General features: G+C 36.2%; 7 protein-coding genes and 2 long non-coding RNA genes across 10 annotated transcripts in view; 4 read left to right on the top strand and 5 right to left on the bottom strand.

The window, feature by feature from the left end:
* Positions 1 to 12121: 12121 nt before the first annotated feature.
* On the bottom strand, positions 12122 to 15304 carry LOC129746159 (zinc finger protein 37-like). Its single transcript, XM_055739671.1, has 3 exons — positions 15032 to 15304; positions 13819 to 14964; positions 12122 to 12440 (listed from the first exon to the last, which is right to left on the bottom strand). The coding sequence occupies exons 1-3, from the start codon at positions 15161 to 15163 to the stop codon at positions 12162 to 12164; spliced, it is 1557 nt and encodes a 518-aa protein (XP_055595646.1). The 5' UTR covers positions 15164 to 15304; the 3' UTR covers positions 12122 to 12161.
* A 318-nt stretch (positions 15305 to 15622) lies between these two features.
* Positions 15623 to 18097, top strand: LOC129748142 (uncharacterized). The gene is made up of 4 exons (XM_055742644.1): positions 15623 to 15958; positions 16013 to 16705; positions 16764 to 17096; positions 17154 to 18097. The coding sequence occupies exons 2-4, from the start codon at positions 16654 to 16656 to the stop codon at positions 17192 to 17194; spliced, it is 426 nt and encodes a 141-aa protein (XP_055598619.1). The 5' UTR covers positions 15623 to 15958; positions 16013 to 16653; the 3' UTR covers positions 17195 to 18097.
* Positions 18098 to 22883: 4786 nt separating this feature from the next.
* On the bottom strand, positions 22884 to 23480 carry LOC129744461 (uncharacterized). Its single transcript, XR_008736921.1, has 3 exons — positions 23347 to 23480; positions 23176 to 23288; positions 22884 to 23113 (listed from the first exon to the last, which is right to left on the bottom strand). It is a non-coding gene; the product is annotated as an uncharacterized LOC129744461 (long non-coding RNA).
* Positions 23481 to 24433: 953 nt separating this feature from the next.
* Positions 24434 to 26233, bottom strand: LOC129741639 (uncharacterized). Its single transcript, XM_055733385.1, has one exon. It carries the CDS (start codon positions 26231 to 26233, stop codon positions 24434 to 24436), a length of 1800 nt encoding a protein of 599 aa, XP_055589360.1.
* Positions 26234 to 29713: 3480 nt separating this feature from the next.
* On the bottom strand, positions 29714 to 31069 carry LOC129743197 (uncharacterized). The gene is made up of 3 exons (XR_008736592.1): positions 30892 to 31069; positions 29873 to 29963; positions 29714 to 29817 (listed from the first exon to the last, which is right to left on the bottom strand). It is a non-coding gene; the product is annotated as an uncharacterized LOC129743197 (long non-coding RNA).
* Positions 31070 to 31720: 651 nt separating this feature from the next.
* Positions 31721 to 36413, top strand: LOC129747556 (ribonuclease 3-like). Its single transcript, XM_055741834.1, has 3 exons — positions 31721 to 32451; positions 32510 to 33090; positions 33426 to 36413. The coding sequence occupies exons 1-3, from the start codon at positions 31807 to 31809 to the stop codon at positions 36304 to 36306; spliced, it is 4107 nt and encodes a 1368-aa protein (XP_055597809.1). The 5' UTR covers positions 31721 to 31806; the 3' UTR covers positions 36307 to 36413.
* LOC129747557 (ribonuclease H1-like) lies at positions 36345 to 37755 on the bottom strand. Its single transcript, XM_055741836.1, has 4 exons — positions 37563 to 37755; positions 37255 to 37480; positions 36889 to 37193; positions 36345 to 36827 (listed from the first exon to the last, which is right to left on the bottom strand). Exons 1-4 carry the CDS (start codon positions 37646 to 37648, stop codon positions 36452 to 36454), a joined length of 993 nt encoding a protein of 330 aa, XP_055597811.1. The 5' UTR covers positions 37649 to 37755; the 3' UTR covers positions 36345 to 36451.
* Positions 37756 to 38178: 423 nt separating this feature from the next.
* On the top strand, positions 38179 to 93455 carry LOC129743955 (bridge-like lipid transfer protein family member 3B). The gene is given in 15 exon segments (XM_055736204.1): positions 38179 to 38637; positions 68887 to 69088; positions 69220 to 70091; positions 70155 to 70274; positions 70334 to 70575; positions 78604 to 78696; positions 78762 to 79930; positions 79993 to 80152; positions 80243 to 80375; positions 80435 to 80980; positions 81044 to 81158; positions 82468 to 82488; positions 90834 to 90976; positions 91061 to 91483; positions 91546 to 93455. Coding segments are annotated over 15 exon segments (4506 nt in total). The 5' UTR covers positions 38179 to 38593; the 3' UTR covers positions 91769 to 93455.
* Positions 93456 to 112479: 19024 nt separating this feature from the next.
* Positions 112480 to 117616, top strand: part of LOC129743693 (TBC1 domain family member 19-like) — a 12287-nt gene continuing 7150 nt past the window's right edge. For both annotated transcript variants that reach the window (XM_055735792.1, XM_055735791.1), the window contains exons 1-2: positions 112480 to 112879; positions 112940 to 113215. In XM_055735792.1, coding sequence (XP_055591767.1) covers positions 112844 to 112879; positions 112940 to 113215 — 312 coding nt within the window. In that variant the 5' untranslated portion in view covers positions 112480 to 112843. The remainder of the gene's footprint in view (positions 112880 to 112939; positions 113216 to 117616) is intronic.

Here is a 117616-nt window from a genome sequence, read left to right as displayed (position 1 = left end):
TTCTACGTTCTGTAGTTAGTTTCAGTTCCTTCAGAAGAAAAGATTGAGCAAATGTAAGTTCATAGTCCGGCGAGAGTTCAACGTTCATCTTTCTCCGGTTTAAAGAAAAGTTTAATGATCATCTTTAGAATTCAATTAGCTGAAATGCCAAATACCTGCGCTGCAACCCGAAAAATAATCGGTATGCTCATAAAAAACCAACAATCAGGGTGGCCTCATCAAATTATACGACAAGCGTGGAGGGAAAAAAACAGTTAGCAGAACCATCCCGTCGCATCGGGATTGGTTTTCAACTTTTCCAATTTAGCTACACACTTCCTGTGCTGCTGCTTCTGCACACTATTTTCTCGCTTTTATTTCACCTCTTGAGTTTGTTGAAATTGGTATGGCGGTGGCAGCACCTGGTGGATAATTTTAATTTCATTTGAAGTAACTGCATAAAGTCTCGCAGCTGCCGAGATATTAGAAGATATTATAGATGTGGGACTTTATTGGGTCGGGTTGAGTACCAATAGCAGCGTGGATTAGATGACTTTGTTTTCGCTACGCATATGCTGGTATTCTTCTGAGGGTATGTATTTTTCTACTAGGTATTTAAATTTTTTGTGTTTTTTTTTTAGTTTAGACGTATTATTCCAAAATAAAAATGTGTTTCAATATGTTCCAGAAATGTTTTTTTTTTTAACTTACCATCAAACATTCAACCGGGTTATCAAAGATGCTATACCCGATTTTCGAATAACATAAAAAAAATGAAAATTTTTATGACCAAATAAGAATTAAAAAAAAAATTGTGCATTTTGTTAATTTAAATGCTGTTTGAGAAATCATCAAGTTTAAATGCTCTATGATTGTGTGTGCTTTTTTTGTTAAAAAAAATCCTTTTTATCACACAAGTTTTGTAAACCAGACAGAACTGTATATCGATTATCATAAAAAGAGTCAAGAGTCATCCCAGAATCATAATCTTGCACCAGAAATTTATTCTTTAACTTATGTTTGGAAAATAAAATCAAAATTCTAAGCTCAGCAACTCAATAAATTAAATACAATAAAAGAAATGAGTCCCAACAATATCTGAACTTATATTGAGAATTCAAAATAAAATCCAAATGTCATGATTCATAACAATAGACCAAATCTTCAATTATTAGACATAACATTTTTTGGTAACGTAGTTCCAAATTCCTTTAAATATGCACTCAGTGAACGTTTAATGTTATCATTTGAAGCTTTATTTTCGCAAACAATATGTTTTTTAAAGTGTGTTGGTGTTCCTAATTTGGCACTTATTGTTACTAAATATTAACATAGGGGGAAGCGCATATTGGGTAATATGCGCATACAGCCGATTGACGATATGGCTTCATATTCAACATATCTAATCAGAGTAGATTGAGGTTAATACGCTTTTAACACATGGCATGACAAAATTAAATTGTTATATAAAGTTAAAAAAATTTAAAAATTCGAACAAGATTTTTGTCAGTTTTGTTATAATTTATCGAACTTTAATTATTGTGCGTACAGATTCTGTGAACAAAAAATTTAATGGTTTTTCTTTCTTATTCATCTGGAAATCGGAAATTCAACAAATTGAAGCTTTTGGCAAAGTTGTAAATGATAAGATATTGGAATGAGAGACAGGTTCTGAATGCCCATATCAAGGCAGGTAAAATGCCTATATCAAGAAAAATATATTAGTCTAATATTTTTTTTTTTTACTTTTTATCATTTAAACATTAAATCTACGCTCAAATCATGATCTTACAGCGAAAAAAGAAGAACTTCATACTGATCCGATAAAAATACGATATGACCAAAATATTGCCATGAAATATGGCCATACCTAACTATGTTTCATGCAAAGGAACGAGTGATAACTAAAATTTCGACAAAATTTCAACCTTGACGTCTGCTTAACATCCGTTTCTACCATTTTCAATTCATTAATATCAAAATATTGCAAGCGTAAATGAAATATGGCTAAAAGCATAAATATGCGCATTTAGCCCGCCGTTTTCGGAAATCGGCTATTTTGACTTCTTTCATTATAAAATTATTTTCACAAAAACTGTAAGAGATTTTAACAGAAAAATTGCTCTAACGTGTGTAAAACAGATATCCGCTCATGTGTATATAGTTTTCAGACTTCTATCTATTGGGATATGGGAGAAAATGAGTGCATTGCTTAATATGCGCATTAGGGTGTCCCAAAATTGCATAATTTCTGGAAATCTGGGGGCTCACCCTCCAAATGGTAGATTAGGATGTGCAGAACAAACTTTTGTATGGGCCCGACTAAAAAAAATCAGTTCCGCAAGCGCGATTTTTGAAAAAAGTCCACTTTCAAAAGATGTGATTTTAAATAAATTCTGGGTCCAAAAATTTTCATAAAATTTATATATTTTATATTTTTTTAAATTTTGTTTGAGTTAAATACTACACGTAAAAAATAAAAAATTCACCAAATTTGTATCAAAACGTAAAACAAGCAAGCTATTTCCAAGAAAAAAAATTTTTTTTTTGGTCCAAAAATTTTGTATTCAACTGACCAAAATGTGTACCAAGCGTAAAATATTTTTGATACCAATGCCATCAAAAGATGCGGATTTTTGTGCACTTAAGCTTTGCTGAACAAAATATGTTGTTTGTATCATCGTGTGAAGAGCTATTCACGGTTTAATCCGTAATAAAAATCACAATTTAGGATATTTTTTATTTAATTTATCAAATTTGTCTTAATAAATCCCTACTTTAAAATCAAAATACTTGCAGAAGGCTATATGCCAAATTTGAGCGGAATCGGACAACAGGAAAGGGTTGCACTGAATCTCAAGTGTGAAAGGGATTCTGAAACATAGTGTTCTAAGAAGCATAAAAAACTGGTTTTTCATCATAAATTTTTTTCTTTACCAATCGATTGCTTGATTATTTAAATTTTATTAAAATTTCAATTAAGACTAACATTTCATCCGAAGACTGCAACTCGACTCTACTTATAACAAAAAAGTTATGGCTGTTCAAAGATTGTAATTTTGTGGCAAATTGTCCAGTAAAATGCAATGAGTAAAATGCACTATAATAATGAATAATGATATTTCAATAAGTAGAAAATTCAAAGTAATGGTCACAAATAAGTATGTAACGTATTTTATTCAGATTTTTTTTCAATGTTTCACTTCGATTCTGTTCTCGTTGAGAAGCTCTCTGTAACTTGATGGGCTGTTCTTATTTTGTTTTGAATCTTTCTTCAATTCTTTGTTTTTCCCCTTTAAAACTCTTTGTTTTACATCCTTTGCTTTTGTGATATCGTCTATGCGGGTCTCAGCTGTTAGAACAAGAATATTTTTTTTCTGCTGTTTCTTTTTTTTTTTTTTTTGGTGATGTCGAAGGTAACTTCGACTGTTTTGCAAGTTTGTTACTATTTAATGATTTAACAAAATGTTTTTAAAATGCGGAATAAGATATTTTGTTTTTGGATAAAAGAATTACCTTTGAGTGGTTTTCTATCGCGTGGAGGTTTTAAATTGCTTTTCGATTTGATGACGAGTTGAGGAGCTTTGGACTATCATCGCTCATTACATGTAACGAATTTTTATTTCCCTAGTTTGTGGCAGACTCCAAGAAATTTTCCTGTGGTTATGCAATTAAGGTCGTATGCAAGTTTGTTGTATGCAAGCTTTTGTTTAATTTGTTTCAATTTATTGAAAGTTTGTATAATTTTTTATTATCAAAGCCCGCAAAATCTTTGTTTTTTATAATATTATAGAAACATATTAAAAATTATAGAAAAATACAAAATAAACCTGTCCATTTGAAAAAACTTAATCAAATCTGTTTTGAGGTATTTAAGTCGCTTTCAGGCGCGGTCCTATGGGGGGGGGTGATCGGGGTGATCACCCCCCCCCCCCCCCCCCCCCAAGCGGCCACAATCCGTTACAAAATACCCGCAAAAGCTCGAATTTCTATAAAAAGTTGGAACTTTTCTTAGTAGATGTGCTTTCAATTTTAAAAATTTTCCACTCCGTGGGGGTGATTATTCAACAAAAAAGTTAATTTATCACTTAAATGGCTCAATATTGAAAAAAGTCGGTCCATCAAACTCAAGCAGCTGTAACTTAGGATTCCCTGGACTCAATTATACCAAATAACTTTTGTTGATAAGTTACTCAACAAAAGTGTATTGTTAAGTGTTGATTTGGAATTAGCCATTAATAAAATGTAGGGTCAACTTTTTTTTTTTAAATTGTCACTAATTTCCCTCATATGCCTCAATTAACACGAGCAAATCGCAAAAAATTTTAGTATTTGCTTCAAATTTAGAGCTTCTGAATTCTTGATTTTGTTTTGATTTTTAATGAAATGAAAAATTTGGAAAAGTCATATAGGGGGGTGAAAATGGTTATAACACTGAAATACTTGAAATATTTGTTCTGCTTTCATCATACATTTATTGCCTTCAATTGCAAAATAAAAAATCAGGATCTGAATCACAGTAAAGATTCTCTTTCGCGAGAATTTTTCACCTTCAATCAATCCACCATTTAAATATGAATTATAAACTTAAAATTAATAATCTATGTTATGAAATTCAAAAACAAAAGTTTAAATTTTAAATCTGATTTTATTTAATTCTGTTTGAAATGTATCACATCAAACATTTATATTATGGATGACTGTGAAAAAAAATACAAGTACTGCCAAACAGAAATCGAATATAAAATATTCATAGTAAGAGTTTAAATTTAAAAATATCCTCTCAAGAGATTTCAGCAACAATAAATCGAAGAAAGAGATCACGTTTTATGACTTTTGCGTTTCCTATGAGTTTTAAGTGCCAAAAAGGAAAAAAAAGTATGTATATCAGCTGTTTCAGGAATTGGTGTTGGAGATAGAGATTCAAATTCATCTCTAGAACCCAAAATCTGCATTCAAAACTATAACACAAGAAAACAAAATTCACATTTTCCGAAGTGCAAAGAATGTGAAAACTGTTTTCAACTAATTTAGGAGCTGCAAATTTGTATTATTTTATCAGCTCTTTTTCCGGTAAAAATTTTGAAAATACAAGGTTCATTGGAGAAATTTGTGCACTTTTTAGCGAAAGTGTAAAATATCAAAAAAAATTAGAAAAAAAGGTATCAACTTAAGGATCAATTTTCATAAAGGCTGTGAGTAATTTACCATGAGAAAAAATTATAGAAGTAAGTATCTTTCCCCATTTTGTAAAATACGAAGATTATCTAGACTAAATCTGTATTGTATTTTTCGGGAATTTGTTGCTTTTTAGCATTCTTCCCTCTGACCTGCATCGTTGAATGAATAAAGGATAATGAAAAGATTTAACATATTTTTGTTGTTCAGGTTAGTTACTTCATCAATTATCATTGATCGATTTCACTCTGAACTGCTAAGTTTTAAAATTACTCAATGCCAGAAAATAAGAAGGGAAAAAACAGACAAAAAAATCGAGTTTGAGACGCAAAATGCTTCCAAAATCAGTTTGCCACGGTTTTAATTTTTCCCTTGTGAATTAAAACTATCCCCTTAGCATTCCACTATTTTTTCGGCAACAAGGCATTCTATCATGCAAAACAGTCAGAAGATCTTTTAGTGATTTTTAACCAACAATCCTCTAGATCTACTGCAATTATGTCACCGATACTGCTTTCAGCTCATCTACACAATAATATTGAAATTTTAATTTAAAATTTAGCTTAAGGTTTGATATTCTTAAGCTGAAAGCTTGGCTATTTCAATTGCAAATGATTGAGAATGTTCACTAAAGAAAAGTTTAACATTCAGAATTAACCCTTCATTTCATAATTTTCATTATAATTCAAAATTATTTAAAAAATTGGTTATTATGTGAAGGTGAAAAAAGATTGATCACTTTTCTTGTTGTAATACAATTAAAATTGAAAATTTTGAATGAAAACTTTAAATTCAAGAGCAAATCAAATAAAATTCGGTTCCAGAATGTAGATACTAATTTTGATAATCGGGTTTTTCTACCTAATTTATATTTAAAGTGTTAATTTTATATATTGAAATTTGAAAATTATAATACTAAATTTCCAAATCACGATTCAGTAAAATACCCCAATGAAGAATTCAATGCCCGTTAGTTATGTTTGTTAATTTGTTTATCGGGCTTATCGGTGGAAAGTAAAATACTTCCGATAAATTATAAAGTACCAGAGCGCTAATATTTAGAAACTAAGGGAAAAAATGAAGATAACTTGAGTTTTTTTTTTTCTACGTGTTCATCTCTCAACAACGTGGGTATTATTTTCTTTAAAAAATTACATTTATAACGAGAAATTCTTGAAAGAGCTTTTAAAGTGACAATTCTAAAACCTACAAATAGAAAAAAATCAACATTTTTTCGCAGTGTTTATTATAGATTCGCTGGTTGTTTTATAAAAGGTGTGTTCAACAGAACTCAATCGAAATCAATTGAAATGGATTGACAGCTGATCATCTGTTTTTCCAATTGACTTCGATCGATTTCTATCAGGCTGTTGAATGAACAGCCACCCACTAATACTAACGCACTGTGTTTGTTGTCAGTTTTTATTCAGCTGTGCACTTTTCATAATCATAATCGTAGCTAGGTGAAGTTTACCTGAATTGAGCTCAATGAAAGGTACATTCGTGGTGCGGTTTTTTTTCTTTAATTCAGTTGCCTACGTTGCAAGCAAGGTTTGATCTGCAGCTGGAATTGTTTTCATTTATCCCATGACCCGCGGTCAGCACGGATACTTTTGGTCACTTTTCCATTATAATTTTTCCGGAGGATGTGACCGAGACCAAGAGGAAATAGGGTATCATCGAGACGCATCGTCACAAGGAAATTTGACCGGAGATAGAATGATCCGCGAATTAATAAAAATCAGTATTTGCATGAATTAAGTATTTTTATTTATGATTTGATATTATTCCATTGATAGAACTAAGCAAACATTAAATATGAACATTTATTTACATTACCTTTTTTTATAATTTACCTCGAATAAGGGGTGAAAAAAATTACCCCAGTTACTCGGTAAATTTTACCTTTTTTTATACTCCAGCACTACTGCTGGCACTGCAACACCGACTCAGCATGACTGGCACAGCACCACAGACCCAGCACCACCGACCAGCACGACTAGCACAGCACCACCGACTCGAAGTACCTGGCACAGCAATACCGATTCAGTATGACTGGCACAGCACCACCGACCAAGCACCACCGACCCAGCACCACCGACCAGCACCACTGACTCCGCACGACTAGCACTGCACCACCGACTCAGCACACGACAGAAAACACCGCACCGAATGACACCGCTTTCATTTCTTCTAATATTTTTTCACAGCAAACCAAATCAGCTGTTTTTGACAGAAAACAACTGCATTTGTGTTAGTGTAATAGAAACCGATAGAAACGAATCCTGCTCTCGAGCTTGATCGATTTCGATTGGTTTCGATCGACTTCGATTGGCTTCATTGAACGTCAATTGGATTAGTTTCGATCACAACATTGGCTGAGTGAACAACAATTTACCAATCGAAATCGATTGAAACCGATTTCAATTGGCTGTTGAACGGGCTTAAAGGAAAAACCCCACCCCGCAACCCATCCCTTCTCCTTTCGCTCACTATAATGATTGTTGTTTTTCACCAGGTATGACCGTTCCTTTATATTGACTGATTTTTGAAAATTCGAAAATCACCCCCCCCCCCCCAAGAGCCGACTCTAGGACCGCCCCTGGTCGCTTTTGAGATTTAGATTCAAAGTTTAAATGATAAATCTATTCAAAAATATGTTTATTCAAAAACATGGTATTTTGCTGGCAACATTGCCAAGCATACATCGTTTATCTCGAGTCGGTTCCGCAATTTTACTTATTTCTGGTGAAATACGTATAGTTAAATCTTTTAAAGTAGTTGTTCGGTCGCACGGTGATTTGTTGTCGATGGGGCAAGTGCAATTTCTAATTGAATTTTGTGATTCGATGGTTTTTCTGCGCTTTAAATGTTTGTGTTGTGCCGGAAGAAAAGTGCATATTGGAAATGGCGTCGAAAAGAAGAACCGGTTATACAGGCTTTTGTTCAAAAGCTTGTGAAAAAAAGCTCATAAAGTTTGTAACGGGTGTAACTGGCGTTACTTGAAGAGCGTTGTGTTCTAATTGTTGAATGCAACATTGCACGTGATATGGGGTCAGAATGATGACAGGAGCTTTTCCAATAGGATTTTTGTACGAAGTAAATGCTGGTGACAGATTGGAAAACGGCACCGTGGATTTCAGCTAAGTGGTTTTGTTTTTTGTTTTTATTTAGAGGATAATGTAGAGGTTGTGTGTGTGTGTGTGTGTGTGTGTGTGATGGGGGGAGGGGGGCGGGGCGAATAGGATAGTGAGTCTGGTCGGCAAATTTTCAATATCACTACAGCAAAAAAAAGAGTTTTTTGTTTTATTGTCGCCATTTTCCCAATTTCGGATTTTTGAAGCATTTATGTTAACTAAATTTTTCTAGACAGTGAATTTTGAATTTGACAGGCACTATTTACCTCCTATTACGGAAATGAATAACACTAAATCGCTTTAGTTCTGAATCTCAATGTAGTGATTTTTTTTCTATACTACACAGATATTTCGAAAATATCAGAGCTTTTGTTGGGGTGTTCATTGAAAGTTTAGCTATAAAATAGTTTCGTGTTTCTTTTGACGTTCATCGATGAATATGAAAAATCGTAAAAAAAAATTCTAAATCTAAGGATTTTTAAATCCAGAAAAAGAAACATCAATGTAATGTTAGTTTTCGTGTTACAAACAAATGGTAGCTTTGTAAAGCTTTTATTCTGAGTTTTTGCAAGAGTTAATTTGCGTTTTCATTTTTTTTTAAGTCTCCGGTCAAATCAAAGGCTTGTGCAGTGTTTGGTAATGGATAATTTTTTCGTCAGTAGGGTCGGTTCGTTGTGTGTGTATGTGTGTGTGTGTTTGTAATTGACGTGATCGGTTGGTTCGGTGTTCGTGTTTTGCTCGCTAGGTCGTTCTTGCTCTTCTCGTTTTAAACTTTAAACGCGTGATAAAATTCGGAGAGTTGCATCGTTGCCAAGTGCATTGTACGTGTATGGAAGTGCCACGTTAGGGCGTTTTGCCCTTTTCGTCTTAAGCGCGCGGTAAAATTCGGAGAGTTACGCCGGTGCTAAGTACTGAGTTAGTTAGGACGTATAAAAACGCGATGTACTCGATAGTGTGCGACGCGACGATTTTTAACTTTGCTTTGATCACATCCCTTCCCAAAGGGAATCCAGATCTTATTTACCTTACTCACTAACAAACCACCCTTCCTGTGACGACCGTGGAGATTTAGAGGTGTATTCGGTCTCTAGTAGCAACGGAAGTCGAACTAACAATCCTTCCCTTTCCCCGATGAACCGTAAGGACGTGGCCGGCGCCGTTATTGACCATATAAGATGAGGAACCTTCGAAACGTGCACACAGAAAATGGTAAGCTAATCCCAAGCCCCATTTATTTGGATCTATGTGCAATTTTGATGGTTCTTGTCAATCACGGAGTAGCAACTACTGAAATGTACGGTTCATCCAAGCTCAAGCTCAAGCTCAAGCTCAAGCTCAAGCTCAAAAATATGTTTATTCAAAAACATGATACAACTTTGATACAGTGTCGTGTCCTGTAATACGTCGTGTGTTATTTGTGTAGTTAAAAGTTCTTACGTTGGCACAACCCACTAAAATGAGTGATCAGGTATCAGGTATCAGAAAAGGGTTAGGCTTAAAAGCGGCACGTTATCCAAACAAACGGGAAGATTGTAGATTGCATCATATACTTGAGATATCTGAAAACCTATAAAAAGGATAAGAAAATTAATTCAATGTATTAAACATGAATGATTAAAAAAAAATTAAGTTTACATAGTCAGATTGTTTATTTCGGCCAAACGATTTATATATGAAGTAAAAATTTCTATAATTTTTGTATATGTTGAACATTTGCACTTGCTCTAATGTACCAACTCAACTCCCAAAATGTCGCGAATTAAAAAAGAAGTTAAAATTCGTGTGTTGGACACTTGGATGCGAAAAAAGAGCATCTCGAAGAACGAAGTGGCGAAACGTTTTGGCATTCATCCGGCGAGCGTGAAATCTATCATCCAAAAGTTCGGGGAACCGGAATTCAACCGGAATCGATCGATGTCCATACGGGATTTGGCGGAAAAAGCTGGGACATCGATCGGAATGGTACAGCGGATCAAGAAGCGGAACAACCTGAAGACATACAAGAAGTAGAAAGTGTCCAAACAAACGGCTGAACAAAAATCACGAGCTAAAACAAGAGCCCGGAAGCTGTATCATCGGATTTTGCAGAAGCCAGATGCGTGCATACTCATGGACGATGAAACTTATGTAAAAGAGGATTCCAGTACTCTTCCGTGACCACAATTCTACACTGCAGCTATTGGGGAGGATGTGAGTGACCACGAGAAGTCGATTGAGTTGGAAAAATTTGGCCAGAAAGTGCTTGTGTGGCAGCAAAGATATTATATTAAATTGGCAGGCAATCTTCTCCTGAGGATTGAAGTCGACGAGTTTCTTTACAAAAGGAACAATAAATGCCGATATCTACCAAAAGTAGTGTTTGCAGAAAAGGTTGCTACTATTATATGAGAAACATACGACTCCACCATTGTTCAGGCCGGATTTGGCGTCAGCTCACTACGCTAAATCCACTCTTAGATGGTTTGAGGATAACGATGTAGATTTCGTTGAAAAAGATATTAACCCACCAAACTGCCCCCAGCTTCGCCCCGTAGAACGAAACTGGGCTATTGTCAAGAGAGTTTTCAAGAAGGATGGTAAGGCCAACAGGACCATGGCGGTTTTCAAGAAAAATTGGAATGCTGCAACCAAGAAGTATGATCAATCAGCCGTACAAAACCTAATGAAACGCGTCAAGTCGAAAGTCCGAGAATATTACCAATAATTACTTTTTTACTTGTATTTCTTTATAAACTGTAAGAATAAGCTTTTTAAAACAATTCCGAACTGTTTCTTTGTTTGAATCATCGATAAAATCAATACAATAAAAAAAAATGTGTTTATAACTTATTATTAATGCTTTTTTTTTATTTTCATCATATGTGATGTAATTTTACAAAATTTTTTCGAAGTGTGTAGAGGATAACGTTCGTGTCTTTTAAGCCAACGGTCATGATATCGAAAATGGTCACAGTGGACTCTCTCCCCAACAGTAAAAAAGTGCTCTCTAGAGCCACCATTTATCATTTGTTTACTACTTGGAAGAATCATGAAGTCGAAGGTTTGAAAAAGGAATAAGTCGATAAATACCATTTTATTATCTTAGTTTTTCACTAGGTATGTCTTATACAGTGAGCGGCAGGTTGCTTCAGTCGTGCGATATTTAACCGAGGCGGGCGTCGGTTTCGTATGTTGTTCACTACGGAGAGTATTGGGCACATCTTCACCATCGCCAGATAGTGGTCTGACTCGATGTTGGCGCCTCGACTTGATCTGACGTCGATTATGTCCGAGAAGTGCCGGCTGTCTATCAAAACGTGGTAGATCTGTGATTGCGTTTGGTACGGTAATCTCCAGGTGTACTTGTGTGGGAGGCGGTGCTGGAAAAAGGTTCTACGTACGGCTATTCGTTTAGAGGCGGCGAAATCTATGAGTCTTGGAGACACTGATTGTGGCCAGTTCAAAGCATCATTGAAATTCTCTTCTGCTTACTTTTGAATTTCTTTCTTTCACCCGAAAGGGATGAATCATCCGCGAGGATGAAAATCCCGGAAAAAAGAAAAAAAAGAAAACAATTCTTTCACCCGAGCAGTGAATAATGGATTCACTTTCATTCTAGTAATGATAGTAAACTCTTCAAAAGTGAAATTTGTTGACTTGAGACGAATAAAACGAAATTTCCTTTTAATTCATTCCTTTCGACGATTCCATTGTTCGAGTGCGTTCGTAGGAATTGCATCGCAAACCTCGGGAGAAATAAAGCGTTTTGAGATTCGAGACTCCCCATCGATTTCGGACTCAATAAATTATATCTATTTAATCGAGAACAATTTATATTTGTGTTCCTAATCTAAACGTTAGAAGAAATGCATATCTGTCATCAACGGTCTAGCCCGAGTTTTTCCTACTACAGACATCCTTTTCGTGCCGGCGCAAAGAACTCTGATCCTGGAAGACCCGGCCACAGTGACAGGTAAAGGTTCGCCCGAAATGCCCGGCCGCCATGTGCCGGCTGAGTCCGGACGAGTATTTGAACGATTTGTCACAGAGATTACACTTGAAGGGTACCAGCGTGGTGTTCGGATTGTGTTCCTTCTCGATGTGCAGCTTTAGCGCGTTTTTCTGCCCGAACCGGCGATTGCAGTGCTCGCAGGGAAACGGTTTGTACTGTAAGACAGTTTTGTTATTACTATAGTTTTTTGGAAAACCGAAAGGTGTGAAAAGTGAGTCCGGATTTAGAGGGGAAGGGAATGGGAGGGTGAGAGAGGGTCCTGGAGGAAAACACGCTAAGATGTTAGAGCAAATCAAAACCAAAAATTCTGAATCAAAATTGAACTGTTCAGTTCAGGGAGGTTGCACAAGTCAACAAAGATAACATTTATTTTTCACTAGGTGTCAAGATTCTAATTATTTTTTAAAGGCGTTGAAAAGAAGGGAAAAAATCATTTTTTTCGGCATCACTATAAACAATTACTAAAATATTAAAAATGTTGGTAAGTATAAAGTCAATGATCAACTTTTAAGACTAGTGAGAAAAAAAATTGTTTTATTTTTTTGTCAATATTTCCCTATGCTATAAAAAACGAAATTTTGATAAAATATGAAATGAATTTAAAAAAAAAATGGATCTTTGTTATTTTTCAAAGAATTAATCAAAACGTTAAAAATTGTCAAAAGATGTTAAACAAAAAAAATTAAAGTCTTAAAAACCTTCCTTCTCGGTCCCTAACTGCACCTTTTAGATACGATATTCCAGAAAAGATAAAAGCATAACTATTTACACTTTTCCTGAAATGAGAAACTCTACAATCCTTTATTTTTCTATTTTTGAATAAGGTTTCTAGAGTCACTTAGCATGAAAAGAATAATCATCCGGTTATGGTCAATTAGACCAGGATTACTATATAGGTTTTGAAATCAAAACAAATCAACCAATGAATAAAAAAAGTAACAAATTTACAGGGAGCTTTTATTATTTTTGTACAAATTCAAAAAGATTGATTTATTTTGAAAATTTGTCATTTTTTGCTAAGTAATTTTGGGCATAAATCGATGTTTTTATAAGTCTGTTAGTTATTTTTGCATTTATAATACACGAGAGTTTGACTAACGAATAGTAACAAAAATTGTAAGAGCTTACAATACATGAAAACCATTATTGAACGGTTATAACTGAAAATATCATTGATTAGGATTAACAAGATATTTTGATGTAAGATCAAAAGAAAGCCCTATTAGACAAGGATATTTTTAAATGCTTAGCCAACTCATAACTTTTCGTTTAATTTATTTCTATTCAAAACTTCAAAAACATTTAAAGTTAACAACTTGAGTTTTCAATAAAATATAAATTGAAAATGTTTTCACCAATAATTCAACGATTTTTGTTACAGTATGAAAGTTTACATATAATGGGTTAATGAGGTCTTTAAATTTAGGATTCTGTTAGTAGAATTTTGGATCAACTAACTTACTGATCACCGGTTACGCTCTGTTTCAATAAATTAATTCAAAACATAACAACAGGAAATTTTCAAGAGCTTACCCCAGTATGAATCATCATGTGTCGTTTGAGAACCTCCTTTTGGATAAAACCTCGGCCGCACTCTCCACAGAGGAACGGTTTTTCTCCGGTGTGAATCCTATAGTGGCGATCGATAGAGCTCTTGGTGGGGCACCATTTTCCGCATATATTGCAGATATGTCCACTAACCGGATGAGTGCTAGCGTGAGTCTTCAGCTGTTCGATAGTCTCGAAAACCTGCTCACAGTGTCGGCATCGGAAGGTTCCATCAGCTTTGAGGGCTGCCATAGATTCACGGCGTTTATTGGTACTTTCAGTGTTAAACTCCATACAAATGATGGACCCATCCATGCCCTGAACTTCAACCTTCGTTCGGTCCCTATCTTTTTCCACCTTCATGACACATTTGTCATCGATGTCAAATCCCGGTTGCTCAGCCAATTCTGCTTTAACTGCATTAGTAACTGCCTCTAGCACATCGTCGGAATCGTCGGATTGTCCGTACAGGTGCTGCTCTTCTAGATCTAACTCTTCATCCATTCCGTACGCATCTGGATCCGAAACCTCAGATATGATGTACTGATTGCTGTGATCTGGCTGGGACGTGTTGTATTTATTTTCCTCGTCTTCGTCCACTTCTAACATTTCCTCATCGTAATCGGGATATTCGGATCCTTCAGTCGCTTCTATTGTGAAAGAAGTGGAAGACTGACTGGACAAATGATTGGGAGGTTCAGAAATGAATTCTACAGAAATCAGTGATTTGCTTCCAGCAGCACTGTGCTGTTCGTTGAAATCATCTATATCATGTGTATTAGTTGCAACATTTCTGAGATTACGTTTGCGGTAAATTTCATTTCTTACTGAAGCTTCCAGGTTTCTCATTTCATCTTTAAGGGTTACAATTTTCTGCTCCCAAGGTTCTTGATTACGTTTCTGCTCGATTGCATCGATCTTACGAATGTAGCTGAGACTGGCTTCGTAATCATCATCGTCATCTTCCAGTTCGTCCAGAACTGAACTATTTTTCCCGGCTGCCAAAAGTTTAACGTGTCGTTTTAACCTGGATTCATTAACCCGACATCGATTACGGAAGACGTACGTTTTCTCCAGCTGGTAGTGACATGCTTGACACACTTTCTTGGGCAGATTATCCGAACGGTGAATCTGCACGGGCAAAAGAACATTCCAGTTAAAAGTCTTAACATTTAACATTTTGAAAAAAAAAACTTACCTCGAGCGATACGCTGGCCATAATCCGCATCACCAGCGAATTATCTTCGGAGGAATCGAAGATTTCATCGAGCACATCGGAGCTTTTCAGACACAACCGACAAAGATTCGAACAGCTCTCCTGCTTTATCATGTTGGCTGAATGTTTCTGGTTACCTGGATCAATAAGTTTTAACTTGAAAAACCGATGAAAATGAGAAATTCAAAAAATCCAAAAATTTTCTCGAAAGCAACAGCGAAATGCGATTTTTGTTTTGGTTTTGCTACACGCTAAAAATGTTATACCAATTATACCAAATAAAATTCAACGTAGATTTTCAAAAAGTCCTAAATAGGGAAACAAAATGAAAATTTAATGAATATTTTAAAAATATTGAAATTTGATTTAATTTGTAATTTGTAATTTATTGATTATCAACTTCAACGGAGCCTGTTAGTTACAATTAACTTGATAGTCAGGTTAAGGAAAACAATTCTTGAAAACATTCTACTTATTGAGTGTTAATAATAAAATTATATCATTTTGGTAAATTTCGATTATGGATTTAAATCGCATACTACGCACATACTACGCACTCCCCGCATAATCAAATACCGTACACATAATCGTCTGAATTATTTGATTCTGATTACATTAATAGTCACGAATATTTTCGCGTCTTCGCTTATTGCGTCTTTGCTTGGGATGATAAAAAAGGATTTCCGAAAGATACGATTAATGATCTAGAAAAATTAACTTTTCGCGTATCTGAGTGTAATGTGTCTTCGCTGCTGCTGTCGTCACGTCACGAAAAAAAAAACACGAGGCATTCGGACCCGCACGATTCTGAAAAAAAAACCTTCGTAATTAAGCCAGAAAACCCATAATTGGTAAGAAAGGGAATTAAAAATAATCTCACCAAGGCCGACAACAACTTAAGCGGTGAAGGTGAGTCAAAAATTGTTTGGTTTGGCAAAATTTGAAATTTTTTTCTCCGTACAGCTCGACGAAGTATCAAAAACAAATTCTTTATTCGACCGGACATACACGGGAACAGTTCCAGCGCTAAACCGCTGGGCCGGGACCCAACACAACTTCGTCAACAGCAGCAGCGGTAAACATAATTCTGGTGAGAAAAATACTTGTTCAGTTCCTCCCCACGATTGCGAGCAGCTACCGATCATATCGCCATCACCACCGTCTCAGTGGCAACAGCAGCACCACCAAATACAACATTCGTCGGAAGCGTTCCTTCGCACCACAACCCGTTTTCCGGTGGAAGATAAATGAACTTCCGGCATACCATCGTGGCCAGTGCAAACAGCCGGACGAAATTGTGCGGCTGAAACGGCTCTAACTGGAACGAAAAGCAGGCAGGCAGTAGATAATAACTTTGGCAAAATGAAAACACCACTCGTCCATCTTCCACCACCATCACCAGAGACAGAAACCATCAGCAGAGCAGTAGCTACAATTTCTATCATCACTGCAAAAAAGCGAACGCAGTTTACCGCACCAGGCGTGGAAGTGGCTAAGGCAGCGGTCACGATGGCTGGTTTGTTGACCAAAACGGTTACGAACTTCGGTTACAAATCACGATTTGGCGAGGAAGTTAGCGGTTACGCAGTTTATTTCTACGGCTAATGGTCGGAATCCAGCTAGCATCAAAAATCACAGGGCCACGCAGCTATGAAGGTAAGATCCAACATCCCTTATCGGTTGAATGGTCTTTATATTTTTCTTTGTTTTGCAGGTTTAGCCATAAACATAATGTCAACAGGCGTAGCCACAACAATCACCAACAGTAGCGGCAATGTGTGGTGGAAATATCATCATATTACTTGTCCAGTTCTTCCTATTGCGACTACAGGCAAAGCCGTCACTGATTGTATCACCATCACCACCACCAGCGGCAACAGCAGCACCACCAAATCCAACAGTAGACATCCGCCGAAAGCGTTTCTCGCCTCACCCCGGCAGTCTTTTTTTTTTCTTCTCAAACGGCGGAAGAGCTCCAGGCGGCGGAAATGGCTCAGTTTTCGAACTGGATGCGAAAGACAAAAAAAAGGTTCATTAAATCGGCAAGGTATGTTTCCAGTTTTTTTTGTCAGAATACAATAATAATTTTTCGTTTCGAACATAGGAATCCAGAGCAGCTCAAAAATTAGGAAACCGACACCTTGAAAAACTCAACGAACACATGGTTCCGGTAATGTTTCAAACATCAATTACTTCGATTGAGCTCGATCTTGTCCAAGGCTATCCACCGTTGGATGCCGTAATTGAAGCAACGAGGTGTTGCTGAAGAAAATGGAATGACTGAATCGAGCATTACTTCAACCAGAATGGCGATAACGAACCTTGCCTAGATAAGGTCATGGGATTTTTCTATATAGGACTGTTATTGTTACTACAGTAGTGCCCGAACGTGAAGAAAGTCATATCTAGTCTTAATTCTGCACATTTCAGAAGATTTTTTTTTTTCATATTTATAATTATTAAGGTATTTTACTTTGAAAGCTTCATTTTGCCGAAAGTATCCATTTCATTATACTATGTTAGTAAAAGCACAAAGAACAGACGTACAAGCTCGAACAAAAAATCTTAAAAAAAGTGTGTAAAATTTCAAATGAAGACATCCAAAAAATATGTTGAAAATTGAGTTTAAACAGTGGCACCTATTGCGCCGTTCAAAAGTTACAAATCAAATGTTCAATTGTACAGTTTTCGAAAAGGCGTAACCGTGTATATGAACTCATAATTAAACTAATGCCGCTGGAAATTTTACACAAGTTTCGTGGGCTAGCTTGTACGTCTGTTCTCTGTGGTAAAAGGGAGGAGCCATTATAGTCTTGGTAAACAACTTTTAGGAAAGGAAAAGGGAATCCAAGATCTGTTTTCCATCAGGGTTTCAGAAGATCTAAATCAATATAGTTTTATAATAATAATACCATTATTACCTTAAAATTCAAGAAATGTAGCTACAAAGATATGCTTGTTAGTAAAATTGCAAAATGTGCCGAATTTGAACCAGTAAAGAGTTAGGACCTGGTAACGGTAAAATAATGTAACTATCAAATGCCATAGTTTAACAAATAGAATAAAATAAAATAACACGAATCGTTTTCTTTTACTCCATAAATCGTGAAATAAAATAACACGAATCGTTTTCTTTTACTCCATAAATCGTGAAAAGATCTTTCAAAGATACATAGTATCGTTTTAAAAAGTTGAAATGGATGATATAACAACGATTACATCTATCGTTTTGCTTAATTTCCTAGAAAAATCTCTCTAGAAAAAAGCAAAAAAATGAATCGTTTATTTACTTAACAACCCGTTCCCTGTATCGTTATTTGTGTCTAAACGATTCCATTTGATGAAAAAACGATTAGTCTAATCGTTCATTAATAATCCAAAAACTATAAGGGGAATCTTTTGGGTGTCTTGGGTAGAAGATAGTGGGGATCGTTTTTGTATGATACTGCTCCATGCGGGTCATCTTTGAAAAATATTAAAATGGCTTGGTTTAGCGTTTTAAATGCAAAAGAAACGCACTATACGTTGATAACGATTAAATTTAATATCTTTGTAGGGGAGATGAGGGCATAATGGGCACCTTAAGGAAAATGCTTATTTAACCATAGAGAACAGCTGTAATATGTGAATTACATCATTGATTCGTGTTCCGACACTCAAATAGCCTATTGTCTAATTGGATGAAACTTGAAAAAGTAGATAAAAACGTTTAAAGATGCATTTTAAAAAATTTTGCCGAAAGCTGAGCAGTCACTGTAGAGGCATAATGAGAAACCCCCCGAGGCAGTATGAGCACCATTAGAGCAAACGCACCAATGAGTGAGTATACGCGGCCCGGTTTTGCTCATTTCAGCGGCCCGGTTTTAGGATACACACTCTTTCGCGCACCAGTTGGGTGAGCATCGCGGGCCAGTCTTAACTGTTACACTGAAAAAGGGAATTAAAAAATCATTCATATTAATAAATTCAAAGCGGCAGTTATTTATTCATTCGAAAATAAATTATTTTTTTCAATTGTATTCAAATATTGCACTGTGTTATGGTTAAAAGATACATTGAATGCTATGCATTGAATTTTTTTCATAGTTTAAAAAAAATTTTAAACAGTTGCCTGATAAATTTTTAAATTAGATTCTTACGAACTCGTTCTGTTTAGGGACGTTGGTTCCATACGATTATCCCTAAGGTTCCGACGAAGGCATGGTTTAAGCATTTTAACATGAGTCGCGATTTCATTCGCGTGGTTTCTCGGCTCATGTCAAATCACTGCCGGCTTGACGCGCATTTGTTTCGTATACAACTAGTTACAAGCAATGTTTGTGTTTGTGGGGATGGCTACCACGACATTGATCATGTTGTGTGGACGTGTGAACGGTTTGATCGATCGAGGGCTTGGCTACTGGATACCCTTAGGGCCCGAAGTAAACTACCTGGTGTTCCAATTCGAGACATCTTGGCAAACTTAGATCTTGAATATTTGTACCCTATATACAAATATCTTAAAATGTCTGACTTGGTCGTTTAGTCCTCTTCCCCTCTGTCTTTACTCTATCTAATGCTCTTTTCGTCTATTCATTAGAACAACCTCTCGTCCGACCGGTTCGATAACACCGGAAAGAAGGCTGGCCAGGAAGACAATACCTGAGGTAGCTAACGAAACCACGCTACAGGAAGCCACCACCAACCCAAGACGGAAATCTGTACTCGAGAGTGACCCTACACAATCCTCTTTCCTTTCCTCTAGTTAAATTAATTAACAGTTGAGTAGCCGCGACGATTACGGCCCCCCTCTTACTAACATCACACAAAAGTGAAATCAATACTCGGCACAAAAAAACTTTATGAGTTAAATGCCTTAATAAAACTACTTGTTAAAAAAAAAAAAAAAAACTCGTTCTGTTTATTTTTAAGAAATTGTACAATATCGTACGTGGAATAATCATGAAATTCAACCTTATATCGATACTCCCTTCGGGCCCTAGAAAAAACCACCCTATGTTTCAGTGAGAGATGTGCTGGCCGTGACTTGGGCCCCATTTTCGAAATATACCTTTTCCTCTTCTAAAAAAAGTGATGAATAAAGAAGTTCCAAAAAACCTTATATCGATATACGTTCACAAATGGTTATAGTATTTTATAAACTGTTTAGGAAATCTTAACTGTTCTTAACTGTTAAGAGATCTTTTAAAAAATAATTCGCATATGGTGCCACCCAGACAGTCATCAAAAATCCCAAAGCACATTTCCAGTTAAGTTACCATGCGATCATTACTATTTTGTTATTTTAAATTGAATTTATCATGCATTTTATTCAACATTATGTAAAATAAAGAATATCATCAATAAGCATTTAGTAGTCTATAATTTTTCAGTGCATGTTTGCTCTCGCCCCTTTCTTGTGAGCAAATTTGGTGACTTTGTCGGTCCCGACGGCAACGGCCCTATTTTGCTCACCCATATACTAACCCCCGGTGCGGTATAAAAGTGATTAAACTCGTGAGCATTTTCACTTTGCTCGCGATTGCTGCGGATGCTCTTAATGAAGGCATAATGAGCATTTTCTGCAGGGAATCTAGCAGCGAATTCGACTCGATGAAGTCAATTGAGCAATAGAGCTACAGCTCAACTTGTATCGTCTGACGATTTGGCCTATTGGTTAGATGTCGGAGAGATAATCAGTAGGCTCGAGTTCGATTCCTGGTGGAGGTGTTTTTTTTTCTTCTTTTATCATTTATGATCATGATTGCACTAAACGGTGAGGCGTAGATTCATCAAACAAAGCAAAAACAAAATAATCTAGGTCTGTTTGTAGAATTCAAAGAATTAACACATGTTCATACATTATGTTTCTGGTGTTTTGTTTGACGGATGATGCTTGGATGCTATTAGCCGTATAATGTAACAATAAAAAAAATCAATCATGAATGGTATGTGCAAAAAAAAATCCCCTCGAACAGGAATCGAACTCGAGTCTACTGATTACCTCTCCGACATCTTACCAATAGGCCAAATCGTCAGACGATACAAGTTAAGCTGTAGCTCTATTACTCAATTGACTTCATCGAGTCGAATTCGCTGCTAGATTCCCCGGCAGAAAATGCTCAATATGCCTTCATTGAAAGTGCTCTGTTCGCCTCTAGTGAACAAATTAAAGTAAAAACGCGTTTTACAATTGATTAAAGTGAAAAATCAAAAATTTTATGATGCTGAAAATTGAAAAACAATGTGTAGATCATGTTGCAGTGCGTACATTTCAGATCAAGATGATTTAAAGGTCATAAAAGCTTATTTGGTGGTGCTCAAAAATTATAATATTTTCGTCACTTGAGAACCTTGCTGGTTATTATCCCGAATAGAAAAGTAAGGTGAAAAAACCATGAAGTTCATTTTCACTCTATCGTGGATTTTATTGTTGATAATATGAATAACATGGTATTGAAACCTTGAATGCACTGTCAAATTCATTGTTTTTTAGTATGATATTCATGGTTTTGGTACAAATTACCATGAAAAAGAGGGGTTGTTAAGCAACTTAACCATGAAAAAATCAACTTTTTTCCATACATTTGAAAACACAAAACTCTAAAGTTGATGGTTATTTCAGCATCCAGTTTTTCTAATAGGAACTGTGGAATTTATCGTCCTCCAATGAATTTTCATCGGTTTTTGAATATGTTTTGACCGTAGAATTTCATGGTTGACATTTATTTATATTTTGATATAGGGGGTTTTCGGATAATTTTAACAAATCAAAATTTTTAATTTTCATTAATTTTATTAAAACAAACTTACTTACATTTTGATATCGTTCACTTCTCCTCTTCCTGGATAGAGAATTGCTTTTTCCAAGCATGTTTGGATGCCTGGGCGTAAAAATCGAATCCATTCTCATCCGACCGTCGCAATATTCTCGTACGATGGACCCTGCAGAACAGACTTTGTATATCAGCTCCTAAATTTAAAAAAAAAAAAATGTTGTGAATAAAAAAGACAAAATTATTTAGTCTTGAAAAGTACTTACCGTATGAATTTTCGTTTGAAAATTGTCGAAAACAAAAAATTACTGTCCGGATAAATGGCGCGTAAACAAAATCTACACACGAACAATTTATTTTATCCCTCAGACCGAAAAACGTTTACACTGTTACACGATTGCAACTGTGAAGCGTCATGAATTGACAGTAGATTTTACGGTTACTTTGAATACCATGGTGGTTTCAAATTTTTTGAAGGTTGATAAAGATTTTGAAATTAGGATGAAGTTTATTGTTAAGTTGAATATTGCTGTTTGGTTATATTATAAACCATGGTCTTTGCTATTCGGGATTTAATATTTCTGTAAATATGAAAAGGATATTTCTTTTTTGGTGAAAAATTAATACTATAGGTAGTACGAAACAAGTCCTCATGAAAATTTGTTTAAGAAAATACGTACTTATGTAGAAAAATGGACTTCTCATTATGCCTCGGCTGCTCGTTATGCCCTCATCTCCCCTACATTGAAAATAAACTTCAACTCTGTGACACATCCTAACCCTTTGACGGAAAAGAGTAGTAGGACCACTAGAAAGATTAGTAGGAATTCTACTAGCCACCTACTAGCCGTCCCATTGTTTTCTAGTGGAAAATGGCCCAACCGATACAGTAGAAATGACATTCCCGATTCAGAATGACAGTTCTCGTTGACATCTGCTACGGTTTGATAGTATTGGTGTGTTAGATAAATGCTTATGTGTGTGTGTTAAAGAAGTATGATTGCATATGTATGAGTGCGTATTAGGAAGAAACCACATTGAGGGAAATTTCTCATTTTCAATGAAATGTTTTATCCTTCATATTTTCATTTTATTTGAAAAAAAAATTTAACACTATTACACTTTAAAAGGCACAATTTTTAATATCTGGACGCTGCAACCGTTCGGCACCAGAAGACCATCTCGTCCTTGTCCTTCAGTTGGGGTACTGGAGTTCCACCCGGCCCAGTGCTTTGGTGATCTGGGGCTCGAAGCTATCAATGGAGCACCTACATGGAAAGCTGGCTAAGTGGAATGATTACACCAAAGGCTGCAAAAAAGGAAAAAATCGAATTGAGCAATCAATCGAATTATTGAAATTTTTCAACTTACCTATTCCAATGAAAACCAGACTCCCGCGAAGAACGCTGTTGGCGGAAGCGCTTTGGTACCGTTCCTGGCCCATATCTGGAAAAGACCGCCAGCACCTTCATATCCGTGACGAGCTGTGACAAGAAAAAACATTGTAAACATTTTAATTGCACTTATTTCTAGACATCTTACCATTTTTCAATCCGGCTCCGGCTTCTTCGGTATGGCGGCAAAATGACCGTTGAGAAAACTAAAAAAAATTCAGGCCTACTTTGATCACCTACACCAACAAACAAAAAGTCGTTAAAACGATCAATCACTGTTGTACAGGCAAAGGATGTTATTGGTATGCAGGGTTGCCAACATATATTTTCAAAAATCAGGGAACTGGTGAAATAAAAATCAGGCAAAATCAGGCTACATAAGTAACGGAAATTCCTCTAAAAGTGATGACCTTTTTTTTTTTTTTTGGTCATCACTTCATTTTTCCTGTGTTGTGGGCCTACTTGGTTGCATAATTCTACTGAATCAAAGCCGAAAGATTCCTTTTCATTCCCTTTTTAAGATATGAATTAATGGGAATCTTTCGATTGGTTTCATTCAGCCACATTTTCGCTTTTTAACTTCAGCAATGGTACCTAATTTAGTTCCTTACTACCCATTTTTCATCACATTCGCAAAAATCAGGCAAAATCAGGCATTTTTTGAAAAATCAGGGAAATTCAATGGCTTTTCAGGTTGTCAGGCAGAACCTCGAAAAATCAGGCAATCCCTGAAAAATCAGGCATATTGGCATCTCTGTTGGTATGTTCATAATTGCATTTGTATACGTGCAATCGGTACAATCAGCTGACTGGGCTGATGCACGTTTAGAACTAAAATCAGAATTTATGGCATTGAACGCAACCCTACGCGCGGAATTTTTCTCTCAACAATGATCCGCATTGATTGGGAAGGATTTTGCTTTTTCTATACACACAAAACTTTCGAGGCCGGAATTTAGCAAAATTTTGCTCAAATTTGACCAGCTAGAAACTTAGCAATCAATTTAGCAATATTTTTTATATTTCTAGCAAACGAGAAAAAAAGTTAGCCGCCGCAATGTTTACTCAAATTTTTAGCAAAAACCGGAGTTTTTTTTTTTTTTTGTTTGTTTTGCTAGGATTTTAACACTCTCGTGTTATTCATCCCTTTTCCTCCGTGGCTTGTCAAAATTTTGAATGGTGTTCGTCGTGTGTACTCATTTTAGTTGTTGGATGTACTCATTTTTGATGTTGTATTATATTTGGTCCATTAAATTACTTTTTTGAAGAAACAGTATAATTTTCTTCTCTTCGATGGGACAGTTGGATAGGATCTGTCTAAGACTGTTCCCAAGACCGGACTCGATCCTAGCTTGCTGGTAGCAAGGGCAGTTTAGAAGAATATGTTTTATGCTGAGTTGGACCTGGCAGGCAAAACACATAGGAGGGTCATCCATGGCCATCAGGTATCCGTGGGTCAACCGGGTGTGACCTATACGAAGCCGTGTCAGTATTCGCCTTTCTCGAATAGACGCTCGGTCGATCCATGCTTCAGTAGTATTTTTTACTTCTCTCAATTTATTCTGGGCTATAATGTTCCAGGTCTGGGACCATGCTAATGTGATGTGTCGTTTTACCCATTTCAGAGCGTCAGGGGAGGGAATCGTTTGGTTTTGGGGATCGAGTTGACTACCAGCTGCCGCAAGGTGGTCCGCTCGTTCATTTCCGGCAATGTTTGAGTGTCCGGGAATCCAGCACAGCGTTATACCTTTCTGGATGGCGACTTCTGACAGAGTAACTATCCATGGATGTTTGATGTTTCCCACAGAAACCCCTTTCAAGACACTGGCTGAATCCGAGAAGATCACGGATTGTGTAGTTGGGCAATAATTTTGGGCAGCTGACAGTAGAGCGAATGCTTCAGAGCTAAAGACCGAGCAGATCGATGGCAGAGGAAGTGAGACATTTATGTTCTCGCTCGTAATACCACAACCTACTCTCCCATCGAGCGTTTTTGATCCATCGGTGTACAATTTTGGGACGTCTTTGTATTTCCGTTCGACAAGATGGTAGAAATGAGGCAGTACATAGGACGGATTTGTGCCAGCCTTTATTTTGGAAAGCAGAGACAGGTCTACTTTGGGAGTGGACGCATTCCATTTTTGCAACCTTGGGTCGTATCGAGGACAGATGGCAGGTATTGAGGCTTGGATTCTGTTTAAAAACATTTGTGCACGATGAACCATAGGAACTTCCTGATTCCGATTCAACGATAACCATCTGATAGTCTTGATAGAAAGAGCTTTTGTAAGGATGTATTTAAACGGTAACTGCCCACTTTCCACCATCAGTGATGGAATAGGGCTACTTTTGAAACAACCGCTTATGTAACGGATTGCCTGGTTGTACAACGGTTCCAGTTTTTCCAGTACTTTTTCGGGTCCTCGGCTAAAAAATCCGACTCCATGGAGAATTGTTGGTAGCAACCATCCGTGGACAAAAAGATGTAATGATGAGCGAGATCCCGCCCAGTTCGAGCAGCAGAGTTTTTTGAGAATATTCAGCTTTCTTTTGGCGGCGTTACGGACGCAGTTGATGTGTTTGGTGAAACGAAGTTGGTCGTCTATCCAGACCCCAAGAATTCGGGCTGACCGAACCAGGGGAATGTTCTTGTTCTGCATTTTCAGCGGAGGGATCTTACGCAATCTTTTTCTATGAGGACCTAGGTGCATCAGTTTGGATTTTTCCGGTGCAAAGGTGAATCCAACTGTAGGGGCCCAGGTGGAAATCTTGTCGACGGCTAGTTGAAGCTTTTTCCGAGCAATGCGGGAGTATGGAGAGGATGATATTAAGATGAGGTCGTCAGCGTAGGCCAATATTTCGGTATCTTCAGGCACGATCCTAAAAACGGATTGTAAGCCGATCAGGAAAAGCGTTGGAGCTATCACCGAACCTTGAGGTACTCCGTCATGTATGACTTGGGGTGCCGAGTATTTACCGTCTATGAATACTCTCGCTGTTCTGTTTGTTAGGAAGCTTTGTATGTAATTTCCCATTCTACCCACAATCCCCCATTCTCTGATCGAGGAGAGAATTCTGTAGCGGCTTACTCGATCGAAGGCTTTCGACAGATCGAGGGATAAACATTCTACGTGTCGGTTATTTGATAGGGCATTTTCCAATATGCTTTCCAATGTTGTTAAGTGATCGTCGGTGGCGAGACCAGGACGAAAACCAAATTGTCGATAATCAAAGCGGTTATCTTTCTCGAGGATAGAAACTAATCTCCGTTTAACCATACGCTCAAGGATTTTGCCCATACAGTCAAGGAGTGTAATGGGACGATAGCTGTTCAGCTGGTGTAAGTCCTGGTTTGGTTTGGGAATGGGAATTACAAGTCCTTGTTTCCATTGGTTGGGAATATCTCCACTGTGCCAGATCTCATTTAGGATGTTGAGGAAAATAGCTCTCCCTATTGGTGGAAGATTTCTAAGCAAAGGATACCCGATTTCATCCATTCCAGCAGAGTTTCCATTTCCTTTTTCAAGGGCTTTATCCAGTTCTTTTTTGCTGAAATCAGTGTTATAGTCGAGGTGTAGGTTGGTGGAGAAATCTATTGTAGTATGTTGGGAGTTGTGATCCGGGGAGGAGATGGAAGAGAAAAAATTGCAAAAAGAGTCCGCAAGTATTGCAGGATCATTGGTGAATTGTTGGTTGAGAAGAAGATGGAATTGACTGGTCCTATTGACACCATTGAGACGTTTGATTTTTTCCCATAGTTTGGAAGAGGGGGTTGATGGGTTGATTTCTTCCAAAAACTGTTTCCAGCAATCCTGTTTGGCCTTTTTGACAACGGAGCAAAAACCGGAGGAAAAGATTGCCCGGATCTGAAATTTCAAAATTTATTGTTTTTTCTCTGGAGAATCAGGGAGAATGATTGCTTATGAAATAGAATACACAAATTACCTTAACTTTCAATTTATTTTACACATTTTTTTTTATTTTCATTTCACACTTTTCGTTCGAGAAGTTTCGATCCTGAGAACGCATCTTCCAGCGAGCGAAATGCCAAGCCATCTTCATCAACGAATGCGCCGGAGTGTGCCGGCTAGCAGATCGTTCAAATTCCAGTTGTGGTTCCCTTCATTTCCGGTCTGTTGCGGGTTTCTCGTTTCAGTTGTAACCTGGTAGGAAGAAAAACAAACAAACAATTTCGAATTTAAAAATCGATAAATCTGTACAATTTATAATTGGCCCTTACCTGTCCACTAGAACGACGAGTATCGAACTTTCGGAAACGCGCGCAATCGTGTCAGTTTATTTTTTCTCCAACCGGCGCGGCGGCTGCTGTCTGTGCACAGAGCGGCTAGAAAACCTTCATTTTACTAAAATCAAGCAAAATGAACTTTCTTATTGCTAAAATCAAGTAAATTTAGCTTTTTGCTAACTCAACAGCAAAAAAATATTTTTGCTCACGGAAAGTAACAGCGAAATTTTGCTAAGTGGAGCCCCGAAAGTTTTGTGTGTACACACAAAACTTTCGAGGCCGGAATTTAGCAAAATTTTGCTCAAATTTGACCAGCTAGAAACTTAGCAATCAATTTAGCAATATTTTTTAACTATATTTTTAGCAAACGAGGAAAAAAGTTAGCCGCCGCAATTTTTACTCAAATTTTTAGCAAAAACCGGAGGAAAAGATTGCCCGGATCTGAAATTTTAAAATTTATAGTTTTTTTCTCTGGAGAATCAGTGAGAATGATTGCTTATGAAATAGAATACACAAATTTTCCTTTACTTTCAATTTATTTCACACATTTTTTTGAATTTCATTTCACACTTTTCGTACAACGGAAGTTTTGATCCTGAAAACGCATCTTTCGGCGAGCGAAATGCCACACACAAAACCTTCGGGGCTCCACTTAGCAAAATTTCGCTGTTACTTTCCGTTAGCAAAAATATTTTTTTACTGTTGAGTTAGCAAAAAGCTAAATTTACTTGATTTTAGCAATTAGAAAGTTCATTTTGCTTGACTTTAGCAAAACAAAGGTTTTCTAGCCGCTTTGTGCACAGACAACAGCCGCCGCGGGTTTTAAGAAAAATAACAAACAGACATGATTGTGCGCGGTTCCGAAAGTTCGATGCTAGTGGTTCTAGTGGTGGCTAAGTCAACAACAAAATACTAACCAAATCGACACCGGATGCGTACAGGTAAGGGCGAATTATAAATTGTACAAATTTTCCGATTTTTAAATCCAAAATTGTTTGTTTTTCTTTCAGGTTACAACTGCAACACAAAACCCCCATCAGACCAGAAATAAAGGGGACCACAGCTGGAATTTCAACGAGCTGCATCCGGCACACACTCTGGTGCATTCGTCGATGAAGATGGCTTGAAGTTTCGCCCGCTGGAACCGGAATTTCCGTTGATCGAACGTGAAATTAAATTTAAAAAAATTTAAAAATAAATTGAAAGTGAAGTAAATTTGTGAGTTCTATTTCATAATCAAACGTTCTCCCTGATTCTCCAGAGAAAAAACAATAAATTTTGAAATTTCAGATCCGGGCGATCTTTTTTTCCGGTTTTTGCTAAAAAATTGAGTAAAAATTGCGGCGGCTATCTTTTTTTCTCGTTTGCTAAAATTATAGTTCAAAAATATTGCTAATTTTTTTGCTAAGTTTCTAGCTGGTCAAATTTGAGCAAATTTTTGCTAAATTCTGACCTCGAAAATTTTGTGTGCAAGCCATCTTCATCAACGAATGCGCCGGAGTGTGCCGGCTAGCAGCTCGTTCAAATTTCAGTTGTGGTTCCCTTCATTTCCGGTCTTTTGCGGGTTTCTTGTTTCAGTTTTAACCTGGTAGAAAGAAAAACAAACAAACAATTTTGAATTTAAAAATTGATAAATCTGTACAATTCATAATCGGCCCTTACCTGTACGCATCCGGTGTAGATTTGGCTAGTATTTTGTTTTTAACTTAGTCACCACTCTAGAACGACTAGCATCGAACTTTCGGAAGCGCGCGCAATCGTGTCAGTTAGTTATTTTTCCTCCAACCGGCGCGACGGCTGCTGACTGTGCACAAAGCGGCTATAAAAACTTCATTTTACTAAAATCAAGCAAAATGCACTATTTTATTGCTAAAATCAAGTAAATTTAGCTTTCTGCTAACTCAACAGTAAAAAAATATTTTTGCTAACGGAAAGTAACAGCGAAATTTTGCTAAGTGGAGCCCCGAAAGTTTTGTGTGTACACACAAAACTTTCGAGGCCGGAAATTAGCAAAATTTTGCTCAAATTTGACCAGCTAAAAAGTTAGCAATGAAATTAGCAATTTTTTTTTACTAAAATTTTAGCAAAATAGTCGAAAAGTGTCCGGACTAAATTTTTACTAATATTTTAGTAAATGGAATAACTTTGCTGGAATATTAGTAATTTTTTTTTCTTCATAATTGCTAGAATTCGAGTAAAATTTAAGATTTCATTATATTAAATTTATGGGTTTTCTTTTTTCAAATAATAAGATTTTGAGAATTGGCTCCTATTTTTTGTTTTATTTTAATCACGGAGGATTTTTTTCACTTCAGAAACTTCTTTGCCGTCAATGATTTCGAGATGTCGAGATGATCGTTTGTAAACAAATTTCTGAAAAAAAAGTTTATCAGTTTATGAAATAAAAATGTGTTGAAAAAGCCATTACCATAAAGTCCAACTTTGAAAGTTACAACTTCTTTCTCATCGCTTTACCGAGCTTATCAGGAGCCAGGAGGACTCAGGACCATCACCAAAATCTGAAAAAAAAAATAAATAAATAAAACATAAGTGATCAAGTTTCTTTCAAATCCTTTTATTTTATGTTATGGTGGAAATTGTAATGGGCAGTCTAATCCAGTTCAAACTTAACAACGATTGTTATTACCTACTTAATAATTACTATTTTTCATCTATAAAATTAAGCACTGCTTTAAAAATTTGGAATAATAATGATGGAAATTTGTTGATTATAGAATTAATTACCTTTCGAAGTCACGAAGTTCGGTCGTAAAAGGCATTTTCAATTTCTCGTTTCCACTTTAAAATTAAGAAGTCCATCCTCAAAGAACGCACCAGTCTTTGTTCCCAAGGTGGGATAATGTTGCACAAAGCTCATCAGCGCGCAATTTAAAAAAAAATCTTCGGTCTATGAATTTCATTCGGCAAGGTGGCTAAATTGCCAAGAGGCTAAAATGTTTCTTCCGGATCCCTTCTCTCGATCTTCGATTAAGTTACAGAGAAGTATGAAATTGAGCCAACTAACAAAGGTAGCAGCATTCCAGCCTGGAAATTAAAAAAAAATAGTTTTTTCTTATTCAATAGGTTTTTTTTTGTTTAGGCAAATAAGAATTCATGTATATTTTTCACTACCGTCTTCGGAAGTTTTGTTTGTAGTATTTTGACATTTTTTTAAACTGACTCACCGAAGCAAAACATTTGGTTAAGCACACAATATTAAACTTTAATTCCGAAATTTAGGCAACAGCAATCAATTAAAGAAATGTAAAAAAACGTTTAAGTAGATTCTTTCAAATTCAATCTAACTACTATCCCCACTATTTAATTGTTCGAAAATATTAGATGTGGCTGCCTAACAGCTGCAGAAAATTTCAATTGCCAGAAGGTATCTGATCTGGTTTCCGATTTTGAATCAGGGGAAACTATTTTAGAATAAAATACACTTACCGAGAAAAATGCTTATTTTATTTTTACGCCTGAATGAGGTTCGATGCCAACCCTTGGGCAGCAGGAATAATGAGACGACTTCCATTTGATGCAATTTTTTGCTAATAATTTCTAAAAAACAGTTGATGGAAAAATTAAATTATCATCAATTACAACTTCTTTTCTCATTTTTTTCCATTTTGCGGTGTTCCGTTCTCCCAAGCGGCATGATATTCAATAGACGCCTTCGTAAATCAGCTCGTTTAAACCGGGGATGTGGAAAATGCCTTGCCGAGTCCTGTTTGGGCATTGAACTTTCAAATCTGGCGGAACAGTACATCTGGCACTGCTGGTTGACCAGGAAGTGAAACCACTTGCGGTTGTTGATGGCTACATCCATCGATTTTTTCCGGTCCCTTTCCTCAACCGTTGAGAATTACAAATCATCAAACCGGACACAATTTGAACTGTAACCGTAATACCACGAATTTCGTTCCGGAATCACAAAACCAAACTACTTTTCAGCTCCGAAATCCCGACCGACAAAATAAACTGGAGGGCCTGAAACGAAAACAAAACAAAAAAACGACCGCGGTTCGAGCTCTGACTAAATGTACCTAAAAGTTTGAGTCCATGCTACTGTAAATAACTAAAAGTAGTAGCAATTGGGTTCTTTTTACTCATATTGAGCAAATCACACAATCCGATGAGAAAGTGCTAAGTCTACAGTAAAAAAAAATTTTGCTAACGGAAAGTAATGACCAATTTTTGCTAAGTTGAGGCTCAGAAATTTTGTGTGTAGGTTTAAAAAGACAAAGCAACTGTTTTTTTTATCCTCAGCGTGTAAAACTTTCAAAATATTTTGGATTGTGTTGTTCCGTTCCGTTCTTCGATGCTTTTTTATATACGTAGTTTTCCGGTTCCAAGTGAATAAAAATGAGCTATCCAAGACCCAATACCGGTTACAGCAATCCGAATTATCGTCCCCGACCAATGTTTCCAGCCAACAGTCAGCGAGCGCCGTACTCTGATCCACTTCCGCCGGGAACGGAACCACCCGGAGTAGGTGAATACTATCCTGCTCCCGATTGGCAGGGAACTAGGCCACCGCATCCTGCTCCCACGATTAATCTATATCCTATGTCACCTGTCCCCTACGATGGCTATGGTTATCCCCGCTATCCACCTGTACCTTACGGAGGTGACCCGTACTATACACATTCCAGTTATTCTTCCGCGCCCTCGCGGTACTACGATTATCCCAGCAGAAACCCGGTTTCGAACGATCGTCGGGACATGAGGTATGGCTCGGAAGCTCGATACACCGAGAGTAATCGTAGAGACCCAACATATCGCAGTCGTTCTTCGCCACCGCCTGGGGAACGTGTTCCAAGTCATGGTGGCCGGGGATATTCGGTTCCAAGGCCTCGCAGTCGCGAAAAAGAACGCACCCGGGAACCAGATCGTGATCGTTCTGTGCGATCGTCTTCGGTTCGATCGGAATCTCGAAAACCGGATTCCACGAACACCGGAACCGAATCTCAAAAGGAGCGATTGCCCAGAAGTTCGCGATTCAAACCGGTAAGGATTTTTGGTCTTAGTTTTATAAAGAAAAAAATTCATTTGATTGCCCTTTTAGGATTCCGAGCGTGAGGCAATTCTGTCCAACTGGAGAAAGAATTACTGCGAAACCCCGGAAGACATCAGCAGGAAATTGGCTGAGCTTATGAACTCGGAGGAAAAAATAAGCTGGGTCAGATCATCACCGGCTGATCTGTACTATCGGCGTGTATCGGATAAAGTTGTAGAGGCCACTCCACGTTCCGAGGCTTTATGCACCCTCTTCGAGAGTGAATTAATCAATCGGGCGGAAAAGGTTCGCGCCACCCAACCACCCTATCAGCCACCGCCCAGAAAGCACAAAGTTCGCGTCTGTCGGCACAAGAACGACAAGTGTTCTTCGTCCGATTCCTCAGACGATGAACCGAACTTCGAAGAGGAGTGCAGCATGGAGGAGTTGACGGCCAAAATTAAGCATCCCTACCGGCTGCATGTGGATCTGTGGTTCAACGACCCCGGGGAGATGAACGATGGGCCGCTCTGTCGATGTTCGGCACGGTCCAGACGCACCGGAATCCGGCATGGTAAATACCCTGGGGAAACAGGTTTCACCCGGTGCTTACCCAGTAGCAACAATGCCGACAAACTGTACCATTACCGGTGAGTTGATTGTTGCTGTTGCATTTTAGAGTTGGGACCTTAGAAACGGGGAGAATTGAAAAGAAGTGGCTCGAAATTCTAGTCGAATAAAAGATAAGAAAAAAAATGACAGGTTGCTCAAAAGCCACCAGAATTGAAATTTTGAGTTTTCAATCCCTTATCTGTTCTTGTTTATATGTACATATAAATCAGAATTGCCCTTTAGTATTTCTAATCGCAATTCTGAACTGTACTTAGGCCTGTTTAACGATAATTGATGTTGAAGTTTTTATAAAACGTGCTATGTACCTCCCCGCACAGTTCTTCATAAAATTAACTTAATCTATTCGTTTCAGCATAACGATTTCACCGCCGACAAACTTCCTTACGAAAACTCCAACAATCATTAAGCACGATCAGCACGAGTTTTTGTTCGAGGGTTTCTCGCTGCTGTCGCATCAGCCCATTGGGGAGCTGCCCACCTGTAAGGTGATCCGGTTTAACATCGAGTACACCATTCTGTACATCGAGGAGCAGCTGCCGGAGAATTTCACCATCAGGGAGCTGGATTTGTTCGAGCGGTTTTTGTTCCGAGAACTGCTGGAACTGGTGGATTTTAGCGTGTATCCATCGGGTGCCAGCATCGAGGACAGCTGTCAGTGCTACCATTTTTTGCCTCGGTTTGTGAGGGATTTGCCGGACAATGGAAAAGAGGTACTGGCGATGTGTGAGGTGTTGCGATATTTGTTGGATAATTCTGGTCCACTGGTGGCACCGGATATTTTGGCGGAAATGCCTGATATGAGTCAGATCGAGTGGCAGGACTACGTGGATTACGTGAAGGGAATGGTCGTGACAAATCCCGGTATGAAACCTTGCTCGGTGCGGGTTGATCAGTTGGATAGGAATGTGGGCGATGTTCCAACGGCTAACTTGAAGGACGATGACGGGCTGGTTCATCCAGTTATAGTACATTTTGGGATAAGACCACCTCAGTTGAGCTATGCAGGAAATCCGGAATATCAGAAGGCTTGGCGAGAGTACGTCAAGTTTCGACACTTGATTGCCAACATGTCGAAGCCTTCGTTTGACGATAAGCGAAAATTGGAGGTAAAGGAGAATCGATTGTTGGAAATGCGCACCCAGGGAAGAATGAAGCGAAACGTAACGGTGGCTGTCAGTGCGAAAGGTTTCCATCGAACCGGGATCATGTGCGATATGGTTCAGCACGCTATGGTTATTCCGGTGTTGACCGGGCATTTGCGATTCCACCGGTCTTTGGATGTTTTGGAAAGTTTTATCGAGTACAAGTTTACTAACCGTTACACACTGCAGCTGGCATTGACTCACCCTTCGTATAAGGAAAATTTTGGAACCAATCCGGATCACGCTCGAAACAGTTTGACCAATTGTGGCATTCGGCAGCCGGAATACGGAGATAGGAAGATACATTTTATGAACACTCGCAAGCGGGGTATTAATACTTTGATCAGTATTATGTCTCGTTTTGGCAAAGAACATGAAACAGACAGTAAAATAACTCACAACGAACGTTTGGAATTTCTGGGGGATGCAGTGGTTGAGTTCATCACGTCGATTCATTTGTTTCACATGTTTCCGGACTTGGAAGAAGGTGGTCTCGCAACATATCGTGCAGCGATTGTTCAGAATCAACATTTGGCGGTGCTGGCAAAGACTTTGCATTTAGAAGAGTTCATGTTGTATGCTCACGGATCTGATTTGTGCCACGAGCTGGAGTTGCGACACGCATTGGCCAATTGTTTCGAAGCTTTGATGGGAGCTTTACTTTTAGACGGTGCCATTGAAACTGCTGATCGAGTCTTTGCCTATGCTCTGTTCCATGAGGATTTAAATTTGCGCAATATCTGGGTAAACTATCCACCACACCCACTGCAGGAACAGGAACCAACCGGTGATAGGCACCACATTGACTCGTACGAAATGCTGAAGACTTTAACCAAATTTGAGGAATCGATCGGAGTTACATTCAATCACATACGGCTGCTAGCGAGAGCATTTACCGATAGATCGATTGGATTCACCAACCTTACCTTGGGATCTAACCAAAGGTTGGAATTTCTTGGTGATACAGTTCTCCAGCTGATATGTTCCGAATATCTCTATCGGCATTTTCCAGAACATCATGAAGGTCATTTGTCTCTGCTGAGAAGTTCCCTAGTCAACAATCGAACTCAAGCGGTGGTTTGTGATGATTTGGGTATGACAGGTTATGCTGTATATTCAAATCCGAAAGCAGATTTGAAAACCAAGGACCGTGCTGATCTGCTGGAAGCTTTCCTTGGAGCGCTTTACGTCGACAAAGGTCTCGAGCATTGCGAAATGTTCTGTCATGTATGCCTATTCCCAAGGTTGCAGGACTTTATCATGAATCAAGACTGGAACGATCCGAAATCGAAACTTCAACAGTGCTGTTTGACCCTTCGTACAATGGATGGTGGTGAACCGGACATTCCGATCTACAAAGTGATTGAATGCAATGGACCGACCAATACTCGAGTTTATACGGTGGCCGTCTATTTCCGCGGGAAGCGATTGGCTTGTTCTAGTGGACATAGCATTCAGCAGGCCGAAATGAACGCAGCTAAAAAGGCGCTAGAAAATTCCAAAGATCTGTTCCCTCAGTTAGATCATCAGAAGCGAGTCATAGCCCAAAGTTTGAAGAGACAAAAAGTGCGTCGATCTTCTGCAGATCCTGGAGACGATCAGTCACGTTATGGCCATTCCAGCGATTCTGAATCTTCCTCTAACAATGATTCCTCAAATCGTCGTCGGCGAAGGTGCGTTCCTGAATCGCCTAAACTCCCGAAACAATACCAGCAAGTGAAAAATGATTCCGATGACGAAGTTGAGTCAGTGAAATCATCGCGGACAAAAAAACTTGTCAAGAAGGAAAATACTGAAAAGTCAAAACCCGTTACCAGTTTGGTGGCTCAGTATGACTCTCTGTCGGATGAAGATGGTGATGATGACGATGTCGAAACTGGCGGCGACAATAAATTGCAGCTGGAAACCATCTCAGAATCCGAAGAAGATTTCAACGATAAACCAGTAGAAATCAAAACTGAAGCTGATAACCTTATGTCTGATGTGAGTGATGAAGAAAGTACCTTAGCTTCAATCAATGTTTCAAATGCCATCAAAATTGAAGGTGCCGATGATTTCTCTTCGGACCTGGAATCTGGCGAGACAGAGTAATCTTAAGGAATTGTGAAAAGTTCTTGAAAGTAAATTTGTTTAGTGAGTTATCAGAAAAGTATATTAAAACTAAGGCTTAGTAAAGAATGTTTTGTCAACACATTAACAAATCACATACCACTGTTAATTTGAATTTAAAAACTTACTATCGACGAGAGTTTTTCTGTTCACGATACATCGCGGAGCCTTCCCGTGCCAAAGCATCGGCCCTCTCGTTTCCTAGAATGCCACAATGTGCGTCGACGTGGTTCCACTTAACCTCTATCTTATTGTCTGCCAGCTCCCGGTCTAGTTCCTTGAAGTCAATCTCATTTTTCACCGGCTTTCCCGTGGCCAGTTTCCAGTTGTTCCTCTTCCAGCCTTTGACCCATTTGGTGATGGAATCGATCAGAAATTTGGAATCGGTATTGATCATCAGTCTTTTAACACCGTTTTCTTTGGCCAAACGAACTGCAAGCGACGCGGCTTGAATTTCACCACAATTATTGGTTGGTCTCCCGCTAACCGGTTTTGAAACGTTTCTGAAAAGTCAGAAGAGAAAAACTGTTTTTTGTGAAAGCTTTTAATTTAGTGGTCACTTACAGAGCATGTCCTTCGCCGAAGTAAACTCCCAAACCGGCACAAGCTGCTGCCGTTCCGTTTCCCTCACATGAACCGTCTGTATAGACATGAACGTATCCTTCATCGTCCTCCAGGAAGCTGTACCTACCGTATTTCTGCATTTTGGTGACTGGTTTTGGAAGACTTTCCCCCTTTAATCTTTTCGCCGGTCTAGGGCCGCTATTGCTTGTACCAGCCGCTACCGAAGATCCTCGTAGCTCGTCTAGTTCCCGCTTTAAACTTTCAATTCTGGAGCATGCTGCATTTATTTCGTCGTAATTGTCAATCTGGAAAAAGTTTGAAATGATTAAATAATTTAAATAACCGTTCGAGTCAGGCATTTCTCACCAACACCCTAACGGAATCTACGGGCGGAATCGAGGGATGTGAGTCCTGTGAATCAACCGATGAGTTGCTGGCACTGTCAGAGGATGCGGAAGTTAAACTGCTGCTGCTACTTCCGTCTTCCGAATCCCCATTATGAGTTCGTATAAAACCCTCGGCCTGCTGTCTGGTAGCAAATTTCTTAAACTTTGCACCATGAAATCCATTTACCTGTCGTTGGCATTCGGGCCTACGAAATAACAAATAATCAATATTTGGAAGTATTTTTACAGGATTAAATTTTGTTTGGGATCAAGTTTTGTTTTGCTTACCATGTTAGGAAAACACCAACCGTTCTACCTTTGGCAACGGCATAGAAAGGCATATTTCGGAATAGCTGACGGAAAGCTGAGATCATGAGCGATCAACCGACCACGAAATGGAAACCAACCGACGAAATTAGAAAGCACAAAAATGAAATTCTTTCTGATCGAACTTTTATTCGATTCTGCACCCAGCTGATGTAAACACTTTCTGAGATATTTTGAACAATGTTAAACGATGACATAAGAAAACTCAAATTTAAAAAGCTTTTTAAACACGTTGAAAAAGAAATTTAAAAGTATTCAGCGAGCTCTGCAATCAAAATGACTATTTAAAACCCATCGATTGGGTAAAGAGCCATCATAAAAAAAAATGATGGGCAACTGCCTGGGGTTTTTGAGAGACATAGAAAAAATTTCTTTATGACTAATTATAACATCTTTTTATGATCCGATTATTTATTATTATTTCTTCATTATTGATTTAAAATGGGTAAACGTATTGTTGTTGTTTTAAAGCCATTACAGACTAAATAAACGGCAGCGTGTATTAATATGATGAGAGAAACGTCAAAAATTTTCTTTTTCAATCGCGGAGCGCGTTCATAGCAGATTTGCTTTTTAATCAGTGCGGACGTATGCTACGCGTATTCGATAGGAAGTCTTTAGCGGAGTGATTTTATTCGATTATTTCGTGATGTCGTGCCCCGTAAAATAAAGGAAATTTACTGTTCAAAATCAGCTGCAATATTAGTGTAATTCGCCAGACGTTCGGATGGCGTGCTTCCATTAATCGATGTAATTGTCCGTGATAAGTTGTGTAAAGAGAAGAAAAAAATTACGGAAGGGAACGGTGCGGAGCTTTATTTTTTCTTGTGCACGGGTTGAAGGTGAAGGTGTTTTTTGCTCCGGCGAATGTTCAGGGAAGGGATCCGTCTTGTTAAATGCGTTAAGCTATAGTTTAGTGCTATCAGTTCGCTGGGAAACGCGAATTAAACAAAGGTTTTTACGGCGCTGAAGAGGAATGTCCATAGGAAACAATGGTATCGATCATCAAAAATCAATTGCTGAAGCATCTCTCACGGTAAGTGACAGAAAAAGTCCTCACGATTCACGATGGGGGCTGCTCCCTTTAATGGAATGTCATATTATTTTTTCCTCCTCGAAAGAGTAGACACACATAAAACAGGAAGGAGAGGTGGCTCGTTGAGTGTTCTTAACATCTGGCAGGTTAATTTAGTAGCAACGAGCGGTCAAAATTACTGATAAGATGTCTCCTGTTATCATGTGTAAGAGTAACATTTAAAAGAAAAGCCTAGGCTCATGATTCAAGCGACATATACATGCTTGAAACTTGGATTTTGTACTCCATCGATTCCTCAGTCTTTGCACCCACCCACCATTCATGCTCATTGAAGCGAATCGTGTCGCGATTAGTTTACAGATGTCCCAAGTACCCAAGTCTCAGATAATGTTCATAGGGAGTAATTAAATGAATTTGCTAGAATGATCGTGAGTCATATTTTTAATAATGTAATCGTATAATTTTTTATGTCATAGTAATTTAAAAAAAATTGACGATATACATATATAAGTAATGCTGTTAGTAAACCTGTATGTATGTACATAAGTATGTATGAAAACCCACCAGTGGCTTATGTCCGTTATCACTGGCTTGAGACAGGTTTGATTCATCTTATTCGTCTTATTAGCTTAGCTTAGCTTGATTGACTACTCACATCCACCTCAAATCATTGAACTCGAAATGCACAATGAAATATTCTATGATCAAAATTAATCATTCTTATCAACTCATCAGCTGATAACTTCGTAGGATTTTTTGATTTACTTTTTTTATGATCAGAATCGTTACTATAGAAATACATTTCGAATTTCATGATCGCAGGCGTGGCTCAGTAGAACGAATTCCACATCGCCAATGGTTGCTACTCCGTGATTGACCGAGGAGATCAATTTTGTCCAGAGGTCAAAAGAACGGTGTCTGGGATTGACACACATTCACAATGAACAAAACTGATGCTCTCTCTTTAAACATCAATAACGGCGCCGGCCACGTCCTAGTAGTCAATGGATAGAGGAAAATAAGAGAAAGGGATGATAGAAAATAAATTCATGCTTTAGGACCGAGGTCACCTCTGCATCCTAGCAAAACAATTTTTTTGAGGATGGGGGGAAAAGGATATGATCAGGAAACACTTTTGACCAGTGTTGGTGATGAGTTTGATTGAAAATATTTACCAAACAAAAGAGCTCTAACTATGCAACACAACTGGTACATGTACTGTTTTAACTAGATCCTTTTGTTTCATTTTTCTGAATCATTTTATGTAAGCTGTCACAGTTCGTGATTACTATGCAAGGAAATGAATAACTTGTTCTCTTGTGAGTTATGTCAAGTAATTTGTTTTCTTTAATTATTTTAAAGGTTAATACTATCCTATCTTATTGTTGAATTTAGTTGTTCTTATCATCCGGTCATTCAGACCCAAATGAACTTTGCGGTGAGAAAGTCACTTGTAAATATATTTAACATAAAATTTTAACTTTTGTTTGGGTCGGGATTCGACCAGACCGAACTGAACGCCATCAGCATTTTTAAGAGACACTTGAACTTCATGTGCAAATATTTTCATCTACGAACAAAATCTTAGATGTTAATGAGCTAGAATCAATATTTCAAAATTCACGGAATTCCATTAAATCATTTGTATTCGGTTTTGCGATCTAGGATATGAGTAACTCGAGATTAAGTTTCAGTTGTTTTTAAATTTTCTAATGGCGCTTAGTTCGGTCTGGTCGAAGGCAGGCCAAATGGCATGCTAGTTTCAAATTATATTCAAGGTTATTCTATACATTTGAGGTAAACGGAGTGGAAATGTGTTTCAAAGTTGAATCTTTGAATTCGTTGTAAAATTTATTTTTATGTTTATGTTATGTATTTTAAGATAGAAATATTAAACTAAACACTGCATATTACATGAAACCAGCTTTTGTTCAAACTTTACGAATAAACTTTTTAATATTATCATGTTGAATAAAAGAAAGAAATCATTATTTACATTAACGACTTATTTCTTTTTATGAATACTTTTCTAATATTTAGTTAGTAAAACTTAAAAATTAAAACAAATCATTCATTAAAAACATTTTTAGGGAAAAATAACAGGCTGATGTTAAATATCACGACCACATACGAATATAATACGAAAACATCAATACGCACTCACACTGAGTACAAAAAATGATGCAAGTTTCCAAAAATTTCAGCTTGCGATATTCAACATTCCATTGATTTTTCATTTCTTGTTTTAGTAATATCAGCAAATGAAATTAAAAAAAATTAAAACTAATAATTTAAAGAAGTATTATCAAATAATCACACGAAACTTACTGAATTGGATTTTTAAATCAACAAACTATATTTGACACCTAAACTCCACCAACTTGTTTGCGCTGATTGTGAAAAACATCGTTACGTACTTCTACGAAATTTTTAGCCTTTTAACTAACTAACAGCTAAAAAAAAATTGTGTTTTTAAGGAAAAAGGGATATTAGATTGTGTTAAATGTTTCATAAAATGTTAAGAGAAAAAAAAGGTCTCCCAATAAATAAAACCAAGAGAAAATTTGAAGAAAAAAAAAATCTAGGATGTACAATTTTTTGAAGATTAGCTATCATAACGAAGATATATGCATTAAAACTTTCCTAACGCTTCACTATCCAAAAATTTTGAGACATTTTTCGTTATCGCGTCATCCTAAGACCAAATTCCGAAAATGAAATTTTCAGTGCATTACGAATGTACAGGAAATTTTTCCTACATTTTGCAAATTTACACTTAATTTAACGTGATCAAGTAACTTTTATAATTTCTATCTCATAAAACTTGCACAAATTCACTAAAAAATCCTACAAGACAATCCCGTTCAATCTGAAACAGTGTTCCCCAGGTTTCCCAAATCATGATAACGAGGGAACCATTTTTAGATTAACGAAATAAATATAAGCAGAAATCACATATAAAGTTAGAACGGGCTCACCAAAGCAAAGGAAATGTTGATCTCGAACGATCCAGGGCACAGAAATGGCTTCAACTGCTGTTAAAACCTTCGCTAACGTTACTTGCACCTACGGAGGGGCCGATGTTTGACACTTGCCGAAGGTGTTGAAAATTCTTGGCTCAGATGGATCAGGTGATGTTGGGGAGACTATCGGATTCGCTTCTTCAGATAATTCGAATCATAAGTTTCGATCTTCAATAACTTCTTTGAAAACTTCATAAATTTCCAATTTTCGGAACTGCAGTTTCACTGTCAGAAAAAAGCGTCCGTTTCGTTCTTCCACAGCCTACCAAGTCCTTTGATTCATCTTATTCGTCTTATTCCCTTCAAACTATTATAAACATATAAAGAACCCTGAGAAAGTAGTGAACCTTCATATAAGAGAAGCGACATCTGATCCCTTTTAAAATAAAGTATGTGGCAACATCGCCAAAATCTTGAACAAAACAATCCTCAGCACTGTTTTCTGGCTCAATGTTCAAGCTCTAAAGTGAACGCTCCTTCAATCCAACAAAACAACATTAAACTCGATGCCCAAAGGATCGCGATAAACGGTATGAATGACTTGAATTTCGTTAACAAGCAGATAGTTTTTTACTAGGAACACGATTCACCAAAGCATTGAAAAAAATTGCACCTTATCATAAATTTATATGACCAGCTTTAAAATTATTTGTTTGAACTATAACAACAATCACAATACCTTCTTTGATTGAGTTTTCAATAAGAAAGGTAAAAGATCTGCGACAAATGCTCGGATCGATTGGAATCGATTTTGACAGTTCTTTTGTATCGATTGGAATTTTGTGTTTCAGACGTCGCTTCTCTTATATGTAGGTTCACTATGAGAAAGTACCTACTAGTGAACCTACATGTAAGAGAAGCGACATCTCAAAATAAAAATTCCAATCGATACAAAAGAACTGTCAAAATCGATTCCAATCGATCCGAGCATTTTGTCGCAGAGCTTTTACTTTTCTTATTGAAAACTCAGCCAAGGAAGGTATTGTGATTGTTGTTATAGTTCGAACAGATAATTTTAAAGCTGGTCATAAGAATTTATGATTAGGGGCAATTTTTTTCAATGCTTTGGCGAATCGTGTTGCTAGTAAGAAAACTATCTGATTATTAACGAAATTCAAGTCATTCATACCGTTTATCGCGCTCCTTCGGGCATCGAGTTCAATGTTGTTTTGTTGGATTGAAGGAGCATTCACTTTAGAGCTTGAACATTGAGCCAGAAAACAGTGCTGGGGATTTTTTTGTCCAAGATTTCGGCGATGTTACCACATATTTTATTTTAAGAGGGATCAGATGTCGCTTCTCTTATATGAAGGTTCACTAGTACCTACTCATGAACAGGGGTGTCAGGTGTCCTGATTTTTCAGGATTTGTCCTGATTTTTGAGAGGCCGTCCTGATTTTTCAAAAACGCTAGAATTGTCCTGATTCTTGAAAAATGACCTTTAAAATGTCCTGATTTGTCCTGATTTTTGAAAAATATCTAAACTTTAAATAAATTTATTGTAAAATGGTGAGAAAATCAAACAAATCTTCTATAAAATAGTTAAACCACAGAGTTTCTGTGGTTAAACTAATTTAACCGATGATAACACTAGTTTACAGCATTTTTGAACTCAATAAACTGAGGGTCAATTCTTATGTGAAATCGGGCGCTGAATCCGAAAATGAAATTCAAAAAAATCTCAGTAGAACCGTTTTTGAGTTATGCTCCAAATATGAAATTTCGAAAAAATTAAAAAAGTTCTTGTACTTAGATTAAAATATCTCAGACGGCATAACAGTAATTTGAAATCCCTCTTTTGCATATTGAAGGTGAATAAGTTTTCTATCGATCATATGAACACTGTTTTTGCGTTTGACCAACAGTATTGTTGATATCAGTGACTTTATGAGAAAAAAAATTATAAAAAACCCATTTTTTTAGAGAAAATTTTGTTTCAACGAATGTTTTAGACTCGATGGTAGCATTTAAAAAATCTGATTTTCTTTTGCGCTTAAATGGCAATTTAAAACAAAGATTTCAAGTTGTTATTTATCAAAATCGGTTGAAAATTGAAGAAGTAATGGCTACTTTACCATAACTGAAATTTTTGGAGTTTTTAATAATTTAACGAATCGCAGTACACTTATCATAGTATAGGAAGAATGAAACATGATAAATCTCACTCGCTCCAAGTCAAAACTATTTATTAGCTTACCATAAGGTCACATGCCAAGTTTCAGGAAGTTCTGACAATAGCGAGGGGTTGCTTAAGTCTCAAACGTGAATAAAGTTTTGAGGTATTTTGCCCGGAAGGAACGAAAAATACTGGTTTTTCATCAATAACTTTTTTCATCACTAGCTGATTGTTTTTTATGGTTGATTTTCTTGAAGCCTAAACTGAGACAAATATTTCACCCGAAGACTGTAACTCGATTGGATTTAAAACAGAAAAGTTATTGCGGTTCAAAGATTGTATTTTGGTCGAAAATTTTCGTATAAAACGCAATGCGTAAAAAGTACTCATTGCGTGTTGGACAAAATTTGCGGCCTTTGAACCGCAATAACTTTTCTGTTTCAAATCCAATCGAGTTACAGTCTTCGGGTGAAATATTTGTCTTAATTTAGGCTTTAAGAAAATCAACCATAAAAAAACAATCAGCTAGTTATGAAAAAAGTTATTGATGAAAAACCAGTATTTTTCGTTCCTTCCGGGCAAAATACCTCAAAATTTTATTCAGGTTTGAGACTTAAGCAATACCTTCCTATGGTCAGATCTTTCTGAAACTTGGCATGTGACCTTTTGGTAAGCTAATAAATAATTTTGACTTGGAGCGAGTGAGATTTATCATGTTTCATTCTTCCTATACTATGATAAGTGTACTGCGGTTCGTTAAGTTATTAAAAACTCCAAAAATTTCAATTATGGTAAAGTAGCCATAACTTCTTCAATTTTCAACCGATTTTGATAAATAACAACTTGAAATCTTTGTTTTAAATTGACATTTAAGCGCAAAAGAAAATCAGATTTTTTAAATGCTACCATTGAGTCTTAAACATTCGTTAAAACAAAATTTTCTCTAAAAAAATGGGTTTTTTATAATCTTTTTTCTCATAAAGTCACTAATATCAGCAATACTGTTGGTCAAACGCAAAAACAGTGTTCAGATGATCGATAGAAAACTTATTCACCTTCAATATGCAAAAGAGGGATTTCAAATTACTGCTATGCCGTCCGAGATATTTTAATCTAAGTACAAGAACTTTTTTATTTTTTTCGAAATTTCATATTCGGAGCATAACTTAAAAACGGTTCTACTGAGATTTTTTTGAATTTCATTTTCCGATTCAGCGCCCGATTTTACATGAAAAATGTTGGTCAGTTAATCAAGTTCACGATTTTTTTAAAATTTTGTAAACTAGTGTAATCTTTGGTTCAAATGATATTTAAATAGTGTTTTTCGTTGTTAACTTCAGGACATAGAAAGTTCTTCTCGCTGTAGTTGCATAACTTTAGGCGTCTTCAGCACCTGAATTTCGCCTATAGTTATGCAATCTAAGCAGAGCTGGATGTTATTTTCATCAATTTAGTGGTGTCCTGATAAATCCTGATTTTTATCATTGCGGTGTCCTGATTTTTATCAAAACCACTTGGCACCCCTGCTCATGAATCAAAAATTGCCACGATACTCTGGCTGGCTTGAACAAACAATATATTGTACACACTCATTTGGCGCAACACCTTAAACTTGTAAAATTGACCCATTATTGCGAACAGCCGAGATCTGTCAAAAAAAGTGTCGTTTCATCGAGTCAATTTTACACATTATTTAGAAAACCTGGCTTACTAAATAAAGGGTAGTCTTCTAACTTATCATTCTATCCGATAGTGATGGTATATACGGTTTGCATTGTGGATCAAGGAATAAGTTTAAAAGTTGTGTTTGAGTTAAAAAGTGAGTTGTTGAAATGGAATCGCTAAAACCTATATTTTATAACACCAGCATGAAAATAAATTAATGACCAGCATGAATAAAGAAATTTAAAATCAGTTTTATTTTTATTATTTTCTTTCCATCCTTCTGACACTTTAAAGGGCTAACATCAAAGGGCTGACATCGCCATGCAAAGCGGGCTTCCAAAATAATGTGTAGATTTTACATGTTTACATTACTAATTTTCACCTCTGTTTGACGTACATGCTGTATACACTATAAAGGGTACAAGGGCATTACATGAAAAAGGAGTTAACCCAGTCTTTTCCGATAACGGGTCAAAACTATACTATAAGGGGTTGCGCCAGATGAGTGTGTATATCAGTTATCCGCTCGTTTGGTACCCTGTCCTACCCCAACTAATTGCCAATAATAGAGCTAAACTATTTTAGGGATCAATTGAATTTCCATTGCTTGGATAAGTTCTCCTGTTGTCAAAAAAAAACTTGAATGGGAGCCTCTCTCCTCTCTTCCTATATCTCCAATGGAAGAATAAAGGGATTTCAAATAATTACATAGACATTTCTCGTATCACATGCTCTTCTATTCTGAATTTGGTTCCATTTGCTTAATTAGTTCTCAAGTTATGCAAAAAATTCTAAAGGAGCCCTTCTGCTGGCAGAAGGGAGTGGAACCAAATATCAAAAGAAACCTTTTTCGCACTCAAATACCCTTCCATGCCAAATTTGGTTCCATTTTCTCCAATAGTTATGCAATAAAATTGTATGAGAGCCTCATTAAAATATTTCTCGTATTCACGCTTCTGTGCCATATTATTTGGTTCCATTTGCTTGCGAATAGTGTTCGAGTTATGTTAAAAATGGTGAAGCCGGGAAAAAGGGTGCTAAACATTCATAGAAACATTTATGGTACCCAAGTACACTGCCGCTGCCGGCAAGTCTGTCCCATATGCAAAAACAACGAACCGAGAAAAACGGATTTGAAGATTTTTATAAACTTTCGTGGATTTCTCGGTTGAAACTTTCTTCTATTTCTTTCTTCACAGATATTAATATAATTGTTGTAGAATTTCGTCCAATGCTTTTTTGCTTTTGAAGTTGTTGATGCAGAGGAGTAAATAATGATGTGAAAGCCTTGCGAGTATATTCCGCATGCGTATTAAATGTACACCTAGGTTTTTTTTACACGGTTTTTTTTACGCGGTTTTTTTTTACACGGCTTTTTTTACACGGTTTTCGGGAATTAACACGGTTTTTTTTTACACGGTTTTCGCGAATTAACACGGTTTTTGAGAGAAAATATTCTAAGTCCTTTTCAAAGGAAAACACTTAGAATCTTTTTGAAGTTGGGAAAATCTTATCTCTTAGACTAAGAACATGATACATGAGACCTAAGGCCTGGGACCTGAGACCTGAGACCTGAGACTTGAGACCTGAGACCTGAGACCTGAGACCTGAGACATGAGACATGAGACATGAGACCTGAGACATGAAACATTAGAAATTAGACATGAGACCTGAGACCTGGAAGCTGCGACAAGGGATATTAGACTTGAGACATGAGACTTGAGACATGAGACCTGAGACCTGAGACCTGAGGCATGAGACAAGAGCCATGAAACATGAGACTTTAGACCTGAGACATGAGACATGAGACATGAGACTTGAGACATGAGACATGACACATGAGACCTGAGGCAAGAGACAAGAGCCATGAAACATGAGACCTGAGACCTGAGACATGAGACTTTGGACCTGAGACCGGAGACAAGCTACTAGAATTAGTACCGCGAGAAACAAGTTTAGCTCCGATTTCTACATGCGACCCCTCTAATGAAAGGTTTTGACTTGTAGATGACGAAAAATAGTGTCGCGACTTCGCTAGTACAAGCTACTAGTGTTAGTACCGCGAAAACTAGTTAAACTCCGATTTATACTTGCGACCCCTCTAATGAAAGGGTTTGACTTGCAGATGACGAAAAACAATGTCACGACTTCGCTAGTACAAGCTACTAGGATTAGTACCGCGAGAAATTAGTTAAGCTCTGATTTCAACCTGCGACCCCTCTAGTAAAAGGGTTTGACTTGTAGTTGACGAAAAATAGTGTCGCGACTTCGCTAGTACAAGCTACTAGTGTTAGTACCACGAGAAATTAGTTTAGCTCCGATTTCAGCTTTCGACCGGTCAAATGAAAGGGTTTGACTTGTAGTTGACGAAAAATAGTGTCGTGACTTCGCTAGTACAAGCTACTAGTGTTAGTACCACGAGAAATTAGTTTAGCTCCGATTTCAACTTTCGACAGGTCAAATGAAAGGGTTTGACTTGTAGATGACGAAAAATAGTGTCGCGACTTCGTTAGTACAAGCTACTAGTGTTAGTACCACGAGAAATTAGTCTAGCTCCGATTTCAACTTTCGACCGGTCAAATGAAAGGGTTTGACTTTTAGGTGATGAAAAATAGTGTCGCGAGTTCGCTTGTACAAGCTACTAGTGTTATTACCGGTAGAAAGAAGTTTCATTTCCGATTTCAATCTGCGACCAATCAAGTTAAAGTGTTTGAAGCAAACAGAACTCAAGGTTAGTTGTGAGATACGTCTCGCTGGTCGAGTGGTTAGCGTGGTAAGACGGTAATCGCTGGTCCACTGATGGCATGGGTTCGATTCCCATCTCGGTATTGGAGTTAAATGTTAATCTTAAATTTTCAACGTAATTAATTCAGTCTACAAAGCCTAAATCGGCATAGACAACGTATGTCTTTTAAACAGAGATACCGTCTGGTGCATCTGGTGCATCATGCAACAGTTTTCAACTTCAATGGCCTTTAAACACATTATTTCCGCAGATAATCATACCGTTTGTACAAAAAAGTTTTAAAGTTGATTGCACATAAAATTGAGGTAGTCAGAAAAAATATTGGTTCCACCAGTTGTGATGTATTTGTAATGTCGTAATGCATGAAGCACCAATTGCAGTAGTTTTTGGCTTTGTTCGAATTAAATTTTATATGTTTTGAACCATAAATGTTTTTATGGAAAAAAGCATGAGGGTTCAAGAAACATTTAGGGGTGAAAAACACTGTACCAAATTCTACTAGCTGAAATCATAAAAATTCATGATTGGATGGATAAAAATTTTGAAGTTATATTTTCATTAACCGCAAATTTTTCAAAGAATGCGATGTTTGATAAAAATTTTCGATAATTTGTAGCATCTTGTTCAAGTTTTCAAACAATCAAAAAACGCACGGGCTCACAGCTCTCAGAGCTCTCTAGAATGATGATTTTACTCAATTTTCAGCTGGGTGCTGCAGCTTCTGCTTGCGCTTTTTGATTTATTTTGCCAGTTATTAAAACAAAACGTGATACCAAATATAAAAAATACACTTTAAATACTATTCAATTCCCCGGATTCTCAAGATTACCCCCTGTAACCAACATCACCAAGAAGTCAATCCCTTTCACTTGACGGGTCGAAAGTTGAAATCGGAGCTTAACTAATTTCTCGCGGTACTAACACTAGTAGCTTGTACTAGCGAAATCGCAACTCTATTTTTCATCATCTACAAGTCAAACCCTTTCACTAGAGGGGTCGCAAGTCTAAATCGGAGCTTAACTAATTTCTCGCGATACTAATCCTAGTAGCTTGTACTAGCGAAGTCGCGACACTATTTTTCGTCATCTACAAGTGAAACCCTTTCACTTGACTGGTCGAAAGTTGAAATTGGAGCTAAACTAATTTTTCGCGATACTAACACTAGTAGCTTGGACTAGCGATTTCGCGACACTGTTTTTCGTCACCTACAAGTCAAACCCTTTCACTAGAGGGGTCGCAAGTTGTAATCGAAGCTTATATAATTTTTCGCGGTAATAACACTAGTAGCTTGTCTCAGGTCTAAAGTCTCATGTCTCAGGTCTAATCTTTCATGGCTCTTGTCTCATACCTCAGGTCTCATGTCTTATGTCTCATGTCTCATGTCTCAGGTCTCAGGTCTCATATCTCATGTCTCATGCCTCTTGTCTCATGTCTCAGGTCTCAGGTCTCAGGTGTCATGTCTTAAGTCTCAAGTCTCATGTCTCAGGTCTCATGTCCCATGTCTCAGGTATCAGGTCTCGTGTTTTATGTCTTAGGTTTCTAGTCTCAGGTCTCAGGTCTAATGTCCCATGTCTATGGTCTCATTCTTCAAGTCTCAGGTTTCATGTCTCAGATCTCAGGTCCCTGGACTTAGGTCTCAGGTGTCATGTCTAAAGTCTCAGGTCTCATGTCTCTAGTCTACATTTTCAAGTCCAGGTCTTATGTCTCAAGTCTCAGGTCTCAGGTCTTAAGTGTCAGAACTTCAAAGCTGCAGAATTCGAATGGTCTTTTTTTACACGGTTTTCGGGAATTAACACGGTTTTTTTTACACGGTTTTCGGGAATTAACACGGTTGTTTTTACGCGGTACGTATATCAGTGTAAAAAAAAACCTTACTGTACCCGTAAAGCTGTCCCATATTTGGCTTTTCTTCAGTTGATCATTTGATTCTCTTTATCTGCGCTGTATTTTTTACTTTACTGGTTGTTTACTGATGAAAATAAATTACGTATCCGGACAGAACAAATACGAGCAAATTTATATAAAAACCTGGCTAAATCCGGGCCTTGATTTCAAAATTGACGACCCAAAATTCGGGAAATATCCGGGCAAATTTTGTTAAAACCCAAAAAATACTCAAAAAAAAAAAACTAGAAACAAAATTTAAACAAAAATTTGTTTATCAAAATTCATCGACAAATTTTAAATAGTAGGAGAAAGTGGGGTAACGTGCGCCATGGGGAAACTTGAACCACTCTAAATATCTCAGCTGTGTCTTGAGATAAAATTCTCAATCCAACTGTCATCGTCGTCACTTTGAGTAAGCATATTTTTCTATATGTTGTTGACTTATGCATGCATCATATCTCGCGTGAGCTTTCATTACGTCGAATGAAACAGAAACACCGAACCGAGAAAAACGCTTCTGAAATTTGAAGAGTGTTTTTCAAATCCTATTTTTATTCCTTAGCCGATAACCCTTAAAAAATACGCAATATTCATGGAAACTAATTGTGTCAGATGTTCCACATTATGAATTTAATTTTTTGCAATTTTTAGAGCTATTTTTTAATCATATAGGAACATACGACATATTCAAACATAAATCGTTCATACGTCTGAACACATTCGTCATTGGAGGGGAAATTTGTTTCATTCGTCTCTTTTCTTTCGTCCTTTGATTCCTTCAACTTGCACTTACGCCCAAATGTTTCTGATGCAAATTCTATGGGAAATTTTCAATTTTCTCGGCATAGTGGCTGTTTAATAAGTGAAATATCTAGTGTAGCGGTAAATTGGTGAGTAAATGCATAATGAAATGTGTGAATCGGGTGCGCCATCGGTCAAACCAGCTCGCTGCTGCTGATCAGCTTTCTGTTGCCGATCAGCTGGAGGGGAAATTTGTCTCATTCGTCCTTTGATTCGTTCAATTTGCACTTACGCCCAAATGTTTCCGAGGTAATTACCGGTAAATTTTAAATTTTCTTGGCATAGTGAATGTTAACTTAGTGAGTTGTCGTGTGTAGCGGTAAATTTATTAGTGAATGCGTAATAAAAGTGTGAATCGGGTGATTGGGTGATGCTGCTGCCGTTTAGCCTGCTGCTGTTAGTTGTTAGGTTTGCTGCTACTGCTGCTGTTCGGTTTCTTTTCCTTGCTGCATTATTTTACAGCGTTCGAAAGCCTGCTTGAGTATCGATTTAAGAACGCTTGAAAACAAGAATCTGAAATAATATTCATTGCCAGGTTGATATTCTGATAACCTCTACCTGTATACACTTTTTTGCTCATGGAATCCGTAGCGAATGTGCTAGGTTTTTCTTCCTCTGTACATTCGCCGTTTGGAAGAAGGGACGTAAGCAACATTGAAATTGGTAATCAAGGTTTTGTTTCATTCGTCATTTTGGAAGTCTTAAATTTTATATATTAAAAGGGTTTAAATTGATTGTTTTATCAATCACATAGGTAGATAATGTTATAATGAAGCTTTTTTAGTGAATATCTCAGTTTTTCAAATTTTGTTTCATTCGACGTAATGAAAGCTCACGCGAGATATGCTTCTTTTGTGTAACTAGCTAAATTTAATTTACTTACCTAAATAAACAAGCACCAAAAAATTGCATCGGTGGGAAACCTGTACTTCATAACAAAAATGTGCTCATATGCTTATTGTCTCAGTTTTGTCTTGCTCTTTCACGTGGAAAAGGAATTTGTCATGAATAATCAAAAAGTCATTCAAACGCAACATCTGTAATGTTTTCTTACGTCAAATGAAAAGTTATGTAAAATATTATGTCAATTTTTCTATTTTCGAAACTTTTGAATCATACCCAACTGTCTTCTCTATTTCATCATATGAAATTGTTTAAAATAACGATATGAGTTATGAAACTACCCTTTTGGGTCAACTCATAAGCTTTCCATGTTATTTTGTCAATTTGGGTTTGGTGGCCACGATTCCCCTTGATTTTTTAAAATCCAAAAAATTTTCCTTTTTTAAAACAGTCAGAACTGACTCAGAAAATGACTTAATAAAAATTAAAAAAAAAGCCTAGTGATAATCCTAAATGAAATCTCAGATCACTGTTATGTCCTCTTTATCGTTCACAATTTAATAAAACACTTGTTATAAAACCAATGGAATCAGAGTTTTCGGCAGAGAATAAAACACGCGTATAAATCGGCTCCATATCTAGTCACGGCTGAGATCAGAATGATCGGATCTGTAGAAGATCTCATCTTAAATGAGAATTTATAATAATTCATTTACAGTGTGTTATGCATTTATCGGGACATGACAATCACCACCAACAATGCTCAGGAAATTTTGAAAATCCCTATTTTTCAATTAGAATCTTTAAAATAATGGGTGAATATATCTTAACATAGGTTTTCCTCTTTTTAAAACCTATCGTTTCTTTGATTCATTGGGTTAAAGTTCAAAGGAATTAATTTGCATTTTTTGCTTGAATAAAAAAAGAAGGAATTTGCAGTATACAAAATCGTCAGATTTAATGCCATGACAAGTGCTGTTTGGGAACATTTTATGTTGAAATGTGTAAAGTCTATAACTTAAGTATCGGGTTAAACTTTTTGGAAATGATTTTGATGAAAATATGGATTTTAATTCAAACTGCTTCGAAGAATGAGGATGGTGAATAAAAAGCTGTTTGAAATTTTTTCTTATATGATTCATTTCTTCAGCTCTAAAAATACACCATCCAAAGCTAATGGGGAACTGAAAGCGCTGCGTTAGGCAAAATATTCGGCGAATACTCCAAAAATTGACCCGATATTAAAAATGCTATTTTTAAAAAGATTCATAAGCAATATATTCCAATAAATTATAATCTTTTAATTTCGGTTTAAACCTTAATGTGAACTCGAAGAAAACGGAATAAATCTACTAAATGGAATACAGCAAATGAAACACACATATTATCAACATACAGTTATTTATGGAACAAGTTACAAAAATTGGATTTTAAAGACCCGTTGAGTTAAAATTCTTAGGTTCAATTTTAATAGAATTAAGCGGGACGATTCGAGTAAAAGGAAAGAAGGGAAATGTAAAGAAAACTAGGAAAAATGAAATATGGACGCCAAGTAGAACATGGTAGGACGAAGTTTACCAGGCTTGCTAGTGACTTAATAAAAATTTTAAAAAATTGCCTCGTGATACATTTGAAATGTAGAAAATCGTACCATTTATTTTTTTCATTTTATCTTTTATGATAAACAAGTTATGGAGCATTGAAAAAAGTGGCCCATGATTCCCAACTCTCCCATATTTAATGCTTAATAATACCTTTCATGATTATTTTTATAAAACTTGCTCAAAACATATTGTTTTGGAGGCATAAATTAGAAAAATAGGTACAACACAATTTGTTTTTTTTTTCAAATAAAGTGAAAAAATTAAGGCAAAACTCGGGCATTTTTCGATAAAATCCGGGCAACGGGGCCGGGTCAGACTGTTCCAAAATTTAGTGTTGATATCCGGGCAAACCCGGATAAAACTAGGCAATCTTAATGTAGATATAAATGTTTACTGTAAATCGAGATGTTGTTAAAAATTTATTGCTGAATTTAACGATGCCTCCATGCATGATAACAACAAACTAGCTATGAAGTCGATTCTAAAAAGGTTTGTGTGATGAAAATTGGTCCAGTAGTTTTGCAGATGGGGCCAAAACTGAATCCGCTTTGTAGTTTCCCGAGCGACGTATTGAGATTCTGCCTTGCAGCAAGAATACTATTTGTTTTCGAAAGTCTCTTTGAAAGAATTGAGCATTTTTCTGAAGATTAATAAATAAATTTGCCCCATTGCTGACTCTATTTTTTAAATACAAAAAATAGACACTTTCAGCTATCTTTCTGGAAATTTTCAAGTAAAAATACCCAATGAGTGATTTTCTACAGCATTTACAAAGTGATCTAATTTGATGTGGAACACCCTTTAGCTTATTTTTTTTAAATTTTATTAATAACCTTTTAAACTTTGGTTGTTCATTCGGGTCTTTTTAGCTAAATTTGTTTGAAAGTTTTAATTAATGCGCTGTTTAATTTCTTAATTCCAACACAGTACATCAATTCCATCCTTCCATCCTCCTTATAAAGAAATTTAGAGTATTTTTCTGACAGTTTTCTAATTACAATTGTGGGCCCATGGCCCACAGCGTTTTTTTTAAAAATGAGTTGATTGATTGTATGATTTTAATTTTAAGTGATGCACACATTCAACGGAGCATAACTTTTTACCATTGGGTAAACATCAATCAAATTTGGCACACTTTCTCATTGATGCGTATTGTTTCCATGCTGTCAAACTCGAAATCAAATAAATTGGAGGTGAACCAACGCGAGTCGAGAGAACTAATTCTTCCCAAACACTTGGAATTTCCTAACCTATCGCACTGGTACTTGGAAAAAATGTTGAACATTCACAAATTCAACCGTCAACAGAGTGTTGAAGCGGTTCCAGGAGCGGTTGAAGTTGGACCACGGCAAAGGAACTGGAAGAAAACCGGGACCGGAGAACAAAAAGACGGAGGGAAAGGTGAAACGGATGATTAAAGCAAATCCCAACGTCTCAAGCCGTGATTTGGCTAAAAAGATCGGCATGTCGCAGAGCTACGTCCAGAATGCAAAGAAAAGAGCTGGACTACATACATACAAGGTAGAGAACTTCCCAAACCGCGATGAGCGGCAACAATCGACGGCTAAAACTCTGGCACGGAAGCTCTACGAGAAGATGCCGACAAAATATGGCTGCTGTGTGATGGACGACGAAACGTATATAAAAGCCGATTTTAAGCCAATTCAGGAGTTCAAGTTTTTCACCGGCAAGAGCCAGTTCGATGTGGACGACAAATTTAAAAAGAAGAAAATATCCAAGTACAGAGGAATGAGCCTTTCGTGACAAAGGGCACAGTAAATGGCGAGGTCTACAAATCTGAGTGCCTCGAGAAGCGCCTTCTGCCGTTCTTGCAGCAGCACGACGAAGCTCCGCTATTTTTGCCAGATTTGGCATTGTGCCACTATTCTAAAAGTGTCCTTGAGTGGTATGAGGCCAATTCTGCCCATTTTGTTTCAAAGGACATGAACCCGCCAAACTGTCCGGAGCTGCGCCCGGTGGAGCAGTACTGGGCAATAATATAGCGGGAACTTCGGAAGAGTAAGAATACAGTCAAAGACGAAGAGGACATGTTAGGAAAATGAAAAAAAAAAACTGAGAAACTAGTACCATATGGCACTGTAAAGGCTTTGAAGCGAATATGCGTTCAGTTTTACACTCAGGGCTCCATCCATTTAGATTTTTGAAGTAAATATATGTATAAAACTACCCCAAAATTTTGGTTTGTTTCTAAATATTATAAGAAAATTGGTATGACATTTTCGGTGTCGCAATAATTTCGCGTTCGCTCTTTATCTAATAAAAATATGATTTGCTCATGCACTTAAATTCCTTCTTTTTCAATGAGTAATAGAAGTTTGTGTAAAACGATACCATATACCTACTATACACAAAGAGAGCAAAACAGATTTCTTTTTGCGCCATTATTGTCAAGCAATCGGAGCCAACATGTTTTGGTCAATTATAGTTGCCCTCAACCCTTCGTCAATTTCATTGTAACCGTGTTCCGTTGCGTGCTTACGCCTGAGAGTTGTAAAATTGAATTTACTGACCGTCGTTACTGCTTTGCGTTTATAAAACTGATACCTACTGACTTTAAATGTGTTGAACGTTAGTGAGCACTTGTTGTGAATTATCATTTAAAAAATTAATTATAATAGTAGGTACGTACTAAGTTTTTTAAATCTAAAAAATAGCTTCATGTCTTTATTTAGCAAAATTTGGAAAATTCAAACTTTTGAATAAACTAGTTTTCGGCAAAAATTTCTTAGTTAGAGGTTTATTAAGTTATTTCCATCGACACTTTTTTTTCATATACTTCAATAACTTATGCAGTTGCCAACTTGACAACCAAATTGTCAAGTCTTAAAAAAAAATGCCAACTCCACTATTAGCATTTCTGTTGACGCGACACTTTAACTAGGTTAAAATATCATACGTCACATTTGTAGAAGCAAGAGTAAAAAAAAAACACCGTCACGAACAGTAAGAAGGTGGAAAAAGTTGCAATAATTTATCGTTTTCTGGGTAGGTACATTCTCTGTTTCATAGTGTAGGGAAGCTTCGCCTGAGATTTGCCTGTCCGCATACAGTAAGTTGATTTGAATGCTAGCTTCTAGTGAGGACTTTACTATAGATATTAAAGGGAGGTACTTTTTACATTTACCGCCGGATCATAAAAAAACGAGGGTTACCTGACAGTTATAAATACTCGTTAGTTAGAAGCAACACTTTTTTATTAACCGCTTGAAGCAACTATTCAAAAAATTGATGAGAGATTTGTTGAAAAACTTGCAAAACTCATGGAAAATCAGAAAAATTAGCGTATCATAGGTAGAATTCAATACTTTCATTATTCAAATTCAGAATTTAATTGAAGCTGAAGCAGGCAACCCATTGATTAATATAGCGAAAACAAATGCAACGCAGTGGCATTTTACTAACCTATTAGGAAAACATAACATCCATAACATAACATCCCAATCCATCTTATTCTTTAAATAAAATCGATTTCACGGACAAGGTGTACATTACAATATACATGTTAGAATTCATTTGCCGCTGCTCGATAGGACTGTTTATATTTCATTTGAATGTAGAAACACATTATGCTGGTAGCTCGAAGGCAATCCACTTACCACATGCTCAATTCGATTGATTTTTTAGGATTGAACTTTATGATTAGGATAAAATAGGATGTTTTCCCTTGCAATGTTAGACGATGCTATCACATTGGTAAGAAATTGTCAGTTTGAAAATTTATCAGTTGGAAAGAAAAAGCTTCCTGTTCCACGTTTTATTGATAAGATTGATTATGAATTCCTTTTTGCTTTGCTCGGGTACGTTGTGTCTATAGATGTCTGGCACTTGAATTGATTATCTAAGACTTAGTGTTTGAACAAGATTGTTTCTAATGTTAATCAATTTATCGGCCTCTTATCGGAAAAAATGATGTCCTTTTTTAATAAGAACATTTCAAGATTATGAAATTTTTTAGACGGATAGAAAGTTTGAAGAAATTAAAGATGATGGAAATGAGCGAGTAAAACTTTATTAGAAAGCAATTTCTAAGCAGCACTTAAAGATTTTTTTAAATTTGTTTCGATTATAGTCGTTTTACCATTTTTATGAAATTCGCGACTTAATGTCAACGTTGCAGTTGGCAGAAAGGTATTGAAAAACTTATCCGGTACAGCTGACTTCGATGGTTACTCTTGGGCTCGAACTCGTGGATATCGGATCAGGAGACAGATGATTTGCCAACTGAGCTATATCACATTTCACAAGCCCATTTAAAGATTGTGAAAATTATAGACGGATAGAAAGTTAGAAGAAATGAATTTTATTTTAATTCAAAAGAAAATTAATTACTTTACTTGTTTTGTTTTTTAACTATAATTTTAAGTAATCATTTGGATCAACAGGTGATCCGTTGATCAGAAATAAATAACAAATAACAAATCAAGAAAAAAATGGTATTTTTTTGTCTAACTTTTTATTCATAGATTTATCGTTTAAGATTCCAAAAGAATGTCCAACGTAGCAAATATTTTATTTTTTCTCTTTCTTCAAACATCAGGGAGATATAATTTTAAATAATAACTATTCGCTGTTTCCGTAATTTCAGCAGTTGAAAATATAGAAAAAAATCAGTCAAACTTGAAAACAATCAATAAGTCTATAATAACGTTTCTAAAATTTAGTTTCAACAAAATCGAAACCATTCAATTTTAAAATTTTTATCAAATTCCAATTTGAATCGGAATTTGAATATTTTTATAATAGTTAAAGCTAAAATCTTCAAGGTTTACAATTTTACAATGATAATAGCTGAATGGCGGTAATTTACGACAGATTGTTTTCAAAATTTAATTTATATTTATATTTATATGGCTTGTGATATAGCTCAGTTGGCAAGTCTGTTGTCTCCTGAGCCGATGTCCGCGAGTTCGAGCTCAAGAGTAAACATCGAACACAGTTGTACCGGATAAGTTTTTTTTAATAACGATTCGCCAACTGTAACGTTGATGAAGTCGCGAATGCCATAAAAAAGATAGTAAAACGACTATAATCGAAACAAAAAAAAAACTATATTTATATATCCAGAACAAAATCTTGATGCACTTGGCTGATATTTACATGAAATTGATTCCGTTGATTCGAGCGAAATGGAAAAATCGGTTATCTTTTCTCTTCAAAAATTTGTAATAAAATCTGTGAAGTCTTAAGGGGGGGGGGGGGGGGGGGGGGTGGGTAGGGTCTAACGGGTATAAAAAAAACACCATTTTCACGATTTTTTTCTAGAGCTATCGTTCAAACAAATGTATTCAAATTTTTTGCATTATACAAAGCATTGTTAAAAGAACATTTAGTAATTTTTTCGTAGAAAAATATTGAAAAATGACCCGGTGACGAAGTACTTTCGAGGATGCCTTTTAGAAAACAGGATTTGCGGTGGACACTGTATCTCAGCACAGAATCATCTGAAGTCAAAAAATCAGAGCAAAATATTTTTAATAGATGTTTTTCTGGACCCCAACGTTTTTATTTAACTTAAAAAAAAATTTATGATATTTTTGTGGCTGTTTGAAGTAAAAACTACGATTCTTCACTTAAAAATCCGCCATTTTTCACCTGTAAAATCTCCCCAAAGTAAAAAAATAAAAAAAGAAGAACGTTGGGGTCTGGTATTTTATATGTAGAAAATATGTTCCAAATTTGAAAAGAATCGGATAAGTAGTTTTCAAATGACGATGTCCACGGACTTTAAAAATGTGCTTTCGAGAAAAACGCGTTTGAAGTTTCTGCTCTTGCTTTCTTGCAGTATTATATAGGAGGAGATAAAGGCCTATAACTTCTAGAGTTTTGCTTCAATTGACTTGAAAATTTGACACAACATTCTTGAAATGTTTTACAATAAGAAAATAAAAAAATAAAAAAATCGATTTTTTGAAAGTGCTTCCTATCACCCCACTGAGAGGGGGAGGGGTACCTAATATTCATTGAAATATTCTCCGTTTCAAAATATCACCCCATGCCAAATTTCATACCATTTGCTTGATGGGTGCTCGAGTTATGCAAAAAATTGTCTTTTGTTTGAAAGGCCCCTCCCCCCCTTCCTGTTAGGGGGAGGGGTCCCAAACCATAATAGGAACCTTCCCCAGCCTCCAATACCCCCACCTGTCAAGTTTCACGCAAATCGGCTCAGTAGTTTCTGAGTCTATAGGGAACAGACAGAAAGACAGACAGACAGACAGAAATTCATTTCTATATACACTGCCGGCCAAAAGTTTGGGATCACCCACTAAAAAACATGCAAATTTTGATCGTTCATATCTCAGCCGTCTTAGGATATATTGAAAATCTTCTGATCTAATTTGAAAGATAATGAGCAATAGCTATCTCGGAGGTATTTTTCCCAAATATAATGTTTTAGTTTTGAACTTAAAACTTAACCTAAAGTTATAACATTTTCAAAAAATCGCACTCAATATTCAAAGCCGATCATCTCGGGATAGGGTGGACCAAATCTCAAAATTTAAGTGGCATTAGAATTCCTGTTCTTTACTTCTCAAAACACAATCAAAAAATTTTTTGAAAAAATTCAAAAACGCATTTTTAATTAATAAAATAGACACTTGAGTTGTCGTCCAAAAGTTTGGGATCACCTCTTTGTATGGTGAGTTTGGGATCATTCTTATAAAAACATGCAAATTTATTTTATTCATATCTTTCTCATCTAACATCGTATTGCAGATCTGAAGGGTTCATTTGGAAGCTTAGGAATTGTTGTTTTTTAATAAATTCATTCAAAAATTATATTTTAAGGTGAGAACTATAAAAAAAATCTGGAAACTTTCAAAAAAACAATAAATTTCAGGTGATTTTTTTATGGTTATCACTTCAAAATATAATTTTTGAATGAATTTATTAAAAAATAACAACTTCTTAGCTTCCAAATGAACCTTTCAGATCTGCAATACGATGTTAGATGAGAAAGATATGAATAAAATAAATTTGCATGTTTTTATAAGAATGATCCCAAACTCACCATACAAAGAGGTGATCCCAAACTTTTGGACGACAACTCAAGTGTCTATTTTATTAATTAAAAATACGTTTTTGAATTTTTTCAAAAAATTTTTTGATTGTTTTTTGAGAAGTAAAGAACAGGAATTCTAATGCCACTCAAATTTTGAGATTTGGTCCACCCTATCTCGAGATGATCGGCTTTGAATATTGAGTGCGATTTTTTGAAAATGTTATAACTTTAGGTTAAGTTTTAAGTTCAAAACTAAAACATTATATTTGGGAAAAATACCTCCGAGATAGCTATTGCTCATTATCTTTCAAATGAGATCAGAAGATTTTCAATATATCCTAAGACGGCTGAGATATGAACGATCAAAATTTGCATGTTTTTTAGTGGGTGATCCCAAACTTTTGGCCGGCAGTGTATATAGACTAGCGGACCCGGTGTGCTTTGCAACACCTTCCAAAAATAAATGTAATTTGTAAAAATTTATTCAAATTTAGATTTTTGTAAGCATTTTTTTTAATTAAACCTCATCATAGTTCAGAACCAACAACTTTGAAATAAGAGCGGCAGCTGGAGTTCCGAATTGCAATTCAAAGATGGTATACATTATATACTGAAACTTGATCTTTTCCAATTTTGTCCCCCACTGCTTGAAGAAGATAGGCTGATTTACCCGGCTCGAGTTTACATAAATTTCAAATTGAAAGAAAAAGATTCGCATGTTGGAATTTATTGCATATTGTACTTTATGGGAATAGAATTTCGAAAATCGATCAAACGCGTGAATCGGGACAGTTTTTTGAGTATATTCCTTATATCCTGTATTATGATCATCTACAGCTCCTAATTTGCTTTAGATGGCGTATTTTTTGTTGTTGAAAAAATAAGCTATAGAAATTTGAAATAAAACGATGAAAAGGATTTTAAATAACCACTTTCAAACGGCGTTTTTCACCATCCTCTCCCAGCAGTTTGAATATCTATCCTTTTTGCGCAAAATTATGTTAAAAAAAGGTTTCGCCATATGCCAACTTCGTGGACATGAGACATTACAACTTGAAGTTTTCCCAAACAGCTCTTGTCATGGTATGAAAATTATCGATTTTATGCAATGCAAATTTCTTTTTTTTAAATAAATTTATTAAAGCAAACTATTTAAATATTTAAAAAAAACATCAGTTGCATCACGAAATAGATTTTCAGCGTTTTTTATTTTCTCTTTGAAAGTCAAATATTCAAAAATGTTGGCAAAAACAAATTTCTAAGTTAACATTTTCCCCGTTTATTGGGGAAAGTATAATGCAAAGCTTATTTTCAGATGCGTCAGAGTAATGGCTTTAAAATGGATTTGATACGTATATCTGCTTGTTTGTTTTGTCAAATTTCATTGATATTTATATCTGCATTATTGCTGCAGTATAAATTTATGTTTGATACTCCACTTTTAACGAATGCTGTTCAAAGTAAATGACCTTCATTACCAAAGACATTTAAGAATTTTAAATATCCGCTTCAGTTTTCAGAATCAACGCTTCAACATTCGGAATACCCCTTCTGGTCTTTCCACCACATTGAATCATAGGATGAATTTCTTAAAAGTTCGATGTTTGCTCTTGCCCCACCGTGTGAGTTGTCAGGAGGGAATATTTTTTTTAAAACTGTAGGGGTTTACTAAAAATTTCTCATAAAAATTTTGCTTCCAGTTGAATATCAGTTCTAATGTCTCACTTTTCAAAAAATATGTGGATCAAAAGTCTCTTTCACGCAGCCATGTAACACAAAACACTTTTCATGTTAAGTACGTACTGGAATTGGTATGTTAACAAAAAGTACGATATTTTTTTAAAGAATTATTTAAAATAAAAAGCTCCCATTTTCATTTCTAAATTCGTTTCAGTTGTGTATTTAGGCTGAAGTAACCATTTCTAGAAGAAAATATTTTTTTTTGTAACAAAGAAAAGTTGGACATGCTCTAGTGTTCCTTGAATGAAAATTCTTTCGGAAAATGAATTCCCTCACTTTTGTTCAATAAAAATTAGTTTATTTCACTGATACCTTTCTCTTATGCACACGTCAGTTCTATCTTATCTAATTTAAAGAAGAGGCTCTTGATCAGCTCATGTGTCGGATCGGGTTTTTTTTATCCTCTTTAAATTTGAATAGCGCTTGATAAAACTTCAGTTAAGTACTTTTTTTTTCATGTCCAACAAAATGTTTGCGATTTACCTCTGTAAAAAACATCTTATTCATATTTCTGTTATCAATATGATTGAAAAATAACATTGTAGGCGAAATGGGTTAAAAGATTGTATCTACGTAAATTCTTTACTTTCTGTTTTTTTTTTTTTTAATTGTCCCCAAAGTGTCCTACCATTATTTCATTAGAATCAGAACTAAATTTATATTTTTAGACAACAAATGCTTCCTACATTAACACTATCTAAATTGGCAAAAAAAATTTATATGTTTTATTCGATCTTCAAAATGACAATCTGGGTCACATCTAGGCGTCATTCATAACCATGTGCTGTACAAATGAGCTATGAATTAAGTTGAAAAAAAATTACATCAAGGCTTCATATCGCCACCCCTTGCATTGAGAAAATGCTTGGTTGAGAAATACGCGCCAAAATATTCCCACTGATCAGTATGCTATGCCATGGTTACTATCCTCTCGCGACGCCTTGACCATGGAGACAAAAACAAACTGCCCCAAGGAAAAAAAATTAGAGAAAATGGATGCCATGACTTCAATTTGTTTCGAAAAACTACAAATTTTGTATGGGAGCCCCCTCTCCCTTAAGTCGGAGCGGTTTGTAATTATTACAGAAACCATCTCCGGGCCCAAAAACCTTCAGATGCCAATTTTGACGGTGATTGCTTCAGTAGTTTCCGAGTCTATAGAAAACAGACAGACAGACACACATTCATTTTTATATATATAGATTATATGAAATATCAAGTTAAATCTTATTACAGAAGTCTACTATGAATTCCGAACCGGTTCTCTTATTACTAATTTTGATTTCTCATAAAAAAAATCTGTTTTATAGAATTGGTTTTCAAATTATAAAAATTTGAGTTCAGATTCTCAATTTTATTAAAATCGTAACTATTTCGAGTAATTTCTTCTAGATTTTAATTCAATCTTCAATATAATGTCTAAACCTCTCAAATGGATTTAGGATTCTTTGGAATTTGAATCCCGAATTCATTTTTTAAATTTCAATGCAAACCGTGGTCTGATTCTGAATATTGCTTACGATGTTAAAATGTTATTAATAAAGCTTATCGAATAAAATTCACATTTTAATAGTTAAGTTGCCCTACACTATAAAAAAAAACTATGAAGATTCCTTAGTTAAATCCAGCGCTAAGTTTTGAGTTTACCGCATATAATATTTGTATCCTAAACTTGAAAATTGTGAACCAGAGAAGTCCGAATTAGAAGAGTTCCAAATTCATGTTCAAAATTAGAACGAAAATGAAGAACTGGATTTTTTAAAATGTGATCAAGGATACTAAAAGAAACATGGAGAGATGGAATTCAAATTTAAAAAATTGAAAAACAAAAAATATTATACCTATCCGTATCCGTAAAAATGTATTTTTATTCAATTTTTTTTTAGAAATTTTTCAAAGAAAACATGCCCCAAGCTCTCGAAGGCCATATCACTCTTTTAGTGAAAAACGTTAACTGATTTCCAAATTTCATATTGTTTTCCAAATTGGTGCAGTGTATTTGATAAGTAGCTATTAATTTGTTCTATAGTAGTTCTTTTAGTTTTTTTTTAATCCTGATGAAATCTACCTATGTCTGACCTGAAGTAAAACTTATGTATGTTATGTCTGTTTATTATAGAAAATTATAAAAAAAAATCAAAATTTTCTCACACTGAGCTACTTCAACTTCACATTTAAAGAGCCGCAGTCTGCCGACCACTGTGATAGCAGATTGAATTTTTCATATAAGATATGTATTATTTCAAGCCATTTGATCTGCGGCTTCGATTTTTTTGGGATTTTAGGTCCAAATTTTCCCATGCAATTTAAGCTTATAGAGTATTTCCTGAGACAGATGGTGGTAAGGTAGCTTTTTGTTTTTGTTTTGAAAAATGTAAACACCTATTGGCGTTATTTTGAGCTTGGGAGATTAGCACTGGTCAATTATTTCTTCAAAAGAAATTTTTTTTTAATTTAACATTACATAACATCAACATTACCTTCAAAGTATTTGATGTCTGCAATTATTTAATTTTGGGTAGTTTAAAAAATGCAAAATTTTGCATAACCATTGCATTTGCACCGCCAATTTGGTTTCGTTATTATCCGGCCATTGAACATGCGTAGTGTTGTTGTTATTTTTACCCTTTTTACCCTACCACCAGGTGCAGAAAATTGTAAACATGAGAAATCAGCTGTTCGTTTGACAAGTGGGGAAATGCCTTATAGAGTTGTTTTTGACAATTCTTACGCACACTAGCTGAGCGTGTACAGATGAGACAGGACAATTAACCTCAAAAACTCTCGGTACAAAAAACGAACAGCCAATCGACACACATCATCGTTTTTTAGGTTAATTGTCCCAAAACTGAAAAGGCTTGGTGAAACAACCAGCATAATATCACGAACACTACCAGCGGTAAATAGGACTATTCTGGGAGCCAGGTGACGTCAATTTTAAGCTCGGATGAACAGCTGTCGTCGGTCTTCGGCGCTCATCCGAATTTACGTTTCTCTCCTAAAAGCATTTCCTTGAGTCATTAGACAGTGGTGAAATTTCGCGTGTCACGTCACTCGACCCGCAGAATAAGCCACATTGTCAGTTCATTGTCAGGTCGATCGAAAGTATAGAACTCGAGAAAAAAATAGAACCCGTCAAAAAATCTATTATCAGGTCCTATCGGCTTCCACGAAATTTAGGCGACATTCACACTAGCGCCAAGTAAGGATCGACGTGATGGGGTTCAACCTCTAGTTCAAACACTTGTCACGCACACTCGTGCACTAGTGCAACTTACATTGCCGTAAATAATATAAACATAATTATTGTGTGAGTGAAGTGACGTTTGATTTTCAATATTTCATAGAATTGTTTTTTACATTTCTTACGAACATTAACTGGCGTGTACAGACGATAACGGGGAAATTAACCTCCAAAAATTTCAATGCAAAAATTAAGCAGCTAGCCGATGAACACGGTCTTTTTAAGGTTAATGTTCCCAAAATTAAAAGTGGAAGTGTCAGTGGAACGCCCTGAGTTATAACACGAATACTACACCCATAGAAGAGGTTGCAAAAATCAAATGCCCATTTAGCAAATCTTTGTGCCGAAAATACGCTGAAAAGTGTACCAAAGATGGATGATATGATTGGAAAAGTACTACTGGCATTAAGACTCGATCTCACAAGCAAAATGATGCACTACATTTTGTGGGATTTTCATCCTATTGAATAATCACAAAAAATATAGTGGGAATCGAACTCACTGTAACATCTCATCTCGGTTTGCCAGTCCGATATCTTACCCAGTGTACCATATGAGTTGGCTATCAAACGAAAGCATTGGCCGTCAGCCGTTTGGCCGGTATCCCCTACTTCAATTTCACTGAACAAAATCAGATGAATTTCGAAAAATATGAAATAAGAGAAGAATAATGAAATCTTATAACAAACTTTTTCAATATTAATAGAACAACCAGCAAATCTATAACATTCACTGCAAAAAAAAGTTAATAAAAAGAAAATTGTCATATTTTGTATATCTGGTAGTTTGGAATTTTCATTTTCAAAGATCTTTAAAGAATTTTTTGTTATAAATGTCATTTTACAAATGAAGCGTTATTGAGCTTCTGAATATTAGTGTTAGGTCAAACAAAAAGTATAGTTTTGAAATAAGTTTTAGTTTATTATTGCATAAAATTCAAACTGATTAACGGTGATTAAATTTTTTTATTGGAGTAATTTATTGAATAGTGATTTGGAAATTTAGTAATATTATTTATAATTTGGAACACAATCCTCGTTCAAAATTCTGGTTTCGATTTTTCAAATTCTCAATATAAAAAATCAGCACTTTCAATTTCAATTTAGTTGAAAATAAGTTTATCAAAATCAGATACTGAAGTATGAAGCTTCTGGAACTTAATTTTAATTGATTTGCTCTTGAATTTCAGTTTATAACACAAAATTTTCAATTTTCATTGTACTGAAACAAATGAAATAGCAACAAATAAATTATAAAGTAAGTGAAAAATCGTTTTTTGTATGTAGGTACCTATTTATTATTCCAAATTCTTGAAATAATATTGATTTACAATAAAAAAAAAACATGGAATTAAGTTTTGAAGGATTAATTTAGTGAAGTAAATTTATCAATTGCAATTGAAAGAGCCAAACTTTCAGATGTAGAGTATGAAACCTTAAACTGGATTTTAACTTAAAATTTAAAAATTATAATGTGGATGAGGTGAAAGCAGTTTCGGCGATATAATTGGTGTAGATCTTGAAATCCAACAGTATTAGTCAAAATTTACGAACAGCTCCTTCGAATGTTAGCATGACGGATTGTCATGTTGCCGAAAAAATAATCGACTGATAACGGCAAAGATTTAATCCACAAGGGAAAAAAATAAAACATAAGCAATCTGATTTTGCAAAAATTTTGCACCCTTAACGCGATTTTTTTTATCAAATTTTTTGTCAGAAAACTAATAAGTTTAGAGTTTAATCGATCAATGATAACTGATGAAGCAACTGACCTACATGAATAACAAATAATTATTTAGAATCTATAAATTATCTTTTATACATTCATCGATGCAGATTTTAGGGAAGAATGCCACTAAGTGGCCAATTTCCAAAAAAACGATACAGATTTGTTCCTAAAACAACGATTTGAAAATAATAAATTGATCATTTTTTTTAAATTCTACTATTTTGTCGTCCAGAAGTCACGATAAATTACTCACAGTTTTCAGAAAAATTGATCATGATGTTAGAATCTTTTTTTTTAATCTTTTTTATACTGTACACTTTTGCTAAAAAGTGCACAATGTTTTTCAATGAATTTAAACCTTGTATTTTCAAAAGTTGTACCGAAAAACAGAGCATATAGAAAACTACAAATTTGCATTTAGTACCTCTAAATAAGTCAAAGTCAGTTTTCAAATTCTTTGCACCTCGGAAAATGTGAATTTTGTTTCCTTGTGTTATAATTGTGAAGCAGATTTTGAGTTTTGAAGATGAATGTAAATCTCTTTCTCAAAATACCAATTCCTCTATATTAAAACAGCTTTTATACACAGTGAATTTTTGCCCGGTTTCCAGCAAAAAAAAATTGCTAGAAAAGTCCAGCAATCCATTTTTTTTTAAATTTTAATAGATGTAGCTCAAGAAAAATGAAATAACCAATTGCTCATTATACATATGACTGCCTTGAGAGATTAATATTGATATTTAAATTTGAAAATCTGATTTAGAATCCCAAAAATTCAATTATAATTAAAGCAATTAAAATTGCTTAAAATTTTGCTGGAAAGTCAGTGGGACAAAAATCAGTTAAATTTTACTGGTTTCTAGCAAAAAAAAAATTTGCTGTGTAAATAGTTTTTATTCTTTATTGGATTCCATGCGGCCTCAACATGTTGTACGATTGAATTTATTTTGTTAAATATTGGTGTCAAACAGAAAGATTAGAAGGTACCAAAGACTGTAGATTGAAGTCACACATTTCTAAACCGACTTTTCTTCAATCTTGAGCCTTTAAGTGATAAACAAACTTTTCCTTTGATTAAACACCCCCACGGAGTGGAAAATTTTTGAAAATTCAAAAGCACATCTACTAGGGGAAGTTCAAAGTTTTTATAGAAATTCGAGCATTTACGAGTATTTTGTAACGGTTTTTTGCCGCTTGGGGGGGGGTGATCACCCCGATCAACCCCCCCCCCCCCCCCATAGGACTGCGCCTGCCCACAGCTCATCTTGGCTGGTGGGTTTTTGCCGTCGATTGGAAACAAAAAATGTTTTTTTCTAATGCCGGTTTACACACACACATCGCTCGATACATCATTCGACAATATCCTTGCTGGCTGATTGTTTCTATCCTGCTTTGTCTTGTGATAGGATATGGGATATGTTTTATTTGGTTTCTTTCAAACAATGCCAGTTTTTTAAAAAGCTTGTTAATACCGGTCCGGCATAGAATCTTATACCGATAATTCTATTTCCAAGAAAGTTCATTATTGGTGTAGAGTCCGATTTGTGAGTGTTCTAGCAGAAAAAAGGACTTTTGCTGCGATGTGATTTTACTCAAAGCTTGAGTGCAAAGTTGCAGTGCTTGAGAAGAGAGAGCTGTAAAGCTTAGATCCCATCTCGCGGAGCGATAGCATCATTGTGTTGGCGTCACCAACGATTTTTTTTCGAAAGAACAACAGCCCAACTATCTTGATGCTAAGATATCTCCGCTATTACTCTACTGAATAACTCTCTCAGGTTTACTTGTAAATTGCCAATTTCTTAAAGTTTCTTGTTCCCTTCCGTTGCAGCTACACCAAAAATCTATCGCCGGACAAGGTGAACCTGAGTGCGTTCCGAGGCGAGGGTGAGCTCTCGAACCTGCAGCTGGACGAGAATGTGCTCACCGATCTGCTGGAGCTGCCCGGATGGCTGCGCCTTACCTCGGCCTGGTGCAATCACGTGTCTTTCCGAATATCGTGGACCAAGCTGAAAAGCACCCCCATCACCCTGGTAAGTGTTTTTTTTATTTGTTGTATTTTTCTTGGTTTGAATGATTATACCTCGGGAAAATTAGAGATTGAGTGGTCATCAAATTGTTTGTTTAGAAAGATTGGGAATTTAAGGCGTATGTATTGTTTCAGACACTCGATGAAGTGAATATCACAATCGAAACATGTGAAACAGCACGCAGTGGTACCCCAACGACTGGATTTTCCAGTTTAGCAGTACCCCAAGGGAAGTACAGCTACATACACAAAATTATCGATGGGATTACAATCGTTGTGAATACGGTCAATGTGAACCTGAAAAGCCCTGCCTTCACCGCCTCTGTTCAGATGTCAAGGATCAGGGTTGAGTCCCGCACGCCGAAATGGCTACTGGGTGATCTAAGAGTGACGCGGCTGAAAGATCCGACTCGCGGTTTGATATTGATATTCAAGGAACTATCCTGGCAAACCGTACGTATAGAAGCTAGCTCTACTCAGGACCAAAATTTAACACCGTTGCGTTTGATAACGAATCAAGCGCGCTGTAGGATTATTATCAAGAAAAAGTTGTCGGATTGTAGTATAGTAGCTAGTAGATTAATTTTAATATTAGACGATTTGTTGTGGGTTCTGACCGATTCCCAGCTTAAGGCAGCGCTTCATTTTGTTGACTCCTTGACCGGACTAATAAAAGCCTCGACCAATGTGGTGCAAAGAGTGAAAGCCCAGAAAAAACTTGAGACACTTCCGGAGTACCAGGCTCAACTTGCACAGTCATCGAAGGTTCCGGACGTGCAACAATTGACGGCAGCCCAGCGATATTTCAATATTTACGACGTTCGGGAGACATCTTATCATTTCTTTAGTCAGCGGATTGATCTGCATCTTTGTGACGATCCTGGCATCGGTCGGTCTAGTCATCCTAATCTGAAGGACGGTGGAGCTCTTCAAATATCGGTCCATGGATTCCAAGTTGACTACTATCCGTATCACCTAGCCAAAGCCGACAGATCCCATTGGCCCAAGTGAGTTAATTCTTAAACACTTTTGTCGCATTTTGGTGATTTTTCTCTCCTCTTGTCCGAAAGGTATAAAGAAGCTTCAGTTCCACCGGCTCTTTGGCTGGAACAATCTCTCAACGCCTTCCGTGAATCGATTCTAAACTTGTGTGAACCGAATAGACCGTCACCGCACCCCAGTTTGGAAAGGTAGCTATGAATGGGAACCGTAGATTATTGTATAACTTAGCCTTTTCGTCTCTATTCAGAACCACAAATTTCAGTCAGCAAACCTCTCCTAGTCAGCCACGTAATCCTGGGGCGTCGGGTTCTAGCGTTCCGAACACACCCGGCTCTCAACCGGAACCGGGAATATCCTCCGTGAACAAACTTGTGCTAGACAATCTGACAAAACTAATGTGCGTTTGTGTAATCATGAAGGTCGAGGAATTTTCCTTGTATCGCGTAACTACATCCGGTAATAAGCAAATGCCCAAAGAGTTCATCACAGGTAAGCTGGATTAATGTCACGTGTTTTATCAACTGTTTATCAACCGAATGCGTGAATTGTAATACGAATTAAATTGATGGTTCGCTTTCTTTATTTTTCTGCACGCTATGCCTTACAAATTGACGCAAAAGCACTGGGCAAAAGGAAAAAAGGTATTAAACATTTATAGGGTTGAAAAATCACGCACGCACTGTTCTGTTTCAAAGTTTATTGGGGACAACCGTTTTTAAAATGTGGGCTCCTTCGTTGTTTCTCCAATAGCCTGTTTGTTAATAAAGTATGTTGTAGAGATAATGCGCACCGTGAAAAAGTAAATCAACTCCACTAAACTGAAAATGCTTGCACCCATGAACAATCCCAAAATACCGCCGATGGACACAACCACATCTAAATTTTCACGTACAATTTGTCTTCTGTAACGTTGCCTTGGCATTGACATCAGTTTAAACAAAATTGACCGACTATCGCGGTTTTCGATCACGGATTGCTTGCCGACAACATTGATCTCATGCTCATTACAAGACGGCAAACACGGACAAACCAAACCGTTTGTACGCCACGGTTGCATGATCGTCGTTTTCGGAAACATCAAATCACTCTGATCCAGACACAGCAATCCATCGTAGTTGCAAATGGGACTGGTGTCGTCATCTGAAATATGTTTAAGGGTTTGAAGACCATTAACCTAATTTTTCGTCAGCTCATTGCCTTATTACCTAGTTCTTGCCTTTTTGAACAATTTTTGTAACTTACCACTCGTTATCAGATTGTGGTGACAGCAGTTGCAGACACGAATTTGTGCATTCTTCAGACACTCAGTAACACATACGCTGTAACTGTAGCGTGGGTAGTTGGCGTATCGAATTTCATCCGGAAATACACACCGCCGAATTTCCGGTTCCACAGTACGCACCAAGGGATCGTTGACTACATTTTGAAGCGTAAAGTAAACCGTACCGGCATATCCTTCCGGAACCTGAGCGAATTGCAGCGTCGTGAGCAGCATGTGCGGAATGTCTTCTTCGTTCAAAATGTATGCCTTGAAAATTTAAATGCATCAGTTACGGGGTGTCGAAATTCATAATTATATTCCCATTTACCGAACTAGCTTTGGTTACATTTAGAAGTAATTCTCCCATTCCATCGTCACTAGAAACTTCCATGTTCAGCCAGTTGGGACCCCCTCTTCAAAGAAAAATTATTACATCATAAACGGTGCAAAACCATTAACTACATACCACTTACTTCTCCGTGAACTGAATCGAGTTCATCACATAGCAGGAACCCATGGTGGTTTGAATAACTTGAAAGTACTGGCAACAATCAAACTTTTTCCCATTCCAAGAGCACTCTTCGAAAAGATCCTCACACGAGGCACGCACTCTTGCCGCCAATCGGTTATAACCGGAAATAGGACACTCGATACAGCCATCCGTACAATCCTTGTACGGGGCACAGTAAGACATGATCGACCCGTAGTTGTACAAGTTATGAAATATGATCCGCAGCATAAAGTCTTCCACGTCGAAGTTATATTCGGTGTCCTCATTCTTTTTCATGCCGGACACAACCTTTTCCAGATTTGAGTAAACCTCCTTGGCGTATCCCATCTCACAAACTCCGACCGAAGGAAAATTTAACGTATCCCTTGTATGAACATTTTCAATCACCATACTGACGGCGTTGTTGTGAAACGTTTCCATGTAGGACGCTATCAAATAGTAGGACCCGGTCCATGATAGCAGTACACATACAAGCCAGAACAACCTTTCCGAGAAGTGGTATTTCTTATCGGCGATGTAACCAACACCCACCAACGAACAGTTGTTGCAATAGTCCACAAATATGTCCGCCAAAGTTTTGAAGAAATTCCTGGTCTTCATTTTGTCGTTCCCGTAAAGAAGTGTCTAAATGTGTTCCAATGTTCTCATTCGCACTTTATTTATTAGCTTGAAAATGTTTTAGCGTGTGTTCAGAGATTTATCAAGTCATATTTTATTCAACTGTTCCTGTAGACTTGAAGTAATTTTCTTGTAGACAACTGTTGGTTGTACGTAGCTTATTAAAAATTCATCGACATTGTACTTATTTTATCAGCAGTATCATGTGTACATTATACATAGTTTGTGTTTACATGATTGTTTTGCATTCATTCGCCTCTGAATATCGAGAAATGTGAAAGAAAAAAGTAACTGTTGAAGTTGTTTTATGATTTTCACTGATTTGTATAACAAACATCCTATGCACAACCAATTGTAATTATTCTATTGATTATTTCTACACCCAATGATATAGAAAGTGTATTGCTAAATGAAGCACTCGATTCGTTCTTCCAGAACGATTAAGTTCAATTATGTGGATGGGTTTACATGTATGTTATAGCTTTTCAAAAATTTAATTAAGAATTAACAGTTGACCAGGGCGTACAAGGGGTAGTATAAGCACAGAGAACAGACGTACAAGCTAGCCCACGAAACTTGTGAAAAAATCCCAACACCCTTTTTGAACTAATTTTCGGTTTTTTTCTGTCTGGGCCACCAGATGTCTCCTAACACACTAAATAGAACTGTCAGAACAAAGCTGAGAAAAAATAACTATTTTTCAGTCTGTTTTCAATAGGTCGTATAGCTACTTGGCAAGCTTCAAGGAAATCGCTATTGGAGTTCCGTAACACGTTCATCATGTTGCATCTATTATATAAAATTCTCTTGTAACGGTGTTTGTATTACTACTCAGGGTGGCCACAGAACCGGGAAAACCGGGGAAAAACCGGAAATTGAAAATCGAACCGGGAAAACCGGGAATTAAGACCCAAAACCGGGAAAATTGACAAAAGGAAACCGAAATTCAGTTTTGGTTCCAAGATCAGGGATTCAATCCGAAATTCAAAATTCAGAATTCTAATTTGAATTTCTGTGTTAAAGGAATATCATAAGTTTTTAAGTTTGTTAACTACTCTGATCTCTCTTCAATTATCCCTCTAAATTGAAAAAAAAATCACAAATTTTACCGAAACCCAGAGTTTAAAACTGCCTCGAAGAAAGAGATGAGAAATCCAAAAAGTCTCTTAAATTTTTTTTTTTTTCAAGTACCGCACGTCATGACTTATTAAAAAAAAACTATCAATCATGTAAAAACAAACGAATCAAAGTTAAATTTTTGTTTCAAATTTGGAAATTTTAAAAAGATGCTAATATTCTAATTTTCGAGTGATAATGTTTAACTTGAGAGTTAAAAAAATACTATCAAGGGGTTCAAATCATTTTTTAAGGTGTTCTTTCAAAATTAACATTTTTCGATAGCTGGTCATAATTTATCCAGAAAATTTCGAGTTACACTTTTTAAAGCTTGGATATGTTGAGATTCCTTTAAATTGAAATAAAATACTCATATGAAATTTATGTAACGCTATTCAGAATTTTCACGAACTTTTTTTATGAGGGTGTGTTTAGGTCGGTAGAAGACACTAAGCAAATTCTTTAAAAATGTCAACATGATTCAACATTGCATGGTACTTCACTTAGAATTTACACATTTTTGTTTCGAGTGAAGTATTTAAACAAAATAACTAAATATTGAGATAAAATTGATTATTTTTACTTTTTTCTTTTCGATGGTACAAGGCAACAACATTTACGTTCTTCTGTTTGAAGAGCGTTTCAAAACTGATTAGACTTATTTGAGGGCGACATATCCAAATTTGCAGTTGGGGTTTTTTTTCTGCTAGCTCTAATTTTTGAAATTCAAGGGTGATTTATGAAATTTTTCATCAACATTTTAGAACTTTTCTAAGATACTTCAATCGAAAGTTTCGAATGAATGAAAAACTTTTTCGAAGACAGCGAGTAGTTTAATCTTCTGAGAAAACTGAGTTTATTCATCACAGTATGGTAAAATATGATAATTAAAAGATATTTTGGATTTTTTTAAATCTAAATAAATCAAATATTTTTTCAGCATAAGTCAAAAAATTAGCAGTCGACAACAAAGTTGTTAAAGAAATTTGAATCTTTGATATCAAATGCTCATAAATCTTATTCAATGATGTCAAAAATAATTATATTTTTTCTGTTGTATTTTTAACACTTCAGGAATCTTTTTCAAGTACCTACTGTTTCTTTGAAACTAGAAATGCTAGGTAATATATTAATCCTCTACAAATGAAGGATAATAATAGATTTCAAATCAGTTTTTGTTTTTCAAGGAGGGTTGTCTGTTTATTAGATATAAATGTTTGATTTAGCCCAAAACTTAGTAAAACCCAATATCACTAGATTTGATAGAATCTGAAAAATGATTCGAATTCAAGACGATAAAATCAATTTTTAAAACAATGGCTTTAATTATTGTAATCTGCATTTCATAACTGAGCTTATAGTTGAAAAAAATGTACACTGTTAAGTCTCTTTGATTTCCAAAACCTTATTCGTACACTTTTCAAATTGGTTTTTGCATAAATCCTTAGAGTTAGCCTTAGCTTAGCGTGTGGTTGCAAAAACTTATAAGATTTTTCTCCCTGATAACGGGGTTGTTTCCAATCAAACCGGAACAGTTATTTGTTCATAATTTGACGCCTAGAAACTGATTCAAAATAAAAATATATGTTGAACAATGAACTGTAACTTTTTTCACTGAAATCAAATTCGCATTTTTCTGCATAACAAATCTAACATCTACTGAATGAACCATAAAAACGTTGAGAATTTTTTTAAGTGCAAAAATATTTTATTTTGCAAAAAAATAGATCTGTGTAAATTATGTATGAAATCACTTTTTTTTTTAATTATAAATATATTTTTCAATTATTTACAGAACTGAGTCATGCTAAAAATATTTTTAAAAAAGTTCTAGACTGCAGTCGAGGATTTTGAAATTTTTTTTTATAAGATTTATGGCTGCTACAAAAAATACATTGTTCCTTTTTAAATTTCTTTAAAAATTTGCAATTTCAAATTTTAATCAGAATTTTATCTTGAACTACAAACTACAAAATTATAAATTACAATTACAATTTTCCTACGCTATGAAAATTATTGATTTACGATAATAAATTTAGATACAATTATTTTGAATTCTTTATGCACTTTGTTTAAATATTTATTTCAAAATTGAAATTCTTTAATTTGAAATAAAAAAATACAATGAGTGAATTTGAATTGATTAAATGTTTTTAATTTTTCTTCATCTCAAACTTTGATATGCTGTTAAATAGCAAAGCACACCGGGTCAGCTAGTAGATAATGAAAAGTCTGGAAAACCTTGAATTTTTGACCGGGAAAAAACCGGGAATTTCAAAATGAAAATGTTGTGGCCACCCTGTAAGAAAACAACCATTCGAATCCCTAATCTTCTTCGGTTGATTCTCAGAACAGCTAACGTTTCAAAATCACACAACTGTTGCATCACAACCACAAGTTGCGCCCCATTGAAAGAGTTGAGTATTTCTCTGAATAAATTGTGCACTGTTGCTCTTTGAGTGACAATATTTCTTCCAAGTTTCAAAGTACAGACAAAAGTAAAAAAAAACGTTGTAAACTCGAACATTCGTGCTATAGTCCGAAGAAGATCCGACTCTGTTTTGCTCAAATCTGAAGTCGTGATAGCATACGAAAACTGTCGTGAAGTGGTAAAAAGTAAACGATGGCAATTTATCATTACTTCCATTAAATATATCTTTAAAAAAAAAAAAAAAAATTACTTCCATTAAATAGGAATTTTTAGAAGCTTTGAAAACCAAAATCCAAGAAAGCGAGAACGTCTTCAAAAATAGAATTGAAAAATTGTCATGTATCAGGGCTAGAAGCGACCATGCGGTAAAAAAGTAGGGCAAAATAGTTACTTTGAAGTGAAATTAGGGTAAAATTAGTGACCAGATCAAGACGGAAACTAACTAAAAAATGACATTGAAAACTAAAACAAAACGCTTTAAAGACAATTCTGTTTATTGAAAACGTTTTTTGGAAGGCTCTTGACCTCACTTGTAGAAAAGCAATGTGTTGTCACTAAAGCAGTTGAAAAATTATATTGAAAAAAGCTAACAAATCGAAATAAATTAACAGAAACCAAAATTTTCAACAAAATTGTTATATGTGAGAGATCTACAAATGCAAATAAAAAACCAGCACATGTTTAACGAAAAGTTTAAAGAATTTACTTGAAATTGAGTTATTTACATTTACAGAAATTTCATTTCATGAAAGGGTCATGAAATTAAAAATTGGGAGGTCCTTATGAAAAAGTGACAAAACAATGATAGAGGATTGAAAAAAGATAAAGGACAAAATGTTGACAGAAGATTGATAATGACTTGAAGAAGCTTAGCGAAAAAATTGACTTAAGATGATAATAACACAAACATGCTAAATAATTTTTCGAGACTAATCTTCAAGATAGAATATATTTTTTCTAATTTAAAACTAACTCAAACTGAATTTATTTACAAAAATGAAACATTTCCAAAGAGATTCACTGCAGACTTTATTGCATGATTCACATATCAATCATTAGAAAGTTTTACTAAAATAAATGATGTTTAAAAAGGAAGGAATTATAAAAAAGTATTCATAAATGATTTAACACGACAATTTCTTTAAAAAATTAACAGATCCAAGAAACACCTCAGAAATATTGTATCCATCCAAGAAACACCAATTGGAATATTGTAGAAAATATATCAGTAAACCTCTAAAAAGGTACAAAAATTATTTAAAGTTATCGAAAACTTCAAAAAGGGTTTGAAATCTTTGTATGTATATCTACCAATCTTTCAAATGATTCGAAAATGTCTAGAAATAAGGGAACTTGGAAATGAAATATCTGATATTTTCGATTCAATTGAGTCACTTTCCTCCCATTTAATACAACCAAGAGCATTGAAAGCATGGAATGTTTCCTGCCATGTGATTTAGTGCACTGTACAGATTATGATTGTTTTTTTTTTAATTAACTTGAGAATTATTTTTAACAAATTCAAGCTTTAAAAGTCATAATACTTCAAATCTTGGTTAAGCATGTTGTAATAGTGTAACTTAATGAAATATTTTTTCTTGACACGAATGCCAAAACGTTGTTAAAGTGTCTCAAATAGTCAAAAAACTACATATTTTTTAGGCAAAAAACTATTATTTTTATATTCCAATTGCCGTCCATATAATGTTGAAGAGTAAGCGATATTTTAAAGCAAAACAAAACAATAATCATCCTTACTGAATCTGAGCCATTCTCTCAATTTAGGTCGTGTGAATTCCGACAGGACTCGAAAGGAAAGAAAAGGAACCCGTCTAATAAATAATAAATGAATAACCTAATAATAAACTAATGAATACGTACCACTTGTCGTGAAACAGTATTATGTTTTTAATAATGAGTAGAAAAAGTTTTAAAAAATAAGCTTATTTGTAAGGAAATTATATAAAAATAGTGACTTTAGGGACCAAATTTCAAAAAAAGTAACTTGTGAGTGACCAGCCTGAAAAAAGTGACAAAGTTACTAAAAAGTGACCAACTTTTAGCCCTGAGTATGCATTTGAAATTTATCCGCAAATGAATGTGTTGCATTTTTTTCTTCGAATGAATGCAAGATTGAAAAAAATGGTTTTTCAAATATAGGAAATTTATTGTATTTGATAACCCTGTAATGAACAGCTAACGTCTGTATAATATGGCTGCAAATTGTGATATTGAACTTTTTTTGTTTTTTTTTTTTTTGTAAATTTAAAATGTCTAATTGCGTTCACAAAATGAAACCATAAATTCAAAGTTAATGAAACCATTGCTTCTTTTAACTATTAGACGAAATAAGTAAAACGAAAATTACGGAACAGTAAGGTACAGGTTTTGTAAAGCGTTTCAAAATCACCATGCTTTAACCAACTCAGTGCCAAATGTGTGTTTATAATCATTTTGTAGGGTGTTGAATCAGATTCCTACCGATACTACTAACCAATGCATGCTGAATGTGTAGCATGCACTGTTAATCAAAAATTTCGAGAAACAAAATCCCGTTTAAAAAACGTTTAACTTTTTCAGGGGATCGAGATCGTTACTCCCTGCCACCGGATATGCCAACGTTGCATGCTGAGTTTACCTACTTTTACTATCCCGGAGACTTCGTATTCCCATGTATGTTTTCTGCGAAAAAAAACATTAAATGTTGGCATATCTGACCTTTATGTTTACTGTTCTAGTGCCTCCATCCAAAGCATTCGTTCATATCAATCCTGTACAAATCAACTTCGATTTGGATAGCTGCCTTTGGTTTAGTTCCTTCGTACTCAATCTACACGAGAGTCTGCTGAGGACTAACAACGTTGTTAGTAGTTTAAGTTCCCCCTCAACGCCTTCGAGCGGCCACGCTGCAGAGAGGCAGCCGGATATGATGTACATGGATGTGAAAGTTGAAGTGATAATGCCCCGTGTGATTTTCGAAGCCTCGTCTTCTGCTCCTCAGCAACGGGACCGACCAAGAGCAATGCATGTTCAGGTGTCGCGGTTTGCACTAACCAATATTCGAGAAATGGGAGCATCCCGTGCGGACCTAGCTCAAGCCATATCGTCCTTGCAGGAGGGAAGCCTAGTTTTCGGATCGGGTTTCCCATCGAAACCGGGAGATTTGTGTATAGTCACGGATCGAATACTTTCCCACATCGCAGCCACGGATGTCACGATGGCACCACCAATATCCCCAGAGATGCAAGGTTCGTTGAAATATCTGACGCGTTATGCGATGTGGAGAGAACCGCGAGATGTATGGTGTCTGAAGCTTGATCCAGTTTGGGTGGATTTTTATGGGGCTCGATCGGTGGGTCCCAATCGAGCGATTCCATTTGTGGACGCAGTCCCGGTGACCATTTGGCTTCATGGGAAATCCGTTTTCGATATACTTGAGACCAAAATGAATGACGAAACAATTGATGAGTTGAACAGTGAAGTCAGCGGCAGCAAACGACATAGCAATAACTCGTACTCAATCCAATCAAACGAAAGTCTTATTTTATCTATCAGTAATCTTAAACAATCACTAGATCTAGATCCGTTAAATAAAATTCGCTATCCACCGGATAGCAGTGATAGTAGTTCGTCTAATCGCAGCTCCACGTGTCATCCTTCCAACTTCGCCGACAATGTTAAAAAGAAACCGGCTGAAACGAATAGCGTCCTTCCTCCTGGCATACCCGTAGATAGCGAAGTTCAAAATTCAGACAAAACTGCTGACCTACACGTGATCGCACATGTTTCCAACCTAGTTAGCGTGCAAATAGATCATTACCAATACCTGTTTCTTCTACGATTGGCCGAAGAACTTACCGAACTGGCAACGTTCCTTTCGCTGGATTCTAAACGTATTCTGCAGGCGGTGAGCATATGCGGTGTTAAGGTTTTGTAACTAATGTAATATTTTAACCAATTCACTTCTAGGCAAATGTGGAGAAATCGATAGTTGTTGGCTGCGTGATACCACAGGTGGAAGTTTCACTGGTGATGCCTTCTCAAACACCCGGAAAGGAATCGAGCGGTGGAGATGGAGAAAGCGTTCTACCCGATTCCGCCAGTTTAGGTGACGATCTTTTAACTAATGGTAGTGTAGACTTAGACTGAACTCAGGTTTTTTGAATGCTGACATATCTGATTATTATTGTTTCGTTCGTTTTCAATTCTTCGGTCACAGGTTCCGGCTGGCCTAATTCTATGGATCAAACAAGAAATTCCAACATATTTAGCAGCACTGAATGTCCCTCCCCTCCACCGGAAGCTCAAATGGCAATACCCTTTAATCACCAACCGGTTCCAAATACGCACGGGTGAGTTTTTCCTTCTCTTTCCAACACGCCTCAAATTATCATGTTCTCTTTTGGTTCAGCCACAATGTTCAAATTCAAAGCGTTCCAACTACTTCATCCACTTCTGGCGTTATTTCGGCCGAGACACCTTCATCATCTTCGATTGCGCCATCGAAACCGTCGCAACAACAACAATCATCATCATCATCATCGCAACCGAAAAATCGTGGCTCCGGAACGGATTCGTCAACGTTTTCTAAGGAAATCAACTCGGGTTTGAGTTCCATGAAGAAAGGATTTTCCCATTTCATGACATCGATCGACTCTGCCCTAAAGTCCAACATGTCGGACGATGTGAGCGATACCCTTTCCGTCCAATCGGACCTAAGCTCTGATTCGGAGAACTATCTAATGATGCTGGGCGATTCTGAGAAAACGGCAGACTGTATGGACGTAATGTTTAAACTGAATCCGTTCAGCAATGATAACAGTATCAAAGTTGCACCGATTGAAGTGGCCAGCGAAGTTTGCGAAGATCCATACTTAACGAACATGTCTTCACCGTCCGAACCCTCGGAGGCCAGTAGCCTTCGGAGAAGAGATTTAGTTTCGATGGTCACCTTTAGGTAATACAAGTTTAGTTTTTCTCTCGATTTGCTAGTTTAATCTCTCGATTTGCTCCCATACAGGCTAACAACGGTTGAAGTTATTCGGCAGAATGTGGGTAATCTGTCATCGATTCGACTTCAAGTTGCTGCTATCGGCTGCGATGAGTGTGGCGCAATTCCGTGGGACGAGTTTCAGGTTCGTGAATTGAGGCCAATTGAACGAATGTATTCCATACTTTTTTCTAATACATATATTTCATTTTATTTTCTTCAAAAATGTATGATCCAAAATACTTTTTGTCTCAAAACTATATTCCACACATGCTCCATGTGGCTTACGGCTTTTGTGATGAAAATGTGATTTCGTAACCTTTTGCGCAATTCGTTTTTTGACAATCACTTTAGATCAAAGTTTTTTTTTTTTTTTCAAAACACTTCATTTCACTGTAAATAGCTCCATGGTTCTTTGCTTTAATTTATTCCGTCCAAAAAATTAATGTAGTTAGCAAGCGCAAGGTTTTGTGATAAACATGATTGTGCAAACAATAGGAATTAAACGGTACATAACGAAAAAATTATTATCATTGATGTTTATGCACTTTTCGCTAAACCAAACACCATTTTCGTTATGTTCCTATAAAGGAATACTGTCGCTACCCTCATAACTGTGCTGTGGCGAAAACAGAAAATCGAGGCAATTACGATTTTAGCCATTTGGATTGCTCAAGTGATGAAGGTATTGACAGTTGAAATCCTACCATTCACAAAGTGCTTTGGCATTGAAAAACGGAATCTGGATCATACTTTTAAGAAAATATGCATTTTAATTTCATTTCATGTTTCACTGTTTTCCAACTTTCTATACGTTTATCGAACATAATAATAATTTAATCAATATTACATACCCAAATGTTAATGTTTCGAAACATATTTACTCTTTTTTTGCATGCTTTCTCTATCTCCTACTTAAATCAATATTCAATAATTATCTACTAAACCATTGTAAAAACAACAACGGCCTTCAACGTAATACTCCAAACGCGAATTCATTGCTCCTGCCGACGAACTTCAATCTACCAAAACAAAAAAAAAAACTGATTCAAATTCGTACACCCGCTAAAACCCCAATTGAACTGATCGTTTTTGTTTGTGTGTGTGTCGTGTCTATTATATCTCGTACATATATATATATCCGATAAATGTCGTACAATAATTGGTTCCGGAAACAAATTGGAACACTTCGTACCGATCGCAACTGGACCACCACCAATATCATTATATGTGGTTGCACGGAGGCGTTGTGTCATCGTATTATTTTTTTCAATTCTTTGGAATCAAACACACAAAACTTGCATTTGCTGTACACCGAATGGTTTCTGGCGGCTGTGATTGCGTGGGTGCGTGTACGGATGAACGAATGGCGCTACAATTATTGTGCTACGAAACGACCTCCTCGCAAAACCCTTTGGGATCTATACTACACAAACACGCATACACATTCACAGAATGGCCAGCATAAATCCAAGGTATTTACTATTTATTTTATTTGAGTTGATCCACGGGCAAACAGAGAGAACAGACGGTTTAAATTAAAGGTTTTGAATCACATCTATAGAGATGTGGTCCATTTTCTATGATTTTTTTTTGGTTTAGTTAATGTTGTTTATACGCAATTGTAAATACAATATCCCTTTATATGTTTGTTGCGTAACACGGATCCAACGCAAAGGCGTGGGTTAATTATATATTTGTTTACATTTTTTTTTATTTCACTGTGATATTCAAACCACTGCGAACACTCATTTTAGGTTTTCAGACCATTTCATCTACTTTTTTCCCTTTTTCGTATTCCATCGTAATCTTGAAATGCCTTGAAAGCCTGCTTTTAATACATAAAATCCACTTTTTTCCACTATTGAAACTTATCTGACTTGTTTTGCATTTGTACCACTTTTCCACATTGAATTGAACACGAATTATGAAAATTTATAAGACTGTATCGTTGTCGTTCGTTGTTTTTTTCTTAACGGATTCATAATTTATGCAGTTGAGGGTAGAGCCCTTCTTTCAACGTCAGTCATTAGTATACCTACTCTTAAATTTGTTCGTAGCAGCGATGTCACAAAAATCTGTATCATAAGTGTGTCCTATTCTCATCCATAAGAGTCCCAATGAAACAGAAAAAGATACACTGATGATACAGACAATAATATAACATATCAGGTTCGTAGGTACATTTACTTTAATTTTGGGCGATGAGTCCTCAAAATTACAACAAATTTATGATCAGATCACAGTCAAAATTTCACTTGTGTTTTGAAATATTCATGACAAAATTACTCTGACTCACAGTAAATCGATGCCTGGACATTTATGAAACGCTCTTCTATGCCTGATTTTTGTCAGATTAAACAAAAAGCCTGGTCAAGATTATATCTCAATACAAATTTTAGATGTCTGGAAAATCTTCAAACTATTCTGCCTAAAATATAACGAAGTTACGGTCTTCGGCAAAATTGTATCGCAGAAAATTTCCTATTTAGCTAATGGTTCACTTCTTTAAACCACCTCTTGCACTTTTCATTAGGAAACTTTATTAACCGGTTATTTATTCAATTTTTTATGCAAAATAAATGATGTGATCAAGTTTAATTTACAGACTGATTGCATATGCAAGAGGTTCATAAAAAAAGAAAAAAAAGGTTCTGCAAATGAATTATTCGGAATTTTTGGAAGAATGGTTACAGTGTTCCGAAAATCACTCGGAAAAAACGCTCATGATAGGTTTCTAGTTGGAAACATTCAAAGCCGATTGCTGCTGCCTGTTGTTCCATAGAGAATCGGCAGAGCGACAATGCGAAGTCAATGTAAACAAGATTCAAAAGCGAGAGCGGATTCGTATCTAAGTCGATCTCTCAAGCTCACAAGATCCAATTCGAAAATCCACTCACTCACTCACTCAAACTCAATCAATGCGGCCTTGCATCGGTTTATACTGTCTGCGTACTTGCTGGCAAAGCGGCAGAAACATATGTTCATACGTACTGCCTGCGTGATTGAATGGCTATTTTGGTCCTCCCCAACAACAGCAACAACAAAGCGAGATGTATCAGGCAGACAGCATTCGATTACGATCAGTAAACGAGTGAGTGAGTGAGTGATTGAGCAAGAAAAGTTATTGACTGAAAGAAGAAACTGAAAATCAGGTAGCTCCTCACTCAGTTGAGAATTCCAACTGGAGAAGGAACGTCTCTCTTTCAAATTTTATTTCTTTGATTCTCGGAGCAGCGCTGTCGAACACAATCTTTGTCTCGCTGGGAGATAAACCGACCGACAATTTAGGTTTTGCTTTCGCTGTTGAAAACGTTTCAGTGTCTTTCATGAGAATTGAGTGACTTTCGGAACACTGCAGGAAAACATATGTGTACTCTCTTTAACCAACGTCGTTATACTTCTCAAATTGACGAAAAAAGACAGTTTACAAGTGCAATGAATCGTGAAGGTTTCTTTAGACTAAGCCAAAATTGATAATTTATTTTACGATTTTGAAAAAGACAGAAATATGTTATACACTCTCTGGAGCCACTATTTTTCATAATTTGCATAATCGAATAAACAAGCATTTTGATATCTAGTTCAATAACTAATGTCAACGTCTATCACCACTGTTTTTCATAAATTTTGAAATTCGGTCAAATAAATGTTTAATAAGCCATTTCGATGTTGATATTTCATAAAACTATCCAACTAAGCATTTCCATTTGAAATTTATTTGAATTTTCGAAACACTACCGTATGCTCTCTAGAGCCACCATTTTCCATAAATTTCGAATTTGGAATAAAAAGATAACATGAACCCGATTTAAGCATAAGTAGAGTAGGACCGAATACTGACCTTTTCAACTGTTCGGTGAAACGAATATTCGATCGAATAAAATGTTGAGTTTTTAAGAAAAAATATCATGATTTTGAGACGATTATTTTCAACCAGATGTGTAATGCATCAGATCTTCTTCAAGTATGGACCTCTCGTTTGTCCAAGATTTCAAGAGTTCAATTTCATTTGATCGGACTCCATTGAAAAAGTGAATGATTTTCAAATTGTCACCACTTACTGAAAGGACATAAGATCACTTGTTGCTTCCAGGGCGTATGTATAAAAAAAAATGAACTCCAGAAGAAACTAGAACAAGGGATGAATCATCCTAAAGGATGAAAATCCCGGAAAAAAAAAGAATCTAGAACAAAAAATATGTGTCAAAACAGGTTTTTTTTATGTATGAGAAGATCCACTGCGACCAACTGTGATCTTTTGTGGAAAAACCCAATTTATTATTTGTCTGATCACGCAATACTGTCATCATTGATAGAGATGGCAGTTGTAGTCGAAATCGAGACATTATTCCAGTTTGGGATGGTATTTCTTATGAATCCCACCACCTTACTGGTGGTGGTTATTTGATATCGAATTCAGGGTGGAAAGCGAACCGGAAAAAACCGAGAATTTAAAATGGAACCAGGAAAACCGGGAAAAAACCTGGAATCTCGAATCAAAATCGGGAAAATTCTGTAAGAATCGTTTTTCTCTGATGTGAATCTTTTGAATTCTATAGTTTATTCATTTCAACACGACTATTTTTTCCTAAAAGCTTCACATTTCAGAGTACACTTTACGTTCCGTGAGGAAAATGTAGAGAAAAATCGGGTATTTTTTAGAAAATCGATTTTTTTGTCTGCAGCGCTTACATTTTCAGTGTTTCTGTTCCAAAATATTCTTAACGTATTTTAAAATAACGAAACGTAGCCGAAAACTTCTCAAAAATAAACTATTTCTTAACTCACGGATATTGTGTGTGACTAGTAAAAAATGTGTATAAATAAAAAAAGAACCTCAATGAAATGTGAAGCTTGGATTATTTATTTAAAATTAGCTTTGCTAGCGTTAATTATTGTAAAAATTATATATTTCATACCTTAGTGCACTTTCTCTACGAATCGTTAGAAAAAAATAAAGAAATTTTCTTTCTGAATAAAGATTTTTTTAAAGGAAATCAAAAATTTTGATATCATTGCATTCATATGTTGATAGTTTTTTTTTCTGATTTCTTACTTCAAAACTTGAGATTGATGCTTAACACCTTTCTTACAACTGGCATAGAATTTATCATGTTCGAAACTTCGCTATGCTATGCTACGCTATGCTGAATCAAAACTCAAAATAAGCAGACATGTAATGATATTATTTCAAATGAAGGTACGGGATACAATTTTCAATTGTCCGAGCAAAAAATCTTATGGATATGTTGAACAAATGAGGATGTATTTAAATTGACCAATTTTCGACTATTTTGAATTGGGAATACGAAAGTAAACGTTCACGTTTTTATCTTAATTATACTTCTCAAGTTTTCATTTCATTAATAACACTAGTTTACAAAATTTAAAAAAAAATCGTGAACTTGATTAACTGACCAATATTTTTAATGTAAAATCGAGCGCTGAATCCGAAAATGAAATCCAAAAAAATCTCAGTAGAACCGTTTTTGAGTTATGCTCCAATTTTGAAATTTCGGAAAAATTAAAAAAGTTATTGTACTTAGATTGAAATATCTCAGATGGCATAACAGTAATTTGAAATCCCTCTTTTGCATATTGAAGGTGAATATATTTTCTATCAATCATCCGAACATTGTTTTTGCGTTTGACCAACAGTATTGTTGATATTAGTGACTTTATGAGAAAAAAAATTATAAAAAACGCATTTTTTTAGAGAAAATTTTGCTTTAACAAAAGTTTTAGACTCAATAGTAGCATTTAAAAAATCTGATTTTCTTTTGCCCTTAAATGTCAATTTAAAACAAAGATTTCAAGTGGTTGTTTATCAAAATCGGTTGAAAATTGAAGAAGTTATGGCTACTTTACCATAACTGTAATTTTTGCAGTTTTTAATAATTTAACGAACCGCAGTATACTTATAATAGTATAGGAAGAATAACACATGGTATATTTAACTGAATTTTTTTGAATTTCAGTTTCGGATTCAGCGCCCGATTTCACATAAGAAATGACCTTCAGTTTACTGAGTTCAAAAATGCTGTAAACTAGTGTAATATATTTAAAAAAAATTGTAATAAAACTATTTTTTTTTTGGATTTTGTTATTTACAAATTTTGCGCTTCGACTGAAAACCGCATTCTTCATTAGCAAGGAAATGTGAAAAAAAATTCTTATCATATGTGTATTAGTTTCGGAATCATGTTTATTAGGAACGCATTACAAAAAATCCAGATTTTTAAAATTTTACCCTCAGCACGGTTTTGAAAATTTGGATTCAAATTTCAAATTTAAAGTTTTCATTAATAAATTCCTAGATTTTTGATTAATATCGCAAATCCGGAATCAGGCATCCAGAGCTCCGACTCTATATACGCAATATTTTGAAAAATATTTTAAAGTTATCCAACGAAAAACTAAATTCTACCAAACATGAATCTTGAGCTTACATCAGAAGTTAAAATTTAAATTGAAACTCGAATCATAAATCCCAATTTAAAATTGAATTTTGATTTATGGATCAGTATCAGATCAATCCGAAATTAATTGATCATGATCATATTTCAAATATCAGAAGCCAGAGCTCAATGGTTATATTCAGGAAAAGGGCAGAAAAAGAATTTCATTGAAACTTCAACTTAAACTTTTCAGATCACATGGCATTACATCAAACTTATATTTTATGAAATCCAAACTATGAAAATAATTTAAAAAAAAAATGAGAAGAAGGTGGCAATATTCGACGAGATTTCGCAGGATACTAGAATAATTTTCTACTGAATTTTTTTCTTGAAGGTTAGCATTTCAATTTGTTTAAATATTATTTTCTTTAAAATATCTACTTCTTTGGTTTGCTCAGATATCTTTATGTTATTTAAAACCAGGGAAATCATAAAATATCTTACGGAAAACCGGAAATTTTAAAATGGAACATACATACAAGAGTAAAATGGAAGAAAATTACATGTGATTTGTATTTTTCGTCTAAATACATCAGCAGCGTTCAAGCTGTATCAAAGGATTAAATAAATTATGTTAGTTTTTTTATATTAACTTTTAAAATGCGTATAGCTAAGGACTCCCTAGAAAATAAACCAAAATTAATTTATGACGAAGCAGGGGAAATCCTAATTCGATTGTTAACACATTTTATTTTTACTTTCCTTGTTGTTTTTTGGAATTCATAAGAATTAAGAATACTCCACAGTAGATAGTATAGTACGCATTTTACAAAAACACATAAAGGTACGCACGTCGTCAGTTAAAAAAAGCTCACAATTTTCTCACTTTAAAAACTAGAAACTTGTTTAAAGTCGACACCAGGATGGCAATGGATGTATGAAAAAAAATTTCCTATGACCTATTCAAAATTTCAGCTCATTCGCACTTGATTGAGGGATGCCTCAAAGCGCCCAAAGTTCCATTTTTTGACCCTCAAAAATCATCAAAAGAAGGGACCCAAAGGAAACAGAAAAATTCGAAAATTTAGTTTTGGTGCCTGTGGTGATTTTTTAAATTTTAAAAAGTTGATTTTGACAAAACATTTTTTTCCCAGATAACACCAGATTTCGACGTTTTATGCATTCTGAAATCATTTGACCTTCAAATTTAAATTTCGATTTTTCCGATTTCCTTTGGTTCCCCCCTTTGGTGATTTTTGAAGATCAAATAATCGAAACTTTGAGCACTTTGAGGCAGCCCTAAATGAATTTCGATTAAGCTTAAATTTGGCACAGGTTAGTTTTTTGGGTAAATCTACAAAATTTATATGGTCGGTTTTCGAAATTTGACAGGACCCATTTGGCTGCCACGTTAGTCGACATTTATCAGGGTCATATGTAAAATGAAATTTCTGCTTGTTGACGAAAATCATCAGAAGGAAATAAAAAAAAATAAGGAAGAATTACATTTGCATACAAAAGGTTTTGAAAATGCTCTAGAGTCCTGCCAAAAACTGATATGATTTTTTCAACAAAATATGTATATTAGACTGAGTCGATTTGGGGTCATTTTGGAATTTCTCAAACTTTGGGGTCTAAAAAGCTTCGTTTTGGTCCAAAACTCATCCATGATTTTTGCAGAATTTTTAAGTAATTTTTACATGATTAAAGTTTTTATGGGAAAATTGAATATTTTGTACTGAAAAATCCACATCATTTTTGTTTATTCTGTGGATTTGAACCTGCTAATGGTTTTTGTGGCAATTTATGAATTTCCAAAAGGAAATTTTCCGTTCAACAACTTTGTCCAAGACCATAACTTCGTATTTTATAAGGCAAAAAAGTTATTAGCTGTTTAACAGAGGTATGTCTTTTCGCTTTGATTAACAATAAATTCAATTGACCCCACTGGTGGAGCCTAGCGAAGTATTGCATGAAAAGTAGTTATGCAATACCTCGCTAGGCACCCAGCAGTGATGTCAATTGAATTTATAGTTTATCAATGCGAAAAGACATACCACTGTTAAACTGCTAATAACTTTGTTGCCTAATAAGATACTAAGTTACGGACTTCTACAAAGTTTTTCAGCGAAAAATTTTATTTAGGAAATTTATAAATTAGCACAAAAACCATAAGCAGGCTCGGTTCCACAGAAGAAACAAAAATAATGTTGATTTTTCAGTACAAAAATTCAATTTTGCCATACAAAACTCAAAGTTCAAACTTACTCATGTAAACGTTACTTAAAAATTCTGCCATAAATCAAGGATGAGTTTTGGACCAAAACGGAGCTTTTTAGAACCCAGGGTTTGAGAAATTCAAAAATAACCCCAAATCGACTCAGTTTAATGTAGGATGTTGTTCGTTTTTTTTTATATAAATTTCTTTAAAAATATGTAAAGGCTTTCAAAGATTAAGTTAAAAGTTAGTTTTTTTTTTTTATATATATTTTATCAATTAGAGAATGTAAATTGAAGCTTAAAATGTGAAATTCAAAATATTTTATTAAATTGGACAGAAAAACGATTAACTAGAATGAACAACTTAAAAAGTTTTCTTCTGGATCCCCCGATGAGTTTTTGTTCATGAAAAGTGCACTGAATAGGGTAGTGTGTTCTCATGATATCAAACATTTTCAGAGAAATCGGTGGGTAATAATTGGACATAACTTTTAAAATGTTTTGGTTATGTGAAGCAGAACGAAAATTGAAAACGATCATCGGATATAGTTTTGTCCGCTGTAATTAGAATATTATCTAGTCTTCTGAAGTTATTTAGAATAAGTTCCATAATATTGTTCTTTTTTGGTTTCTTCAAATAAAAGATAATCCTTTTTTGTCTATGGTTCGCAAAAATTCGAGTAAGCAAGAACTCCTAAAAATGCATGAACACATTGCTACCTCCAATAAATTTATCTCGGATAAAGTGTATGTTTCACTTTTACTAGAATAGAAAAGTCACTTTACGAAATCTTCCACACAATCGATTGTTTTACAATTAAACCACCTTAAATATGAAATGTTTTCACAATTTTTCTTGTCTGACTTATTAACATTCTTCAACTAAATCTGTCTCGCTCTCTGTCTCTCTCTCTAAATTTACTCTCCGATAAATGCAAGAAGACAAACTGTGTTTTCAAAAGAGCCTTTGACTAATTTTTGTTTTTATTCCATTTTCTTTCGATTCATTGACTTTGTTTCTCTTCTTAATCTGCGGATCGGTAACATTGGGAACTCAATACTGAATGATTAAATTAAACCATTTTCAAAAACGTTGCAAAATCTGTTTCACTCGGGCGCACACACACATCCAAAATTATAAACCTTCTAAAACTGAAACTAATATCAAATCGAACCGAAACCAACCCACCGTGTAGACGAAATTTGGAACTAGATGTAGAGCATGGAACGTAGCACCGCATAATCCGGAAGCACCGCCTAGTGTTGCGATTAGATTAGAGGAAGATCTCACCCTACCGGCAGACTCATTCAACATCACAGACAAGAAAGCTATTCAGAGGTAACGATTTTGAGGGAATGATAAAAAACTATCAAATCATTTTCGGTTTCCTTTTTACAATGAATTACGTGTGTTTCTTTCAAGCTGGTTTAAACGAAAGCTGAACGTCGAAGTGAAGAATATCAGTCTTCAACTGTCGATGAGCACCGTTGTCGGGCTAGGGGATCTAGCCGAGGATGAAGTCATTCCAACGCCGATTCCGATGGAAGTAATGGTGGAAAATGTTAGAATCAACCTTATCGAAGATAGACCACCGGTCAACATCACCTCACCGGGAACGCTTCCGATAAATGCCGTCATCGGTCGAATGTTCATAACCCGAGATGCGGCTGGCGTATTTTACTTGCAACCAATCGATAAGACTGGCACATCCGGTGCCGGTGGTACAGGTCAGAAACCGGAAACGGAAGGACGTAAAGAAAGGGACCGGGAAGTGCTGTCACTGCAGCTCGTAATGCAGCAGCTCAAGCTGGACAACGAAAATCTCCGTAAACAGATTGAGAACAAGTAAGTATATAATTTAGTCATGAAATGAAGTAAGGATTACCAACGTTTTATTTGTTTTTTAGTATGAAGCTACGCCAGGAGAACGAAGTACTTCGAACTTATCTGAAGGCCGCCCAAGACGATGTTTCCACCTTGCTGGACGAAAAGCGGACACAAATGGACACAATTCGATCGTTGCATAATCAGCTGCAGTCCTTGAATGCTTCGCAGCTTAATTTGAGCGATGGTAAAAGATAGCATAACTGCATGGACTGCATACAGTGCTGTGGCGAGAATCCTTTCTAGTTGGGAACACCGACGAAAATCGTCGCTCGGTTAAAACGGGGGGTGCGTTTTTCCTGGGAAGATTTCCCATCTTCCTCTGTAGACTATCATTCTGATTTGTTTAAATATGCTCTCTCCATCTGTCGATTACTTTTTCTCCTCCATAATTTTGACAAAAACAGACTTTCTCCTGTTCCATCTATCCTCCTCTGCTCAAGCTACGATACACTGCGGTAATCATACGTAGACGAAGTTGGTGATATCGTCTCGTCTATAGAACGCCATCTCTCAGTAAAGCGAGTCAGGAAGTATGATCCTACAAAAGCACCGATAAAGCATATTGTGAACAAATCACCCACCGTTCGTAAGCCTGTATGAATAAGCAGTCCGTTGAAAATCATAGCTATTATAAGAAGCGTTGATGTGTTTATTATCGTAAATGTCATCCCTTTTTACTTGTCTAAAGATCATCATTCATAAATAGCAAAGCAAAAGGTTATGACGACAATAACCCATGTTTTAATTTTGTATAATCTACTTAATTGAAACAACATTTGCATTGTATAACATACGTAAGAAAACGGTTTAAACTCAGTTTGTTATATGCAACATGTTTCAGTGTTTTAAAACATAGGTACGTGCAATCCAATTATGACCTGTTGTTGCATATAGATCCAAACTTTGTCAAAACTAAACATAATAAGCTCTGACTTTGATCACTTGCGCACTGTAAAAAAAAGCTGAAGTAATAGATAACAATTGATTACACGGTTAGCTATCTATTTTACCACGCTACAAACTAGTTCTGACTTTCCGCACCATCTACATGCCTATCTTTTCACAAAAGGACTACGTTCTACTTTCCAAAAGAGTTTTGCAAATAGTAATACAAAACTGTGTTCCCATTGGCAGTGCAAATATATTCTATTTAATATCTAAATGTAAATCGCAAAAGTATCACACATTCATTCCTTCCTTCCCAATCGAATATTCTTGAAACTGAATTGCTGTTTTAAAGACTTTCCTGCATCATTGAACAATGAAATATATATTGATCAACGACGAACCTGATTTCGTTGATTCCGTGCAAAACATAGCAGATAGTCATTTCTTGTGATATTAATTTTAGTTTGGATAGCAAAGGCGTTTGAAAAACTATGTCAGAACTTTAAAACGAACTGTAATCAAGAACAGAAAACCTTAACAAATAAAAAGTTAGTTAGAAGCATATCGCATTGATGAACGCTGTGGGATTCTGAAGCCCGTGCCGCACCTAAAGCGCGGGTCCAGAACGGTTGAGATGTTAAAATTCTGATATGTATATCGTAACCCCAAACTACTGTGAAAAATATCTTGTTGTAGCTAGTTGTTACTTAACAAAAAAAAACAAACAAACAAATCTAGTTTGGCCATAAATTTCCAAGAAAAGTGATTAGCGTAGCACATTTGAATTATATGCGTATTATTTTTATTTCGGAAATGTTAATAAGGGTAATTTCTATTACATTGTAACATTGGTGGTACATTTAAAGCAAAAAATAAAAACAAAATCAACTGGAGCAAGCATGTACACGCAAAGCATATAACGATACTAAAGCAAACAAAAAAAAGTGACGTTCAACGGATATTTGAAGAGATTTACCAAGATTTATATATTTACCTTAATTATTATCATTATACCAAAACAATCATAAAATAAACTATTGAAAGAGGTAGAGTGTTATGGTTTGTTTACTTAATATCACATGTCCTTAAAATATTTTATTTATCATATTTGCATTTACGGTTTTTGTTCCCGATTCTCCCGACTGGTAATTTTAATTTTCCCGGTATGAAATTACAGAAATACATATTTAACAGTGTATTTTTTTTATCAAACAAGACAGACATTTATATATGTTGGGATTTTTTACATCAAATAAAATATTACAGGTTGAAAAGCAAAGCTGCAAAAAAAATTCTAGTATTCCCTTAACTCTGCAAAATTTCATCAAAAATTGTCACCTTCTCTTGAATCGTTCATAACAACTTCGTACTCTGGCTTCTGAAATTTGGAATAAGATCATGAAAAATTATTTTCTGAATGAATTACTGATCCATAAATCAAAACTCGGTTTTAAATTGGAATTCTTAATTTGAATTTAAAATAATTTTTTTGAGCATAGCTCAAGATAGATATTCATTGCTACTGATTGATATTTTAATTGAAGTTTTCCTACGCAGTTTTCGAGAACAAATTCCGCTGAATCTTATCTTTTTTAAGCATTCTGAAACTCATACACATATGTTGAGGAATTATGGAATCAAATGGAGTAAACGCGCAAATTTTTCAAAGAACCTAAATCAAGAATTTTATTGGATTTTTCAAAAATATTAGATTAGCCAACGGGGGTCCGGGGCAATTTTTCTCGAGGGGACCCCTGTGAGTAATTTTTTTTTCAATATGCCATCTCAGAGAATACATTTTTTTAACATACACAGGAACTGTAAATTAGTCCAACATATTGCTTTCACATAACCATTATGTCTGCGTAGAAGGCTGTTTCTGGTGTCTTCAAACAATAAATGTTAAATCATCACGTGCAAACATCGGGGAATAGTTATTCAACTAATCCAAAATGTAAACTCTGACATGAGCTGTTAAATGCAAAATTTAATTCAAAACTTATTTAAAGATAAACAAATAAATGTTTTTCATTTCATCGTTCATTGTGTATCGTAATAAGCGCTTCATGGAAAGCAGAATAAATATTTCCTTCATGACAATTGAGAAGTAACATTAATATTCCAGACTGAGAGTCCAGAATATAGAGAAAAAAAATAAACAAAAGAATTCAACTTATATTCCATTGAGATCTATCTATATATATAAAAATGAATTTCTGTCTGTCTGTCTGTCTGTCTGTCTGTTCCCTATAGACTCAGAAACTACTGAACCAATTTACGTGAAACTTGGCAGGTAGGGGTATTGGAGGCCGGGGAAGGTTCCTATTATGGTTTGAGACCCCTCCCCCTAACAGTAAGGGGGGGAGGGGCCTCCCAAACAATAGACTTTTTTTTGCATAACTCGAGAACCAATCAAGCAAATGGTATCAAATTTGGCATGGGGTGGAATTTGGGGACGGGGAATATTTCTATGAATATAAGGTACCCCTCCCTCTTCTCAGTGGGATATTAGGAAGGGGAGAGGGGGGCTACCTTACAATTTTTCATATAACTCGAAGACTATTCAAGATATTGGAACCAAATTTGGCATGGGGAGGTATTTTGATACGAAAAATATTTCAATGATTATTTGAGACCCCTCCCTCTTTCCAGTAGAAAGGGGGAGGGGGCCTCTTTCATATTTTTATACATAACTCAAAAACTAATAAAGCAAATGGAACCAAATTTGGCATGGGAGGGTATTTGGATACAAAAAAAATATTTCTATGATTATCTAGGACCCCTCCTTCTTTCCAGTAGGGAGATATAAAGGAGGGAGGGGGCCTCTTTAATAATTTCTTCATAACTCAATAACTAATTAAGCTAATGGAACCAAATTTGGTATGAGCGGGTATTTGGGAACGTGACATATTCTTATGATTGTTTGAGACGCCTTCCTTTTTTCTAGCAGGGAGAAAGGAAAGAGGGAGGGAAGTTTCATACAGTTATTACTGCATATCTCAAGAACTACAACAGCAAATGGAACCAAATTTGAAATGGAACGATATTTGGGTACGAGAAATGCTTCTATGAATATTTGGTATCCCTACTCCTTCAAAGAGGTGGATGAAAAGGGGGGGGGGGGGTAGAGGTCTCCCTTACAATTTTCAGTATAACTGGAGAGTTGATCGATCAAATTGAACCATATTTGGCATGTGAAGGTATTTGGATACGAGAAATGTTTCTATTGTAAATTGGGGCCCCATCTTTTTTAGCGGAAAGGGGGGCTTCAGTACAATTTTTTTTGCATAGCTCGAGAATAATCGAGAAAAAACCAAATTTGGCATCAAAAAGTATTTGAGTACGAAAAATACTTTTTCTATGTGAAACAATTCCTTTCTTGTAGTAGGATGATAGAATTAGGAATATGGGAAGGGAAGAGGAGGCTTACATTTAACTTTTTTTTTACAAAATCCGAGAAATTGACAAAACTTAACATGGAAAATCATTTTGGTATGATTCTATGATTATCTGACACACTTTCAGTGAGTAGGTACAAAGGAGGAGGGAGGTGAGCCCAATACAATTGTGTTAGCACGAGTTCTCAACGAATAAGTTCTAACGAAGCCAACAAAAGGACACATATATGACATGGAAAAGAACTTGGTTACGAGATATGTTCCTACGATTGTTATAGACCCTTACGCTTTACAGTGTAGAAAGGGGAAGAAAGGAGGAGGCTTCATATACATTTTGTTGTAAAGCTTAAAAACTTATCAACCAATGAAACTATATTTGATTATTAAAGATCACGACCTCCATACAGCAAGAGGTGAAGAAAAGGACAGGGGAGGGGGCTCTCATATCAGTTTTTTCGCATAGATCCAGAACATATCAAGCAAAAACAACCATATTTTATAAGTTAAATTGTTTACGTACAATCAATTTGAAACCCTCCAGACAAATTAAAATTATCAGATCATTAACACAAATTCATAAAGCAAGATTCAGAATATTAGTCTAAGTTATCTTTGTGTTGCAATTCAAAACTCCAGCTGCAGCTCTCATTTTATAGCGGTTGCTCATGAATTATGTTATAATTTGATTTAAAATAATGCCGATAAAACTTATAATTTTTTTTAATAATTTTTTAAGATATAATTTGATTTTGAAAGGTGTAGCAAAGCACACCGGGTCAGCTAGTATATATATATATATAAAAAGCAATTTCTGTGGGTTTGTTTGTTTGTCCTCTATAGGCTCAGCCGTCTTAAGAGCTAAAGAGCTGAAATTTGGCATGGATGCTTATAAGGGCCAGGAATGATGAAAAATGTTTTCAGAATTTCGGTTGACCCCTTCTAAAGGGGGTCGTCCATACAAGACAAATATTGTTTTCGCGTTATTGACGTTATTTTTCGTCGGATCGTGATGAAAATTTGCACATGAGGGTTTTGAAAGATAAGAAATCGATTTCAGGTATTGAATTTGGGGTCAAGGGTCGGCAAAGGGGGTCGTCCATAATAACATTTCATTATTTTTGTGATATTTACGTTATTATTCATTGGATTGCGAAGAAAATTTGCGCTCGGATGTTTTTAGGGACGGGCAATCGATTGCCGGTATAAAAAATTTTGTAAGGGGTCAGCCAAAGGGGTCGTCCGTATTTACTGTTCGCTATTTTTGTGATATTGACGTTATTATACATCGGATTCACATGAAAATTTGTACACGAGAGTTTCGAATGACAAGCAATCAACTTCAGGTATCGAATTCAGTGTAAGGGGTCGGCAAAAGGGGTCGTCCATATTAACTTTTAAATATTTTTGTGATATTGACGTTATTATTCATCTTTTTGAGAAACAAATTTGCGCTCGGATATGCTTAGGGACATGCAATTGATTGCCGGTATCAAATTTTGTGTGAGGGGCCGGCAAAGGGGGTCGTCCATATTAACTGTTCGCTATTTTTGCGATATCGACGTTATTATACATGGGAGTTTCGAATGACAAGCAATCGATTTCAGGTCGGCGTGAATTCAGTGTAAGGGGTCAGCCAAAAGGGTCGTCCATATAAACTTTTCACCGAGTTTTTTTTGCGATATTGACGTTTTTATGCAATGGATTGTTTTGAAAATTTGCACACGGGAGTTTTGAGGGAAGGGCAATAGATTTCAGAAATCAAATTTCGTAAAAGAGGCCACCGACCTGCAATGATCGATTCGAAATTTATACACGAGGTTGGGACGGTCAATTGATTTCTGATTTCAATATTTATATCAAAGGACAAAAAAGGGGGTCTTCCATATTAACTGTTATGATTGTTTCAGCAACAATTACGTGAGTTTGTATCGCATCAAGACGAAAATTTATATACGGGGTTTTTTTGGCACGGTCAATTGATTCCTGATTTCAAATTCAGTATCAAACGACAGAAAAAGTAATCGAATATATAATATGTTCCACATTTTTGCAATGATTCCTCAACAATGCATTCGAAAATGCGTCTGGAAAATGCCTGACAATTGAGATTCATTCAAACTGTTCATGAAACATTCTAAATCGAAAGCGAAACGGAGTTCGTATGGGATCAGCTAGTACAGATATCAAAGTTCAAGAGAAAAATTGAAAACCATAACTCAGATGTTATCCAGATCCACATTTCAGTGTCTCAAATCCAAATCATAATTTCAATTCAAATTCAGACACGAATGCCACTAGGGAGGTAAAGTGTCGTTAATTAAAATAAAAAATAAAATCAAGATTTTAGAAACAAATTATAAATAAAATTCAAATAAAAAATTGAGAATTAAAGTTACAATGAGAGCCGAAACAATAATTGCTAAATGAATAATTCTTTATCAAAATGTTTATTTTAATTTCATAAATTCAAAACACAAAAGATCGTTTTCGTGGAATGTGCCAAAATTTTTAAATTTCATGGCGATTACAATTTTCAATTAAGAAAAAAATTCTCATCAGTTCAAATATTAAAAACGGAAACTTTTCTGAAAACGTTATTCCAAATGTGACAAAAGTTGAAAACATAATTTTAAATGATGATAAGACGTTGAAAATACAGAATCACTAATTAAGTAATTGAGTAATTAGGAAATCAGATAAGGAATCGAAATATGTTTAGTACTTTTAAAAATGATCTCGAGTTCTCAATACTCAAAAAAATCATCAATCTAAACAAATATATTTTGAGCGGATTTGAGCGAACATTGTTTGGGTAATTTGCTTGAAATGCCAACTTGCCAAATTTTTAATCAAAATATCTTTATTGTATTGAATTTGAGTCATATTTATGAAGTATGTCCACGTGGACATTAACTAAACCCCTACCTTTTTATAGGCTGGTAAACGGTGGATAATGTGCAACACGAGACCCCATAGTGGTCATATCACCTCTTATCCACAACTCCTATCTCTACCTCCCCGTGGTGCCGGCTGGGGTGCGAGTAACCTAAGCGGAGATCGGGTACCCAACCCCGGTGGATGCTTTGGTCGCATGCAGACTGAGAAGGTGGCCGCACGCGTCTGTTCCCCATGTCAGGGGCGGCGTGCAACAACAACCGAGCGTCTGTTCTCCAGGTCAGGGGCGGCTCAAACAGCGTCTGTCTTGCAGCAAGCGGCTGAATTTATGAAATGCGGCTCCCGCCAGCTAAGTCCAAGATGGCAGCCCTATCGCGGGATAGGGACTTTAGGCTAACAACCTACTGCTCCTGATATCTTGTATTGTTACAGAAACTGAGAGAAGAAATAACCGAATTGGAACTTTGGCAACGACTTTTAGCATGAAAACACGGACTAGAATTGGAACTTGGAATGTTTTGACCCTTGCCCAGCCAGGAAAGCTGGCTCAACTTGCTAGAGAAGCTAGCCGCCTCAAGCTAGAGATATTGGGACTCAGCGAAGTCCGTTGGCCTAACACTGGAGAACACAAGACACAGTCCGGGCAAGTACTGCTTTACTCTGGCATACGAGGAGAACATGCTACTCGGGAACGAGGAGTTGGTTTCCTGTTAAGCCCGCAGGCCCATGCGGCCCTCATAAGATGGGAACCGATAAACGAAAGAATAATCGTAGCCAGATTCAGAACACGGGTTAGAAACCTCACAATGGTCCAGTGTTATGCGCCAACAGACGTTGCCGATTTGCAGGAGAAAGAGCTGTTTTACAGTCAATTGAACAGCGTGGTTGAGAGAATTCCGAAGGGTGACATTCAAATCCACTTAGGCGACTTCAACGCAAAGATTGGCTCCGATAATCAGGACTTTGAGCGCATCATGGGGCGCCATGGCCTAGGACAGATGAGCGAAAACGGAGAACTGTTTGTAGAATTTTGTGGCAACAACAACATGATGATCGGTGGATCGCTCTTCCCCCATCGACCAGCACATAAGGTCACTTGGGTATCCCGAGATGGCCGAACAGAAAATCAAATTGACCACATCTGCATCAGTCGAAAATGGAGAAGGAGCCTTCTTGATGTCCGCAACAAACGAAGCGCAGACATTGCATCTGACCATCACCTCGTCCTTGGCGAGATACGACTGAGAGTTGCGCGTGTCCAACGGCGCGAGGAGAAAGTCGGGTGTCGATACGACGTCCGCCGGTTGGAGAATCCAGAGGTGAAAAGGGCATACGTTGAACAGCTAGAATCCCGAGCCTCGGAGCTGCCGACAGACGGAACAGTCGAAGAACAGTGGTGTGGAATCAAGAATGCCTTTATCACGACGAGCCATGGTACTCTCGGTAAAGTTTGTGGAAGACGAAGTGAATGGATGTCGGATGAAACCTGGAGGATGATCGATGATCGGAGAAAGGCGAAAGTCGGAATTGAGCAGGCATGGACCGGGTCAGCCAAAGCAGCCGCCCGCTTACGATATGCGGAGCTGGAAAAGGCAGTTAAACGAGCTTGTAGACGAGACAAGAGAGCCTGGACAAACTCCCTAGCCGAAGAGGGAGAAAGAGCCGCCGCCAGTGGAGATATCCGATTATTATATGATATTTCTCGCCGCCTTAGTGGTGCAAGGACTAATGCAAGAATGCCGCTGAAAGACCGAGCAGGTCAGCTGCTGACAGATCGAACAGATCAGCTCAAGCGTTGGACTGAGCATTTTGATCAACTTTTCCGAGTTACAAGTAGCAATGGCCAACAGAACCCGCAGCTCGAGGCGCCCACAGTAAGTCGCATTAATGGCGTCAACTCGGAAGCGCCCTCGCTGGCTGAGATAGAAGCGGCAATCAAGGACATGAAATCCAACAAAGCGCCTGGAATCGATTGCATTCCTGCTGAAATGCTCAAAGCCGACCCTGCCCTATCAGCACAAATGTTGCACCGTCTTTTCGCTGACATTTGGGATACTGCAACATTCCCGGCCGACTGGATGCAGGGTATCCTCGTAAAGGTCCCAAAGAAAGGAGACCTAACAGAGTGCGGTAACTGGCGTGGCATAACTTTGATCTGTACAACCCTCAAAGTACTCTGCAAAGTGATCCTGAACAGGATCCAGGAGAAAATCGACGCTACACTCCGACGGCAACAAGCTGGATTCCGATCCGGACGATCATGTGTGGACCACATCACTACGCTACGAATAATACTGGAACAAATCAACGAATTCCAGGACTCTCTTTTGCTGGTGTTCGTTGATTTCGAAAAAGCATTTGACCGACTGAACCACGAAAACATCTGGGCTGCTCTTAGACGACGAGGGGTCCCAGAGAAACTAGTCCATCTCATCGAAGCACAGTACGAGGCGTTTTCGTGCAAGGTCTTGCACGACGGTGTCTTGTCTGAACCAATCCCGGTAACTGCTGGAGTGAGACAAGGATGTATTTTGTCACCGCTGCTTTTTCTCATCGTAATGGATGAGATCTTGACTGGATCGATTGACTGTAGACCAAACCGAGGATTGCCGTGGAATCCTTCAACCATGGAGCAACTTAACGACCTTGACCTGGCAGACGATATTGTTTTGCTCGCCCAAACACAACAAGACATGCAGAGCAAACTCGACGACCTCACCGAAAGCTCCAAGGCAGCAGGTCTCAAAATCAATGTCGGAAAGACCAAGTCGATGGAAATCAATACAGAAAATCGTTCCAATTTCGTGGTAGCTGGACAACAGGTTGAGACAGTGGAGTATCTTGGTAGCCAGATTACGCCTGATGGTGGTACCAAGAAGGACATCGAAACCCGGATCAGAAAAGCCCGATTTGCGTTTGCGAGTCTCCGAAACATCTGGCGGTCACGCCAGATCTCTCTACGAACTAAGATTCGAATCTTCAACTCAAACGTCAAATCCGTATTGCTGTACGGGTGTGAAACTTGGTGCACATATGCGGTGACGACGCGAAAACTGCAAGTTTTTGTGAATCGCTGCCTGCGGAACATCATCCGCGCTTGGTGGCCTGGCAACTGGATCTCAAACGTTGAACTTCATAGCCGGTGTCATCAAAAGGCGCTAGAAATCGAGATTCGGGAACGTAAGTGGAGATGGATTGGGCACACGCTGCGAAGAGATGAAAACGAGATTTGCAGAGAGGCGCTTGACTGGAATCCAGATGGGCATCGGAGAAGAGGCAGGCCCAAAAGCTCGTGGCGGCGAAGTCTAGCCACTGAAATCCGCACAGTTGACGAGAACCTTGGCTGGCAGCAAGTGAAGACGCTGGCTCCGGATCGCCAGCAGTGGAGATCTTTTATCTCAGCCCTATGCGCCGGTCAATCGGCGTTGGACCCTTAGGTAGGTAGGTACCTTTTTATACGTGAACAAGCATTCGGCATCCTAGTTATTCACAACTTGCGGAATATCCACAAGGAGCAAGAAAAAAAAATCAATTCTAAATTTCCGGGGGGATGAATAAGCCTTCAGTTTTTGAAAACGTGGAAAAATGAAAAACAAAACCATTCTATGTTCACTAAACTTCAGGTATCTTGTTCACTGAGAAACTTTGATTCAAATCACAAATAAAAATCAAATGATTTAAATCACTTTGATTTAAATCAAATCCACCTTGCTCAATTCTACATCTTCTTTCTCCAAAAACTATTCTTATTCAATTTTTGAAATCGCTTAGAAAAAGTCATTCCAGTCACCGCAGAATCCGTAACAATTTTTAATGTGAAAAAATATTTCATAATCAAAACCTAATGTTTGATAAACTGGCACCTCCTAAAATATATTCCCAATTCAATTATTAGAAACGAGACATTTTTCTGCTACTTTTCGTAATTTTAAAATATGTACATATAAAATATTTTGGAATTGAAACAGGGAACACTCGAAATGTATACGCTGAGCACAAAAATTCGGAATTTTGAAAAAAAAAAATGATTTCTCTATAATTTCCTTATCCTGATACTTTCGTTGTTTTCCCGAATCGTTGGCTAATCTTGAATAATTTTGATTCGAGATTCTAGGTTTTTTCCCGGTTCCATTTTCAATACAAGGGTTTTTTCCAGGTTTTCCCGGTTCGCTGACCACCCTGCAATATTCTTTATTGTATTAGCTCACAATCTCATGTTGTGCTGCACAATCCAGTTTTTGTGTCTCCTTCAATCGATATATTTTTTTTCAATTAAAGTAGTAAACTCCATCTTCTCGATCCTCCTACCATTTACAAAATATGAGATGAGGCGCTGTCGAAGCTGAGGCCAGTCGATTTATGTGATTTTTTGCATTTTTCTGAGCTATCAAATATGTACATCCTTTCTCGATAAATAAACTAGTTCAAAATCGAGCGATCTTTAGCGTAAAACTATGACTTGATTGGTTAGAATAGTGAACACTATCAAATTTGTTAAATCTAGCCTGAAGTCTATGAAAAATGACTTTTTATCATAATTCAATTCCTCTCAACTTTAAAGTGCTCTTGGTTTTAACACATTAACTACAGCGAAGAAACCTAAACGGCTAAACACAAAATTTTGGCGTTATGTACACTGCCGGCCGGTTTCGATCACCCCTCAAAACATCATAATTTTGTTCGACCGTATCTCAGCCATCTTATGACGTACCGCATATCTTTTGATCTCATTCGAAAAATCGCGAGATAAAACTGCCTCGGGTTTATTTGGCAAAATGTTAATGTTTAACCGCACATTTTTACCATCTTTCATTTCTTCCAACTTTCTATTTGTCTATAAAATTTCAAATTCTTAAGATATTCTTACTAAAATAGACATCACTTTTCACCGATAAGACCGAAAAATCAATTAACAAACATAAATTACGGTAATGAACATGATCAGAAAATGATCAAACTTCAGCTCAAGTTTGAATAAAGTTAGTCTAAAAAATGGTTCAAGTAAATATCCACAAAATAAATACTATTTAAAGCTTTCAAATCAGCTTACGAGATAAACAATATGTTGATAACAGAACGAAAGAAATAAAACTGTATGTTTTAGAAGACTGATCCTAAACTTTTGGCAGATACACCATGGGAGGATCCCTCGTTCATGCTTCATCGCACTGGTCTTTACGCGTTTGTTTTCTTTAAATTCTTCGTTGTGGACATTTAACGTAATTCAACAAGATCAAACTTGTTAAATTCGGTATCCCTCAAAAAAAAGATTTTCATCCTCTGGGAAGATTCATTCCTAAGGGCTTGGATTCGAGGAGAGAACACATACCTTCTAAGCGAATGTGATCGCAAGATCGAATTTCGAAAAAAAAACGAGTGATGCTACCTGCTGCATGTGATGCAAAAACTTTAGTTTCAATTTTGAGACAGAAATGTAGAACCGATATAAATTTGAAAGTTATCATTTTTTAAAATGATAAAATATTTGTCGCAATTTCATTGTCTCTTAGGTGTTATATTAGTTTATCAAAGGCGTTGATATGTTCTTATAGCTTTTTGATCACGAATTTTGAAGTGACAATCAAAATGAACGTGTTGATATTTGAGCGCTTGTCTTTGTTGTGAATGTTCCGACTACTCTCTGGAGCCACTTTATTTTTTTATTGATGCACTATGTGTTTAAATTAATATTAAAAAAGATTTAAAAAAAAGTGTGGAAGACATTGGTAACTCCAACGCAAACATTTCTCTCTCGTGTCATTTACAGTTGTATAACCAAAAATTATCCATTACAAGATTCGGAACTCTAGGGAAAATCGACGGACAAAATCAAAAAGCGCCACCATCAAATGCTGCGGCAGAAATGCAACTATTTAGTAAAACACGCTAAGGAAAAAAAACCAATTTATATTACACGGTCGGAAATAACTAGCAGTTTGAGGGTTCATTTGCACGACAAACATACTGAGGTCTTTCTCTACGTGGTCTTGGCTCTCAAGAATTAGCACGTTTTTTCGCTATCAGAGTCTTCAATCGCTAATCAAAGCTTTTTTTCCTTAGGGGCTGTTCAGATACCACTTGGACAGATAAATGAGATTTTAGACCCCCTCCTCCCAGCCGTGGACAAGCGTGGAAATTTGGCAAATCCCAACCCCCGTCCACGGATGTGCACGTGGACAGATTTGATTTTTTTTTTCAAATCTAATTTGAGTGTTAGAAAACATTACTTTTTGCTTTTTTGTTATTGAAATGGCTGATTTGAAAAAAAAAAAACGAATAAGCACTTCCTAATATTAAATCATTTTAAAAGTTTTTAATTTCTAAATTATCATATTTATCACACACTCAGGCAAAATCTTATTATAATTTTCATAAGATACGTCTTATGAACCCCTTTTTTGCGTCCAAACTAAGTTTTCATAAGAGTCTTATGAAATTCGTTCAATTTTCATACGAAGTTCGTATGAAAAATAAAGCAAACGGCATTGTCGAAAAATTATGAACACATTCATTCCATCAGTAATTTTTCAGTCGTCAAACGAATTTGTGGAATAATATGTGATATTCTTTTAAATGGTAAGTTTGAATTGAAGTTTATTGTTGTAATCGTTAAACATATTTGTAAAGGTAAACTCTAATTTGTTTTTTGTTTACTTTTCAGCACGTTTACCGGGAAAAAATCCAAGGTCAAAATACCGTATGCGGCCCAACCCCCTGGCAACTTGACAGTTCGATCGAGTTTCGTGTGTCTGTTTCAAAATCGCAGATGTCGCATGTGTGTCGCTTGCTTACATACTTTCCGAGTCATGCATATGGAAAGGGCACACTATTAAATGTAGTGCGAATCAGGCAAATTCATAACTTTCGAAGGAATAAAAAAAAGTTTTAACCAAAATTGTTAATCTTGTTCAATATTCTACCGATTTATATATTGTGTAGGAACAGTTTTTCTATAAAATGGCAAAAGTTCTGCTATAATGTGATTGTTTTGTTATTTTAAAATGTTCATATGCATCGCAACTTATGGCAATCTCTTAATGATTGATATAGGATTATGTTGTATTTTACATTTACTGTGCTTGAGTGTCTTCAACAGTTTCGGTGGAAGGTAAACTTGTCCCAAAAAACTACTGGATATCAGTAATTTATTTAACCCTCCAAAGCCGTTCGGGTCAATATGACCCGAAGCGCACATTTCAAACATCTTTATCATCATTCCAATATACTGATGAACTGGTAGTTTTGACAGACCAAGTATGTTCTATGAAAATAATGATCAAATTAACGCCAAAAAACTAAAATTTGAGATTTTAAAATCGGTTCATTGAGAAATGAAATACAGCTAAGCAAAGCCAAAACTGGATGTCGTTTTTTTAAAGTAAGACTTTTTTCTACCAGAAGATCTGTCATAGCGGTAAAAACTTTCATTGGACCCCAACATATCTATACATTGTCGGATAGATGGATTATTGACAATTTCAAACATCAATGAAATAATTAAATACAGAAAAGCTGTCAGAAGTCATGAGTATTTTAAAAATAAAATTGATTTTTCGGACTTTAAACTTTCTGAACCAGTTTCTGAAAACCTGGTAATACATATCGACTTTATTTTGAAATGTTGAGTAATTAGAATAAATTACCTACACAATGAATATAATATCATCAAAATCGGTTAACATTTACAGCCAGGAGAACGAAATCAAATTACAACTCATATTTCCCCGAAACGGATATTTAGCGAACGGCTTTGGAAGGTTAAAGCAGTCCAGAAATTTTATACCTTATGTAGGACACACAAATTAACGCTCTACTCGTTTTCTTAGACTAAACTTTTGAAAACAGATTCACTTAATTCACATAAAACATAACAAAAAGTTCCAAATTCAAAACTTTTTTTTAGTTATTGAACCAGTAACAGAAAACATATTTCAATATGGGTCCTTCCGACATGTTGAGTAGCTCGATTTTCGATTTGACAGAACCAGAGAACCAGAAAAAACTGGCACACGCGATTTGTATGGGAAACGTCAAGTTGCCAGGGGGTTGATGCGGCCGAACAAATTCTTTGGAACCGGGTATTGATGTGCTGCTGGTGGTGACCAAAATGTATGTAGTTCCAAACAAATTAGCCGAACAATAAAATAAATTTTCAAAATCAATTGTTTTGAATTATTCTCATCGAACGTGACATTTCCTGTTTTTATAAGACCCTCTTATGAAAAACCACAACCTTTCATTGAATCAGGTGTTCATCTGCAGAGTTCATTCGCGTCATAAGATAATCTTATGAATTTCATTGATTTTTCTTATGGCGCCACTTCATAAGAGAATCTTATGGCATGTATAATAGTATTTTTCTGTGTGCATGCTTTCAAGTGGCTGCTAGTTGTTCACATTTAAACCGGAAAGCTTAGCAAATTTAAGATTTTGATTTAAACATCTTAATAAAACTAGATAAAATTTATCAGCATTTGAATGAATTAAAAAATTAAATTAAAATCTTGGGAAAAAATCTGTATAATATATCTTGGCCCTTAATCGCAATATCCTTAGCGCTGTTCCTTGGAATTTGGAATCAATGATCAGGCTCAACGAGATATGCAATACAAATTAGTTACCTGTTTTAATTGAAGATTTTTTTATTGAGGAATCTGAATGCGCAAAAACGAGAGAGGTTCTCAATTAAATTGAGTCAGTGGCATAGTTTTTTTTTTCAAAAATTGGTGAAAGTATGTCAGAGTGCATTTTGCAAAAGTATTCCAAAATTGATTAAAAGCATATTAAAGTGCGTTTTAAGCCCCCCGGAACGAGGGGTACAAGTGAAAAAATCAATTATCGAGAAATGTTGACCTTTTCTGTCAGTAGATGGTGTTAAGGTTTGTTAAAGGATTGTCCGTTGGCATTTATATGCAAAATTTTAAGAGCTAGATATCTTTGAATATATTATTTTTGGTATAACTCTATGTAAGGCTGAATTGAAGGTTGAATACAAACTGGAAAAGATAGAACGAAATCATAAAATGTTTGATGCTCAAACTTTTTTCGCTCAACGCCCCCTCAACGTTTTAAAACACACTGCCGATTTTAAATATCGAAAGTCTTCCGTCTACTGCACATAATGCATTTTTTTCTAACTGAACTGGTTAAAGCAAACCTTTAAGCCAACTAAGTTCAAAGGCATTGTTTTATGATAATTCGAAGAAATTTTCCGAGGCAGTTTGCAAAATTTTTAAATGCCTAATCAGCAAATTTAAAAAAAAAAAACAATTCTCATTAAGAAAAATTTTTTAAAAAATCTTCTTATTAATTTTTAAAAAGACATACACCGTCTTAGCCGATTTAGGCTTTACAGACTGAATAAATGACGTAGACAACTTAAGATTAACATTGAACACCCAGTACCGAGATGGGAATCGAACCCATGCCATCAGTGGGCTAGCGATTACCGTCTTACCACGCTAACCACTCGACCACCGAGACGTACGTTTTGGGAAACAATGTAGGGAAGAGTGGGGTACCGTGGGCCATGGGGAACCGTGGACCACTCTGAATATACCAGCAGTGTGTTGAAATAAAAATCTCAAGCCAACGGTCATTGGACTCGCTTTGGGTAAACAGATAATTCTATATCTTGTTAACTTATGTACAACTTTGGGAAACTTTTTGACAGAAAAAAACGAAGAATTTTTTTTTCACTCAACTTAGCTTATCTCTTTTATAAAACCTATTTTAACCGATAAATGTTACCCACCAAACAGTTTACTAAAATCAAAGTCCATTCCATTGTTTTTCATAATTTTCATCCGACCGCAAAAAGGTGATCCATAGATGAAAATCGACAAAGGATATTTATTGAATTTAATAATTTTAATAAAACTTACAACGCATACAATTTTTTTTTAAATCGATGTTGATCTTTGTTCCTAAATAAGCTCTCAAAGTTTTTGTCGAATATAGAAATATCTCTTTCAAGTCTTCGGATTAAGATTCCGATTATAGTTTACTATTTCGACTTATATATTATTATCTAGCACGGCACTACTTTTTTTTACTGTCATAAATTGAAGCCTATTACCGTCTTTTTAAAGTTTTTAAATCAACAGAAAATTTTTATTTTTTCAACAAAAAGTAAACACGAAGTATTTAGCAGCACAAAGTTACTTTATCGAAGAATCTAATGACTAAATCTCACAGCTCATCATGACAGGAGGGTCCCAATATCCGTTTTTTATACAAAGAGAAAATCTAGGCTATCTTTCTTTCATCTTATCTAAACTGACCGTTATTTTGTACATTTAAATATTCTAAAGTACTAACCAATTGGGAGAATATTGCATCCTCACAAGGATTTTTATTATTCTCCCAACTTTCTTACCAGTGAACCTTTACAGATTATTATTCTCAGGAAACAAAGATGCTTCTCAGATATGTAGACAGATATAAGTCAATCATCTCAGAGCTTTTTCATTTTGTAATCCTTCCAGGGAATTTAGTTAGATTTTCAGAGCTTCATATACTTCCAAAAAAATCTAATTAGCTTTTTGTCATCCTCCCAAGGAGTCTGTTCATTTTATTATCCACTGGGATTAAAAAATTGCTATATAAAACATAATAGAACTTCTCGCCGGGATCAATTAGAGCTTTCCAGGATTCAATATACGCGGAAGATCACTTTGTAGCGCTTAGGATCCGTCCGTTGTACCCATTCAAGTACTGCCTCTCTCAGGGGTTTTGTACTTCCATTCGAGTGCTGTCCCTCTCAGGGGATTTGCACTTCCATTCCAGTACTGCCCCTTTCAGGGGGTTTGAACTTCTATTCGAGTGATGTCCCTCTCAGAGGATTTGCACCTCCATTCGTGTACTGCCCCTCTCGGAGTGTTTGTACTTTCATTCGAGTACTGCCCCTCTCAGAGGGTTTGTACTTTCATCCATGTACTGCCCCTCTCAGGGGGTTTGTACTTTTTTCGAGTGCTGTTCCTCTCAGGAGATTTGCACTTTTATTCGAGTACTGCCCCTCTCAGGGAGTTTGTACTTTCATCCAAGTACTATCCCTCTTAAGGGATTTGTACTTCTATTCGAGTGATGTCCCTCTCAGGGGATTTGCATTCGAGTACTGCCCCTCTCGCGGTGATTGTACTTCCATTCGAGTACTGCCCCTCTCAGGGGGTTTGTACTTTCATCCATGTACTGCCCCTCTCAGGGGGTTTGTACTTTTTTCGAGTGCTGTCCCTCTCAGGGGGTTTGTACTTTCATCCTTGTACTGCCCCTCTCAGGGGGTTTGTACTTTCTTTCGAGTGCTGTCCCTCTCAGGGGATTTGCACTTCCATTCGAGTACTGCCCTTCTCAGGGGGTTTGTACTCTCATCCAAGCACTGACCCACTCAGCGGGTCTGTATTTCACAATTGCGCTTTGGATCGGTCCATTTTCAAAAGGACTGTTGGATTTTTTTTTGAATTCAACCTGCTGCCTATTCGTTAGAAATATCAAGTACTAATATTAAATAACACCATTCTAGCAAACAGTTTTCTCTAAATATTTTTCAAGCCTTCAGGCATAATCATAATCATGAATAAATTGCCGACATTTCAAGCGTTACACTTTTTCATCATCCATTTTGTTTTTCATTCTTTTCGTGATATGAATCTGCCTCGAGTGTTTTAAAATTTTTAAAAATAAAATCCGTATTCACCTCGATTTTAATGTTCGGGAGCTTAAATTACCGACTGTGCCATTGTCGTATCCAGTGGTCTCGACTCGTTCATATTTAACTCAATTTCGTAACAAAATACAATTTCCACCCGTTCTCCACTTTAATCTCGTTCAAACTGATGTTCGTATTCTCGTTTGTCCAAAATCTCCTTGTTTGACAGTCTTTCTCTTTTTCTCTTGTGTTTTTCTACATACTCACTTTTGACCTGTTAAAACACTCAGAACTTGAGGAATATAATTTACTAAAAATTTAAATAAAACTGACACGTTAGAAATGTAGAAAACAAAACCGTTTATCTTTTCTATTTTATCTTTTATAGTAAAGAAGTTATGGAGCAAAGAAAAAAAGTGCCCCATACTTCCTCACTTTCCCCTACCTCGTATTAGGATTTTTTTAATTTAATTTTTTTGCTGATTACAGCTAAATAAAATATTTCAGTTAAATTGGTACTTTGAGTAAATACTTTAACAGAAATTTTTCCAAAATTGTAATAGCATTGTTAAACTAAGCTTATCAGATTCCTCAAAAAGTCCAAATTTTGCCCGGATTTATTCACTTTTTTAAAAAAATCAAACAAAAAAACTGAAATTGAATTATTTAATTAAAATGACGATTTTTTAAATAAATTAACGATTTTTTGAAGGATAAAAAACGAATACAAATTTGCTGATATGCTTCGGTGCAAAAAAAAAAATCAAATGTCTCCCTTCTTCATTTATGTTGAACAGTATCGGGTTTTGATCAAATTTTCCGGATAATACCCGGATTTTGGATTGACAACTTTGAAATCAAATTCCCGGATTTTTCCAGGTTTATCTTATACATATATTAAAATGGAGGCGTTTTCTTTGGAACACCATCACGTATGAATGGTCGGTCGGAATGAAATGAAATTTGGTATACGAGGAGTTTTCGAGCCATGGTTTGTATAATAGTTTCGAGATTATTACTTTTTAAGGAAAGGGGGCTCCTTTAAAAAATCAACTAGAAACGGAACAAAACTCGAACAACTTGAAGACGATTTTCATGAAAACTGATTCACAAGCACGAAAGAATTAAAGAACTGTAAACATTTTCCAACGATTTATTAAGTAATGGGTAAAACGAAGTTTACCGGGTCAGCTAGTTATAGATAAAAAAAAGCCCAGATATACGCGGCCTTAACATACGGAGAATTTTTTTTTAGCAAGTTTAAGTAAAAACCCTACTTATTTTGTCTGTGTTATTTTCAAAATGTCCTTGAGTTTTCTAATGAATTTAAAAAAAAACAGTTTACGCTTCTGCACAAATAATTTTGTCAGGAAATGTTGAAAATTTAGAATCAATATGAATTTGACTTCGATTTTAACATGTTTTAGAAAGTACTGTAAAAGAATGTTACAAAGGAGTAACAGTAAACAAAATAATGTAATCTGGGACAAAATTTGCAATAAAAACACTGTGAAGAAAAGTTTTATCAATTTCTGTATTCAGTTAACCTCAGTATATCAGTATTTAGCTTGATTGAGTTGTTATTAAAGCATTGAGATCCACAAAAAGATCAGTTTCGATGCTGGAGTCTAGTTTTGCCTGCATTAATCACATTGTAACTATGTAATAATAATGACCTCACCGCTCTCCTAGAAGCTATCAACGCACTCCAGGGGCGGTAGGGACCTTTATAGCTCAGTAGTTTTAATCATGTTCATGTTCATGAAAAGAATTAGCATATTCTTACCCGTGCTCGGTTTCTCGGTTTGATTAACATAATTTATTAAGTTAGTTCTGCCAGCTTGTTTTGAACCCAAATTTCAGATAGAATTGAGCACATCCCTCTATCAATCTTTTTAAACCAAAACAATTTGTTTAGAAACATATTTAGGCCATGTGAGTCAATATTCTATAGTTTTTTTTTGCTACGCTAAGGTGTGCTTACTACTAGATTAGCTTGAAGATATTTGTGTACCATTTGGGTAAATTCATCGAACATTGATGCGAATACAGGTTCGGGCACCCTAAAATGCGCAAGCAATGGTTCCTATGGTGAACCTTTTTAGTGTTTATTCCGAAATGAATTATTTTGGAAGTTTTTATTTTTGCTGGTACAAGTAAATTCATCATTCGCATAATTGAAACCATAATTGGCACAAACTTTGTACCAACGCCCAAACCTCGCAACTTCTTCGTTCGGCTAAGTCTTTCGGGTGTCTTCGCCTAACCACCCCAGTTAATAATTAGAAACGGGTTCCGAGAATCGGCAGCCAAAGTTTTTCCCCCGCCTTTTTCAAAAATAAAGAAAAACAACAACAGACATTTCAGCACAGCAGCGGCAAGTGCTGTTAAGTTACCCCACAACCCGTGAGGACCGGGACGTCGCTGATTCCGAGGCGTAACCAGGAAAACGCGACTACGCGCGGCGAAAATAACCAAACCAAACCAGCAGCAATGCTTGAACGGGTCGATGTAAAGAAAGACTACAGGGTGAATTGATTGATGGTTGTTACGAGTTAGATGCACGTTTAAAGACCAGTGATTTCACAGCTAGCGCACGAACCGGCCACGGCTACGGTGTTGCAGACGTTGCTGGAAGCGGAACATCAGGAGGATACCGAGCAAAGCAGTTCTTCCAGTGGGAATTCGTCACCATCGAAGAAGGGAACCGTCAAACGTGGACCGTCAGCCAAAAACGGTCAAAACGGGAACACCGCGCAAAATATGGAGGAGCTAAAGGATGCCAGTATCCATCACACGGCACTGAAACTGACCGAGGACATCAAAGCCATGAAGATCTACGGTAGTCTGTACAAAACGGTTCAGGTAGGTTTCCGACCATGGAGATGAACTTTAAATATCTCTTCTGATTGCTTCAAAAGGCACATTTTCCGTCTATCTTATCTGCTTTTCCCTCTTTTATCCCTAACCTTGTACATTTAGCACAAAAGCCTCTAGTAGAGTATAATCGATAATTTTTATTGTAGGACAATAGACAAAGATCTGCAGCATAAGAACTTGTGATAACCAAACTTCGTCGTTCTTATAGAAACGGAGCAACAAATACGCCCACTCACCAATCGTTGGGGGTGTGCATGCTCAGTCGCAATCACGTTCAATAGTGCATCTCGTACGGCGGTGTTATGAGTTTTCACTGTCCCTTACGCAATTTGATTGATCTCAATTCGGGAGTTGCATAGCAATTCGAGCATTTTTTTACAACATTTAATATGTGGTAAATACTTCGGATTAATTTTTCTTCGCTCATTCCCAACACCTGTCGTTTTATGCTATCTCATTGTGTTTTTTTAGAACGATTTAAAAAAAAAATCTCTGAAAATTTATCACATTAACCCTCATCCGCATTAGAGTGTCATTTTGACACTATTGCAAGTTTGAAGGCTTGTAACTTTTTTCAGAAGCTTCAAAAAACAAAATTTCTTCGGGAACCCCAAATGGTTTCAAAAGTTCTTGAATATTGTATCTTTCCTTTTTTTTATGGACGAACCCTGGAAGCCTGGACAAAAAAAAACTCCCTTTTCCGACTTAGAGTGTCAATTTGACACTCCAAAATTAAATCTATCTAAGTCGTTTGAATTATAATTAACCTATATAAAAATGAATGTTTGTCTGTCTGTCTGCTCACTATAGACTCGAAAACTACCGATCCGATCAATGTGAAACTTGGTATGTGAGAGTTTTTGGGGCCGGGGATGGTTTCTGAATCACTTTCAAACCGCTCCGACTTGAAGGAGGGGGAACTCCCATACAAAATTTGTAGTTTTTCGAAACGAATTAAAGTCATGGCATCCATTTTCTCGAGATTTTTTTTCCTTTGGACGGTTTGTTTTTCGTCTCCATGGTCGAGGCGTCGCAAGTTAACGTCGCGAGAGGATAGTGATCATGGCATAGCATACTGATCAATGGGAATCTTTTGGCGCGTATTTCTCAACCAAGCATATTTTCAATGCAAGTGGTGCGATATGAAGCCTTGAGGTGGTTTTTTTTCTTGATTCCTAGCTCATTTGTGCAGCACATGGTTATGAATGACGCCTAGATGTGACCCAGATTGACATTTTGCCGATCGAATAAAACATATACATTTTTTTGGCAAAATCTGAAATTGAAAACTCATGGCATCCATTTTCAGAGATTCTCTTTTCCTTAAGGGGTTTGTATTTCGTCTCCATGGGCGAGCAAACGTCGTCGCAAGTGGATAGTAACCAAAGCGTACTGTTCATTGATCGCTGGAAAAATTTAAAAATTAGGCACCTGTTTCTCAACGAAGTACCTACATTTCTTGGGCACGTGGGGGCGATGTGCAACCTAGATGTGTTTTTTCTTGCTAATTGTACACAGCACGTGGAAATAAATGACGCCTAGATGTGACACGGATTGGTATTTTATCAATTGAATCAAAGCCTTTTCTTTAAATTAGATAAGATAGGATTGACGTGTTTATAAGTGAAAGGTATCAGTGAAATAGGTTGTACTCCATTTACCCGAAAACCTTTGCCCAGAATGAAAAATCCCCAGAATTTCAATCGCCAGAAAGAACCATTCCCCAGAATTTTTTCCCCCAGACGAACTATTCCCCAGAAAATGTTTCGCCAGAATGTACCATTTCTCAGAAATTTTTTCACCAGAATGAATTTACCAGAAGCTTTTTCGCCAGAAGAACCATTTCCCAGAAAAATGAAAACAAAAAAATAAATAAACTAGAATTTTAAAAAAAGAAGGAATTGTTACAAAAAAATCGGTATTCATAAATTTATTCTTTTGCGGCAAAGCCGCAACCAACGAAGCTCCCAAAATCCGAGGTGGCCGCCGACCCACCGTCGGAAGCGGCGGCCCTATTTCATTGCCACGCGACAGCGTGAAGGACAATATGTCTTTCAAGTTCGAACGCGCAGCGTGAGGAGTCGGATACCAAAACGGTTTTTAAACGATCATGGAAAGGAGCATTAAATCAATTAAAGCTCCCAATATAACTCCCAATTAAGGTTCTAATATAATTTTAGTTGGAAGCATTCAAACAAGTGGTTTCATTTGAAAAATCATTTTGAAAAATATAATTTAGAATATTTTGAAATTTACAAGAATTTATAAGATTTAACAACGGAAAAATAAAAAAAAAATAAATACAAGAGGAAAAAATCTGGGAAATGTTCCATTCTGGGGAAAAAAATTCTGGGAAATGTTCCATTCTGGGAAAAAAAATTCTGGTAAATGGTGCATCCTGGGGATTTTTTTTTCTGGGAAATGGTTCATTCTGGGTTTTGATTTCGGGTATTTGTCATTATGGGGAAAAGTCATTCTGGGCAAAAGTTTTCGGGTAAATGGGATACAATCGTGAAATAAACTGATTTTTATTGACCAAAAGTGAGGGAATTCATTTTCCGAAAGAATTTTCATTCAAGGAACACTAGAGCATGTTCAAACGTTCAACTTTTATCTGTTACAAAAAAATAAAAATTATGTTTTCTTCTAGAAATTACTACTTCGGCCTAAATACACAACTGAAATGAATTTAGAAATGAAAATGGAAGCTTTTTACTTTAAATAATTCTGAAAAAAAACATCGTACTTTTTGCTTACATACCAATTCAAGTACGTACTTAACATGAAAAGTGTTTTTGTGTTACATGGCTAAAAGATACTTTTGATCCGCTCCTTTTTTGAAAAGTGAGACTTTAGAACTGATATTCAACTGGAAGCAAATTTTTTATGACAAATTTTTAGTATACTCTTAAAGTGTTAGAAACAATATTCCCTCCTGTCAACTTACACGGTGGGGCAAGGGCAAACGTCGAACTTTTAATAAATTCATCTTCAAAATGATTCATTATGCTGGAAAGGCTCGAAGGGGTATTCCGAATGTTGAAACTGAAGCGGATATTTAAAATTCTTAAATGTCTTTGTAAATGAAGGTGCTTTGCTTTGAACAGCATTCGTTAAAAGGGGAGTAACAAACATAAATTTATACTGCAGATATATCAATGAAACATGATAAAACAAACAAACAGAAATACCGTATACTGGGGGAGCTTTGATCACTTTTTTTTATTCATTTTTGAATATTTTGGCAAAAGATGGACAATGTTGCTGCATACATTTAGGGGCAAAAATTATAAACATTTCTCAATATTTTTTGGCCTCAAAAACAAATGAAATTTTACCTTCATGTAATTCTCTAGGTCCTCCCACTGTTCCTATGTTTTTTTTTTTATTTCAAACTTAACCATTTGATAGGGTTTTTAGTCATTTGTTCTCTACAGGCTTTCTCATAGAAAATGTCCGTTTTTTTTTAATATACAAAAATTATCATAGAATGACCATAAAAATAACTCTAATACTATACTTATACAAAGGAAAAAAGTTAACCTTTCATATAAAACAACCCATTTGCTTCTAAATGCTAGCATTTTATCAAGAGTGGTGTTTGTTTGTGAGTCTTCGAAAAAACAGATATTTTAAAACTTTAAAATTAGATTTAAGTTGTTTTTTTTTTTTTAGTTGGTAACCACAGGTGGTAAATCCCGGTTTACGGATTGTATTCCAAGGCACGGCGAGCCACCGCGTCCCCCCAGTTTGCTACTCTGGGTCCATGGGTACAATGGGCAGACTCATGATATACTCCGTGTATACCCCCTACTCCCTAAACTCCACCTGGGGCCGCAGACCTGGTTCCCACCTCGAACTGTTTAGTACACTATGCTTCAATAGTGGGAGGTCTATTCGCGCTAATGCGCTCAAAGGCAATACTCATTAACGAGACCACTTTCAGCAAAACCTCTCATCCTTACGACTCGACGCCTGAACTCTCCTCTGACGACTTGAGAACCGACATCTCCTCGCAATGACTCGAGATTCCCACACAAACCTCTCCTCTTCGCGACTTGAGGCCTGATCTCTCCTCTAACGACTTGAGATCCGACCCCTCCTCGCATCGACTCGAGGTTTACCTCTCCTCTGCACGATTCAAGGCCCGATCTCTCCTCTAACGACTTGAAATCTGACCTCTCCTCGTAATGACTCGAGGTGACCACTTGTACCCCTCCTCTTGTTGGTAAGGGGCCTGATCCCTCCTCTTACGACTCGGGACCCGACCTCCTATCATAAAGACTCGGGGTTGACCACACAAACCTCTCCGCCTGAAGGTTTGAGGCCTGACCTCTCCTCTAACGACTCGAAGCCCGACCTCTTATCTTCAGGGTTCGAAGTTTG

This window comes from Uranotaenia lowii, chromosome 2 (genome assembly GCF_029784155.1).
Source record: "Uranotaenia lowii strain MFRU-FL chromosome 2, ASM2978415v1, whole genome shotgun sequence".
Classification (NCBI taxonomy): Eukaryota; Metazoa; Arthropoda; class Insecta; order Diptera; family Culicidae; genus Uranotaenia; species Uranotaenia lowii.
This window is presented reverse-complemented; position numbering and strand designations above follow the sequence as displayed.

Coding starts and splice junctions, on each gene's coding strand:
- LOC129748142 (XM_055742644.1), top strand. CDS start 16,654: ATGGTCGGAATCCAGCTAGCATCAAAAATCACAGGGCCACGCAGCTAT. Junction 16,706..16,763: donor AGGGCCACGCAGCTATGAAG/GTAAGATCCAAC, acceptor TTTGTTTTGCAG/GTTTAGCCATAAACATAATG. Junction 17,097..17,153: donor AGGTTCATTAAATCGGCAAG/GTATGTTTCCAG, acceptor TTTCGAACATAG/GAATCCAGAGCAGCTCAAAA.
- LOC129747556 (XM_055741834.1), top strand. CDS start 31,807: ATGAGCTATCCAAGACCCAATACCGGTTACAGCAATCCGAATTATCGT. Junction 32,452..32,509: donor GAAGTTCGCGATTCAAACCG/GTAAGGATTTTT, acceptor TTGCCCTTTTAG/GATTCCGAGCGTGAGGCAAT. Junction 33,091..33,425: donor GACAAACTGTACCATTACCG/GTGAGTTGATTG, acceptor TATTCGTTTCAG/CATAACGATTTCACCGCCGA.
- LOC129746159 (XM_055739671.1), bottom strand. CDS start 15,163: ATGATAAAGCAGGAGAGCTGTTCGAATCTTTGTCGGTTGTGTCTGAAA. Junction 14,965..15,031: donor TGGCCAGCGTATCGCTCGAG/GTAAGTTTTTTT, acceptor TTGCCCGTGCAG/ATTCACCGTTCGGATAATCT. Junction 12,441..13,818: donor ACATGATGATTCATACTGGG/GTAAGCTCTTGA, acceptor ACTGTCTTACAG/TACAAACCGTTTCCCTGCGA.
- LOC129747557 (XM_055741836.1), bottom strand. CDS start 37,648: ATGATCTCAGCTTTCCGTCAGCTATTCCGAAATATGCCTTTCTATGCC. Junction 37,194..37,254: donor TAGATTCCGTTAGGGTGTTG/GTGAGAAATGCC, acceptor AACTTTTTCCAG/ATTGACAATTACGACGAAAT. Junction 36,828..36,888: donor TTCGGCGAAGGACATGCTCT/GTAAGTGACCAC, acceptor CTGACTTTTCAG/AAACGTTTCAAAACCGGTTA.
- LOC129741639 (XM_055733385.1), bottom strand. CDS start 26,233: ATGGGAAATTACATACAAAGCTTCCTAACAAACAGAACAGCGAGAGTA.